This window comes from Procambarus clarkii, chromosome 34, assembly GCF_040958095.1.
Source record: "Procambarus clarkii isolate CNS0578487 chromosome 34, FALCON_Pclarkii_2.0, whole genome shotgun sequence".
In the NCBI taxonomy this organism is placed as follows: Eukaryota; Metazoa; Arthropoda; class Malacostraca; order Decapoda; family Cambaridae; genus Procambarus; species Procambarus clarkii.
In genome coordinates this window covers 12,021,229-12,165,407 of record NC_091183.1, presented here as the reverse complement: position 1 = coordinate 12,165,407, position 144,179 = coordinate 12,021,229, and positions in this window count along the sequence as shown.

Below are 144,179 nucleotides of genomic sequence, written 5' to 3'. Positions count from 1 at the left end.
TGTACACTCCTACATGTACATGTTCTGTACTCTCCTACATGTACCTGTACTGTACACACCTACATGTACATGTACTGTACACTCCTACATGTACATGTACTGTACACTCCTACATGTACCTGTACTGTACACACCTACATGTACCTGTACTGTACACTCCTACATGTACATGTACTGTACACTCCTACATGTACTGTACACTCCTACATGTACATGTACTGTTCACACCTACATGTACCTGTACTGTACACTCCTACATGTACCTGTACTGTTCACTCCTACATGTACATGTACTGTACACACCTACATGTACATGTACTGTACACTCCTACATGTACATGTACTGTACACTCCTACATGTACTGTACACTCCTACATGTACATGTACTGTTCACACCTACATGTACCTGTACTGTACACTCCTACATGTACCTGTACTGTACACTCCTACATGTACCTGTACTGTACACTCCTACATGTACTGTACACTCCTACATGTACCTGTACTGTACACTCCTACATGTACATGTACTGTACACTCCTACATGTACATGTACTGTACACTCCTACATGTACATGTACTGTACGCTCCTACATGTACATGTACTGTACACTCCTACATGTACCTGTACTGTACACTCCTACATGTACTGTACACTCCTACATGTACCTGTACTGTACACTCCTACATGTACCTGTACTGTACACTCCTACATGTACCTGTACTGTACACTCCTACATGTACCTGTACTGTACACTCCTACATGTACTGTACACTCCTACATGTACCTGTACTGTACACTCCTACATGTACATGTGCTGTACACTCCTACATGTACCTGTACTGTACACTCCTACATGTACCTGTACTGTACACTCCTACATGTACCTGTACTGTACACTCCTAAATGTACATGTACTGTACACTCCTACATGTACAAGTACTGTACACTCCTACATGTACTGTACACTCCTACAAGTACTGTACACTCCTACATGTACTGTACACTCCTACATGTACTGTACACTCCTACATGTACCTGTACTGTACACTCCTACATGAACTGTACACTCCTACATGTACATGTACTGTACACTCCTACATGAACATGGTATGTACACACTCCTACATGTACTGTACACTCCTACAGTACTGTACACTCCATACATGTACATGTCTGTACACTCCTACATGTACCTGTACTGTACAACTACCGACATGTACTGTACACTCCCTACATGTAACTGTACTGTACACTCCTACATGTACATGTACTGTACACTCCTACATGTACATGTACTGTACACTCCTACATGTACATGTACTGTACACTCCTACATGTAACTGTACTGTACACTCCTACATGTACATGTACTGTACACTCCTACATGTACTGTACACTCCTACATGTAACTGTACTGTACACTCCTTCATGTACATGTACTGTACACTCCTACATGTACATGTACTGTACACTCCTACATGTACCTGTACTGTACACTCTTACATGTACTGTACACTCCTACATGTACTGTACACTCCTACATGTACATTTACTGAACACTCCTACATGTACATGTACTATACACTCCTTCATGTACCTGTACTGTACACTCCTACATGTACTGTACACTCCTACATGTAACTGTACTGTACACTCCTACATATACATGTACTATACACTCCTACATGTACCTGTACTGTACACTCCTACATGTACATTTACTGTACACTCCTACATGTACTGTACACTCCTACATGTACATGTACTGTACACTCCTACATGTACTGTGCACTCCTACATGTACTGTACACGCCAACATGTACCTGTACTGTACACTCCTACATGTACATGTACTATACACTCCTACATGTACCTGTACTGTACACTCCTACATGTACTGTACACTCCTACATGTACATGTTCTGTACACTCCTACATGTACTGTACACTCCTACATGTACATGTATTGTACACTCCTACATGTGCTGTACACTCCTACATGTACTGTACACTCCTACATGTACCTGTACTGTACACTCCTACATGTACTGTTCACTCCTACATGTACATGTTCTGTACACTCCTACATGAACTGTACCATCCTACATGTACATGTACTGTACACTCTTACATGTACATGTACTGTACACTCCTACATGTACCTGTTCTGTACACTCCTACATGTACATGTACTGTACACTCGTACATGTACCTATACTGTACACTCCTACATGTACTGTACACTCCTACATGTACCTATACTGTACACTCCTACATGTACTGTACACTCCTACATGTACTGTACACTCCTACATGTACATGTACTGAACACTCCTACATGTACATGTACTGTACACTCCTACATGTAACTGTACTGTACACTCCTACACGTACATGTACTGTACACTCCTGCATGTAACTGTACCGTACTCTCCTACATGTACATGTATATATACTCCTACATGTACATGTACTGTACACCTCCTATATGTACCTGTACTGTACACTCCCTACATGTACTGTAGACTCCTACATGTACATGTACTGTACACTCCTACATGTACATGTACTGTACACTCCTACATGTACCTGTACTGTACACTCCTACATGTACTATACACTCCTACATGTACCTGTACTGTACACTCCAACATGTACTGTACACTTCTACATGTACATGTACTGTACACACCTACATGTACATGTACTGTACACTCCTACTTGTACCTGTACTGTACACTCCTACTTGTACGTGTACTGTACACTCCTACATGTACCTGTACTGTACACTCCTACATGTGCATGTACTGTACACTCCTACATGTACCTGTACTGTACACTCCTACATGTACATGTACTGTACACACCTACATGTACATGTTCTTTACACTCCTACATATGCCTGTACTGTACACTCCTACATGTACCTGTACTGTACACTCCTACATGTACCTGAACTGTACACTCCTACATGTACATGTACTGTACACTCCTACATGTACCTGTACTGTACGCTCCTACATGTACCTGTACTGTACACTCCTACATGTACTGTACACTCCTACATGTACTGTACACTCCTACATGTACTGTACACTCCTACATGTACTGTACACTCCTACATGTACTGCACACTCCTACATGTACCTATACTGTACACTCCTACATGTACTGTACACTCCTACATGTACCTATACTGTACACTCCTACATGTACTGCACACTCCTACATGTACCTATACTGTACACTCCTACATGTACTGTACACTCCTACATGTACCTATACTGTACACTCCTACATGTACTGTACACTCCTACATGTACATGTACTGAACACTCCTACATGTACATGTACTGTACACTCCTACATGTAACTGTACTGTACACTCCTACACGTACATGTACTGTACACTCCTGCATGTAACTGTACTGTACTCTCCTACATGTACATGTATATATACTCCTACATGTACATGTACTGTACACTCCTATATGTACCTGTACTGTACACTCCTACATGTACTGTAGACTCCGACATGTACATGTACTGTACACTCCTACATGTACATGTACTGTACACTCCTACATGTACCTGTACTGTACACTCCTACATGTACTATACACTCCTACATGTACCTGTACTGTACACTCCAACATGTACTGTACACTTCTACATGTACATGTACTGTACACTCCTACATGTACATGTACTGTACACTCCTACTTGTACCTGTACTGTACACTCCTACTTGTACGTGTACTGTACACTCCTACATGTACCTGTACTGTACACTCCTACATGTGCATGTACTGTACACTCCTACATGTACCTGTACTGTACACTCCTACATGTACATGTACTGTACACACCTACATGTACATGTTCTTTACACTCCTACATATGCCTGTACTGTACACTCCTACATGTACCTGTACTGTACACTCCTACATGTACCTGAACTGTACACTCCTACATGTACTGTACACTCCAACATGTACCTGTACTGTACGCTCCTACATGTACCTGTACTGTACACTCCTACATGTACTGTACACTCCTACATGTACTGTACACTCCTACATGTACTGTACACTCCTACATGTACTGTACACTCCTACATGTACTGCACACTCCTACATGTACTGTACACTCCCTACATGTACATGTACTGTACACACCTACATGTACCTGTACTGTACACTCCTACATGTACCTGTACTGTACACTCCTACATGTACCCTGTACTGTACACTCCTACATGTACTGTACACTCCTACATGTACATGTATTGTGCACTCCTACATGTACTGTACAATCCTACATGTACTGAACACTCCTACATGTACACTGTACTGTCCACTCCTACATGTACTGTACACTCCTACATGTAACTGTACTGTACACTCCTATATGTACATGTACTGTACACTCCCACATGTACATGTACTGTACACTCCTACATGTACATGTACTGTACACTCCTACATGTAACTGTACTGTACACTCCTACATGTACATGTACTGTACACTCCTGCATTTGCTGTACACTCCTACATGTACTGTACACTCCTACATGTACCTGTACTGTACACTCCTACATGTACATGTACTGTACACACCTACATGTACATGTTCTTTACACTCCTACATATGCCTGTACTGTACACTCCTACATGTACCTGTACTGTACACTCCTACATGTACCTGAACTGTACACTCCTACATGTACATGTACTGTACACTCCTACATGTACCTGTACTGTACGCTCCTACATGTACCTGTACTGTACACTCCAACATGTAATGTACACTCCTACATGTACTGTACACTCCTACATGTACTGTACACTCCTACATGTACTCTACACTCCTACATGTACTGCACACTCCTACATGTACTGTACACTCCTACATGTACATGTACTGTACACACCTACATGTACCTGTACTGTACACTCCTACATGTACCTGTACTGTACACTCCTACATGTACCTGTACTGTACACTCCTACATGTACTGTACACTCCTACATGTACTGTACACTCCTACATGTACATGTATTGTGCACTCCTACATGTACTGTACAATCCTACATGTACTGAACACTCCTACATGTACATGTACTGTACACTCCTACATGTACTGTACACTCCTACATGTACTGTACACTCCTACATGTAACTGTACTGTACACTCCTACATGTACATGTACTGTACACTCCTACATGTACATGTACTGTACACTCCTACATGTACATGTACTGTACACTCCTACATGTAACTGTACTGTACACTCCTACATGTACATGTACTGTACACTCCTGCATTTGCTGTACACTCCTACATGTACTGTACACTCCTACATGTAACTGTACTGTACACTCCTACATGTACATGTACTGTACACTCCTACATGTACTGTACACTCCTAAATGTACATGTACTGTACACTCCTACATGTACCTGTACTGTACAATCCTACATGTACATGAACTGTACACTCCTAAATGTACATGTACTATACACGCCTACATGTACCTGTACTGTTCACTCCTACATGTACTGTACACTCCTACATGTACATGTACTGTACACTCCTACATATATATGTACTATTCACTCCTACATGTACCTGTACTGTACACTCCTACATGTACATGTACTGTTCACTCCTATATGTACTGTACACTCCTACATGTACTGTACACTCCTACATGTACTGCACAATCCTACATGTACATGCACTGTACACTCGTACATGTACTGTACACTCCTACATGTACTGTACACTCCTACATGTACTACACACTCCTACATGTACCTGTACTGTACACTCCTACATGTATATGTACTATACACTCCTACATGTACCTTTACTGTACACTCCTGCATGTACTGTACACTCCTACATGTACTGTACACTCCTACATGTACTGTACACTCCTACATGTATTGTACACTCCTACATGTACCTGTACTGTACACTCCTACATGTACCTGTACTGTACACTCCTACATGTACTGTATACTCCTACATGTACTGTACGCTCCTACATGTACATGTATTGTACACTCCTGCATGTACATGTACTGTACACTCCTACATGTAACTGTACTGTACACTCCTACATGTACATGTACTGTACACTCCTGCATTTGCTGTACACTCCTACATGTACTGTACACTCCTACATGTACCTGTACTGTACACTCCTACATGTACATGTACTGTACACACCTACATGTACATGTTCTTTACACTCCTACATATGCCTGTACTGTACACTCCTACATGTACCTGTACTGTACACTCCTACATGTACCTGAACTGTACACTCCTACATGTACATGTACTGTACACTCCTACATGTACCTGTACTGTACGCTCCTACATGTACCTGTACTGTACACTCCAACATGTACTGTACACTCCTACATGTACTGTACACTCCTACATGTACTGTACACTCCTACATGTACTGTACACTCCTACATGTACTGCACACTCCTACATGTACTGTACACTCCTACATGTACATGTACTGTACACACCTACATGTACCTGTACTGTACACTCCTACATGTACCTGTACTGTACACTCCTACATGTACCTGTACTGTACACTCCTACATGTACTGTACACTCCTACATGTACTGTACACTCCTACATGTACATGTATTGTGCACTCCTACATGTACTGTTACAATCCTACATGTACTGAACACTCCTACATGTACATGTATTGTACACTCCTACATGTACTGTACACTCCTACATGTAACTGTACTGTACACTCCTACATGTACATGTACTGTACACTCCTACATGTACATGTACTGTACACTCCTACATGTACATGTACTGTACACTCCTACATGTAACTGTACTGTACACTCCTACATGTACATGTACTGTACACTCCTGCATTTGCTGTACACTCCTACATGTACTGTACACTCCTACATGTACTGTACACTCCTACATGTACATGTACTGTACACTCCTACATGTACATGTACTGTACAATCCTAAATGTACATGTACTGTACACTCCTACATGTACCTGTACTGTACAATCCTACATGTACATGAACTGTACACTCCTAAATGTACATGTACTATACACGCCTACATGTACCTGTACTGTACACTCCTACATGTACTGTACACTCCTACATATATATGTACTATTCACTCCTACATGTACCTGTACTGTACACTCCTACATGTACATGTACTGTTCACTCCTATATGTACTGTACACTCCTACATGTACTGTACACTCCTACATGTACTGCACAATCATACATGTACATGCACTGTACACTCGTACATGTACTGTACACTCCTACATGTACTGTACACTCCTACATGTACTACACACTCCTACATGTACCTGTACTGTACACTCCTACATGTATATGTACTATTACACTCCTACATGTACCTTTACTGTACACTCCTGCATGTACTGTACACTCCTACATGTACTGTACACTCCTACATGTACTGTACACTCCTACATGTATTGTACACTCCTACATGTACCTGTACTGTACACTCCTACATGTACCTGTACTGTACACTCCTACATGTACTGTATACTCCTACATGTACTGTACGCTCCTACATGTACATGTATTGTACACTCCTGCATGTACATGTACTGTACACTCCTACATGTAACTGTACTGTACACTCCTACATGTACATGTACTGTACACTCCTGCATTTGCTGTACACTCCTACATGTACTGTACACTCCTACATGTACCTGTACTGTACACTCCTACATGTACATGTACTGTACACACCTACATGTACATGTTCTTTACACTCCTACATATGCCTGTACTGTACACTCCTACATGTACCTGTACTGTACACTCCTACATGTACCTGAACTGTACACTCCTACATGTACATGTACTGTACACTCCTACATGTACCTGTACTGTACGCTCCTACATGTACCTGTACTGTACACTCCAACATGTACTGTACACTCCTACATGTACTGTACACTACTACATGTACTGTACACTCCTACATGTACTGTACACTCCTACATGTACTGCACACTCCTACATGTACTGTACACTCCTACATGTACATGTACTGTACACACCTACATGTACCCTGTACTGTACACTCCTACATGTACCTGTACTGTACACTCCTACATGTACCTGTACTGTACACTCCTACATGTACTGTACACTCTCTATATGTACTGTACCACTCCTACATGTAACTGTACTGTACCACTCCTACATGTACATGTACTGTACACTCCTACATGTACTGTACACTCCTAAATGTACATGTACTGTACACTCCCCATGTACCCTGTACTGTACAATCCTACATGTACATGAAACTGTACACTCCTAAATGTACATGTACTATACACGCCTACATGTACCTGTACGTTCACTCCTACATGTACTGTACACTCCTACATGTACCTGAACGTACACTCCTACATGTACATGTACTGTACACTCCTACACTACTATAATGTACTATTCACTCCTACATGTACCTGTACCTGTACACTCCCTACATGTACATGTACTGTTCACTCCCTATATGTACTGTACACCCTACATGTACTGGTACACTCTACATGTACTGCACAATCCTACATGTACATGCACTGTACACTCGTAAATGTACCTGTACACTCCTACATGTACTGTACACTCCCTAATCATGTACTACACACTCCTACATGTACCTGTACTGTACACTCCTACATGTATATGTACTATACACTCCTACATGTACCTTTACTGTACACTCCTGCATGTACTGTACACTCCTACATGACTGTACACTCCTACATGTACTGTACACTCCTTACATGTATTGTACACTCCCTACATGTACCTGTTACTGTACACTCCTAACACTGTACCTGTACTGTACACTCCTACATGTACTGTATACTCCTACATGTACTGTACGCTCCTACATGTACATGTATTGATACACTCCCTGCATGTACATGTACTGTACACTCCTACAGTAACTGTAATGTTACACTCCTACATAGTACATGTACTGTACACTCTGCATTTGCTGTACACTCCTACATGTTTACTGTACACTCCTACATGTACCTGTACTGTACACATCCTACATGTACATGTACTTTACACATCCCTACAATGTACATAGATTCTTTACAGCATCCCGTACCATAATGCCTGTACTGTACACTCCTACATGTACCTGTACTGATACACTCCCTACATGTACCTGACACTGTACACTACCTACATGTACATGTACTGTACACTCCTACATTGTACCTGTACGTACGCTCACTACATGTACCTGTTACTGTTACACTCCAACATGTACTGTACACTCCTAATGTACTGTACACTCCTACATGTACTGTACAACTCCTACAGTTACTTTACACTCCTACATGTACTGCACACTCCTACATGTACTGTACACCTCCTACATGTACATGTACTGTACACACCTACATGTACACTGTACTGTACACTCCCTACATGTACCTGTACTGTACACTCCTAACATGTACCCTGTACTGTACACTCCTACATGTACTGACACTCCTACATGTACTGTACACTCCTACATGTACATTTATGTGCACTCCTACATGTGTACTGTACAAATCCTACATGTATGAACACCTCCTACATGTACATGTATTGTACACTCCTACATGTACTGTACACTTCCTACATGGTAACGTACTGTACCACTCCTACATGTACATGTACTGTACACTCCTACATGGTAATGTACTGTACACTCCTACATGTACATGTACTGTACCACTCCTACATGTAACTGTACTGTACACTCCTACATGTACATGTACTGTACACTCCTGCATTTGCTGTACACTCCTACATGTACTGTACACTCCTACATGTACTGTACACTCCTACATGTACATGTACTGTACACTCCTACATGTACATGTACTGTACAATCCTAAATGTACATGTACTGTACACTCCTACATGTACCTGTACTGTACAATCCTACATGTACATGAACTGTACCACTCCTAAATGTACATGTACTATACACGCCTACATGTACCTGTACTGTACACTCCTACATGTACTGTACACTCCTACCATATATATGTAACTATTCACTCCTACATGTACCTCGTACCTGTACACTCCTGACCACTGTACATGTACTGCTTCACTCCTATATGGACTGTACACTCCTACATGTACTGTCTACACTCCTACACTGTACTGCACAATCATACATGTACATGCACTGTACACTCGTACATGTACTGTACACTCCTACATGTACTGTACACTCCTACATGTACTACACACTCCTACATGTACCTGTACTGTACACTCCTACATGTATATGTACTATACACTCCTACATGTACCTTTACTGTACACTCCTGCATGTACTGTACACTCCTACATGTACTGTACACTCCTACATGTACTGTACACTCCTACATGTATTGTACACTCCTACATGTACCTGTACTGTACACTCCTACATGTACCTGTACTGTACACTCCTACATGTACTGTATACTCCTACATGTACTGTACGCTCCTACATGTACATGTATTGTACACTCCTGCATGTACATGTACTGTACACTCCTACATGTAACTGTACTGTACACTCCTACATGTACATGTACTGTACACTCCTGCATTTGCTGTACACTCCTACATGTACTGTACACTCCTACATGTACCTGTACTGTACACTCCTACATGTACATGTACTGTACACACCTACATGTACATGTTCTTTACACTCCTACATATGCCTGTACTGTACACTCCTACATGTACCTGTACTGTACACTCCTACATGTACCTGAACTGTACACTCCTACATGTACATGTACTGTACACTCCTACATGTACCTGTACTGTACGCTCCTACATGTACCTGTACTGTACACTCCAACATGTACTGTACACTCCTACATGTACTGTACACTACTACATGTACTGTACACTCCTACATGTACTGTACACTCCTACATGTACTGCACACTCCTACATGTACTGTACACTCCTACATGTACATGTACTGTACACACCTACATGTACCTGTACTGTACACTCCTACATGTACCTGTACTGTACACTCCTACATGTACCTGTACTGTACACTCCTACATGTACTGTACACTCCTACATGTACTGTACACTCCTACATGTACATGTATTGTGCACTCCTACATGTACTGTACAATCCTACATGTACTGAACACTCCTACATGTACATGTACTGTACACTCCTACATGTACTGTACACTCCTAACATGTAACTGTACTGTACACTCCTACATGTACATGTACTTGTACACTCCTACATGTACATATAGTACGTGTACACTCCTACTATGGTACATGTACTGTTACACTCCTACATGTAACATGTACTGTACTACACTCCTACATGTAACTGTACTGTACACTCCTACATGTACATGTACTGTACACTCCCTGCATTTGCTGTACACTCCTACATGTACTGTACACTCTACATGTACTGTACACTCCTACATGTACATGTACTGTACACTCCTACATGTACATGTACTGTACACTCCTACATGTACATGTACTGTACACTTCCTACATGTAACTGGTACTGTACACTCCTACATGTACATGTACTGTACACTCCTGCATTTGCTGTACACTCCTACATGTACTGTACACTTCCTACATGTACTGTACACTCCTACATGTACATGTACTGTACACTCCTACATGTACCATGTACTGTACACTCCTAAATGTACATGTACTGTACACTCCTACATGTACCTGTACTGTACAATCCTTCATGTACATGAACTGTACACTCCTAAATGTACATGTACTATACACGCCTACACTGTACCTGTACTGTACACTCCTACATGTACTGTACACTTCCTACATGTACCTGAACTGTACACTCCTACATGTACATGTACTGTACACTCCTACATATTATGTACTATTCACTCCTACAATGTACCTGTACTGGAGTACACTCCTACGATGTACATGTACTGTTTACACTCCTATATGTACTGTACACTCCTACATGTACTGTACACTCCTACATGTAACTGTACTGTTACACTCCTACATGTACCTTAACTGTACACTCCTACATGTACATGTACTGTTACACTCCTACATATATATGTACTATTCACTCCTACATGTATCCTGTACTGTACACCTCCTACATGTACCTGTATCTGAACACTCCTACATGTACTGTACACTCCTACATGTAACTGTACTGTACACTCCTACATGTAACTGTACTGTACACTCCCTACATATACATGTACTATACACTCCTACATGTACCTGTACTGTACACTCCTACATGTACATGTACTGTACACTCCTACATGTACTGTACACTCCTACATGTACCTTTACTGTACACTCCTACATGTACTGTACACTCCTACATGTTGTACACTCCTACATGTACTGTACACTCCTACATGTACTGTACACTCCTACATGTACTGTACACTCCTACATGTACTGTACACTCCTACATGTACTGTACACTCCTACATGTACTGTACACTCCTACATGTACTGTACAATCCTACATGTACGTACTCCTACATTTACATGTACTGTACACTCTTACATGTACATGTACTGTACACTCCTACATATACATGTACTATACACTCCTACATGTACCTGTACTGTACACTCCTACATGTACATGTACTGTACACTCCTACATGTACTGTACACTCCTACATGTACCTTTACTGTACACTCCTACATGTACTGTACACTCCTACATGTACTGTACACTCCTACATGTACTGTACACTCTTACATGTACTGTACCACTCCTACATGTACTGTACACACTCCTACATGTACTGTACACTCCTACATGTACTGTACACTCCTACATGTACTGTACACTCCTACATGTACATTGTACACTCCTACACTGTACTGTACAATCCTACATGTACTGTACACTCCTACCATTTACATGTTACTGATACACTCTTACATGTACATGTACTGTACACTCCTACATGTACCTGTACTGTACACTCCTACATGTACCTGTACTGTACACTCCTACATGTACCTGTACTGTACACTCCTACATGTACCTGTACTGTACACTCCTACATGTACCTGTACTGTACACTCCTACATGTACTGTACACTCCTACATGTAACTGTACTGTACACTCCTACATGTACATGTACTGTACACTCCTACATGTACATGTACTGTACACTCCTACATGTAACTGTACTGTACACTCCTACATGTACATGTACTGTACACTCCTACATGTACTGTACACTCCTACTGTACTGTACACTCCTACATGTAAACTGTACTGTACACTCCTTCATGTACATGTACTGTACACTCCTACATGTACATGTACTGTACACTCCTACATGTACCATGTACCTGTACTAACTCTTACATGTACTGTACACTCCTCATGTTACTGTACACTCCTACATGTACAGTTTACTGAACACTCCTACATGTACATGTACGATACACTCCTACATGTACCTGTACTGTACACCTCTACATGTACATGTACTATACACTCCTACATGTACCTGTACTGTACACTCCTACATGTACTGTACACTCCTACATGTACGTGTTCTGGTACACTCCTAACATGTACTGTACACCTACTACATGTACATGTATTGTACACTCCTACATGTGCTGTACACTCCTACATGTACTGTACAACTCCTTCATGTACCTGTACTGTACACTCCTACATGTACCTGTACTGTACACTCCTACATGTACTGTTCACTCCTACATGTACATGTTCTGTTACACTCCTACATGAACTGTACCATCCTACATGTACATGTACTGTACACTCTTACTGTACATTTACTGTACACTCCTACATTACCTGTCTGTACACTCCTACATGTACATGTACTGTACACTCGTACATGTACCTATACTGTACACTCCCTACATGTCCTGTACACTCCTACATGTACTGTACACTCCTACATGTACTGTACACTCCTACATGTACATGTACTGAACACTCCTACATGTACCATGTACTGTACTACTCCTACATGTAACTGTACTGTACACTCCTACACGTACATGTACTGTACACTCCTGCATGTAACTTGTACTGTACTCTCCCTACATGTACATGTATATATACTCCTACATGTACATGTACTGTACACTCCCTATATGTACCTGTACTGTACACTCCTACATGTACTGTAGACTCCTACATGTACATGTACTGTACACTCCTACATGTACATGTACTGTACACTCCTACATGTACCTGTACTGTACACTCCTACATGTACTATCCACTCCTACATGTACCTGTACTGTACACTCCAACATTACTGTACACTTCTACATGTACATGTACTGTACACTCCTACATGTACATGTACTGTACACTCCTACTTGTACCTGTACTGTACACTCCTACTTGTACGTGTACTGTACACTCCTACATGTACCTGTACTGTACACTCCTACATGTGCATGCTGTACTGTACACTCCTACATGTACCTGTACTGTACACTCCTACATGTACATGTACTGTACCACACCTACATGTACATGTTCTTTACACTCCTACATATGCCTGGTACTGTACACTCCTACATGTACCTGTACTGTTACACTCCTACATGTACCTGAACTGCTACACTCCTACATGTACATGTTACTGTACACTCCTACATGTACCTGTACTGAACGCTCCTACATGTACCTGTACTGTACACTCCTACATGTACTGTACACTCCTACATGTACTGTACACTCCTACATGTACTGTACACTCCTACATGTACTGTACACTCCTACATGTACTGCACACTCCTACATGTACATGTACTGTACACTCGTACATGTACCTATACTGTACACTCCTACATGTACTGTACACTCCTACATGTACTGTACACTCCTACATGTACATGTACTGAACACTCCTACATGTACATGTACTGTACACTCCTGCATGTAACTGTACTGTACTCTCCTACATGTACATGTATATATACTCCTACATGTACATGTACTGTACACTCCTATATGTACCTGTACTGTACACTCCTACATGTACTGTAGACTCCTACATGTACATGTACTGTACACTCCTACATGTACATGTACTGTACACTCCTACATGTACCTGTACTGTACACTCCTACATGTACTATACACTCCTACATGTACCTGTACTGTACACTCCAACATGTACTGTACACTTCTACATGTACATGTACTGTACACTCCTACATGTACATGTACTGTACACTCCTACTTGTACCTGTACTGTACACTCCTACTTGTACGTGTACTGTACACTCCTACATGTACCTGTACTGTACACTCCTACATGTGCATGTACTGTACACTCCTACATGTACCTGTACTGTACACTCCTACATGTACATGTACTGTACACACCTACATGTACATGTTCTTTACACTCCTACATATGCCTGTACTGTACACTCCTACATGTACCTGTACTGTACACTCCTACATGTACCTGAACTGTACACTCCTACATGTACATGTACTGTACACTCCTACATGTACCTGTACTGTACGCTCCTACATGTACCTGTACTGTACACTCCTACATGTACATGTACTGTACACTCCTACATGTACTGTACACTCCTACATGTAACTGTACTGTACACTCCTATATGTACATGTACTGTACACTCCCACATGTACATGTACTGTACACTCCTACTGTACCTGTACTGTACACTCATACATGTAACTGTACTGTACACTCCTACATGTACATGTACTGTACACTCCTGCATTTGCTGTACACTGCTACATGTACTGTACACTCCTACATGTACCTGTACTGCTACACTCCTACATGTACATGTTACTGTACACACCTACATGTACATGTTTCTTTACACTCCTACATATGCCTGTACTGTTACACTCCTACATGTACCTGTACTGTACACTCCTTACATGTACCTGAACTGTACACTCCTACATGTACATGTACTGTACACTCCTACATGTACCTGTACTGTACGCTCCTACATGTACCTGTACTGTACACTCCAACATGTAATGTACACTCCTACATGTACTGTACACTCCTACATGTACTGTACACTCCTACATGTACTGTACACTCCTACATGTACTTGCACACTCCTACATGTACTGTACACTCCTTCATGTACATGTACTGTACACACCTACATGTACCTGTACTGTACACTCCTACATGTACCTGTACTGTACACTCCTACATGTACCTGTACTGTACACTCCTACATGTACTGTACACTCCTACATGTACTGTACACTCCCTACATGTACATGTATTGTGCACTCCTACATGTACTGTTACAATCCTACATGTACTGAACACTCCTACATGTACATGTACTGTACACTCCTACATGTACTGTACACTCCTACATGTAACTGTACTGTACACTCCTACATGTACATGTACTGTACACTCCTGACATGTACATGTACTGTACACTCCTACATGTACATGTACTGTACACTCCTGACATGTAACTGTACTGTACACTCCTACATGTACATGTACTGTACACTCCTGCATTTGCTGTACACTCCTACATGTACTGTACACTCCTACATGTACTGTCCCACTCCTACATGTACATGTACTGTACACTCCTACATGTACATGTTCTGTACTCTCCTACATGTACCTGTACTGTACACACCTACATGTACATGTACTGTACACTCCTACATGGACATGTACTGTACACTCCTACATGTACCTGTACTGTACACACCTACATGTACCTGTACTGTACACTCCTACATGGTACCTGTACTGTACACTCCGGCATGTACTGTACTCACTCCTACATGTACCTGTACTGTACACTCCTACATTTACTGTACACTCCTACATGTACTGTACACTCCTCCATGTACATGTATTGTGCACTCCTACATGTACTGTACAATGCCTACATGTTACCTGAACACTCCTACATTGTATATGTACTGTACACTCCTACATGTACTGTACACTCCTAACATGTAACTGTACTGTACACTCCTATATGTACATGTACTGTTACACTCCCAACATGTACATGTACTGTACAACTCCTACATGTACATGTACTGTACACTCCTACATGTAACTGTACTGTACACTCCTACATGTACATGTACTGTACACTCCTGCATTTGCTGTACACTCCTAATGTACTGTACACTCCTACATGTACCGTACTGTACACTCCTACATGTACATGTACTGTACACACCTACATGTACATGTTCTTTACACTCCTACATAGCCTGTACTGTACACATCCTACATGTACCTGTACTGTACACTCTACATGTACCTGAACTGTACACTCCTACATGTACATGTACTGTCACCTCCTACATGTACCTGTACTGTACGCTCCTACATGTACCTGTACTGTACACTCCAACATGTAATGTACACTCCTACATGTACTGTACACTCCTACATGTACTGTACACTCCTACAGTACTGTACACTCCTACATGTACTGCACACTCCTACATGTACTGTACACTCCTACATGTACAATGTACTGTACACACCTACATGTACCTGTACTGTACACTCCTACATGTACCTGTACTGTGACACTCCTACATGTACCTGTACTGTACACTCCTACATGTACTGTACACTCCTACATGTACTGTACACTCCTACATGACTGTACACTCCTACAATGTCTGATTGTGCCCACTCCTACATGTACTGTACAATCCTACATGTACTGAAAACCTCCCTACATGTACAGGTACTGATTACACTCCTACATGTACTGTACACTCCTACATGTAACTGTACTGTACACTCCTACATGTACTGTACTGTACACTCCTACATGTACATGTACTGTACACTCCTACATGTACATGTACTGTACACTCCTACATGTACATGTACTGTACACTCCTACATGTACATGTACTGTACACTCCTACATGTACATGTGCTGTACACTCCTACATGTACCTGTACTGTACACTCCTACATGTACCTGTACTGTACACTCCTACATGTACCTGTACTCTACACTCCTACATGTACATGTACTGTACACTCCTACATGTACATGTACTGTACACTCCTACATGTACTGTACACTCCTACATGTACTGTACACTCCTACATGTACTGTACACTCCTACATGTACATGTACTGTACACTCCTACATGTACCTGTACTGTACACTCCTACATGTACCTGTACTGTACACTCCTACATGTACATGTACTGTACACTCCTACATGTACATGTACTGTACACTCCTACATGTACATGTACTGTACACTCCTACATGTACTGTACACTCCTACATGTACTGTCCACTCCTACATGTACATGTACTGTACACTCCTACATGTACATGTTCTGTACTCTCCTACATGTACCTGTACTGTACACACCTACATGTACATGTACTGTACACTCCTACATGTACATGTACTGTACACTCCTACATGTACCTGTACTGTACACACCTACATGTACCTGTACTGTACACTCCTACATGTACATGTACTGTACACTCCTACATGTACTGTACACTCCTACATGTACATGTACTGTTCACACCTACATGTACATGTACTGTACACTCCTACATGTACCTGTACTGTTCACTCCTACATGTACATGTACTGTACACACCTACATGTACATGTACTGTACACTCCTACATTTACATGTACTGTACACTCCTACATGTACTGTACACTCCTACATGTACATGTACTGTTCACACCTACATGTACCTGTACTGTACACTCCTACATGTACCTGAACTGTACACTCTACATGTACCTGTACTGTACTGTACAATCCTACATGTACAGTACACTCTACATGTACATGTACTGTACACTCCTACATGTACCTGTACTGTGCACTCCTACATGTACTGTACACTCCTACATGTACATGTACTGTACACTCCTACATGTACATGTACTATACACTACTACATGTACCTGTACTGACACTCCTACATGTACTGTACACTCCTACATGTAACTGTACTGTACACTCCTACATGTAACTGTACTTACACTCCTACATATACATGTATTATACACTCCTACATGTACCTGTACTGTACACTCCTACATGTACATGTACTGTACACTCCTACATGTACTGTACACTCCTACATGTACCTTTACTGTACACTCCTACATGTACTGTACACTCCTACATGTACTGTACACTCCTACATGTACTGTACACTCCTACATGTACTGTACACTCCTACATGTACTGTACACTCCTACATGTACTGTACACTCTTACATGTACTGTACACTCCTACATGTACTGTACACTCCTACATGTACTGTACACTCCTACATGTACTGTACACTCCTACATGTACTGTACACTCCTACATGTACTGTACACTCCTACATGTACTGTACAATCCTACATGTACTGTACACTCCTAAATTTACATGTACTGTACACTCTTACATGTACATGTACTGTACACTCCTACATGTACCTGTACTGTACACTCCTACATGTACCTGTACTGTACACTCCTACATGTACCTGTACTGTACACTCCTACATGTACTGTACACTCCTACATGTAACTGTACTGTACACTCCTACATGTACATGTACTGTACACTCCTACATGTACATGTACTGTACACTCCTACATGTAACTGTACTGTACACTCCTACATGTACATGTACTGTACACTCCTACATGTACTGTACACTCCTACATGTAACTGTACTGTACACTCCTTCATGTACATGTACTGTACACTCCTACATGTACATGTACTGTACACTCCTACATGTACCTGTACTGTACACTCTTACATGTACTGTACACTCCTACATGTACTGTACACTCCTACATGTACATTTACTGAACACTCCTACATGTACATGTACTATACACTCCTTCATGTACCTGTACTGTACACTCCTACATGTACTGTACACTCCTACATGTAACTGTACTGTACACTCCTACATATACATGTACTATACACTCCTACATGTACCTGTACTGTACACTCCTACATGTACATTTACTGTACACTCCTACATGTACTGTACACTCCTACATGTACATGTACTGTACACTCCTACATGTACTGTACACTCCTACATGTACTGTACACGCCTACATGTACCTGTACTGTACACTCCTACATGTACATGTACTATACACTCCTACATGTACCTGTACTGTACACTCCTACATGTACTGTACACTCCTACATGTACATGTTCTGTACACTCCTACTGTACTGTACACTCCTACATGTACTGTACACTCCTACATGTACATGTATTGTACACTCCTACATGTGCTGTACACTCCTACATGTACTGTACACTCCTACATGTACCTGTACTGTACACTCCTACATGTACTGTTCACTCCTACATGTACATGTTCTGTACACTCCTACATGAACTGTACCATCCTACATGTACATGTACTGTTACACTCTTACATGTACATGTACTGTACACTCCTACATGTACCTGTTCTGTACACTCCTACATGTACATGTACTGTACACTCGTACATGTACCTATACTGTACACTCCTATATGTACTGTACACTCCTACATGTACCTATACTGTACACTCCTACATGTACTGTACACTCCTACATGTACTGTACACTCCTACATGTACATGTACTGAACACTCCTACATGTACATGTACTGTACACTCCTACATGTAACTGTACTGTACACTCCTACACGTACATGTACTGTACACTCCTGCATGTAACTGTACCGTACTCTCCTACATGTACATGTATATATACTCCTACATGTACATGTACTGTACACTCCTATATGTACCTGTACTGTACACTCCTACATGTACTGTAGACTCCTACATGTACATGTACTGTACACTCCTACATGTACATGTACTGTACACTCCTACATGTACCTGTACTGTACACTCCTACATGTACTATACACTCCTACATGTACCTGTACTGTACACTCCAACATGTACTGTACACTTCTACATGTACTGTACACTTCTACATGTACATGTACTGTACACACCTACATGTACATGTACTGTACACTCCTACTTGTACCTGTACTGTACACTCCTACTTGTACGTGTACTGTACACTCCTACATGTACCTGTACTGTACACTCCTACATGTGCATGTACTGTACACTCCTACATGTACCTGTACTGTACACTCCTACATGTACATGTACTGTACACACCTACATGTACATGTTCTTTACACTCCTACATATGCCTGTACTGTACACTCCTACATGTACCTGTACTGTACACTCCTACATGTACCTGAACTGTACACTCCTACAGGTACATGTACTGTACACTCCTACATGGTACCTGTACTGTACGCTCCTACATGTACCTGTACTGTACACTCCTACATGTACTGTACACTCCTACATGTACTGTACACTCCTACATGTACTGTACACTCCTACATGTACTGCACACTCCTACATGTACCTATAGGGGTTTTACTGTACACTCCTACATGTACTGTACACTCCCTACATGTACCTATACTGTACACTCCTACATGTACTGTACACTCCTACATGTACATGTACTGAACACTCCTACATGTACATGTACTGTACACTCCTACATGTAACTGTACTGTACACTCCTACACGTACATGTACTGTACACTCCTGCATGTAACTGTACTGTACTCTCCTACATGTACATGTATAGATACTCCTACATGTACATGTACTGTACACTCCTATATGTACCTGTACTGTACACTCCTACATGTACTGTAGACTCCGACATGTACATGTACTGTACACTCCTACATGTACATGTACTGTACACTCCTACATGTACCTGTACTGTACACTCCTACATGTACTATACACTCCTACATGTACCTGTACTGTACACTCCAACATGTACTGTACACTTCTACATGTACAATGTACATGTACTGTACACTCCTACATGTACATGTACTGTACACTCCTACTTGTACCTGTACTGTACACTCCTACTTGTACGTGTACTGTACACTCCTACATGTACCTGTACTGTACACTCCTACATGTGCATGTACTGTACACTCCTACATGTACCTGTACTGTACACTCCTACATGTACATGTACTGTACACACCTACATGTACATGTTCTTTACACTCCTACATATGCCTGTACTGTACACTCCTACATGTACCTGTACTGTACACTCCTACATGTACCTGAACTGTACACTCCTACATGTACTGTACACTCCAACATGTACCTGTACTGTACGCTCCTACATGTACCTGTACTGTACACTCCTACATGTACTGTACACTCCTACATGTACTGTACACTCCTACATGTACTGTACACTCCTACATGTACTGTACACTCCTACATGTACTGCACACTCCTACATGTACTGTACACTCCTACATGTACATGTACTGTACACACCTACATGTACCTGTACTGTACACTCCTACATGTACCTGTACTGTACACTCCTACATGTACCTGTACTGTACACTCCTACATGTACTGTACACTCCTACATGTACATGTATTGTGCACTCCTACATGTACTGTACAATCCTACATGTACTGAACACTCCTACATGTACATGTACTGTCCACTCCTACATGTACTGTACACTCCTACATGTAACTGTACTGTACACTCCTATATGTACATGTACTGTACACTCCCACATGTACATGTACTGTACACTCCTACATGTACATGTACTGTACACTCCTACATGTAACTGTACTGTACACTCCTACATGTACATGTACTGTACACTCCTGCATTTGCTGTACACTCCTACATGTACTGTACACTCCTACATGTACCTGTACTGTACACTCCTACATGTACATGTACTGTACACACCTACATGTACATGTTCTTTACACTCCTACATATGCCTGTACTGTACACTCCTACGTGTACCTGTACTGTACACTCCTACATGTACCTGAACTGTACACTCCTACATGTACATGTACTGTACACTCCTACATGTACCTGTACTGTACGCTCCTACATGTACCTGTACTGTACACTCCAACATGTAATGTACACTCCTACATGTACTGTACACTCCTACATGTACTGTACACTCCTACATGTACTCTACACTCCTACATGTACTGCACACTCCTACATGTACTGTACACTCCTACATGTACATGTACTGTACACACCTACATGTACCTGTACTGTACACTCCTACATGTACCTGTACTGTACACTCCTACATGTACCTGTACTGTACACTCCTACATGTACTGTACACTCCTACATGTACTGTACACTCCTACATGTACATGTATTGTGCACTCCTACATGTACTGTACAATCCTACATGTACTGAACACTCCTACATGTACATGTACTGTACACTCCTACATGTACTGTACACTCCTACATGTACTGTACACTCCTACATGTAACTGTACTGTACACTCCTACATGTACATGTACTGTACACTCCTACATGTACATGTACTGTACACTCCTACATGTACATGTACTGTACACTCCTACATGTAACTGTACTGTACACTCCTACATGTACATGTACTGTACACTCCTGCATTTGCTGTACACTCCTACATGTACTGTACACTCCTACATGTAACTGTACTGTACACTCCTACATGTACATGTACTGTACACTCCTACATGTACTGTACACTCCTAAATGTACATGTACTGTACACTCCTACATGTACCTGTACTGTACAATCCTACATGTACATGAACTGTACACTCCTAAATGTACATGTACTATACACGCCTACATGTACCTGTACTGTACACTCTTACATGTACTGTACACTCCTACATGTACTGTACACTCCTACATGTACATTTACTGAACACTCCTACATGTACATGTACTATACACTCCTTCATGTACCTGTACTGTACACTCCTACATGTACTGTACACTCCTACATGTAACTGTACTGTACACTCCTACATATACATGTACTATACACTCCTACATGTACCTGTACTGTACACTCCTACATGTACATTTACTGTACACTCCTACATGTACTGTACACTCCTACATGTACATGTACTGTACACTCCTACATGTACTGTACACTCCTACATGTACTGTACACGCCTACATGTACCTGTACTGTACACTCCTACATGTACATGTACTATACACTCCTACATGTACCTGTACTGTACACTCCTACATGTACTGTACACTCCTACATGTACATGTTCTGTACACTCCTACATGTACTGTACACTCCTACATGTACTGTACACTCCTACATGTACATGTATTGTACACTCCTACATGTGCTGTACACTCCTACATGTACTGTACACTCCTACATGTACCTGTACTGTACACTCCTACATGTACTGTTCACTCCTACATGTACATGTTCTGTACACTCCTACATGAACTGTACCATCCTACATGTACATGTACTGTACACTCTTACATGTACATGTACTGTACACTCCTACATGTACCTGTTCTGTACACTCCTACATGTACATGTACTGTACACTCGTACATGTACCTATACTGTACACTCCTACATGTACTGTACACTCCTACATGTACCTATACTGTACACTCCTACATGTACTGTACACTCCTACATGTACTGTACACTCCTACATGTACATGTACTGAACACTCCTACATGTACATGTACTGTACACTCCTACATGTAACTGTACTGTACACTCCTACACGTACATGTACTGTACACTCCTGCATGTAACTGTACCGTACTCTCCTACATGTACATGTATATATACTCCTACATGTACATGTACTGTACACTCCTATATGTACCTGTACTGTACACTCCTACATGTACTGTAGACTCCTACATGTACATGTACTGTACACTCCTACATGTACATGTACTGTACACTCCTACATGTACCTGTACTGTACACTCCTACATGTACTATACACTCCTACATGTACCTGTACTGTACACTCCAACATGTACTGTACACTTCTACATGTACTGTACACTTCTACATGTACATGTACTGTACACACCTACATGTACATGTACTGTACACTCCTACTTGTACCTGTACTGTACACTCCTACTTGTACGTGTACTGTACACTCCTACATGTACCTGTACTGTACACTCCTACATGTGCATGTACTGTACACTCCTACATGTACCTGTACTGTACACTCCTACATGTACATGTACTGTACACACCTACATGTACATGTTCTTTACACTCCTACATATGCCTGTACTGTACACTCCTACATGTACCTGTACTGTACACTCCTACATGTACCTGAACTGTACACTCCTACATGTACATGTACTGTACACTCCTACATGTACCTGTACTGTACGCTCCTACATGTACCTGTACTGTACACTCCTACATGTACTGTACACTCCTACATGTACTGTACACTCCTACATGTACTGTACACTCCTACATGTACTGCACACTCCTACATGTACCTATACTGTACACTCCTACATGTACTGTACACTCCTACATGTACCTATACTGTACACTCCTACATGTACTGTACACTCCTACATGTACATGTACTGAACACTCCTACATGTACATGTACTGTACACTCCTACATGTAACTGTACTGTACACTCCTACACGTACATGTACTGTACACTCCTGCATGTAACTGTACTGTACTCTCCTACATGTACATGTATATATACTCCTACATGTACATGTACTGTACACTCCTATATGTACCTGTACTGTACACTCCTACATGTACTGTAGACTCCGACATGTACATGTACTGTACACTCCTACATGTACATGTACTGTACACTCCTACATGTACCTGTACTGTACACTCCTACATGTACTATACACTCCTACATGTACCTGTACTGTACACTCCAACATGTACTGTACACTTCTACATGTACATGTACTGTACACTCCTACATGTACATGTACTGTACACTCCTACTTGTACCTGTACTGTACACTCCTACTTGTACGTGTACTGTACACTCCTACATGTACCTGTACTGTACACTCCTACATGTGCATGTACTGTACACTCCTACATGTACCTGTACTGTACACTCCTACATGTACATGTACTGTACACACCTACATGTACATGTTCTTTACACTCCTACATATGCCTGTACTGTACACTCCTACATGTACCTGTACTGTACACTCCTACATGTACCTGAACTGTACACTCCTACATGTACTGTACACTCCAACATGTACCTGTACTGTACGCTCCTACATGTACCTGTACTGTACACTCCTACATGTACTGTACACTCCTACATGTACTGTACACTCCTACATGTACTGTACACTCCTACATGTACTGTACACTCCTACATGTACTGCACACTCCTACATGTACTGTACACTCCTACATGTACATGTACTGTACACACCTACATGTACCTGTACTGTACACTCCTACATGTACCTGTACTGTACACTCCTACATGTACCTGTACTGTACACTCCTACATGTACTGTACACTCCTACATGTACATGTATTGTGCACTCCTACATGTACTGTACAATCCTACATGTACTGAACACTCCTACATGTACATGTACTGTCCACTCCTACATGTACTGTACACTCCTACATGTAACTGTACTGTACACTCCTATATGTACATGTACTGTACACTCCCACATGTACATGTACTGTACACTCCTACATGTACATGTACTGTACACTCCTACATGTAACTGTACTGTACACTCCTACATGTACATGTACTGTACACTCCTGCATTTGCTGTACACTCCTACATGTACTGTACACTCCTACATGTACCTGTACTGTACACTCCTACATGTACATGTACTGTACACACCTACATGTACATGTTCTTTACACTCCTACATATGCCTGTACTGTACACTCCTACGTGTACCTGTACTGTACACTCCTACATGTACCTGAACTGTACACTCCTACATGTACATGTACTGTACACTCCTACATGTACCTGTACTGTACGCTCCTACATGTACCTGTACTGTACACTCCAACATGTAATGTACACTCCTACATGTACTGTACACTCCTACATGTACTGTACACTCCTACATGTACTCTACACTCCTACATGTACTGCACACTCCTACATGTACTGTACACTCCTACATGTACATGTACTGTACACACCTACATGTACCTGTACTGTACACTCCTACATGTACCTGTACTGTACACTCCTACATGTACCTGTACTGTACACTCCTACATGTACTGTACACTCCTACATGTACTGTACACTCCTACATGTACATGTATTGTGCACTCCTACATGTACTGTACAATCCTACATGTACTGAACACTCCTACATGTACATGTACTGTACACTCCTACATGTACTGTACACTCCTACATGTACTGTACACTCCTACATGTAACTGTACTGTACACTCCTACATGTACATGTACTGTACACTCCTACATGTACATGTACTGTACACTCCTACATGTACATGTACTGTACACTCCTACATGTAACTGTACTGTACACTCCTACATGTACATGTACTGTACACTCCTGCATTTGCTGTACACTCCTACATGTACTGTACACTCCTACATGTAACTGTACTGTACACTCCTACATGTACATGTACTGTACACTCCTACATGTACTGTACACTCCTAAATGTACATGTACTGTACACTCCTACATGTACCTGTACTGTACAATCCTACATGTACATGAACTGTACACTCCTAAATGTACATGTACTATACACGCCTACATGTACCTGTACTGTTCACTCCTACATGTACTGTACACTCCTACATGTACCTGAACTGTACACTCCTACATGTACATGTACTGTACACTCCTACATATATATGTACTATTCACTCCTACATGTACCTGTACTGTACACTCCTACATGTACATGTACTGTTCACTCCTATATGTACTGTACACTCCTACATGTACTGTACACTCCTACATGTACTGCACAATCCTACATGTACATGCACTGTACACTCGTACATGTACTGTACACTCCTACATGTACTGTACACTCCTACATGTACTACACACTCCTACATGTACCTGTACTGTACACTCCTACATGTATATGTACTATACACTCCTACATGTACCTTTACTGTACACTCCTGCATGTACTGTACACTCCTACATGTACTGTACACTCCTACATGTACTGTACACTCCTACATGTATTGTACACTCCTACATGTACCTGTACTGTACACTCCTACATGTACCTGTACTGTACACTCCTACATGTACTGTATACTCCTACATGTACTGTACGCTCCTACATGTACATGTATTGTACACTCCTGCATGTACATGTACTGTACACTCCTACATGTAACTGTACTGTACACTCCTACATGTACATGTACTGTACACTCCTGCATTTGCTGTACACTCCTACATGTACTGTACACTCCTACATGTACCTGTACTGTACACTCCTACATGTACATGTACTGTACACACCTACATGTACATGTTCTTTACACTCCTACATATGCCTGTACTGTACACTCCTACATGTACCTGTACTGTACACTCCTACATGTACCTGAACTGTACACTCCTACATGTACATGTACTGTACACTCCTACATGTACCTGTACTGTACGCTCCTACATGTACCTGTACTGTACACTCCAACATGTACTGTACACTCCTACATGTACTGTACACTCCTACATGTACTGTACACTCCTACATGTACTGTACACTCCTACATGTACTGCACACTCCTACATGTACTGTACACTCCTACATGTACATGTACTGTACACACCTACATGTACCTGTACTGTACACTCCTACATGTACCTGTACTGTACACTCCTACATGTACCTGTACTGTACACTCCTACATGTACTGTACACTCCTACATGTACTGTACACTCCTACATGTACATGTATTGTGCACTCCTACATGTACTGTACAATCCTACATGTACTGAACACTCCTACATGTACATGTATTGTACACTCCTACATGTACTGTACACTCCTACATGTAACTGTACTGTACACTCCTACATGTACATGTACTGTACACTCCTACATGTACATGTACTGTACACTCCTACATGTACATGTACTGTACACTCCTACATGTACTGTACACTCCTACATGTACTGTACACTCCTACATGTACATGTACTGTACACTCCTACATGTACATGTACTGTACAATCCTAAATGTACATGTACTGTACACTCCTACATGTACCTGTACTGTACAATCCTACATGTACATGAACTGTACACTCCTAAATGTACATGTACTATACACGCCTACATGTACCTGTACTGTACACTCCTACATGTACTGTACACTCCTACATGTACCTGAACTGTACACTCCTACATGTACATGTACTGTACACTCCTACATATATATGTACTATTCACTCCTACATGTACCTGTACTGTACACTCCTACATGTACATGTACTGTTCACTCCTATATGTACTGTACACTCCTACATGTACTGTACACTCCTACATGTACTGCACAATCATACATGTACATGCACTGTACACTCGTACATGTACTGTACACTCCTACATGTACTGTACACTCCTACATGTACTACACACTCCTACATGTACCTGTACTGTACACTCCTACATGTATATGTACTATACACTCCTACATGTACCTTTACTGTACACTCCTGCATGTACTGTACACTCCTACATGTACTGTACACTCCTACATGTACTGTACACTCCTACATGTATTGTACACTCCTACATGTACCTGTACTGTACACTCCTACATGTACCTGTACTGTACACTCCTACATGTACTGTATACTCCTACATGTACTGTACGCTCCTACATGTACATGTATTGTACACTCCTGCATGTACATGTACTGTACACTCCTACATGTAACTGTACTGTACACTCCTACATGTACATGTACTGTACACTCCTGCATTTGCTGTACACTCCTACATGTACTGTACACTCCTACATGTACCTGTACTGTACACTCCTACAAGTACATGTACTGTACACACCTACATGTACATGTTCTTTACACTCCTACATATGCCTGTACTGTACACTCCTACATGTACCTGTACTGTACACTCCTACATGTACCTGAACTGTACACTCCTACATGTACATGTACTGTACACTCCTACATGTACCTGTACTGTACGCTCCTACATGTACCTGTACTGTACACTCCAACATGTACTGTACACTCCTACATGTACTGTACACTACTACATGTACTGTACACTCCTACATGTACTGTACACTCCTACATGTACTGCACACTCCTACATGTACTGTACACTCCTACATGTACATGTACTGTACACACCTACATGTACCTGTACTGTACACTCCTACATGTACCTGTACTGTACACTCCTACATGTACCTGTACTGTACACTCCTACATGTACTGTACACTCCTACATGTACTGTACACTCCTACATGTACATGTATTGTGCACTCCTACATGTACTGTACAATCCTACATGTACTGAACACTCCTACATGTACATGTACTGTACACTCCTACATGTACTGTACACTCCTACATGTAACTGTACTGTACACTCCTACCTGTACATGTACTGTACACTCCTACATGTACATGTACTGTACACTCCTACATGTACATGTACTGTACACTCCTACATGTAACTGTACTGTACACTCCTACATGTACATGTACTGTACACTCCTGCATTTGCTGTACACTCCTACATGTACTGTACACTCCTACATGTAACTGTACTGTACACTCCTACATGTACATGTACTGTACACTCCTACATGTACATGTACTGTACACTCCTAAATGTACATGTACTGTACACTCCTACATGTACCTGTACTGTACAATCCTACATGTACATGAACTGTACACTCCTAAATGTACATGTACTATACACGCCTACATGTACCTGTACTGTACACTCCTACATGTACTGTACACTCCTACATGTACCTGAACTGTACACTCCTACATGTACATGTACTGTACACTCCTACATATATATGTACTATTCACTCCTACATGTACCTGTACTGTACACTCCTACATGTACATGTACTGTTCACTCCTATATGTACTGTACACTCCTACATTTACTGTACACTCCTACATGTACTGCACAATCCTACATGTACATGCACTGTACACTCGTACATGTACTGTACACTCCTACATGTACTGTACACTCCTACATGTACTACACACTCCTACATGTACCTGTACTGTACACTCCTACATGTATATGTACTATACACTCCTACATGTACCTTTACTGTACACTCCTGCATGTACTGTACACTCCTACATGTACTGTACACTCCTACATGTACTGTACACTCCTACATGTATTGTACACTCCTACATGTACCTGTACTGTACACTCCTACATGTACCTGTACTGTACACTCCTACATATACTGTATACTCCTACATGTACTGTACGCTCCTACATGTACATGTATTGTACACTCCTGCATGTACTGTACAATCCTACATGTACTGTACACTCCTACATGTACATTTACTGTACACTCTTACATGTACATGTACTGTACACTCCTACATGTACCTGTACTGTACACTCCTACATGTACATATACTGTACACTCCTACATGTACCTGTACTGTACACTCCTACATGTACTGTACACTCCTACATGTACTGTACACTCCTACATGTAAATGTACTGTACACTCCTACATGTACATGTACTGTACACTCCTACATGTACATGTACTGTACACTCCTACATGTAACTGTACTGTACACTCCTACATGTACATGTACTGTACACTCCTACATGTACATGTACTGTACACTCCTACATGTACCTGTACTGTACACTCCTACGTGTACATGTACTGTACACACCTACATGTACCTGCACTGTACACTCCTACATGTACATGTACTGTACACTCCTACATGTACATGTACTATACACTCCTTCATGTACCTGTACTGTACACTTCTACATGTACTGTACACTCCTACGTATACATGTACTATACACTCCTACATGTACCTGTACTGTACACTCCTACATGTACATGTACTGTACACTACTACATGTACTGTACACTCCCTACATGTACTCTACACTCCTATATGTACCTGTACTGTACACTCCTACATGTACTGTACATTCCTACATGTACCTGTACCGTACACTCCTATATGTACCTGTACTGTACACTCCTACATGTACATGTACTATACACTCCTACATGTACTGTACATTCCTACATGTACCTGTACTGTACACTCCTACATGTACCTGTACTGTACACTCCTACATGTACATGTACTGTACACTCCTACATGTACCTGAACTGTACACTCCTACATGTACATGTACTGTACACTCCTACATATACATGTACTATTCACTCCTACATGTACCTGTACTGTACACTCCTACATGTACATGTACTGTACACTCCTACATGTACTCTACACTCCTACATGTACATGTACTGTACACTCCTACATATACATGTACTATTCACTCCTACATGTACCTGTACTGTACACTCCTACATGTACATGTACTGTACACTCCTACATGTACTGTACACTCCTACATGTACTGTACACTCCTACATGTACATGTACTGTACAGTCGTACATGTACTGTACACTCCTACATGTACTATACACTCCTACATGTACCTGTACTGTACACTCCTACATGTACTATACACTCCTACATGTACCTGTACTGTACGCTCCAACATGTACTGTACACTCCTACATGTACTGTACACTCCTACATGTACTGTACACTCCTACATCTACTGTACACTCCTACATGTATGTCGTGACGCTGAACCCCGGTTCATTCCGAACACAGCGATTACACAACACATAACACCTTGCCTCAGCAACCGTTACTACCACCGTGTACTCCTACACTCACCAGACCCTTGAGGCGTACCACTAGGTTTGTACTGGAACACAATGAATGAACATATCGAAGGTATTTAAAGGCCGTCGGATTTTGTCATTTAATTACAAAGAATAGACTCTGACAAATAATACTATATTAATTAACATACCCTATTAGGTCAATACACTTCCAATACCCATAGACCACTTGACCTCCGCGATCACCACACACACTCGTAACTTCCGCCTAAGTCCTTAATACGGAATGATTACTACAACGCTCCACACCCGGTTAGTCTTTCATTCAATACTCACATACTGCAGACTTAACTTGGTCACTAAGATCACAACAGGCTCTCGCATAGCTGTCTGCTACACTTCGCTGCTGCCACAAACGGAGACCTCGGAGGACTTGCTAGTCCAACTTCCACAACCAGACTGCTTCCAGTCAGCCATGGCCTCAAACATTTCACCACTCCTCTCAAGGAAGGTATAATCCGATTAACCTTATCCCTAGAGCGGTAATCTTGTTCCTAGAAGCCTGACGAAGAATAATTCCTCTTTCCAGGAATTATTAATTTGGCTAAACAGCTTCGGTCTTAATCCATTGACCTTTCTTAGATATGTGATCCATAGTCTGTCTACTTACATGTACTTTCAATCATCATTCGTTAAGTGTTGTAGTAATGATCCTCTAGCTAATAATTCCTACTAACTTGTGGATTACAACACCACTCCCCTCCTTAAACACGCATATGTCCCCATATGCATCATTGCAATGGTTCCATTAGTGCAAGGACCTGGAGGATGCACCCACCATATGTGTACAACTAAAAAATCATCCAATAAGTTCATCATACCCACAATGAACTAAATTAAAATTTTCCCCGACATGACTCACAACACTTCTCCAACATATACATTATATTCACATCATAGCACAGGTAAAATAGTCTGTAATAATTTTTCCTATCTCCAACAATGCACATATACCTAAACTGCTGACATATAATTAGATTCAAACATAACCATAAAATTACATGGACCAGAATGCTGGCACTTAAACAGAAATGACACTAGTCATTAATATATACACAACACATATATATCTAAGGTTCTTCATCCTTAGTAATAAGTTAATAATAATTTAACATCTTGCCCTGTACTGTTGACATAAGGCTTACAATGATCACACAATGTTTCACTGGCCTCCTCCACAATTGGCAGCATCACTTCTCTTGTCTTCGTGTCCCATGGTTGCTAGGTCATAGATCCTCCATGACCCAGACAAAACCCAGGCTGTCCAGCCTGGTGAATGTTGTCATGTCCCATCGTTGCTCTGAGGTAACGTGATCCTGGCCTCCAGAGCAACGGAGATTCCTACCCCAGGGTCATGTTCCCTTGGGTCTGTGCTGACGTCTCGTTCCAGGGCACCAATCCCAGAACGCTGTAGATCCCTCACAGCTCTCTGGTCTAGGCCCATCCGCCCAGAGTGTGTCCACCTGTATTCACACCTTCCCGACCGCTGTACCTGCAAAATATTCCCTCGGAGCCCCCTGGCTCGATCCCATTATTACATAACCCCCTCGGCTCCTTACTCTCTCCCCGTATATAGCCTGAGCGCAGCTGCAAAACCATTGCAGCTGGCCCTTATCCCTGCTTTGATGTCAGGGGGCGAATCTCGCCTATAACGTCACGTTGGCTTCACTTCCTCCCCCTTTTTTTCTAGAATAACTGAGTGTAGCCTCATAGCTTCCCTTCTACTCTACCTGAAGCTCTGTGACATGATCCCGGGGGACCTTCTCAAGCCTAACACTCAGTAATGGTGCCGATGAGGTAATATACAGTATATACATACACAAACATTATCACAATCAATACCTCATTAAAATCATTTCACAACTAATGTCACTAAAGCATCATACTGCCACTGGCTCGCCTCTAGCGAGATTCCAGTAACTACTTAATTAATGAGAGATTAGTATATCTACTTGGCTCGTCCACTGCAACCACCAACACCTGAAATTTGAAATTCTACCTTATAATCTTATCCATAAGACTTACCCACTCCGACTTAATTAATGAAAATTTTAATGAAAATAATGAATTTTTATTAGTCTTTTATGAGTCTTGCTAGAGATATCGACTTGACTCGCCTACTGCAGCCACCAACTCCTGCAATTATCCACATTTCATCTTATCCATAAGACTTACCCACTCCGACACACCATTACCTCTGGTCATCCCAACCACTGATGACCTCAATATAACGCCACACATCCCCACAACCACTTCCTGCGTCCTAACGCACCGACCTTGCTACGCCAATACTCACCTTACCGACCACTACCTGGCGCCCCTGCGCCACCATATACTCCACAACACCACACTCCATACCAGGCGTCCAAACGCCACTACACTACACCACCCAATGGCGTCCCCAACGCCCTCAACACAACACACGGCGTCCCCAACGCCCTCAACACAACACACGGCATCCCCAACGCCCTCAACACAACACACGGCGTCCCCAACGCCCTCAACACAACACACGGCGTCCCCAACGCCCTCAACACAACACACGGCGTCCCCAACGCCATCAACACAACACACGGCGTCCCCAACGCCATCAACACAACACACGGCGTCCCCAACGCCCTCAACACAACACACGGCGTCCCCAACGCAACACACGGCGTCTCCAACGCCCTCAACACAACACACGGCGTCCCCAACGCCCTCAACACAACACACGGCGTCTCCAACGCCCTCAACACAACATACGGCGTCCCCCAACACCATTACCACCACAGGCATATGCCTTGCGCCAGAGCGCATCAAAACACCGCGAGACGTCACCACCAATAACACCACCAATAAGTAACCAGACGCCACACACACTCCCTTTTCTCTCGTAATCCATTAATTACCTGACCAACACTCGTCAGGCATAATTTCTTGTGTAGTGGCCACCCGCCACACTCTACCACCTGCGTTAACATACTTCAACGCTAATGTCTACAATACACCCGGTGTTACAACACCCAGTTATGCTACACATGCTACACCTTGGCGCTACAATGCCAACAATGTCATGCACTATACTACATCCATGATATCCACAGTGAAAACATGCACATTTCACTACAGTAAATACTATGCATTACGCTGGCGTCTAATAAGCCACTACACATGCATTACACTACACACCACATGCATTACACTACACACCCCGGCGTACAAACGCCAATACACAACCATGCACTACACCCGGCGCCACACACCCCCACCAACGGGACATGCTCCCCGTGTCCCACGCTAACACTCTCCATAATGCTACCTGCACCCACAAAAAAATCTCCCTGGCCCTCTCCAGGGTACAGCAGACGGCGAACCCCAGACGTCAAATTACGCGTCGCTCGCTATGCCAAGGCGTCCATAATTCACTGCGCCTATTTTGTGTATCTACACCTGACAACGCCGGAACTCGCACAGTACTTTAGGTAATATTTCATTATCCTTAAAATATTCGATTTACACGTTACATGAAATTTAATTAACTTTAAATTACGTAGTTTACACGATTAATTTCACCTTAGCAACGGTTTCTCACTATTTCCGCCTTACCAACGATATAAAACAAGCTCCAAGGTGCGGCTCGCTTGGCCCACCCATCGCTTGGCCCGCACATGGCCGCACATGGCCTACGCTGGCCCACATTCACCCGCGCTAGTTTACCTCGCCACGCTGTATAATCCGCACTGCGAACACTGTATAATCCACACTACGAACACTGTATAATCCGCACTACGAACACTGCACTTGTTTTGGATCCCGATGCTTCAGTGGTCCAGACTTGCCTCTTAGCTGTCTCTCGTTGCGGGAATCTGGAAAGAAAGAAAAAAATAAACCCCACATGTGCCCCACAATGGCCTAGTCCCTTTCATTAACTAACTCCTCTGCCCTGGTCTCACCAGACCCTTCTTTCCTCCGTCTAGTAACCCCCATTCTCACCACAAACCGACGTCTACCATTTCCCGAACATTCCCTCACCAACTAAACCAGTAACACACTTCCTTCATCTCTCAAAGTGTTCCAAACCTGTTTGCGCTGCCACCAAATATGTCGTCTACCAATTCCCTAACATTCCCACACCAACCAAACCAGGAACACTATGAAGGGACACATGGAAAGTATTTAAAGGCCGTCGGATTTTGTCATTTAATTACAAAGAATAGACTCTGACAAATAATACTATATTAATTAACATACCCTATTAGGTCAATACACTTCCAATACCCATAGACCACTTGACCTCCGCGATCACCACACACACTCGTAACTTCCGCCTAAGTCCCTAATACGGAATGATTACTACAACGCTCCACACCCGGTTAGTCTTTCATTCAATACTCACATACTGCAGACTTAACTTGGTCACTAAGATCACAACAGGCTCTCGCATAGCTGTCTGCTACACTTCGCTGCTGCCACAAACGGAGACCTCGGAGGACTTGCTAGTCCAACTTCCACAACCAGACTGCTTCCAGTCAGCCATGGCCTCAAACATTTCACCTCTCCTCTCAAGGAAGGTATAATCCGATTAACCTTATCCCTAGAGCGGTAATCTTGTTCCTAGAAGCCTGACGAAGAATAATTCCTCTTTCCAGGAATTATTAATTTGGCTAAACAGCTTCGGTCTTAATCCATTGACCTTTCTTAGATATGTGATCCATAGTCTGTCTACTTACATGTACTTTCAATCATCATTCGTTAAGTGTTGTAGTAATGATCCTCTAGCTAATAATTCCTACTAACTTGTGGATTACAACATGTACCTGTACTGTACACTCCTACATGTACCTGTACTGTACACTCCTACATGTACATGTTCTTTACACTCCTACATGTACATGTTCTGTACACTCCTACATGTACTGTACACTCCTACATGTACATGTATTGTACACTCCTGCATGTACTGTACAATCCTACATGTACTGTACACTCCTACATGTACCTGTACTGTACACTCCTACATGTACGTGTACTATACACTCCTACATGTACTGTACATTCCTACATGTACCTGTACTGTACACTCCTTCATGTACCTGTACTGTACACTCCTACATGTACATGTACTGTACACTCCTACATGTACCTGAACTGTACACTCCTACATGAACATGTACTGTACACTCATACATATACATGTACTATTCACTCCTACATGTACCTGTACTGTACACTCCTACATGTACATGAACTGTACACTCCTACATGTACTGTACACTCCTACATGTACTGTACACTCCTACATGTACATGTACTGTACACTCGTACATGTACATGTACTGTACACTCGTACATGTACTGTACACTCCTACATGTACTGTACACTCCTACATGTACTGTACACTCCTTCATGTACCTGTACTGTACACTCCTACATGTACATGTACTATACACTCCTACATGTACCTGAACTGTACACTCCTACATGTACTGTACACTCCTACATGTACTGTACACTCCTACATGTACTGTACACTCCTACATGTACCTGTACTGTACACTCCTACATGTACCTGTACTGTACACTCCTACATGTACTACACACCCCTACATGTACATGTTCTTTACACTCCTACATGTACATGTTCTGTACACTCCTACATGTACTGTACACTCCTACATGTACTGTACACTCCTACATGTACATGTATTGTACACTCCTGCAAGTACTGTACAATCCTACATGTACTGTACACTCCTACATGTACATTTACTGTACACTCTTACATGTACATGTACTGTACACTTCTACATGTACCTGTACTGTACACTCCTACATGTACATATACTGTACACTCCTACATGTATCTGTACTGTACACTCCTACATGTACTGTACACTCCTACATGTTCTGTACACTCCTGCATGTACTGTACACTCCTACATGTACATGTACTGTACACTCCTACATGTACATGTACTGTACACTCCTTCATGTAACTGTACACTCCTACATGTACATGTACTGTACACTCCTACATGTACATGTACTGTACACTCCTACATGTACATGTACTGTACACTCCTACATGTACTGTACACTCCTACATGTACTGTACTCTCCTACATGTACTGTACACTCCTACATGTACTGTACACTCCTACATGTACTGTACACTCCTACATGTACTGTACACTCCTACATGTACTGTACACTCCTACATGTACTGTACACTCCTACATGTACTGTACACTCCTACATGTACATGTACTGTACACTCCTACATGTACATGTACTATACACTCCTACATGTACCTGTACTGTACACTCCTACATGTACCTGTACTGTACACTCCTACATGTACATGTACTGTACACTCCTACATGTACATGTACTGTACACACCTACATGTACCTGTACTGTACACTCCAACATGTACATGTACTGTACACTCCTACATGTACATGTACTATACACTCCTTCATGTACCTGTACTGTACACTCCTACATATACATGTACTATACACTCCTACATGTACATGTACTGTACACTCCTACATGTACATGTACTGTACACTCCTACATGTACCTGTACTGTACACTCCTACATGTACATGTACTGTACACTCCTACATGTACTGTACACTCCTACATGTACTGTACACTCCTACATGTACTGTACACTCCTACATGTACATATACTGTACACTCCTACATGTACATGTACTATACACTCCTACATGTACCTGTACTGTACAGTCCTACATGTACCTGTACTGTACACTCCTACATGTACATGTACTGTACACTCCTATATGTACATGTACTGTACACACCTACATGTACCTGCACTGTACACTCCTACATGTACATGTACTGTACACTCCTACATGTACATGTACTATACACTCCTTCATGTACCTGTACTGTACACTTCTACATGTACTGTACACTCCTACATATACATGTACTATACACTCCTACATGTACCTGTACTGTACACTCCTACATGTACATGTACTGTACACTCCTACATGTACTGTACACTCCCTACATGTACTCTACACTCCTATATGTACCTGTACTGTACACTCCTACATGTACTGTACATTCCTACATGTACCTGTACCGTACACTCCTACATGTACCTGTACTGTACACTCCTACATGTACATGTACTATACACTCCTACATGTACTGCACATTCCTACATGTACCTGTACTGTACACTCCTACATGTACCTGTACTGTACACTCCTACATGTACATGTACTGTACACTCCTACATGTACCTGAACTGTACACTCCTACATGTACATGTACTGTACACTCCTACATATACATGTACTATTCACACCTACATGTACCTGTACTGTACACTCCTACATGTACATGTACTGTACACTCCTACATGTACTCTACACTCCTACATGTACATGTACTGTACACTCCTACATATACATGTACTATTCACTCCTACATGTACCTGTACTGTACACTCCTACGTGTACATGTACTGTACACTCCTACATGTACTGTACACTCCTACATGTACATGTACTGTACACTCGTTCATGTACTGTACACTCCTACATGTACTATACACTCCTACATGTACCTGTACTGTACACTCCTACATGTACTATACACTCCTACATGTACCTGTACTGTACGCTCCAACATGTACTGTACACTCCTACATGTTCTGTACACTCCTACATGTACTGTACACTCCTACATGTACTGTACACTCCTACATGTACCTGTACTGTACACTCCTACATGTACCTGTACTGTACACTCCTACATGTACATGTTCTTTACACTCCTACTTGTACATGTTCTGTACACTCCTACATGTACTGTACACTCCTACATGTACATGTATTGTACACTCCTACATGTACATGTATTGTACACTCCTGCATGTACTGTACAATCCTACATGTACTGTACACTCCTACATGTACCTGTACTGTACACTCCAAAATGTACTGTACATTCCTACATGTACCTGTACCGTACACTCCTACATGTACTTGTACTGTACACTCCTACATGTACATGTTCTATACACTCCTACATGTACTGTACATTCTTACATGTACCTGTACTGTACACTCCTTCATGTACCTGTACTGTACACTCCTACATGTACATGTACTGTACACTCCTACATGTACCTGAACTGTACACTCCTACATGTACATGTACTGTACACTCATACATATACATGTACTATTCACTCCTACATGTACCTGTACTGTACACTCCTACATGTACATGAACTGTACACTCCTACATGTACTGTACACTCCTACATGTACTGTACACTCCTACATGTACATGTACTGTACACTCGTTGATGTACTGTACACTCCTACATGTACTGTACACTCCTACATGTACTGTACACTCCTTCATGTACCTGTACTGTACACTCCTACTTGTACATGTACTATACACTCCTACATGTACCTGTACTGTACACTCCTACATGTACATGTACTGTACACTCGTTGATGTACTGTACACTCCTACATGTACTGTACACTCCAACATGTACTGTACACTCCTTCATGTACCTGTACTGTACACTCCTACTTGTACATGTACTATACACTCCTACATGTACCTGTACTGTACACTCCTACATGTACTGTACACTCCTACATGTACTGTACACTCCTACATGTACTGCACAATCCTACATGTACATGCACTGTACACTCGTACATGTACTGTACACTCCTACATGTACTGTACACTCCTACATGTACTACACACTCCTACATGTACCTGTACTGTACACTCCTACATGTATATGTACCATACACTCCTACATGTACCTTTACTGTACACTCCTACATGTACTGTACACTCCTACATGTACTGTACACTCCTACATGTACTGTACACTCCTACATGTATTGTACACTCCTACATGTACCTGTACTGTACACTCCTACATGTACCTGTACTGTACACTCCTACATGTACCTGTACTGTACACTCCTACATGTACTGTATACTCCTACATGTACTGTACGCTCCTACATGTACATGTATTGTACACTCCTGCATGTACTGTACAATCCTACATGTACTGTACACTCCTACATGTACATTTACTGTACACTCTTACATGTACATGTACTGTACACTCCTACATGTACCTGTACTGTACACTCCTACATGTACATATACTGTACACTCCTACATGTACCTGTACTGTACACTCCTACATGTACTGTACACTCCTACATGTACTGTACACTCCTACATGTAAATGTACTGTACACTCCTACATGTACATGTACTGTACACTCCTACATGTACCTGTGCTGTACACTCCTACATGTACATGTACTGTACACACCTACATGTACCTGCACTGTACACTCCTACATGTACATGTACTGTACACTCCTACATGTACATGTACTATACACTCCTTCATGTACCTGTACTGTACACTTCTACATGTACTGTACACTCCTACGTATACATGTACTATACATTCCTACATGTACCTGTACTGTACACTCCTACATGTACATGTACTGTACACTACTACATGTACTGTACACTCCCTACATGTACTCTACACTCCTATATGTACCTGTACTGTACACTCCTACATGTACTGTACATTCCTACATGTACCTGTACCGTACACTCCTACATGTACCTATACTGTACACTCCTACATGTACATGTACTATACACTCCTACATGTACTGTACATTCCTACATGTACCTGTACTGTACACTCCTACATGTACCTGTACTGTACACTCCTACATGTACATGTACTGTACACTCCTACATGTACCTGAACTGTACACTCCTACATGTACATGTACTGTACACTCCTACATATACATGTACTATTCACTCCTACATGTACCTGTACTGTACACTCCTACATATACATGTACTATTCACTCCTACATGTACCTGTACTGTACACTCCTACATGTACTGTACACTCCTAAATGTACTCTACACTCCTACATGTACATGTACTGTACACTCCTACATATACATGTACTATTCACTTCTACATGTACCTGTACTGTACACTCCTACATGTACATGTACTGTACACTCCTACATGTACTGTACACTCCTACATGTACTGTACACTCCTACATGTACCTGTACTGTACACTCCTACATGTACATGTACTATACACTCCTACATGTACTGCACATTCCTACATGTACCTGTACTGTACACTCCTACATGTACCTGTACTGTACACTCCTACATGTACATGTACTGTACACTCCTACATGTACCTGAACTGTACACTCCTACATGTACATGTACTGTACACTCCTACATATACATGTACTATTCACACCTACATGTACCTGTACTGTACACTCCTACATGTACATGTACTGTACACTCCTACATGTACTCTACACTCCTACATGTACATGTACTGTACACTCCTACATATACATGTACTATTCACTCCTACATGTACCTGTACTGTACACTCCTACGTGTACATGTACTGTACACTCCTACATGTACTGTACACTCCTACATGTACATGTACTGTACACTCGTTCATGTACTGTACACTCCTACATGTACTATACACTCCTACATGTACCTGTACTGTACACTCCTACATGTACTATACACTCCTACATGTACCTGTACTGTACGCTCCAACATGTACTGTACACTCCTACATGTTCTGTACACTCCTACATGTACTGTACACTCCTACATGTACTGTACACTCCTACATGTACCTGTACTGTACACTCCTACATGTACCTGTACTGTACACTCCTACATGTACATGTTCTTTACACTCCTACTTGTACATGTTCTGTACACTCCTACATGTACTGTACACTCCTACATGTACATGTATTGTACACTCCTGCATGTACTGTACAATCCTACATGTACTGTACACTCCTACATGTACCTGTACTGTACACTCCAAAATGTACTGTACATTCCTACATGTACCTGTACCGTACACTCCTACATGTACTTGTACTGTACACTCCTACATGTACATGTTCTATACACTCCTACATGTACTGTACATTCTTACATGTACCTGTACTGTACACTCCTTCATGTACCTGTACTGTACACTCCTACATGTACATGTACTGTACACTCCTACATGTACCTGAACTGTACACTCCTACATGTACATGTACTGTACACTCATACATATACATGTACTATTCACTCCTACATGTACCTGTACTGTACACTCCTACATGTACATGAACTGTACACTCCTACATGTACTGTACACTCCTACATGTACTGTACACTCCTACATGTACATGTACTGTACACTCGTTGATGTACTGTACACTCCTACATGTACTGTACACTCCTACATGTACTGTACACTCCTTCATGTACCTGTACTGTACACTCCTACTTGTACATGTACTATACACTCCTACATGTACCTGTACTGTACACTCCTACATGTACATGTACTGTACACTCGTTGATGTACTGTACACTCCTACATGTACTGTACACTCCAACATGTACTGTACACTCCTTCATGTACCTGTACTGTACACTCCTACTTGTACATGTACTATACACTCCTACATGTACCTGTACTGTACACTCCTACATGTACTGTACACTCCTACATGTACTGTACACTCCTACATGTACTGCACAATCCTACATGTACATGCACTGTACACTCGTACATGTACTGTACACTCCTACATGTACTGTACACTCCTACATGTACTACACACTCCTACATGTACCTGTACTGTACACTCCTACATGTATATGTACCATACACTCCTACATGTACCTTTACTGTACACTCCTACATGTACTGTACACTCCTACATGTACTGTACACTCCTACATGTACTGTACACTCCTACATGTATTGTACACTCCTACATGTACCTGTACTGTACACTCCTACATGTACCTGTACTGTACACTCCTACATGTACCTGTACTGTACACTCCTACATGTACTGTATACTCCTACATGTACTGTACGCTCCTACATGTACATGTATTGTACACTCCTGCATGTACTGTACAATCCTACATGTACTGTACACTCCTACATGTACATTTACTGTACACTCTTACATGTACATGTACTGTACACTCCTACATGTACCTGTACTGTACACTCCTACATGTACATATACTGTACACTCCTACATGTACCTGTACTGTACACTCCTACATGTACTGTACACTCCTACATGTACTGTACACTCCTACATGTAAATGTACTGTACACTCCTACATGTACATGTACTGTACACTCCTACATGTACCTGTGCTGTACACTCCTACATGTACATGTACTGTACACACCTACATGTACCTGCACTGTACACTCCTACATGTACATGTACTGTACACTCCTACATGTACATGTACTATACACTCCTTCATGTACCTGTACTGTACACTTCTACATGTACTGTACACTCCTACGTATACATGTACTATACATTCCTACATGTACCTGTACTGTACACTCCTACATGTACATGTACTGTACACTACTACATGTACTGTACACTCCCTACATGTACTCTACACTCCTATATGTACCTGTACTGTACACTCCTACATGTACTGTACATTCCTACATGTACCTGTACCGTACACTCCTACATGTACCTATACTGTACACTCCTACATGTACATGTACTATACACTCCTACATGTACTGTACATTCCTACATGTACCTGTACTGTACACTCCTACATGTACCTGTACTGTACACTCCTACATGTACATGTACTGTACACTCCTACATGTACCTGAACTGTACACTCCTACATGTACATGTACTGTACACTCCTACATATACATGTACTATTCACTCCTACATGTACCTGTACTGTACACTCCTACATATACATGTACTATTCACTCCTACATGTACCTGTACTGTACACTCCTACATGTACTGTACACTCCTAAATGTACTCTACACTCCTACATGTACATGTACTGTACACTCCTACATATACATGTACTATTCACTTCTACATGTACCTGTACTGTACACTCCTACATGTACATGTACTGTACACTCCTACATGTACTGTACACTCCTACATGTACTGTACACTCCTACATGTACATGTACTGTACAGTCGTACATGTACTGTACACTCCTACATGTACTGTACACTCCTACATGTACTGTACACTCCTACATGTACATGTACTGTACAGTCGTACATGTACTGTACACTCCTACATGTACTATACACTCCTACATATACCTGTACTGTACACTCCTACATGTACTATACACTCCTACATGTACCTGTACTGTACGCTCCAACATGTACTGTACACTCCTACATGTACTGTACACTCCTACATGTACTGTACACTCCTACATCTACTGTACACTCCTACATGTACCTGTACTGTACACTCCTACATGTACCTGTACTGTACACTCCTACATGTACATGTTCTTTACACTCCTACATGTACATGTTCTGTACACTCCTACATGTACTGTACACTCCTACATGTACATGTATTGTACACTTCTGCATGTACTGTACAATCCTACATGTACTGTACACTCCTACATGTACCTGTACTGTACACTCCAACATGTACTGTACATTTCTACATGTACCTGTACCGTACACTCCTACATGTACCTGTACTGTACACTCCTACATGTACGTGTACTATACACTCCTACATGTACTGTACATTCCTACATGTACCTGTACTGTACACTCCTTCATGTACCTGTACTGTACACTCCTACATGTACATGTACTGTACACTCCTACATGTTTCTGAACTGTACACTCCTACATGGACATGTACTGTACACTCATACATATACATGTACTATTCACTCCTACATGTACCTGTACTGTACACTCCTACATGTACATGAACTGTACACTCCTACATGTACTGTACACTCCTACATGTACTGTACACTCCTACATGTACTGTACACTCCTACATGTACATGTACTGTACACTCGTACATGTACTGTACACTCCTACATGTACTGTACACTCCAACATGTACTGTACATTCCTACATGTACCTGTACTGTACACTCCTTCATGTACCTGTACTGTACACTCCTACATGTACATGTACTGTACACTCCTACATGTACCTGAACTGTACACTCCTACATGAACATGTACTGTACACTCATACATATACATGTACTATTCACTCCTACATGTACCTGTACTGTACACTCCTACATGTACATGAACTGTACACTCCTACATGTACTGTACACTCCTACATGTACTGTACACTCCTTCATGTACCTGTACTGTACACTCCTACATGTACATGTACTGCACACTCCAACATGTACCTGAACTGTACACTCCTACATGAACATGTACTGTACACTCATACATATACATGTACTATTCACTCCTACATGTACCTGTACTGTACACTCCTACATGTACATGAACTGTACACTCCTACATGTACTGTACACTCCTACATGTACTGTACACTCCTTCATGTACCTGTACTGTACACTCCTACATGTACATGTACTATACACTCCTACATGTACCTGTACTGTACACTCCTACATGTACTGTACACTCCTACATGTACATGTACTGTACAGTCGTACATGTACTGTACACTCCTACATGTACTATACACTCCTACATGTACCTGTACTGTACACTCCTACATGTACTATACACTCCTACATGTACCTGTACTGTACGCTCCAACATGTACTGTACACTCCTACATGTACTGTACACTCCTACATGTACTGTACACTCCTACATCTACTGTACACTCCTACATGTACCTGTACTGTACACTCCTACATGTACCTGTACTGTACACTCCTACATGTACATGTTCTTTACACTCCTACATGTACATGTTCTGTACACTCCTACATGTACTGTACACTCCTACATGTACATGTATTGTACACTTCTGCATGTACTGTACAATCCTACATGTACTGTACACTCCTACATGTACCTGTACTGTACACTCCAACATGTACTGTACATTTCTACATGTACCTGTACCGTACACTCCTACATGTACCTGTACTGTACACTCCTACATGTACGTGTACTATACACTCCTACATGTACTGTACATTCCTACATGTACCTGTACTGTACACTCCTTCATGTACCTGTACTGTACACTCCTACATGTACATGTACTGTACACTCCTACATGTTTCTGAACTGTACACTCCTACATGGACATGTACTGTACACTCATACATGGACATGTACTGTACACTCATACATATACATGTACTATTCACTCCTACATGTACCTGTACTGTACACTCCTACATGTACATGAACTGTACACTCCTACATGTACTGTACACTCCTACATGTACTGTACACTCCTACATGTACTGTACACTCCTACATGTACATGTACTGTACACTCGTACATGTACTGTACACTCCTACATGTACTGTACACTCCTACATGTACTGTACATTCCTACATGTACCTGTACTGTACACTCCTTCATGTACCTGTACTGTACACTCCTACATGTACATGTACTGTACACTCCTACATGTACCTGAACTGTACACTCCTACATGAACATGTACTGTACACTCATACATATACATGTACTATTCACTCCTACATGTACCTGTACTGTACACTCCTACATGTACATGAACTGTACACTCCTACATGTACTGTACACTCCTACATGTACTGTACACTCCTTCATGTACCTGTACTGTACACTCCTACATGTACATGTACTGTACACTCCAACATGTACCTGAACTGTACACTCCTACATGAACATGTACTGTACACTCATACATATACATGTACTATTCACTCCTACATGTACCTGTACTGTACACTCCTACATGTACATGAACTGTACACTCCTACATGTACTTTACACTCCTACATGTACTGTACACTCCTTCATGTACCTGTACTGTACACTCCTACATGTACATGTACTATACACTCCTACATGTACCTGTACTGTACACTCCTACATGTACTGTACACTCCTACATGTACTGTACACTCCTACATGTACTGTACACTCCTACATGTACCTGTACTGTACACTCCTACATGTACTGCACACTCCTACATGTACATGTTCTTTACACTCCTACATGTACATGTTCTGTACACTCCTACATGTACTGTACACTCCTACATGTACTGTACACTCCTACATGTACATGTATTGTACACTCCTGCAAGTACTGTACAATCCTACATGTACTGTACACTCCTACATGTACATTTACTGTACACTCTTACATGTACATGTACTGTACACTCTTACATGTACCTGTACTGTACACTCCTACATGTACATATACTGTACACTCCTACATGTACCTGTACTGTACACTCCTACATGTACTGTACACTCCTACATGTTCTGTACACTCCTGCATGTACTGTACACTCCTACATGTACATGTACTGTACACTCCTACATGTACATGTACTGTACACTCCTTCATGTAACTGTACACTCCTACATGTACATGTACTGTACACTCCTACATGTACATGTACTGTACACTCCTACATGTACCTGTACTGTACACTCCTACATGTACTGTACACTCCTACATGTACTGTACACTCCTACATGTACTGTACACTCCTACATGTACTGTACACTCCTACATGTACTGTACACTCCTACATGTACATGTACTGTACACTCCTACATGTACATGTACTATACACTCCTACATGTACCTGTACTGTACACTCCAACATGTACCTGTACTGCACACTCCTACATGTACATGTACTGTACACTCCTACATGTACATGTACTGTACACACCTACATGTACCTGTACTGTACACTCCAACATGTACATGTACTGTACACTCCTACATGTACATGTACTATACACTCCTTCATGTACCTGTACTGTACACTCCTACATATACATGTACTATACACTCCTACATGTACATGTACTGTACACTCCTACATGTACCTGTACTGTACACTCCTACATGTACCTGTACTGTACACTCCTACATGTACATGTACTGTACACTCCTACATGTACTGTACACTCCTACATGTACTGTACACTCCTACATGTACTCTACACTCCTACATGTACATGTACTGTACACTCCTACATGTACATGTACTGTACACTCCTACATATACATGTACTATTCACTCCTACATGTACCTGTACTGTACACTCCTACGTGTACATGTACTGTACACTCCTACATGTACTGTACACTCCTACATGTACATGTACTGTACACTCGTTCATGTACTGTACACTCCTACATGTACTATACACTCCTACATGTACCTGTACTGTACACTCCTACATGTACTATACACTCCTACATGTACCTGTACTGTACGCTCCAACATGTACTGTACACTCCTACATGTTCTGTACACTCCTACATGTACTGTACACTCCTACATGTACTGTACACTATTACATGTACCTGTACTGTACACTCCTACATGTACCTGTACTGTACACTCCTACATGTACATGTTCTTTACACTCCTACTTGTACATGTTCTGTACACTCCTACATGTACTGTACACTCCTACATGTACATGTATTGTACACTCCTGCATGTACTGTACAATCCTACATGTACTGTACACTCCTACATGTACCTGTACTGTACACTCCAAAATGTACTGTACATTCCTACATGTACCTGTACCGTACACTCCTACATGTACTTGTACTTTACACTCCTACATGTACATGTACTATACACTCCTACATGTACTGTACATTCTTACATGTACCTGTACTGTACACTCCTTCATGTACCTGTACTGTACACTCCTACATGTACATGTACTGTACACTCCTACATGTACCTGAACTGTACACTCCTACATGTACATGTACTGTACACTCATACATATACATGTACTATTCACTCCTACATGTACCTGTACTGTACACTCCTACATGTACATGAACTGTACACTCCTACATGTACTGTACACTCCTACATGTACTGTACACTCCTACATGTACATGTACTGTACACTCGTTGATGTACTGTACACTCCTACATGTACTGTACACTCCTACATGTACTGTACACTCCTTCATGTACCTGTACTGTACACTCCTACTTGTACATGTACTATACACTCCTACATGTACCTGTACTGTACACTCCTACATGTACATGTACTGTACACTCGTTGATGTACTGTACACTCCTACATGTACTGTACACTCCTACATGTACTGTACACTCCTTCATGTACCTGTACTGTACACTCCTACTTGTACATGTACTATACACTCCTACATGTACCTGTACTGTACACTCCTACATGTACTGTACACTCCTACATGTACTGTACACTCCTATATGTACTGTACACTCCTTCATGTACCTGTACTGTACACTCCTACATGTACATGTACTATACACTCCTACATGTACCTGTACTGTACACTCCTACATGTACTGTACACTCCTACATGTACTGTACACTCCTACATGTACTGCACAATCCTACATGTACATGCACTGTACACTCGTACATGTACTGTACACTCCTACATGTACTGTACACTCCTACATGTACTACACACTCCTACATGTACCTGTACTGTACACTCCTACATGTATATGTACCATACACTCCTACATGTACCTTTACTGTACACTCCTACATGTACTGTACACTCCTACATGTACTGTACACTCCTACATGTACTGTACACTCCTACATGTATTGTACACTCCTACATGTACCTGTACTGTACACTCCTACATGTACCTGTACTGTACACTCCTACATGTACTGTATACTCCTACATGTACTGTACGCTCCTACATGTACATGTATTGTACACTCCTGCATGTACTGTACAATCCTACATGTACTGTACACTCCTACATGTACATTTACTGTACACTCTTACATGTACATGTACTGTACACTCCTACATGTACCTGTACTGTACACTCCTACATGTACATATACTGTACACTCCTACATGTACCTGTACTGTACACTCCTACATGTACTGTACACTCCTACATGTACTGTACACTCCTACATGTAAATGTACTGTACACTCCTACATGTACATGTACTGTACACTCCTACATGTACCTGTGCTGTACACTCCTACATGTACATGTACTGTACACACCTACATGTACCTGCACTGTACACTCCTACATGTACATGTACTGTACACTCCTACATGTACATGTACTATACACTCCTTCATGTACCTGTACTGTACACTTCTACATGTACTGTACATTCCTACGTATACATGTACTATACACTCCTACATGTACCTGTACTGTACACTCCTACATGTACATGTACTGTACACTACTACATGTACTGTACACTCCCTACATGTACTCTACACTCCTATATGTACCTGTACTGTACACTCCTACATGTACTGTACATTCCTACATGTACCTGTACCGTACACTCCTACATGTACCTATACTGTACACTCCTACATGTACATGTACTATACACTCCTACATGTACTGTACATTCCTACATGTACCTGTACTGTACACTCCTACATGTACCTGTACTGTACACTCCTACATGTACATGTACTGTACACTCCTACATGTACCTGAACTGTACACTCCTACATGTACATGTACTGTACACTCCTACATATACATGTACTATTCACTCCTACATGTACCTGTACTGTACACTCCTACATGTACATGTACTGTACACTCCTAAATGTACTCTACACTCCTACATGTACATGTACTGTACACTCCTACATATACATGTACTATTCACTCCTACATGTACCTGTACTGTACACTCCTACATGTACATGTACTGTACACTCCTACATGTACTGTACACTCCTACATGTACTGTACACTCCTACATGTACATGTACTGTACAGTCGTACATGTACTGTACACTCCTACATGTACTATACACTCCTACATGTACCTGTACTGTACACTCCTACATGTACTATACACTCCTACATGTACCTGTACTGTACGCTCCAACATGTACTGTACACTCCTACATGTACTGTACACTCCTACATGTACTGTACACTCCTACATCTACTGTACACTCCTACATGTACCTGTACTGTACACTCCTACATGTACCTGTACTGTACACTCCTACATGTACATGTTCTTTACACTCCTACATGTACATGTTCTGTACACTCCTACATGTACTGTACACTCCTACATGTACTGTACACTCCTACATGTAAATGTACTGTACACTCCTACATGTACATGTACTGTACACTCCTACATGTACCTGTGCTGTACACTCCTACATGTACATGTACTGTACACACCTACATGTACCTGCACTGTACACTCCTACATGTACATGTACTGTACACTCCTACATGTACATGTACTATACACTCCTTCATGTACCTGTACTGTACACTTCTACATGTACTGTACACTCCTACGTATACATGTACTATACACTCCTACATGTACCTGTACTGTACACTCCTACATGTACATGTACTGTACACTACTACATGTACTGTACACTCCCTACATGTACTCTACACTCCTATATGTACCTGTACTGTACACTCCTACATGTACTGTACATTCCTACATGTACCTGTACCGTACACTCCTACATGTACCTATACTGTACACTCCTACATGTACATGTACTATACACTCCTACATGTACTGTACATTCCTACATGTACCTGTACTGTACACTCCTACATGTACCTGTACTGTACACTCCTACATGTACATGTACTGTACACTCCTACATGTACCTGAACTGTACACTCCTACATGTACATGTACTGTACACTCCTACATATACATGTACTATTCACTCCTACATGTACCTGTACTGTACACTCCTACATGTACATGTACTGTACACTCCTAAATGTACTCTACACTCCTACATGTACATGTACTGTACACTCCTACATATACATGTACTATTCACTCCTACATGTACCTGTACTGTACACTCCTACATGTACATGTACTGTACACTCCTACATGTACTGTACACTCCTACATGTACTGTACACTCCTACATGTACATGTACTGTACAGTCGTACATGTACTGTACACTCCTACATGTACTATACACTCCTACATGTACCTGTACTGTACACTCCTACATGTACTATACACTCCTACATGTACCTGTACTGTACGCTCCAACATGTACTGTACACTCCTACATGTACTGTACACTCCTACATGTACTGTACACTCCTACATCTACTGTACACTCCTACATGTACCTGTACTGTACACTCCTACATGTACCTGTACTGTACACTCCTACATGTACATGTTCTTTACACTCCTACATGTACATGTTCTGTACACTCCTACATGTACTGTACACTCCTACATGTACATGTATTGTACACTTCTGCATGTACTGTACAATCCTACATGTACTGTACACTCCTACATGTACTGTACACTCCTACATGTACTGTACACTCCTACATGTACTGTACACTCTTACATGTACATGTACTGTACACTCTTACATGTACCTGTACTGTACACTCCTACATGTACATATACTGTACACTCCTACATGTACCTGTACTGTACACTCCTACATGTACTGTACACTCCTACATGTTCTGTACACTCCTGCATGTACTGTACACTCCTACATGTACATGTACTGTACACTCCTACATGTACATGTACTGTACACTCCTTCATGTAACTGTACACTCCTACATGTACATGTACTGTACACTCCTACATGTACATGTACTGTACACTCCTACATGTACCTGTACTGTACACTCCTACATGTACTGTACACTCCTACATGTACTGTACACTCCTACATGTACTGTACACTCCTACATGTACTGTACACTCCTACATGTACTGTACACTCCTACATGTACATGTACTGTACACTCCTACATGTACATGTACTATACACTCCTACATGTACCTGTACTGTACACTCCAACATGTACCTGTACTGTACACTCCTACATGTACATGTACTGTACACTCCTACATGTACATGTACTGTACACACCTACATGTACCTGTACTGTACACTCCAACATGTACATGTACTGTACACTCCTACATGTACATGTACTATACACTCCTTCATGTACCTGTACTGTACACTCCTACATATACATGTACTATACACTCCTACATGTACATGTACTGTACACTCCTACATGTACATGTACTGTACACTCCTACATGTACCTGTACTGTACACTCCTACATGTACATGTACTGTACACTCCTACATGTACTGTACACTCCTACATGTACTGTACACTCCTACATGTACTCTACACTCCTACATGTACATGTACTGTACACTCCTACATATACATGTACTATTCACTCCTACATGTACCTGTACTGTACACTCCTACGTGTACATGTACTGTACACTCCTACATGTACTGTACACTCCTACATGTACATGTACTGTACACTCGTTCATGTACTGTACACTCCTACATGTACTATACACTCCTACATGTACCTGTACTGTACACTCCTACATGTACTATACACTCCTACATGTACCTGTACTGTACGCTCCAACATGTACTGTACACTCCTACATGTTCTGTACACTCCTACATGTACTGTACACTCCTACATGTACTGTACACTCCTACATGTACCTGTACTGTACACTCCTACATGTACCTGTACTGTACACTCCTACATGTACATGTTCTTTACACTCCTACTTGTACATGTTCTGTACACTCCTACATGTACTGTACACTCCTACATGTACATGTATTGTACACTCCTGCATGTACTGTACAATCCTACATGTACTGTACACTCCTACATGTACCTGTACTGTACACTCCAAAATGTACTGTACATTCCTACATGTACCTGTACCGTACACTCCTACATGTACTTGTACTTTACACTCCTACATGTACATGTACTATACACTCCTACATGTACTGTACATTCTTACATGTACCTGTACTGTACACTATTTCATGTACCTGTACTGTACACTCCTACATGTACATGTACTGTACACTCCTACATGTACCTGAACTGTACACTCCTACATGTACATGTACTGTACGCTCATACATATACATGTACTATTCACTCCTACATGTACCTGTACTGTACACTCCTACATGTACATGAACTGTACACTCCTACATGTACTGTACACTCCTACATGTACTGTACACTCCTACATGTACATGTACTGTACACTCGTTGATGTACTGTACACTCCTACATGTACTGTACACTCCTACATGTACTGTACACTCCTTCATGTACCTGTACTGTACACTCCTACTTGTACATGTACTATACACTCCTACATGTACCTGTACTGTACACTCCTACATGTACATGTACTGTACACTCGTTGATGTACTGTACACTCCTACATGTACTGTACACTCCTACATGTACTGTACACTCCTTCATGTACCTGTACTGTACACTCCTACTTGTACATGTACTATACACTCCTACATGTACCTGTACTGTACACTCCTACATGTACTGTACACTCCTACATGTACTGTACACTCCTATATGTACTGTACACTCCTTCATGTACCTGTACTGTACACTCCTACATGTACATGTACTATACACTCCTACATGTACCTGTACTGTACACTCCTACATGTACTGTACACTCCTACATGTACTGTACACTCCTACATGTACTGCACAATCCTACATGTACATGCACTGTACACTCGTACATGTACTGTACACTCCTACATGTACTGTACACTCCTACATGTACTACACACTCCTACATGTACCTGTACTGTACACTCCTACATGTATATGTACCATACACTCCTACATGTACCTTTACTGTACACTCCTACATGTACTGTACACTCCTACATGTACTGTACACTCCTACATGTACTGTACACTCCTACATGTATTGTACACTCCTACATGTACCTGTACTGTACACTCCTACATGTACCTGTACTGTACACTCCTACATGTACTGTATACTCCTACATGTACTGTACGCTCCTACATGTACATGTATTGTACACTCCTGCATGTACTGTACAATCCTACATGTACTGTACACTCCTACATGTACATTTACTGTACACTCTTACATGTACATGTACTGTACACTCCTACATGTACCTGTACTGTACACTCCTACATGTACATATACTGTACACTCCTACATGTACCTGTACTGTACACTCCTACATGTACTGTACACTCCTACATGTACTGTACACTCCTACATATAAATGTACTGTACACTCCTACATGTACATGTACTGTACACTCCTACATGTACCTGTGCTGTACACTCCTACATGTACATGTACTGTACACACCTACATGTACCTGCACTGTACACTCCTACATGTACATGTACTGTACACTCCTACATGTACATGTACTATACACTCCTTCATGTACCTGTACTGTACACTTCTACATGTACTGTACACTCCTACGTATACATGTACTATACACTCCTACATGTACCTGTACTGTACACTCCTACATGTACATGTACTGTACACTACTACATGTACTGTACACTCCCTACATGTACTCTACACTCCTATATGTACCTGTACTGTACACTCCTACATGTACTGTACATTCCTACATGTACCTGTACCGTACACTCCTACATGTACCTATACTGTACACTCCTACATGTACATGTACTATACACTCCTACATGTACTGTACATTCCTACATGTACCTGTACTGTACACTCCTACATGTACCTGTACTGTACACTCCTACATGTACATGTACTGTACACTCCTACATGTACCTGAACTGTACACTCCTACATGTACATGTACTGTACACTCCTACATATACATGTACTATTCACTCCTACATGTACCTGTACTGTACACTCCTACATGTACATGTACTGTACACTCCTAAATGTACTCTACACTCCTACATGTACATGTACTGTACACTCCTACATATACATGTACTATTCACTCCTACATGTACCTGTACTGTACACTCCTACATGTACATGTACTGTACACTCCTACATGTACTGTACACTCCTACATGTACTGTACACTCCTACATGTACATGTACTGTACAGTCGTACATGTACTGTACACTCCTACATGTACTATACACTCCTACATGTACCTGTACTGTACACTCCTACATGTACTATACACTCCTACATGTACCTGTACTGTACGCTCCAACATGTACTGTACACTCCTACATGTACTGTACACTCCTACATGTACTGTACACTCCTACATCTACTGTACACTCCTACATGTACCTGTACTGTACACTCCTACATGTACCTGTACTGTACACTCCTACATGTACATGTTCTTTACACTCCTACATGTACATGTTCTGTACACTCCTACATGTACTGTACACTCCTACATGTACATGTATTGTACACTTCTGCATGTACTGTACAATCCTACATGTACTGTACACTCCTACATGTACCTGTACTGTACACTCCAACATGTACTGTACATTTCTACATGTACCTGTACCGTACACTCCTACATGTACCTGTACTGTACACTCCTACATGTACGTGTACTATACACTCCTACATGTACTGTACATTCCTACATGTACCTGTACTGTACACTCCTTCATGTACCTGTACTGTACACTCCTACATGTACATGTACTGTACACTCCTACATGTTTCTGAACTGTACACTCCTACATGAACATGTACTGTACACTCATACATATACATGTACTATTCACTCCTACATGTACCTGTACTGTACACTCCTACATGTACATGAACTGTACACTCCTACATGTACTGTACACTCCTACATGTACTGTACACTCCTACATGTACATGTACTGTACACTCGTACATGTACTGTACACTCCTACATGTACTGTACACTCCTACATGTACTGTACATTCCTACATGTACCTGTACTGTACACTCCTACATGTACATGAACTGTACACTCCTACATGTACTGTACACTCCTACATGTACTGTACACTCCTTCATGTACCTGTACTGTACACTCCTACATGTACATGTACTGTACACTCCAACATGTACCTGAACTGTACACTCCTACATGAACATGTACTGTACACTCATACATATACATGTACTATTCACTCCTACATGTACCTGTACTGTACACTCCTACATGTACATGAACTGTACACTCCTACATGTACTGTACACTCCTACATGTACTGTTCACTCCTTCATGTACCTGTACTGTACACTCCTACATGTACATGTACTATACACTCCTACATGTACCTGTACTGTACACTCCTACATGTACTGTACACTCCTACATGTACTGTACACTCCTACATGTACTGTACACTCCTACATGTACCTGTACTGTACACTCCTACATGTACCTGTACTGTACACTCCTACATGTACTGCACACTCCTACATGTACATGTTCTTTACACTCCTACATGTACATGTTCTGTACACTCCTACATGTACTGTACACTCCTACATGTACTGTACACTCCTACATGTACATGTATTGTACACTCCTGCAAGTACTGTACAATCCTACATGTACTGTACACTCCTACATGTACATTTACTGTACACTCTTACATGTACATGTACTGTAAACTCTTACATGTACCTGTACTGTACACTCCTACATGTACATATACTGTACACTCCTACATGTACCTGTACTGTACACTCATACATGTACTGTACACTCCTACATGTTCTGTACACTCCTGCATGTACTGTACACTCCTACATGTACATGTACTGTACACTCCTACATGTACATGTACTGTACACTCCTTCATGTAACTGTACACTCCTACATGTACATGTACTGTACACTCCTACATGTACATGTACTGTACACTCCTACATGTACCTGTACTGTACACTCCTACATGTACTGTACACTCCTACATGTACTGTACACTCCTACATGTACTGTACACTCCTACATGTACTGTACACTCCTACATGTACTGTACACTCCTACATGTACTGTACACTCCTACATGTACTGTACACTCCTACATGTACTGTACACTCCTACATGTACTGTACACTCCTACATGTACTGTACACTCCTACATGTACATGTACTGTACACTCCTACATGTACATGTACTATACACTCCTACATGTACCTGTACTGTACACTCCAACATGTACCTGTACTGTACACTCCTACATGTACATGTACTGTACACTCCTACATGTACATGTACTGTACACACCTACATGTACCTGTACTGTACACTCCAACATGTACATGTACTGTACACTCCTACATGTACATGTACTATACACTCCTTCATGTACCTGTACTGTACACTCCTACATATACATGTACTATACACTCCTACATGTACATGTACTGTACACTCCTACATGTACATGTACTGTACACTCCTACATGTACCTGTACTGTACACTCCTACATGTACATGTACTGTACACTCCTACATGTACTGTACACTCCTACATGTACTGTACACTCCTACATGTACTCTACACTCCTACATGTACATGTACTGTACACTCCTACATATACATGTACTATTCACTCCTACATGTACCTGTACTGTACACTCCTACGTGTACATGTACTGTACACTCCTACATGTACTGTACACTCCTACATGTACATGTACTGTACACTCGTTCATGTACTGTACACTCCTACATGTACTATACACTCCTACATGTACCTGTACTGTACACTCCTACATGTACTATACACTCCTACATGTACCTGTACTGTACGCTCCAACATGTACTGTACACTCCTACATGTTCTGTACACTCCTACATGTACTGTACACTCCTACATGTACTGTACACTCCTACATGTACCTGTACTGTACACTCCTACATGTACCTGTACTGTACACTCCTACATGTACATGTTCTTTACACTCCTACTTGTACATGTTCTGTACACTCCTACATGTACTGTACACTCCTACATGTACATGTATTGTACACTCCTGCATGTACTGTACAATCCTACATGTACTGTACACTCCTACATGTACCTGTACTGTACACTCCAAAATGTACTGTACATTCCTACATGTACCTGTACCGTACACTCCTACATGTACTTGTACTTTACACTCCTACATGTACATGTACTATAAACTCCTACATGTACTGTACATTCTTACATGTACCTGTACTGTACACTCCTTCATGTACCTGTACTGTACACTCCTACATGTACATGTACTGTACACTCCTACATGTACCTGAACTGTACACTCCTACATGTACATGTACTGTACACTCATACATATACATGTACTATTCACTCCTACATGTACCTGTACTGTACACTCCTACATGTACATGAACTGTACACTCCTACATGTACTGTACACTCCTACATGTACTGTACACTCCTACATGTACATGTACTGTACACTCGTTGATGTACTGTACACTCCTACATGTACTGTACACTCCTACATGTACTGTACACTCCTTCATGTACCTGTACTGTACACTCCTACTTGTACATGTACTATACACTCCTACATGTACCTGTACTGTACACTCCTACATGTACATGTACTGTACACTCGTTGATGTACTGTACACTCCTACATGTACTGTACACTCCTACATGTACTGTACACTCCTTCATGTACCTGTACTGTACACTCCTACTTGTACATGTACTATACACTCCTACATGTACCTGTACTGTACACTCCTACATGTACTGTACACTCCTACATGTTCTGTGCACTCCTATATGTACTGTACACTCCTTCATGTACCTGTACTGTACACTCCTACATGTACCTGTACTGTACACTCCTACATGTACATGTACTATACACTCCTACATGTACCTGTACTGTACACTCCTACATGTACTGTACACTCCTACATGTACTGTACACTCCTACATGTACTGCACAATCCTACATGTACATGCACTGTACACTCGTACATGTACTGTACACTCCTACATGTACTGTACACTCCTACATGTACTACACACTCCTACATGTACCTGTACTGTACACTCCTACATGTATATGTACCATACACTCCTACATGTACCTTTACTGTACACTCCTACATGTACTGTACACTCCTACATGTACTGTACACTCCTACATGTACTGTACACTCCTACATGTATTGTACACTCCTACATGTACCTGTACTGTACACTCCTACATGTACCTGTACTGTACACTCCTACATGTACTGTATACTCCTACATGTACTGTACGCTCCTACATGTACATGTATTGTACACTCCTGCATGTACTGTACAATCCTACATGTACTGTACACTCCTAAATGTACATTTACTGTACACTCTTACATGTACATGTACTGTACACTCCTACATGTACCTGTACTGTACACTCCTACATGTACATATACTGTACACTCCTACATGTACCTGTACTGTACACTCCTACATGTACTGTACACTCCTACATGTACTGTACACTCCTACATGTAAATGTACTGTACACTCCTACATGTACATGTACTGTACACTCCTACATGTACCTGTGCTGTACACTCCTACATGTACATGTACTGTACACACCTACATGTACCTGCACTGTACACTCCTACATGTACATGTACTGTACACTCCTACATGTACATGTACTATACACTCCTTCATGTACCTGTACTGTACACTTCTACATGTACTGTACACTCCTACGTATACATGTACTATACACTCCTACATGTACCTGTACTGTACACTCCTACATGTACATGTACTGTACACTACTACATGTACTGTACACTCCCTACATGTACTCTACACTCCTATATGTACCTGTACTGTACACTCCTACATGTACTGTACATTCCTACATGTACCTGTACCGTACACTCCTACATGTACCTATACTGTACACTCCTACATGTACATGTACTATAAACTCCTACATGTACTGTACACTCCTACATGTACTGTACATTCCTACATGTACCTGTACTGTACACTCCTTCATGTACCTTCACTGTACACTCCTACATGTACATGTACTGTACACTCCTACATGTACCTGAACTGTACACTCCTACATGAACATGTACTGTACACTCATACATATACATGTACTATTCACTCCTACATGTACCTGTACTGTACACTCCTACATGTACATGAACTGTACACTCCTACATGTACTGTACACTCCTACATGTACTGTACACTCCTTCATGTACCTGTACTGTACACTCCTACATGTACATGTACTGTACACTCCAACATGTACCTGAACTGTACACTCCTACATGAACATGTACTGTACACTCATACATATACATGTACTATTCACTCCTACATGTACCTGTACTGTACACTCCTACATGTACATGAACTGTACACTCCTACATGTACTGTACACTCCTACATGTACTGTACACTCCTTCATGTACCTGTACTGTACACTCCTACATGTACATGTACTATACACTCCTACATGTACCTGTACTGTACACTCCTACATGTACTGTACACTCCTACATGTACTGTACACTCCTACATGTACTGTACACTCCTACATGTACCTGTACTGTACACTCCTACATGTACCTGTACTGTACACTCCTACATGTACTGCACACTCCTACATGTACATGTTCTTTACACTCCTACATGTACATGTTCTGTACACTCCTACATGTACTGTACACTCCTACATGTACTGTACACTCCTACATGTACATGTATTGTACACTCCTGCAAGTACTGTACAATCCTACATGTACTGTACACTCCTACATGTACATTTACTGTACACTCTTACATGTACATGTACTGTACACTCTTACATGTACCTGTACTGTACACTCCTACATGTACATATACTGTACACTCCTACATGTACCTGTACTGTACACTCATACATGTACTGTACACTCCTACATGTTCTGTACACTCCTGCATGTACTGTACACTCCTACATGTACATGTACTGTACACTCCTACATGTACATGTACTGTACACTCCTTCATGTAACTGTACACTCCTACATGTACATGTACTGTACACTCCTACATGTACATGTACTGTACACTCCTATATGTACCTGTACTGTACACTCCTACATGTACTGTACACTCCTACATGTACTGTACACTCCTACATGTACTGTACACTCCTACATGTACTGTACACTCCTACATGTACTGTACACTCCTACATGTACTGTACACTCCTACATGTACATGTACTGTACACTCCTACATGTACATGTACTATACACTCCTACATGTACCTGTACTGTACACTCCAACATGTACCTGTACTGTACACTCCTACATGTACATGTACTGTACACTCCTACATGTACATGTACTGTACACACCTACATGTACCTGTACTGTACACTCCAACATGTACATGTACTGTACACTCCTACATGTACATGTACTATACACTCCTTCATGTACCTGTACTGTACACTCCTACATATACATGTACTATACACTCCTACATGTACATGTACTGTACACTCCTACATGTACATGTACCTGTACTGTACACTCCTACATGTACATGTACTGTACACTCCTACATGTACTGTACACTCCTACATGTACTGTACACTCCTACATGTACTGTACACTCCTACATGTACTGTACACTCCTACATGTACTGTACACTCCTACATGTACTGTACACTCCTACATGTGCATGTACTGTACACTCCTACATGTACATGTACTATACACTCCTACATGTACCTGTACTGTACACTCCTACGTGTACCTGTACTGTACACTCCTACATGTACATGTACTGTACACTCCTACATGTACATGTACTGTACACACCTACATGTACCTGCACTGTACACTCGTACATGTACATGTACTGTACACTCCTACATGTACATGTACTATACACTCCTTCATGTACCTGTACTGTACACTTCTACATGTACTGTACACTCCTACATATACATGTACTATACACTCCTACATGTACCTGTACTGTACACTCCTACATGTACATGTACTGTACACTCCTACATGTACTGTACACTCCCTACATGTACTCTACACTCCTATATGTACCTGTACTGTACACTCCTACATGTACTGTACATTCCTACATGTACCTGTACCGTACACTCCTACATGTACATGTACTATACACTCCTACATGTACTGTACATTCCTACATGTACCTGTACTGTACACTCCTACATGTACCTGTACTGTACACTCCTACATGTACATGTACTGTACACTCCTACATGTACCTGAACTGTACACTCCTACATGTACATGTACTGTACACTCCTACATATACATGTACTATTCACTCCTACATGTACCTGTACTGTACACTCCTACATGTACATGTACTGTACACTCCTACATGTACATGTACTGTACACTCCTACATGTACTCTACACTCCTACATGTACATGTACTGTACACTCCTACATATACATGTACTATTCACTCCTACATGTACCTGTACTGTACACTCCTACGTGTACATGTACTGTACACTCCTACATGTACTGTACACTCCTACATGTACTGTACACTCCTACATGTACTGTACACTCCTACATGTACATGTACTGTACACTCGTTCATGTACTGTACACTCCTACATGTACTATACACTCCTACATGTACCTGTACTGTACACTCCTACATGTACTATACACTCCTACATGTACCTGTACTGTACGCTCCATTATGTACTGTACACTCCTACATGTTCTGTACACTCCTACATGTACTGTACACTCCTACATGTACTGTACACTCCTACATGTACCTGTACTGTACACTCCTACATGTACATGTTCTTTACACTCCTACATGTACATGTTCTGTACACTCCTACATGTACTGTACACTCCTACATGTACATGTATTGTACTCTCCTGCATGTACTGTACAATCCTACATGTACTGTACACTCCTACATGTACCTGTACTGTACACTCCAAAATGTACTGTACATTCCTACATGTACCTGTACCGTACACTCCTACATGTACTTGTACTGTACACTCCTACATGTACATGTACTATACACTCCTACATGTACTGTACATTCCTACATGTACCTGTACTGTACACTCCTTCATGTACCTGTACTGTACACTCCTACATGTACATGTACTGTACACTCCTACATGTACCTGAACTGTACACTCCTACATGTACATGTACTGTACACTCATACATATACATGTACTATTCACTCCTACATGTACCTGTACTGTACACTCCTACATGTACATGAACTGTACACTCCTACATGTACTGTACACTCCTACATGTACTGTACACTCCTACATGTACATGTACTGTACACTCGTTGATGTACTGTACACTCCTACATGTACTGTACACTCCTTCATGTACCTGTACTGTACACTCCTACTTGTACATGTACTATACACTCCTACATGTACCTGTACTGTACACTCCTACATGTACTGTACACTCCTACATGTACTGTACACTCCTATATGTACTGTACACTCCTTCATGTACCTGTACTGTACACTCCTACATGTACATGTACTATACACTCCTACATGTACCTGTACTGTACACTCCTACATGTACTGTACACTCCTACATGTACTGTACACTCCTACATGTACTGTACACTCCTACATGTACTGTACACTCCTATATGTACTGTACACTCCTACATGTACCTGTACTGTACACTCCTACATGTACCTGTACTGTACACTCCTACATGTACTGCACACTCCTACATGTACACGTTCTTTACACTCCTACATGTACATGTTCTGTACACTCCTACATGTACTGTACACTCCTACATGTACTGTACACTCCTACATGTACATGTATTGTACACTCCTGCAAGTACTGTACAATCCTACATGTACTGTACACTCCTACATGTACATTTACTGTACACTCTTACATGTACATGTACTGTACACTCCTACATGTACCTGTACTGTACACTCCTACATGTAAATATACTGTACACTCCTACATGTACCTGTACTGTACACTCCTACATGTACTGTACACTCCTACATGTTCTGTACACTCCTGCATGTACTGTACACTCCTACATGTACATGTACTGTACACTCCTACATGTACATGTACTGTACACTCCTACATGTAACTGTACACTCCTACATGTACATGTACTGTACACTCCTACATGTACATGTACTGTACACTCCTACATGTACCTGTACTGTACACTCCTACATGTACTGTACACTCCTACATGTACTGTACACTCCTACATGTACTGTACACTCCTACATGTACTGTACACTCCTACATGTACTATACACTCCTACATGTACTGTACACTCCTACATGTACTGTACACTCCTACATGTACATGTACTGTACACTCCTACATGTACATGTACTATACACTCCTACATGTACCTGTACTGTACACTCCTACATGTACCTGTACTGTACACTCCTACATGTACATGTACTGTACACTCCTACATGTACATGTACTGTACACATCTACATGTACCTGTACTGTACACTCCAACATGTACATGTACTGTACACTCCTACATGTACATGTACTGTACACTCCTACATGTACATGTACTGTACACATCTACATGTACCTGTACTGTACACTCCAACATGTACATGTACTGTACACTCCTACATGTACATGTACTATACACTCCTTCATGTACCTGTAGTGTACACTCCTACATATACATGTACTATACACTCCTACATGTACCTGTACTGTACACTCCTACATGTACATGTACTTTACACTCCAACATGTACTGTACACTCCTACATGTACTGTACACTCCTACATGTACCTGTACTGTACACTCCTACATGTACCTGTACTGTACACTCCTACATGTACTGTACATTCCTACATGTACCTGTACTGTACACTCCTACATGTACATGTACTATTCACTCCTACATGTACTGTACATTCCTACATGTACCTGTACTGTACACTGCTACATGTACCTGTACTGTACACTCCTACATGTACATGTACTGTACACTCCTACATGTACATGTACTGTACACACCTACATGTACCTGTACTGTACACTCCTACATGTACATGTACTGTACACACCTACATGTACCTGTACTGTACACTCCTACATTTACTGTACACACCTACATGTACCTGTACTGTACACTCCTACATGTACTGTACACTCCTACATGTACCTGTACTGTACACTCCTACATGTACTGTACACTCCTACATGTACTGTACACACCTACATGTACCTGTACACTCCTACATGTACTGTACACACCTACATGTACCTGTACTGTACACTCTTACATGTACTGTACACACCTACATGTACAGTACACACACAATAAAGTTCCTCATTAACTTGCCAGTGTGATGTAAGGAGATGTTGCACAGCAATGTGGTCCTTGTGTGCACCCACCTCTAGGGCGACTCTCCTCCGAGGCTCACTCTTGACCACATCCTGGAAGGTTCCGTTACTTAACATAATTGTTCCGTGAGGTGGGAAGATTACCGTCAAGTGTGAGTCTACTGAGCTCTAGTCCATTATGCCAGAGTGTCTCGTGCTCCAGGTCTGTCCTTCCACACTAGACCTCTCCAGCCACCTGTCACCTGCTTCAGTCTCAATTATAGTTGTTGATCTGGCATGGTTCTGCTGTCTCTACACCCAAATTATTTGTTACTTAGTAAGCACTTTTTGTCGAAGTGTTTTCGTGTGTCTCGGCGCCAGGCCGTCCTCTATGGTGTCTCCAGTGACTCAGAGGAGAACACTGCTGAACTCTGGGTTTCAACAGAATTCTCGCTTTTGTTTTCGTGAAGACCAATACGTCTCCGGCTTCTTCCGGATTACTGTCCAAGACTTATGGTCAATACCAGCTGAAGTAAATGACGTCCAGTACGAAGGTACTTACAAAGTTTTCTCCGAAGAACTTGGTAACATTCGTTTCAAGTAAAGTCTATTTTTTGGATAGAGGAGGATAGGAAGGAATTGGTAAGGAAAGGTAGGTGTGGTACGGAGCTGTCTGGCGCAGTGTCTTGTATCTTACTGGCGAGCAGAGAAACAAGGTGTTCATTCTTCACCCTCGTACTGATTGTTGCTGAGCCCTGACTGGACTCTGCGACCTGCTTAGTGGTGGTGTGTAGTCATCAGATGTGCCTCACCAAGCGTTACTGTGCACTGTACACTACTATACAGTGCACTTTGCACAGTACATTTGTTTCCTAAATCTTGCTCCACATTTCAATACAATATTTATAAACTTGTTTCATATCCTAAATTATAATTAAAAACTGAGTTTCGATTAATGTTATTCAATGAAGATTTAAGGCTCTTGACGTCACACCGGCCACTGTTATACACAGATATAGAGACTAAGGCTCATCTCACGGTTCACAGTTGAAGAAACTTTTGAGGATATGCTCATTTGGCCATTTCAAAACTTGAGATGTAAACTTTTCAGCCTGGCTGAGAGCATCTCCCGTCCCGATGAAGCAAAATTTTCGTTCCTTGGGAGTCGCAGAGTCCCTGGTAGTCTCCGTGATCCCTGAGCAAGGAGGTGGTGATGCATCAGTCTGCAGACGATGAGTCACAATAACGTGGCTGAAGATATGATGACTACACCACACATCAGAAAATAGAGAAACGACGACGTTTCGGTCCGTCCTGGACCATTATCAAGTGGTATGATGATAATGATTCCAAATATCCAGGTGTGAGTCTCAGTGCATCCTCTGCTGATGAGTTGTGTTGGTGTATCCTGAGACATGCTACACCATCATGTGTATCCTGAGACATGCTACACCATCATGTGTATCCTGAGACATGCTACACCATCATGTGTATCCTGGAGACATGCTACACCATCATGTGTATCCTGGAGACATGCTACACCATTGTGTGTATCACTCATTCTTAAGTTGTGTTTCCCAACAATATTTCTGGAAAGTTAGGAGTGGCCAGTGAGAAGTGAGCGCCTGAGAGAACAAAAAGTCGAGTGAGTTTACTGGGTTTAGTGATATCTTTCAGACAAAATGATATAATTCAATTGTGAATTATTTCCTCAAGTGGTTGTTGTCATGAGGCCACCAGGTAGGTGTTACAGTGAGTGCGACGATGGACTCCCAAGATACATCAGCATAAATTTCCCACATTCACAGTTATGCTTGCTAAGGTCAGCATTGTGTAGGTCCCATAGTTCACATCCATACAAGCTTATTGTTAATAACTTCGCTTTCGACCAGGCATAACGATAACCATATTCACTAATGATGACATTTGTTCCAACTTTTAGATAACAATCAGAAAAAATGTCAGGAGGGATATATAATAAAATACGCCTCACACACTTCTAGGAATACTTTATAGGATTCTTTGTCTACATATTTTAGACTGAGATCTCAATAAAACGAGTCCTGTGAGTTAAAAGCAACCACAGCACAGTTCTCAGGATTGAATCTTAGGTTGTATTCTGTACTATATCTTTTCAATATGTATTTATTTATTTATTTCTCCCAATTTCACAGCTAATTTGCATATCTGATAAGAAACATATAAATATCTAAAGATGTCAATTGGTTCTTAAATAAGTTTCAATTTCATGTGGATGGTTCATAGCGCTGTTGTACAACGTTGAATATTTCTCTTTGTATACTTTACATATATTATAGGAACCACAGAAATTATCCATGACATTCGTTACCCATTTACATGAACATTGATTTTTTCTAATTTCACCCAAATAGTCATAAATCTTGTTATTGTGAAAAGTTATCAACAAACTCTGATCTGGAATTATTATCTTTCTCTTTCTTAAGCCCATTTATGGCTCTCTTATATAAAATATATAATTGTCTAACTTTAGGGAGGTTGCCAGTGAGAGGCGCTCAGAGGTGTGGAAAACTGAACAAAAATAATAGTGGCCCGTTCACTTGTAGGGCGCAGATGCTTGAGAAAACTTTAATGCTGTTGGTAAGGATCACGAGTGTGTGTAAATTATTGACAGCAGGAAATTGTTAATTTTCCTATGATAAGAAAATAGTGGTGCATATTACTATTAGAAAAAGTTTACTTCAAAAGTTTGTTTTGGAAATATTTTGCTTTGAAGCCGTTCGTCAGTGTCAAAAATCGTTGTGAGGGTCAGACTGTGGCACTGGCAACATTGGCAACGCCGATCATCTTATGTTACTCCCGTACCCAAGACCATTCCCTCTGCCAATTTGGGTGAGCAGAGAACCATCCTTGTGGCCTCCAACACTGAACAACCCGAATGAAAAACAATTGTATAGTACAGATAGTGTACTTAATAACCAGAAACGCACTACTTGGCCTAGTACGAAAGGCCCGATATGCCTAACAACCAGATAAATTTTCAACATTTTCAAATATTTCTTTTTAAATTTGTTTTTTTCCAATTAATATTATTTCATTATATTAGAAATATATATTTCTTAGGTTAGGTTTGCTCATATGTTCACATTAGTTTTCTCTCATATTATAAAAAACATCGTATATACGATAGTGGAAAAGTTTACATTCCATAAGAATAAAATTTGGAAATATAATTTCAGGAAAACTCGGCTTGATAGGCAAACTGAGCCTTGCATACTTCGACAAGTACCGTGTTCTGACTATTAGGTAGAACAGATATATTCATATACTACCTGTACCTGGCCACGTCTTGATGTGGCTCACCAATGTGTGTTGCTGAGCCACATCAACCCTCCCCCTGTCTCCCCGTCCTCCCCACCATTACCCCCTCCCCCGTCCCCTCCTCCTCCCCACCATTATCCCCTCCCCCGTCCCCTCCTCCTCCCCACCATTACCCCCTCCCCCGTCCCCTCCTCCTCCCCACCATCCCCCTACTTCCGTCCCCTCGTCCCTCCCACCATTCTCTACTCCCTTGTCCGATTTGTTCGCAAATGATCTGATGTTCCCATCACTAAAAAATAAAAATAACAGTTAAAAAACGAAATGAAAAACATTGAAAAAATATATAAATAAACTATACTCACGAAATGAACGGCATGGTAAAAAGCAGTTCAATTCCAATGCAATGTCAAACAATATAATTAAATCAAAATAAAAACAAATCAAAATCTATTGAAATTTAATTCAGCAATGCCATTGGAAACATTTAAATGGAATTGTAACATATTTAGTACAGCGTGTGTTGCTTTTACATGCAACAGATTGTGCTGTTTTTCAAAAAAGCATGTTTTTACCTTTCACAGGTGTGGCATCTATACAGCAGGTATATAAAAACAAGCACGCATTTAAATGACACATTGTGCCAAAATTTCAAAGCAATTGCTGAAGAACTTTCAGAGATTACAGCGACCTTGCTCTGTCTCAAGTCTTCCCCAACATTCCCCCCTCTCCCGTCCACTCATCCTCCAAACTATTCCCCACTCCCTCATCACCTCCTCCCCCCCACCATTCCCGCCCACTCCCTCGTCCCTTGTCCTTCCCCCCATCCCCCAGTCCACCGTTCCCTCGTCCTCCCCACCATTCCCGACTCCACCATCCCTTGTCCTCCTCACCATCTCCCACTCCCCCGTCACCTCGTCCTCCCCACCATTTCCCCCTCCCCTGTTCTCTCTTCCTCCCCATCATCTCCCACTCCCCTGTCTCCTTGTCCTCCCCTCTATTCTCCATTCTCCCTTCCCCTCGTCCCCACCATGCCCATCTCCCCCATCCTCTCATCCTCCCCTGCCATTACTCCCTCCTCTGTCTCACGTCCTCCCCACAATTCCCCACTCCCTCATCCAATGCATTCCCAAATGATCTGAGGTTCCGATCAGAAAATTGGGAACATCCAATGGTCTGATCTTCCCATCTCAATAAGCAGAACAGTTAAAAAAGCGAAATGAAAAAAAAAAGAAAAAAGAAAAAAGAAACTGTATTCGGGAAATGAACTGTATGGTAAACAACACAGCTCAATTTCAATGCAATGTCACACAAATAATTAAATCAAAATGAAAATAAATCGATTCAATTTATCAATGCAATTAAAAACATTGAAATAGAATCGTAACATATTTAGTATAGTGTATATTGCTCTTACGTGCAACAGATGGTGCTGTTTTTTTAAAGCATGTTTTTACCTGTCACAGGTGTGCCATCTATATAGTAGGTATATAAAAACACACATGTATTCGAATGGAACGTTGTGTCAAAATTTCAAAGCAATCGGTGTAGAACTTTCGGAGATTACAGCGTGTGTTGCTCTTAAGTCCATCAGATGGCGCTGTTAAAAAAAAAAACGTTTTTTCCCTGTTACAGGTGAGGCATATATCTCGTAGGTGTATAAAAACACACGCCTATTCGAATTCAACGTTGTGTCAAAATTTCAAAGCAATCGGTAAAGAGGTTTTGAAGATTTCCTCTCGCAAGAAAAACCACACATGAAAAACTGTTTTTTAAAGAGCATGTTTCTTCCCCGTCACAGACGGGACATCTATATAGTATGTATATAAATACCCGCTCGGATGCAAATGGAACTTTCTGTAAAAATTTCAAAGAAATCAGTGAAGAACTTTCGGAGATTAGCGATTTTGAACAAACGAACATTTACATTTTTATTTATATAAATATAATATCTTACCTAATAGCCAAACCGCATTATTTGGCCAAGTATGCAAGGCCCAATTTGCCTAATAGGCAGTGATATTTAGTTACTTTCAACTATTTTTTTCAAATTGGTTTATTTGAATTAATATTTTTTTATGTTTGGAAAGTATACTACTAACTTAGGTTAGGGTTGGTCATATTTCTACGTTAGTTTAAACTCGAGTTAAAAAAATCGTACATAACGTATTGAAAAAGTTTATCATTCCATAGGTAAAAATTAGAAAAATATATAATTTCATTCGTATAGGTCTACTTATCTTCAACTGACCTCTTAATGGTATAAATCTAACACGCTTTGTATTTTCTTATCTCTTCAGAATGAACCATGTAGGTTCGAAACGTTGTGTAATTTTATAATAAGTGTAATACATTCTACAGTTAATTATTTCTTTTTCTTCGCCTCGGACGAAGATGACCTTAGGAGAACTCCTCTTGGAATTAAACCAAGATGCTAGAGCACTGGTCTGAGGGATTGAAGCTCTAAACAAGAAAATATTCAATACAGATTTTGCATTCATATTTTATACATATGTATACATATATATATTATTAAGTATGACCGAAAGAGTAAGATTAATAACCCTAACACGAATTTTCTCGATCTTTCTTATGTTTCTTTTCACTGTTGATGGTAATTGAAAAATCAATTCTCCAAAATTCATTTTTATTTCTAGTCTGACGCGACACTTGAACGCGTTTCGTAATAACTTATTACATTTTCAAAGACTTTTAGTTTACAGACACACAACTATTACCTGCAAACACTAAACAGAGTTCTTTATTTTATATATAAAATATATATATATTTATATATATATTTATAAAACATTTTATACCCGCATTTTGGGTGAGGTGATATGTTACAACAGTTTTGGATGAGGTGAACAAAACTTTCAACACAGGATAGAACACGAAACAATGGGTATTGAAGGTAAGAATGGAAGTAATTGCAGAGGGCCTATTGGCCCATATTTCTTGATGCTTCTATATTGGAGCGGAGTCTTGAAGTGGGTAGAATATAGTTGTGCATTAATTGGCTGATGATTGCTGGTGTTGACTTCTTGATGTGTAGTGCCTTGCAGATGTCAACCCGCCTGCTATCGCTGTATCTATCGATGATTTCTGTGTTGTTTGCTAAGATTTCTCTGGTGATGGTTTGGTTGTGGGAAGAGATTATATGTTCCTTAATGGAGCCCTGTTGCTTATGAATCGTTAATCGCCTGGAAAGAGATGTTGTTGTCTTGTCTATATACTGAGTTTTTTGAGACTTACAGTCCCCAAGAGGGCATTTGAAGGCATAGACGACGTTGGTCTCTTTTAAAGCGTTCTGCTTTGTGTCTGGAGAGTTTCTCATGAGTAGGCTTGCCGTTTTTTTGGTTTTATAGTAAATCGTCAGTTATATCTTCTGATTTTTGTCTGTAGGGATAACGTTTCTATTAACAATATCTTTCAGGACCCTTTCCTCCGTTTTATGAGCTGTGGAAAAGAAGTTCATGTAAAATAGTCTAATAGGAGGTATAGGTGTTGTGTTACTTGTCTCTTCAGAGGTTGCATGGCGTTTCACTTTCCTTCTTATGATGTCTTCAACGAAACCATTGGAGAAGCCGTTGTTGACTAGGACCTGCCTTATCCTACAGAGTTTTTCGTCGACTTGCTTCCATCCTGAGCTGTGGCTGAGAGCACGGTCGATATAAGCGTTAACAACACTCCTCTTGTACCTGTCTGGGCAGTCACTGTTGGCATTTAGGCACATTCCTATGTTTGTTTCCTTAGTGAAGACTGCAGTGTGTAAACCTCTACTCCTTTCCATGACTGTTACATCTAGAAAGGGCAGCTTCCCATCCTTCTCCATCTCGTAAGTGAAACGCAACACATAATTCTGCTCAAATGCCTCCTTCAGCTCCTGCAGATGTCTGACATCAGGTACTTGTGTAAAAATGTCGTCAACATACCTGCAGTATATGGCCGGTTTCAAGTTCATGTCGACTAAGACGTTTTTCTCGATGGTACCCATGTAGAAGTTCGCAAACAGGACATCTAGGGGAGAACCCATGGCGACCCCATCTACTTGCTTATACATGTGCCCATCCGGGCTCAAGAAGGGTGCCTCTTTAGTACAAGCTTGGAGTAGTTTCCATAGAATGTTTTCTGGTATGTCAAGAGGAGTACAGGCCGGATCACGATACACTCTGTGTTGATACACCCTTCTAAGTTAAATATATATATATATATATATATATATATATATATATATATATATATATATATATATATATATATATATAACTGAAAACTCACACCCCAGAAGTGACTCGAACCCATACTCCCAGAAGCAACGCATCTGGTATGTACAAGACGCCTTAATCCACTTGACCATCACGACCGGACTAATGAGGTGATAGCCGAGGCTATTTGAACCACCCCACCGCCGGCACTCGGATAGTTATCGGCGGTGGGGTGGTTCAAATAGCCTCGGCTATCACCTCATTAGTCCGGTCGTGATGGTCAAGTGGATTAAGGCGTCTTGTACATACCAGATGCGTTGCTTCTGGGAGTATGGGTTCGAGTCACTTCTGGGGTGTGAGTTTTCAGTTGCATATGTCCTGGGGACCATTCAGGCTTGTTCGCATTTGTGTTCCTCACGTGTTGCCCCAAAGAATGAGGTGATTTGGTAAAATGCTATGCCCAAGATAACTATCCGAGTGCCGGCGGTGGGGTGGTTCAAATAGCCTCGGCTATCACCTCATTAGTCCGGTCGTGATGGTCAAGTGGATTAAGGCGTCTTGTACATACCAGATGCGTTGCTTCTGGGAGTATGGGTTCGAGTCACTTCTGGGGTGTGAGTTTTCAGTTGCATATGTCCTGGGGACCATTCAGGCTTGTTCGCATATATATATATATATATATATATATATATATATATATATATATATATATATATATATATTGTTTAATTTAAGTTTGTGAGGGTACCACCTTTGGTGCCAATGTGGGGACCCATAGCCTCGGAGAAGAAAATAAAAAGTATTCAGAGGAGACCTTGTGGTCTCTCACTGAACACTAATATTATCTTCTCCTACCACCCCCATTCATTTGTATGTACACATATATATTTGTTTTATTTGAACTTTGTTACAAAAAGGAGTTACATATGGGTTACAAAGATGGTTATCATAGGTTGCCGAGTTCCTCCAGCTCCTCAGATGGCGGGCAGGAACCCTGGATGCAGAGCGCATTTCCCCTCTGTATCACCACGCTGAGGCGCTGGAAAAGAAAGCTGGCAGCTCTAGGGTCCTTTGTTGTTTCAATGAGCCTAGAACCCAGTTCCTTCAAAAAACTGGTAGCACTTTTACCCCAGGCGCCGAGTGTCTCAGAAGCAATGGGGACAAAATTGTAGTGGTGATCCAGTTCTCTATACTTACGGGATTTGGCTGCTTCCCTGTGGGTGGCAGCGCCACCTAGTTGTGCAACACTGAGGTTAATGTAGGTGTTAGCCAGGGTTGATACGCACGTGTAGTCCCATACCAACTGCTTGCCATTCTTCCAGGGGTTCACTGTGATACCATCCGGGCGACCAATAAGAGCATCAGAGTTACGGGGCGTTAGGTAACGGGGCTCTCTTTCAGCTTGGCATCCAGCTGTGGTGAGGCTCCTCTTGATGATGTTGTTAACTTCACTGTGCCTCGAGTGCCATCCCCCTGGGCTTTGGCAGAGTAGGCCATGGTGGCCGTACCTGTCAGCCACCACCTCGCCGCAAATACACCTATATCTGGTGTGGATTGGGGCAGCAAGGCGGAGGGCCACAGCAATTCGGAGAGCGTGTGGCGTGAGACGCGTGCCAGTTGCCGACATTGGGGTTGCTAACAGGAAATCCCCTGCATGTGGGGCTGCTACTGCTGTGAGGCGAGCAATGTCGTGTTGTGTTGTTGCAGCACCCAGGCACTCTGCAGCAACTTGGTTTACAATGGGGCCATCCCAGTTGGATTGCTTGTGGGCTTTTGGGGATGATGGTTGAGGTGATGGGTCTGCACGAGAGGCCCACTCTGTGGCACAGAGTGTAAAATTGGGATCATGTACACCTGCCAGCTGATGTAAGTGGGCAGGTAGAATTTCCTTCACAAGGTCGTCGGATGCTGATAAGGAGGACAGGAAGGCTGGAACAGCGATTTGCGTTGCTGTTCGAACTCCGAGGCCCCCAAGTCTTACGGGAAGAGAGGCTTGTTTCCACTGTAGGTCATCAGGAGAGAGGTTAAGGGCTTTTTCTAGCATTGATTACAGTAACCGGTCATACTCACTTAGTTTTTGGCTACTGTAAGATGGTGAACACCTCAGAAAGTAGGTTAACCTGGGGAGGGACAGACATCTGGTGATGAGGTAGAGTGCATCATGAGCATCAATATCCTCAATCCTCCCATCCATCCTCTTAAGGTCGGCGATTTTCTTATCAAGGACCTCATCGATGGCTTTCAACCCCAGGGGAGCTCCTAGGAGTGTGCTGTCTTCAGGTTTAGTTTCATGGATATTTGGCAGAAGACCCTCAATTCTCTCTACGATGCCCTGATTGGAACATATTATTTCACATTTAGAAGGGTTCAGGGTGAGGCCTAAAACTGCACCTTGCTCCTGGATTTTTCTGATGTCCTCCAGGAGGGAGTCTTGGGAACCTGCTAGGGTACCATCATCCAAGAACCAGATGTTAAGCTCGCTGGACAGGACCTCTGTGACTTGTTTGATGACTAAGCAGAAAAGGAGAGGAGCAAGGGGGTCACCCTGTTGGACGCCTTCTCGCGAGCCATATTATATATATATATATATATATATATATATATATATATATATATATATATATATATATATATATATATATATATATATATATATATATATATATATATATATATATATATATATTTATATATACATATATATATACATATATATATATATATATATATATATATATATATATATATATATATATATATATATATATATATATATATATATATATATATATATATACATATATATATGCAAACTAGCCTGAATGGTCCCCAGGCACATATGCAACTGAAAACTCACACCCAAGAAGTGACTCGAACCCATACTGCCAGGAGCACTCCAGAACTGGTGTACAGGACCCCTTAATCACTCGACAATCACGACCAGACAAAAGATGAGGGTAGCCGAGGCTAGTTTCCCATCATCCCACCGGCACTCTGATGGTAATCATTTTCAGTTGCATATATGCCTGGGGACCATTCAGGCTTGTTCGCATTTGTGTTCCTCACGTGTGCCGCAAAGAATGAGGTGATTTGATAAAATACCATGCCCAAGATTACCATCAGAGTGCCGGCGGGATGATGGAGAACTAACCTCAGCTACCATCACCTTTTGTCCGAATCTGCTAAATATTTCTTACGTTCTTCACGGTCAAGGGCAATTGATAAATTAACTCTCCAAAATTCATTCCTTTACTTCTGGTCTGACGCCTGAACGCATTTCGCAATGCTTATTACATTTTCAAAGACTTAATTTACACATAAAATTCATAATACTTATACTCGTTTTGGGTGAGGCGAAATAGCACAAAAGTTTTGGGTGAGGTGACAAAGCTAAGACAGAACACCAATCAATGGGTATAAATTGGAGATGAAAACATAAGAATGGAAGTAACTGCAGAAGGCCTATTGGTTCATACATCCTCTTGCTGCTTTTATGTTGGTTCTGGGTCTTGAAGTGGGTAGAATATAGTTGTGCATTAATTGGCTGTTGATTGCTGGGGTTGACTTTTTGATGTGAAGTGCCTCGCTGATGTCGAGTCTCCTGTTATCGCCGTATTAATTTCTATGATTTCTTTGTTGCTTGTTAAAGCAAGACAGAAATCCTCGATAAATACAGCGATAGCAGGGGACTCAATATCATCGAGGCACTTCACATTAAAAAGTCAACCCCAGCGATCAACAGACAAATAATGCACAACATACAGACTGGCTAAGCAACTTAAAGGCTTGCTGACTCCTTATGTACGTTGTGCTTTCAGCCTGGAGTCTCCAAAGGAAATTGTAGACTTACTGCAGGGAACACGGGCCACGGGAATAAGAGCCTTGTTGGATGTAGAGTCATTGTTTACCAACGTACGTGTGGGTGAAACAATCGGGATGATAGCGGACAGAGTATCGTGATAAGGCTTGTACTTCTCTTGACATTCTAGAAAGCATACAAAGAAAACTACTCCAAGCCTGCACTAAAGAGACACCCTTCTTGAGCCCAGATGGGCACATGTATAAGCAAGTAGATGGGGTCGCCATGGGTTCTCCCCTAGGTGTCCTGTTTGCGAACTTCTACATGGGCACCATCGAGCAGAAGGTCTTAGTTGACATGGACTTGAAAGCCGCCATATACTGCAGGTATGTTGACGACATTGTTACACAGGTACCTGATGTCAGACATCTTCAACAGCTGAAGGAGGCATTTGAGTGGAATTCTGTGTTGAGTTTCATGTACGAGATGGAGAATGATGGGAAGCTGCCCTTTTTAGATGTAACAGCCCCAGAAAGGAGCGGTGGCTTCCACACTACAGTCTACACTAAGGAAACCAACATAGAAATGTGCCTCAGTGCCAATAGTGACTGCCCAGACAGGTACAAGAGGAGTGCTGTCAACGCCTACGCCGACCGGGCTCTCAGCCACAGATCAGAATGGAAGCCAGTCGATGAAGAACTCTGTAGGATAAGGCAGGTCCTAGTCAACAACGGCTTCTCTAACAGTTTTGTTGTAGACATCATAAGAGGAAAGCTGAAACGCCATGCAACCTCTGAAGAGTCAACTAACACAACACCTGTGCCCCCTATTAGAGTATTTTACTTAAACTTCTTTTCGACGGCTCATAAAACGGAGGAAAGGGTCCTGAAAGATATTGTTGATAGGAACGTTATTCCTACAGACAAAAATTAGAAAATACAATTGACATTTTACTATAAAACCAAAAAAAACGCCAACCTGCTCATGAAGAAATTTCCAGACGTAAAGCATAACGCCGTGAAGGAAACCAACGTCGTCTATGCCTTCAAATGCCCACTTGGGGACTGTAAGCCTCAAAGAACTCGGTAAATAGGCAAGACAACAACGTCTCTTTCCAGACGAATAAAAATGCATACACAACAGGGCTCCATCAAGGTACATATAATCTCCTCTCACAACCAGACCCTCACCAGAGAAATCTTAACATGCACCACAGAAATCATCGATAGGCACAACGATAGCATGCGGCTTGACATCAGCGAGGCCCTACACATCAAAAAGTCAACACCAGCAATCAACAGCCAATTAATCCACAACTATATTCTACCCACTTCAAGACCCCAAACCAACATAGAAGCAGCAAGAGGAGGTATGGGCCAATAGGCCTTCTGCAGTTACTTCCATTCTTATGTTTTCATACCCAATTTATACCCATTGTTTCGTGTTTTGTCTTTTGTTTGTCACCTCACATAAAACTATTGGGCCATATCATCTCACCCAAAACTAGTATAAGTACAACGAATTGTTATGTGTAAAATAAGTCTTTGAAAATGTAATAAGAAGTTGCGAAACGCGTTCAGGCGTCGGACAATAAATAAAAATGAATTTTGGAAAATTGATATTTCAATTACCATCGACAGTGAAGAAAAATAAAAGAAGTATTGAGAAAATTCGTGTTAAAATTATTAATCTTACCTTTTCAGGCATATTCAACAACATATGTTTACAAGAAAGGATGCTACCAATATATATATATATATATATATATATATATATATATATATATATATATATATATATATATATATATATATATATATATATATATATATATATATATATATATATATATATATATATATATATAAAGTTTGTGAGGGAACCACCTCTGGTGCCAGTAGTTTGGGGACCCATATCCTCGGAGAAGAAAATAAGGAGTATTCAGAGAAGTCCTTGTGGATTCTCACTGAACACTAATATTATCTTCTTCTACCACTCCCATTCTTTTGTATATACACATACATATATGTTTTATTTAAACGTTGTTACAAAAAAGGGATTTACATATAGGGTACAAAGATGATCATCATAAGTTGTCGAGTTCCTCCAGCTCCTCAGATGGCGGACAGGAACCGTGGATGCAGTGCGCATTTTCCCTCTGTATCGCCACGCTGAGGCGCTGGAAAAGGAAGCTGGCAGCTCTAGGGTGTCTAGACTAGAAATAAAAATTAATTTTGGAGAATTGATTTTTCAATTACCATCAACAGTGAAAAGAAACATAAGAAATATTGAGAAAATTCGTGTTAGAATTATTATTCTTACTTACTTTTTGGTCATATTTAATAATATATATATATATATATATATATATATATATATATATATATATATATATATATATATATATATATATATATATATATATATATATACATATATATATATATATATATATACATATATATATATATATATATATATATATATATATATATATATATATATATATATATATATGTATATATATATATATATATATATATATATATATATATATATATATATATATATATATATATATATATATATAGTTGTATACTTCATATAGTTGTATACTATATATAAAGTTGTATACTTCACTCTCGTGTATAGGAGAGTTGTGCCTCAAGCATAGACACAGTGTTCTCCCATATTAACAGGGACTTGATGAAAAAACGTAAAAATGACCCCTCACTTGCTCTAGTGCTCTTGGGAGGTGGTGGTCTTTGGAGTGTATAAATACTCCGAAATTACCATCTCTTTTAAGGGTCTGAGCAGGTGGTGGAGTGGGTTAAGGCATATCTGTTATGCCAGTTGCTGGAAGGCTTCTGTGCTGGCTAGGGTTCGAGTCTCCTGGTGGGAAAGTGTTCTAAAGTTGTATATATATATATATATATATATATATATATATATATATATATATATATATATATATATATATATATATATATATATATATATATATATATATATATATATATATATATATATATATATACATATATGCAACATATGTATCTGCGTAATCTATATTAAGCCTTTGCGAGAGCAATAAATAAGTCTAAAAGATCACGCTAAATGCGGCCTAGCAAGAGCACGGTAATTGTACTATATTCTATACAATATATATATTTATATACAATTCTATTATAGACTGGATATACATTGACAAGAAGGCGTCCAGCGTTGTGGGAACCGACCTGTGAGATTTATATTTATTTAATTTATATGAATTTATATTTACGTTAATTTATATACTTCGATAGCAATTTGTATAATGATAAGTGGACTGTATTTCTGCAATAATCTCTTAATCTCACAAATCGATCCTCTACACATTAGGGGGGGTTTATATTACACATATGCAGCCAATCAAATTACAGTAATAGCTACATACATTGATGAGGTTCCTTATCTTATAGTACAGCAGGTTAGTCCACCAGGTATAACTAGAGTGTAGACACCAAATTATCCTCTTTGAGGTAGCTTCTATCACCCAGTAACTGGTGCACATAATCTTGCATCCTCGTCTTGACCTGTCAAAAGTGCGCTAGCTGTGAAGCCAGAATCCTATATATGACAAGCTATATCAAAGAAAACACTATACAGAACATTGAAGACCTGGCTTAATTACCTTTAGTATGAGGCGATTTCGCGATCTAACCGGGTCACCCTATATCCTGACATTAATGGCCATAAATGAATGATAAACGGGTTTCGGATAGACTTAACTTGAATTGTAGACATCGTGTTGGAGATGGTACCTTTGGTTTCCATAACACTACGTCCAAGTAAAATTAACAGGAGCCGTATTTGCTCCCGTGTGAGCCTCTGGTCTCAATATAAACAATGGCTGTTTAACACTCCATTCTATTGACGTTACTGGCCGACATTGTCCAGAATGATAGGAGCCGTACTCGCTCCACACGTCTCGGAGGTGACACACCAATGGCTGCCCTCCTTCCCCACTGACGCCTGGCCTACTTTGTCCAGATTTCAGAAAGTGATAGAAGGGTCACATTTACTCTACTTTAATATTGATAATTAAGTTAATTTATATAAGATGTTTTTATGATGGTAAAGTCCAAAGACTAATGTATTTAAGAATAATTCCCAGCAAAATAGCTGGTGAATTATAATAGTATGTGGTGATGATATCCCGTTTTCTTTAGATGGTAATTCCACTACAAGTTACGTTTTCTATGGGTAACTTGTTTATACAACACAGCTCTTATCTGTCTGTATGATTATTAAATGGTGTCGGATTTTCCGACATAATTCCCCAGGGGGCTGCTCACGGGTCGAAGTCCTCTTTAGAACAGACGAACACCGATACTCCTCCTTCGAATTATTAGATTAATTTGATGTTAGTAGTTAGTAATCACACATTTGTGTGTCTGTTCGTACAGGACGGATGTCCCGTACTAGAGTTGTAGGGGTTAGAAGTCTAATGCGATTTCATTTCCCTGTCAACTCTTGAAAGGCTAATATTCAAGCCTTATTACTTATTATTTAACCCAGAAGACTGAATGTGATCAAGTACTACAGTCAAGTATGATTCAGGGACTGCAGTGAGATCAGTGACATTAGATATAACTTGAAGTTTCTTCAGGTAACTGGTCACTGATATATAAACACTGAGGCCCATGGAATGCATCTTGATTAAATAATAAATGTATCAAATCAGTCATCAGATTTATTGGGGTTTTAATTTAGTTAATTGATTCAGAAGATTGAATAGCTCATCATTAAAGTAAAGTATGGTTCTGAGACTGCAGTGGGTTCAGTGACATTGGTCGCAGTGACTTGTAGCTGTTTTAGGCTACTGTTCACTGATTTGCCACTGAGGCCTCATGAACTCATCTTCAGCTTCAAATGATGATACTAACATCAACCTCTGTTACTATAGTCAGCTGTAATCTCCTTAGTATAATGCTACTGGAGAAATATAATCAGCTGACAAATTTAGATTCTATTGGTATTGTTTATCTGCAGGCATAGGTCTCCTCAGGCTTGATACTGGGCCTGATAGTAATTTACCTCCTGCAGAGTTTAACATGGTTATACCCTGATATTTAGTAGGGCTACCGATGAATCGATGGCAATAGTCTGTCCCAACAAGGAGACCGAAGTCGGTGAGGTGATCAGACTTAATATTATCTGCCAATTTTATTCCTCTATTTCTCAGGAATTTGGCTGTTGCTCTCAGACCTTGAACTTGTAGGTCTACTGGTATTTTGTCCACCACAATGGCTTGTACTCGACAGACGTACCTGCCTAAGCGTACTGATGGTTGTACCACCTGGTAGACTTGAGGTCCTGCATCTGTTACAAACCCTGAGATGTTGAATGACATCTGGGCTACAGGCCTTAATTGTAATTCATCTGCCAACCTTTTAGTGATGTATGTTCTCTGGGATCCTTGGTCAAACAACCCTCGGGTATGGACCTTGGCCCTCTTATTCAGGATGGTAATTTGGGCAGTAGGCAAAGTCGTATTACCTTTAGACTTTGCCGATTGGACACTCTTTGTTTGTTGCACCTTGCAGTACTGTACTGTGGTGGGAATGCTATCTTCCACCTTGGGGTTTGGAGACGTTGTTTTGGTGTCTCTGCACAATGCTGCATGGTGCTGACCTTTGTTACACCTATTACAGGTGTGTAATTGGGTATCACAGTCCTTGATGTTATGTTTCCTGAGGCACCTCGTGCAATGTTGCAAATCTTTGAGTCGCTCAACACGGGCGTCACTATCAGGAAAATTAGAGCAGTGGTACATTGAATGTTTCTCATTGCAGAACAAACATGTTCCATAGCTTCCAGTACCCTTTGGTGTCACGTTCTTGGGTGACACAGTAACTATAGGCTTGGAGGGTCCAACTGCATATACGCCCACACTGCCACTGTTCCACTTTGGTGTTGAATTATATTGTCTAGATTGATTTGGAGTACCTTTGGTACTCTGTGGTTTACTATTATTAGTTTCTGAGGGTTTACTTGGTGGTTTTAATTTGTCATGTGTTCGTAATTGATGAACTACTGACTTTAAACCTTCAGATATTTCATTCATGGATAAGATACTTTTATTGTAATGAGCACTCATTTGTCTCAATATGTCCCTAGGTATTTTCTCCTGGACAATTATTTTCAAGACCCACTCAGCCCCGTTTGTATCTGCTGTCAGGCTGAGGGCATTGATCAATGATTCTACCTCCAGCTTGAAGACTTGGAGTGAATCAGCTGAAGCCTCCGGTGGGGGTAAATGCAACAGCTCATGAACTAAATGTGATGTTCTTACTTCTGGATCAGCATAATTATCTTTGAGGAGTTTTACTGCCAGATCATAGCCGTCATTAGTTAATCTCAGATGGGATACTACTGTTTTAGCCTCACCTGATAATTGGCCTTGCAAATAAGAGAATTTACTACTCTTTGGTAAAGATTGTTTTGAGTCTACAAGGTCAACGAATTTGTTCCAAAATTCGTCCCAATCTTCCTCATCTTTTCCTGAGAAAGTGGGTAAATTAATTGGAGGGAGTCGAGCTTCTGCTTGACTCGTATTAGATGCAACTGTTGTTGTTGTTGCTGTTGCCTTGTTCTGGGCAATTAATTTGACATAAGGCTGTAACGTGGCCTGAGTGTGATCTTCATAATTCGCAAGATCAACCATAATGTCGTCTATTTCTGTTTCTGATAAATTGGTGTTGGCAAGTTCAGCCACATATGTTGCTATTTGACATTTGATTTGCTCAAATTTACCTGCAGCTGCTTGATAATAGCTTTCCAGGTCAGCATAATCAACTGTTGATTGTTGTGACAAATCTTCACATTTCTTGATCTGTCTTGTTAAGTGGCCTTTAAGACCTGCAAGGGTTCTTTTCATTCTCCCTGCATTATCCATACTGGCTCGTTGGTGAAGCCTTGTGGGACTTGTACTTGGGCTGCTCATATTACTGAACAAGCTCTAATGGTAGCCTAGGGTTAATTCTGCACTCACTAGGCAATAATCCTACCTCTACTAGAGGTTAGCACTTAAAATTAATACACATTATATATATACAATCATACACACTAGTGATTTGAGTGATAAACCAGTGTCACTGGAAGTACCTTTAGGTTAGCTCTTCTATATCACCCTAGGATGGAAGAGACACTAATTAATCACTCAAAGGTGTAATGATCATAAGTAATTTATTATATATACAACTCAACTCGAGTTGATAAAAATTACACCCAAAATAGGGTCTGGACCATTCATTAATGGTGTTAGGTTGTTCAATATAGTACAACTGACTATTGTAATAATGGGACTAGGATGAACAATAATAGTTCAACTAGTCAATGGTTAATATCCTACCCTGTTGTGGGTTGGCAATTAGTAAATATTATACTGTGATCACTAGTGCAATATATATTAAATAATTCTCTATTTTGGAGAAATAATATACACAATTATTGATAATAGCCTCTTAATTAGCCTCTATGAAACTTCTAATATTATCTAGAAGTATTAAATGTTATTAGTGACCTCGCGAAATAAAGTCCACAAAATTCGTGGATAATCTCTCGCGAAATGTAACACCACGAAATCCGTGAACAATCTCGCGAAGACACAGTCACTAATTTGGCTGGATTCTATATTAGCGCTGTCATTTCACGAAATAACACGCCACCAAATTTCTGTGGGTGTGCATGAAACCGCTGACTAAGGCTGATCTGGGCTGAGGGAGGCTCCCACGAGGCAACGCCGCTGTCTTGACTGGCTTTGTTTAAATAACACTGCACTAGTATATTTAATGAATCCACTGGTTTGGTTCACTGGTTCATCCGGTACTAAGATGACCAAATGTGGGTTCATGGGACCGAATATTCCGGTTCCGAAGGTCCAAATAATGTGGGAACCGACCTGTGAGATTTATATTTATTTAATTTATATGAATTTATATTTACGTTAATTTATATACTTCGATAGCAATTTGTATAATGATAAGTGGACTGTATTTCTGCAATAATCTCTTAATCTCACAAATCGATCCTCTACACATTAGGGGGGGTTTATATTACACATATGCAGCCAATCAAATTACAGTAATAGCTACATACATTGATGAGGTTCCTTATCTTATAGTACAGCAGGTTAGTCCACCAGGTATAACTAGAGTGTAGACACCAAATTATCCTCTTTGAGGTAGCTTCTATCACCCAGTAACTGGTGCACATAATCTTGCATCCTCGTCTTGACCTGTCAAAAGTGCGCTAGCTGTGAAGCCAGAATCCTATATATGACAAGCTATATCAAAGAAAACACTATACAGAACATTGAAGACCTGGCTTAATTACCTTTAGTATGAGGCGATTTCGCGATCTAACCGGGTCACCCTATATCCTGACATTAATGGCCATAAATGAATGATAAACGGGTTTCGGATAGACTTAACTTGAATTGTAGACATCGTGTTGGAGATGGTACCTTTGGTTTCCATAACACTACGTCCAAGTAAAATTAACAGGAGCCGTATTTGCTCCCGTGTGAGCCTCTGGTCTCAATATAAACAATGGCTGTTTAACACTCCATTCTATTGACGTTACTGGCCGACATTGTCCAGAATGATAGGAGCCGTACTCGCTCCACACGTCTCGGAGGTGACACACCAATGGCTGCCCTCCTTCCCCACTGACGCCTGGCCTACTTTGTCCAGATTTCAGAAAGTGATAGAAGGGTCACATTTACTCTACTTTAATATTGATAATTAAGTTAATTTATATAAGATGTTTTTATGATGGTAAAGTCCAAAGACTAATGTATTTAAGAATAATTCCCAGCAAAATAGCTGGTGAATTATAATAGTATGTGGTGATGATATCCCGTTTTCTTTAGATGGTAATTCCACTACAAGTTACGTTTTCTATGGGTAACTTGTTTATACAACACAGCTCTTATCTGTCTGTATGATTATTAAATGGTGTCGGATTTTCCGACAAGCGTAAGATGACGATGAAAATCCTCCAAATTAGAAACCTGTCATATGAAGAGAGATTGACAAATTCTAGTTTTCAAGAAAGGAAATAGATCACTTGCGTATCCCCTCACCTGGCACCTGCCCTTTTCCACTTCCCCATCCCTTCCTACCTCCTCCCTCCCTCCCTTTCCCATCCCGCTACCTCTATCTTCTTCCTCCTGCAACCCTCCCCTCTCTCTCTCTCTTGCAACCCTCCCCTCTCTCTCTCTCTCTCTCTTGCAACCCTCCCTCTCTCTCTCTCTTGCATCCCTCCCCTCTCTCTTGCAACCCTCCCCTCTCTTTTGCAACCCTCCGTTCTCTCTTGCAACCCTCCCCTCTCTCTTGCAACCCTCCCCTCTCTCTTGCAACCCTCCCTTCTCTCTTGCAACCCTCCCCTCTCTCTTGCAACCCTCCCTTCTCTCTTGCAACTCTCCCCTCTCTCTTGCAACTCTCCCTTCTCTCTCGCAACCCTCCCCTCTCTCTTGCAACTCTCCCTTCTCTCTTGCAACCCTCCCCTCTCTCTTGCAACTCTCCCCTCTCTCTTGCAACCCTCCCCTCTCTCTTGCAACCCTACCCTCTCTCTTGCAACCCTCCCTTCTCTCTTGCAACCCTCCCCTCTCTCTTGCAACTCTCCCCTCTCTCTTGCAACCCTCCCCTCTCTCTTGCAAGCCTCCCCTCTCTCTTGCAACCCTCCCCTCTCTCTTGCAACCCTCCCCTCTCTCCTGCAACCCTTCTCTCTCTCTTTTGCAACCCTATCATCTCTCCCTTCTCCCTTGAATCCCTCCCCTCTCTCCCTTCTTTCCCCTCTCTCCCTTCTCTCCCGCAACCCTCCCCTCTCTCTCCTACAACCCTCCCTTCTCTCCTACAACCCTCCCCTCTCTCCTGCATCCCTTCCCTCTCTCTCCTGCAACCCTCCCCTCTCTCTCCTGCAATCTTCCCCTCTCTCTCCTGCAACCCTCCCCTCTCTCTCCTGCAACCAAACCCTCTCTCTCTCCTGCAACCTTCCCCTCTCTCTCCTGCAACCCTCCCCTCTCTCCTGCAACCCTCCCCTCTCTCTTGCAACCCTCCCCTCTCTCCTGCAACCCTCCCCTCTCTCTCCTGCAACCCTCCCCCTCTCTCGTGCAACCCTCCCCTCTCTCCTGTAACCCTCCCCTCTCTCTTGCAACCCTCCCCTCTCTCCTGCAACCCTCCCCTCTCTCCTGTAACCCTCCCCTCTCTCTTGCAACCCTCCCCTCTCTCCTGCAACCCTCCCCTCTCTCCTGCAACCCTCCTCTCTCTCTTCTGCAACCCTCCCCTCTCTCCTGTAACCCTCCCCTCTCTCTTGCAACCCTCCCCTCTCTCCTGCAACCCTCCCCTCTCTCCTGCAACCCTCCACTCTCTCTCCTGCAACCCTCCCCTCTCTCTCTCTTGCAACCCTCCCCTCTCTCTCTCCTGCATCCTTCCCCTCTCTCTCTTGCAACCCTCCCCTCTCTCTCCTGCAACCCTCCCCTCTCTCTCTCTTGCAACCCTCCCCTCTCTCTCCTGCATCCTTCCCCCCTCTCTCTCTCTTGCAACCCTCCCCTCTCTCTCCTGCATCCTTCCCCTCTCTCTCTCTTGCAACCCTTCCCTCTCTATCTTCAAGCATTTTCTGCTACGTTGACCAGACCACACACTAGAAGGTGAAGGGACGACGACGTTTCGTCGTCATCCCTTCCGCTCCCTTCTATCGACTTGAGAATGGTCCAGGACGGATCGAAACGTCGTCGTCCCTTCACCTTCTAGTGTGTGGTCTGGTCAAACATACTTCAGCCACGTTATTGTGACTCATCGCCTGCATTTTCTGCTACCTCCTGGGCCCCTCTCCGCACTCCACCCCCCCTTTCCTAACACCCCCCCCTCTCCCCACCCCCCATCCTAATTCCCCCCTCTTCCCAACCCCCTTCCTAACACCCCTTCTCCCCACCCCCCCTTCCTAACCCCCCTCTCTTCCCTCGCCCCCTACACTCACAACCCCATCCCCCTCCTCTTCTCTCCCATCTGGCAACTCTGCAACGGATATAATGTCATTATTGCAAGGCGTTCATTTAGTGTTTTAAAAGGAGGATCTCGCATTATCGCACCTAATGTGAATGTATAGAATTATGCGTGAGTTACCTCACTGATGATATTTTATGAACGCTCAATGAGCTAGGGAAGGAGGAGGAGGAGGAGGAGGAGGAGGAGAAAGGAAAAAGTGTGCAGCGTTAAGAACATTGATCACGCAACATCTTGAACTATGCCAGCCTTATCTAACTTACCTGAGCAGTATATCTGAGTGGTAGCCAAGCAGACTAGCATCCGTTACCTCCACAGGACACACACGCACATCACTTCCTCAGCAACTCATTTAGTACAGTGCGACCATGTCCCCCTAGGAAATGACTGCTGACCATCCTTCTGAAATTATTAACGTCAGAAGGACACAGTGAACTCGTAGCAAGAGCAAGGAAAATTGCTGAAGATGAAAGGAATACTGAATGACAGGATAAGCCAACTCCTCACAATGAACCACAGTGGCAAATTGTTGGAAACAGAAAAGCAATTAAACGAAGAAGAACCGAAGAATCGCCTGAAGAAACCAATTTAGAAGCGAGCCAGAACCCAAGAGCCGCACCCAAACCAATGCCAAGGACATTCTTCAAAACCCAAAAAACAGTAGATGGTCCCACTTATGTCAACATGGCCGCACTGGAAAAAGATCATCCAGGCTCAGATCTTAGAGCCTAAACTGACATTAGAGGCAGATGTAACATATCCACAGCTAACCCAGATATAATTACAAACATCAGATCTAGATCTAGTTGAACTAAAACCAGAGGAAAAAATCACGAAGATGATAGTGCAACATTTCCCGGTTGCGGTCCATGCAAACAGGCTCTTAGAATGCCCAAATGTCACGACGGCAGAAAGGTGTAAGAACAAGAATATAGAAACAAGACAGGTCCTTGTAACAATAAAAGGACCTCGCATCAACACCCTGAATGTTGGGATCTATGGACAATACAGTCTAAGGCTATACCGTCCTGAGCCCCATGTGCTGTTACAGATGTCAGCGCTTCGGCCACCATAAAGATGGCTGCAGAGGACCGGAACGATGTGGAGTATGCAGCGAGCTCCACAACACCGACATATGCAAAAATCTGCATAAAGAAGGCAAACCAGCGAAAGCAAAATGTCCAAACTGCAGGGATACACATCACGCCTTGAACAAACGATGTCCAGAAAGGGTGAAAAGAATACAAGCTTTCGGATCAACCCAGCAACCCAAAGCCACAACTTCTAGACCACAATCGACCAGACCCTCGGTAAAAAGCCAGTGGTACACTCCTCGGCAAGTCCGAATAAATGAAGATACAAATCAGCAACAGACTAAAGCACCAATTCCTTTTAGTCTGAGCAAGAATAGGGCCTCTAATAATTGGAGAAAACAAAGCAGTGCTCCACAAGCAACAGCAACCGAATAGATCAGGGCAGCAAAACCAATATACCTGCTATTGCCTCCAAGACCTCCCAAGCACCTGTTCATCCCTACATCATCAAATGCCCCAGTAGCTGGATGTAGCAAAGACGCCAGGACCCAGCCAAAGATCTCCTCACCTATCAAGACAAATGAAAGGCAGCCAAAGGCATATCAAGTGACCACTGTTCCAATGGTTATTGCCGCCCTGACAGAGAGCTTCAGCAAGATGCTTGACAAAACATTCCAAGCACTGGAACAGACCAACCCATAGTCAAGGAAGGAAATGTTAAAGTTCAAAAAACAATCTACTGAACTTATTTCTTCCACACTTCAAGTCCTGCCTGAAAATGTTGACGAAGGTGAAGTCGAAGAAGGTGACGAAAGTTAATTGTTTCAGCACCCAACGGCAGTCTCCACTCCAGCCAAGAAGATACAAGCCGTCGGGGAAATCAGCACTTTAGAAACTACCATGGACTCAGTAGATTTAACTTTAACAGAATAATGGACAATCTCAAGATTATACAATGGAATATTGAAGGATTCAAAAACAAAGCACAAACACTCAGAACAGTGCTTCTCAAGGACAGCATTGATATTGTTTAATTTCAAGAAACATTCACCAGGACTGAAAGATATATCAATATCCCAGGATATCAAGGTTTCCACTGCCCTATGGCACAAGGTGGCACCAGAGGCATTTAAATTTTTGTCAGAAATCATATCAATGCCACGACAATCACAAACCTGCCCAACTGTGGCGAGAACGTCGAAATTATGGGTGTTAATCTCACTATGAGGGACTCAATGCTGTCTATCTTCAATGTATACAGGAGCCATAGGAAACGCGATATGGATCTCTCTGCAATCTTTGAAATAGCAGTCACCACTCCTACTATCATCTCTGGCGACTTCAACGCTCATAGTGAATTACTTCTTGATTCACCAAGAACCGACGCCAACGGAAGACATGCTGAACACCTTTTGGATGAAGTGCCAGAAGTCCGTCTTCTTAACTCGACGGACCCCCCCCCCCCATATTGGTGGGAGAAGCTGGACCTCACGTTTGTCTCCACAAGTATTTATGAGTTGTGTCACTGGTCAGTTGATCATGTTCTGACTAGTGACCACTTTGCTACAAAAACAGTTATTAATATAGCACTACCTCCCAGACCTCCAGCTCCCGAGCCCGGATGGGACTTTATCAAAGCAGACTGGACGAAGTTTCAGGAAGCTCTCGAAACTTGGCACCAAAACTACACTCCTCATGACAACACCGAAGATATGGAAAAAAATTTAGTTAATGCAATACATAGAGTAGCGAATCACGCCATCCCTAAGAGGAAAACAATTACCCAACAACACAAGGACCATTGGTATTACTGTGATAGGATCAAAGAGCTACATAACAGACTAAATCGTGCACGAAAGAATTTCATAAGAGATAGAACCGAAGCTAATCTAGGACTTCTTAGAGCTGTCCGAGATCATGTGCATGAAGAAACAGCAAAAATCAGAGAAGAAAAATGGCTCAAGTGGTGTGCCAAGCTAAATCAACATACGTCCTTGGGAGACATCTGGAGGCAGATCAACAAGGCCAAAGGAAAATCGCCTCCTGCTCCGCCACATCATGTTCATCCAGAGCAAGAAGCAGAAAGGTTAGCAAATCTACTTGCCACTCAACTTCCTCAAGCAACTCTGACTCACCAACAAAGACTTCAAACAACAAGATGGAAAAAATAGATGATGCTTTAGCTTTACCTGACGAACTAAAACAACCTTTCAATCTGAAACAACTCAGAAGTGATTCAAAGAAACCTAAAAATACAGCTCCAGGTGGGGACAAAATCACTTACAAAATCCTGGCCAAGCTAGGAGAAAAGGGTGAAGAAGCCTTCTTGAATCTCATCAACAGAGTATGGGTGACAAAAACTCGACCACTCTCTTGGAGCAGTGCAATTATAGTTCCCATTCCAAAACCCAATGACCCAGAAAATCCAAGACCCATCTCATTAACAAGCTGTCTGGCCAAAACTGCTGAAAGAATGGCTCCTAATCGAATTGAATGGAAAGCCAACCTACTGCACAAAAATATATTTGCTTACAGAAAAGGTGTTGGAACCACAGAATGCCTTACCTCTCTCCTGGATCAAATCAATGACCAAAAAGGAATCCTTATTTTTCTAGACCAAGAAAAAACCTTCTAGTTAGCCGATGCTCCAGCTACAATGTGCTGCCTGCTACATGGACATTTCGTTCTGAGTAGCTAAATGTAAAACAACAACATCATCCCGGTCCTTGTCATTATTGTGGCTGACGGTGTCCTCTTAGCATTTATCCAAAGAGGATATATATACATAAAGATCACATTTAATTCATTAATTAACAGTCACAGGCGGCTATAAACACTAGAGCAAGCAGACTAACAGCCACCATAGAGGGAACAAGCACACTAACAACCACCATAGAGGGAACAAGCACAATAACAGCCACCATAGAGGGAACAAGCACACTAACAACCACCATAGAGGGAACAAGCACAATAACAACCACCATAGAGGGAACAAGCACAATAACAGCCACCATAGAGGGAACAAGCACAATAACAGCCACCATAGAGGGAACAAGCACACTAACAACCACCATAGAGGGAACAAGCACAATAACAGCCACCATAGAGGGAACAAGCACAATAACAGCAACCATAGAGGGAACAAGCACAATAACAGCCACCATAGAGGGAACAAGCACAATAACAGCCACCATAGAGGGAACAAGCACAATAACAGCCACCATAGAGGGAACAAGCACAATAACAGCCACCATAGAGGGAACAAGCACAATAACAGCCACCATAGAGGGAACAAGCACAATAACAGCCACCATAGAGGGAGTGTTACTGTTCACATAGTTCTGATGAAGATCTCGCCTGCAGGAATTCTCTTCCTTCTAGACAAAAGAATCACAAAATATAAGTATCTCAGAATAATAATATATTTACCTCATGATCGCTCAAAGCATGTTCTCTGCTACAGAGTGACAGGACATACCTTACACGGCGATCATAGGATCTCTTCATTACACTAGAAAGTGAAGGACAGTCCTGCCAGGTGGACGCTGAGCACTCATTGATACTCACACGCTGAGGGCTCAGTACTCACCTGGCAGCTCACACGGTGAGGGCTGAGTACTCACCTGCCAGCCCACACGCTGAGGGCTGAGTACTCACTTGCCAGCTCACACGCTGAGGGCTGAGTACTCACTTGCCAGCTCACACGGTGAGGACTGAGTACTCCCCTGCCAGCTCTCACGCTGAGGGCTGAGTACTCCCCTGCCAGCTCACACGCTGAGGGCTGAGTAATCCCCTGCCAGTTCTCACGCTGAGGGCTGAGTACTCACCTGCTGTCTAGCTGTAATTTACTAACTATACTTCAGACAGTCTAGTGATAACAGTTAAACTGAACAAATTTAAATGGATATAAACTCTGCAGATGAAAGTTACAATAACGTAGCTGAACAATGTTGACCAAATCACACACACTACAAATTGAAGAGACGACGACGTTTCGGTCCGTCCTGGACCATTATCAAGTCGATAGTGATGAGACTAGGGAGGCGAGGGGCACTAAGTAGGCAAGAGAGAGGTCAGGAGATGGAAATCTTAGAGGAAAATAAGAGCAAGACAAAAGGTACGGAAAGTAAGGTGTAATAATAAAAATAAGAAAGCGATCGTAAAAAAAGGAGAAAGAAAAATAAAGATAAAAGGAAGGGCAGGCGTATGTTAGGTCACGTTTATTAGAAAGTATAGAAAATTTGAGTATATACTGTGAAAGGAAAGAGTCAACAGCAACAAAGCCAGGATTCCAATTCATGTTGGGTAGGTTGTGTATCAGAGCCGAGGCAGGAAAGATTATTTTAGATGTAGATCAATCAAGAGAATGATTAGAGTCCTTAACATGACAGAAGAGAGCATTGTTTGTGTCTGCTGACTTAACACTTCTTTTGTGTTGAGACGACGAGGAAATGCCTTCGTCTCTTCAATTTCTAGTGTGTGGTTTGGTCAACACGATAAACTCTGGCTTATGCAGGGAAACACATTTATTATCTATATCAACTCTGAGCCTAAGATAAACAACAAGCTGGAAAATATTAACATTAATAATATATTGAATTTAAACTAATCCATGTTAATTTGGTTGGCAACTAAACAAAACATAAATCTTCATACAAACCACTCTAACAACTAAATAAACAATAATAATTCCCGCACATAATTTAACAATAGAAGAATAGTGGTAGGGATGGGGAGTGCTGAGTGGGAATGTTGGGGAGGGGAGTGGGGAAGACCCCACCGGATACCAGTAGTAACTGTACCTAGGAGAGGGAACGTCGGTCTGTTTGTTTATTTATCCAAAGTTGGAGGTTAGATGCTTCAGGTTGTCGGAAATTCCGACATCAAATTACTAACCCCTGACATACCTAGTTAAAAAGGTTATGTTAGGTATTTACTAATAATACCAATTTTATCATAGAAAACGGACCTAGTAGCTTCCAGGAAAAACGGGAATTTGCCACGTCAACAAAATGCTGTTGTACCTAAATTTCTCTTAATAAGAATATAATACCTCCAGTCTGAGAGTTGACATACGAGAAAAGTATTAATTAAAACATTCTCATCCCTAAATTAAAATTGACTCAAAGAAAACTGGACGCCGCCAGGACGGAGTCGGGTGGGAACCCGTCTCTTGGGTGACGCCAAGGCAGTTGACACATGGCAGTCGAGCCGCACAGACGTGCTAGTTCTCATCAAACGCGACGCCATACTTGTGCATACAACACAGCAGAGGACATGCTTCAGTGAGTTCTACAGATCTTCCTGTGAAGTATCAGCTGAGAGACAAGAGTGTTTTCTGTTAGTTCTACAAATCTTCACTAGATATAAGGAAGTGCAACTTTTTCGTTTGACAGATAAATAATCACTAGTGCTATAGGTCAAACGGTTAGAACTAAGGCGACTCAGCCAAAATGGGTGAGCATCATTATATTGATAACCGTCTCCTTCTGATCATGTGACCCAGGTTTTATTGCTTGTATTACGATGTAACTATTTCATAGGTGAACTCAAGGAGGGGAGATGGCTACAAGGAACCATTTCCTACCCATATTTGTCCGGATGCCATATTATCTGAGGCTACTCGGTGTGGCTCACGTGTTCAGGACGGTTGTATGACTGGATAATCTACTGGTCAGCATTCACAGCTAAGCTGTGTCTTGTATTTCAATAACATATATTAGTAGTAGACTAACCTTAAATGTCCTAGTAACCTATTGTTATTCAATTGATATTGTTATATATGTTACGTATATATAACTCCCCCCCTCCCAAATATGTTGAGTGGATAACACCCAGCAGAAGAAATAATTTTAAAAGTCCATTTCGTAAATACCTTCCATCTTGTTGATTGTAATAAATTCAAGTAAATTTAGAAATAATTTAATAAATTACATAAATTCCTGTGGGAAAATCCCCCACACGGTGTAGCCTCACCCAAATTGGCAAAGGAAATGGGTCTGGGGTACGGGATGAACATAGGCTGGACATGGGCGCCAGAATTCTAAAGGGAGCAGGTTGCCAGGGGTTAAACTCAGACCCCTACGAGGATTTTTCGTTGCTGTCACATGTTGGGACGTGTAAAGGATTGAGAGAGATTGTAAGCGTCAGTACCAAGATGCACGGGAAAACATGCTACAACATGTAAAGTAGTAAGCGTAGTGAGATGCGCAGTGAACATTCTTGGACTTGTAATGGAAGGAAGGAGTTGGGTATATTTACATATGAGTCATGTTAAAATATGATAGGATACACAGTAATAGTTGTTTAGTCTTATATAAAATGGAAAGAACTAGAGAATATGTAAGACTAAGTACTGATTTGAACTTACAGAGAATATGCTATGAACGGGGAAAAAATGCAAATTAACAGCTACATTTAAATTTGAGACTTGGATTAGATGGGGGAAGATAAGGAGGAAGGCGGGAGGGGTGAAAAGATAATTATGCAGGTGGGGTTAGGTGATTACTCAGATTAAGAGTTAGGCTGGAGAGGGACTTGATCGGAAATATTTGTTTGATGATCTAAGGCAGAGGAAATGGAGCTCGGCTAATGTCCTTATATATTTTACTACGTTAGAAATATGGTGATCTTATATCTCAGGTGATTTGGTCTGATAATAAAGAACTTGTACAAATGAGCTAAGCAGGGAACGAGAGTTGAAACTCGGTAACTGCACTGGCTTATTTTTACTATGTCTGAAATAACTATGTTAAAAATTTCAGGAAAATTTATTGGTTATTTACGAAGATACGAGAGAGAACTAAGGTGGGAGACGAGAGCTGGAGCTCGTTAACTGTTTTGATTTGATTTACTACGTTTGAAGTATCTCTGTCTGCTTCAAATTTCAGGAAAATTGGTCTGTTACTAAAGAACTTGTACAAGAGCTGGAGCTCGGTAACTGACTTGATCTTATTTACTGTGTCTGAAATACAGGGGGTTTAAATTTTAGGAAAATTGATGGGTTATTAATGAAGATAAGAGAGCTAAGGCGGAGGACAAGAGCTAGAGGTCAGTAACACTATTTTCTCTTTATTTACTTAGAAGTACGACGGATTTAAATTTCAGGAAAATTGATGGGTTATTAACGAAGATAGGTGAAAAAACTAAGGCTGAGGAGAAGAGCTGGAGTTCGATAACTAAATTGTCATATTGTACTACGTTTGAAAAATGAATGCTTAAAATTTCAGGGGTATTGGACTGTTAGTATTGATTATACGACAGCGGACTAAGGTGAGGGACAGGAGTTGGAGCTCGTTAACTGAATTATTGTATTTTACTTCGTCTGAAATACTGCAGTTATAAATTATAGGGAAATTGGTCTGTTACTAAAGAAGTTGTATTAGTAAACTAAGGCAGGGAACAGGAGCTAGCAAACGATAAGTGCTTGGATCTATTTTCCTACGTACGAAATATAATGGTCCTAAATTTCAGGGGGTTTGGACTGATAGTAATGAATTTACAAAAGAGAACCAAGGCAGGGACAGGAGCTGGAGCCTGCTTACTGACATCATATATTTCTCTACGTCTGAAATATGGCTGTTGAAAATTTCAGGGAAATTAATAGGTTAATATTGAGACGACACTTATAAATGCAGACTCTAACAAATTTCGGTCATGAACTGGACTCTGTCTAATTTTCAGGCTCAAACAGAACTCTGTCTAATTTTCGGTCATTACTGGACTGAATATTTTCGGGTGCAAAGTGGACTCTGACTAATTTTCGGTGTTTACGGGACTCTGACAAACTTCTGTCTACAACTGGACTCTGAATAATTTTCAGTGTTCATGGGACTGATTATTTTCAGTCATTACTGGACTCTGAATATTTTTGGGCACAAAGTGATCTCTGACGAATTTTCGGTCTTAAATGCTTATAAAACAAAAACTTACTGTTAAGATGTCTGTTTTTTGTAACAAAACTTTTATGACAATATTCTCTGAATGTTTTTTTTTCACAAATATTGGTCCTACTCATAAATAAACTTCTATGATTACACAAACTCTGAAATATTTTCATAAAACAGATCTCTGAAACATTTGAATTTTCCCTATAAGAACTCTTAACAAACTTCTAAGATCTCTGAAATTATATTTCTCATAAGAAATCTTAAACAAACTTTTATGAATATATTCTCCGAAAATGGTCTTTTGAAAAATGTGTGATCTTGAAAACAAACAAAAATTGTCCATAGAGTTTACCTGGAACACCAGACGCACCACAGATCATAATGAGACAGACATTGCAGCCAAATTAGCGTGTAACAAGTTTGAAGTTGAATTAGATCTAGGTATCCCTATCTCTGCTGTCAAAACTGTATTGGTCCAAACATTCAGATCTGATAGAAAAGAACTTACTGACTCCCAACGACCTGAAAGTACTAGTATAAACAGCTATGATTTGTTCAGATTTGAAACCTACATCTATGGGCAGCACAAAACGTCCACTAGACTGTGCGACACAGTGGTTGCAAGGATCAGGTTGGGTTACTGTTACCTGTGGCAGGTGGCTGCAGGTGACGGATCTCCCAATCCTGAGCACTCCAGTTGCAAACTCTGTGAGCAGGAACTACGGCACGATCTCCCGCATTACATCACTGAATGCCCAGTTATTAGACTTTTCAGACCAGTTGGCATGAGGTACCTGGAGCTTTGCAATTACTTTATTCACTCTCGTATTCTTGAAGATATCCTCACAGTGTACCCAAAATTTGCCAGTGCAGGCTACTAAACACATGGCCCTGTATGACTAATCATCCTGCGAGATGGGGACTTGTATTACCACTGCTGCTTTATTCAATCTTGTGTTGATGATATCCTCAAAATGCATCCGGAGTCTGCCAGTGCAGACTGCTTATCACATGCCTCTGTATGACTAACCATCCTGTGTGATGGGGATTTTTTAGCATCACCTAGTTAGCTTTTTTTGACACACTGTACTCCACTTCATATAGTATAGGGTAGCTGCACTAATGCAGATGTACCTCATATCTTAATAAAAATAAACACAGAGGATTTTTTAAATTAACTGGAAAACCAACTACCCACAGAGGATATTTTTCCCCCCCAAAAAAATCCTCTGGGGATAGTCAACCCTACTACTCGCAGTGTACTACCACAAGGTACTACTGCAGTGTACTACTGCAGTGTATTACCGCAGTGTACTACCACAGTGTTTCTACCTCAGTGTGTACGGTCACAGTGTGTTGCAGGATGTGAAGAATGGGAAATAAACTTTAAAACTTAAATACGGGACACAATCGTTGAAAGCTGCCAGGAAGCCAATTATCGGAGGAAGAATGGGGGGGAGGGTATAGGATAATGTAGTGAATATCCAAAGATTCACAAAGGTGAATCATAATGATTCACTTAAATATTTCTCATTAGTACAGTGAATTTTATCGCAAGAGCAGGCTTGTCCTATTAGATAATTATTCAACGGCAAATAGTGATGCTTTTCCGTATTTATTTTCCCAATGAATGGTAGACTCCACCATAAATATCGACACACGCTTGACATATTACCCATAAATTTGGCGGCAAATAATAAATTTGTAGATTCCTATCTCGAATTCAAAATTAAAGCTGTGAATGGACAGCTGCTGAATTTATCCTCGATAGCTTTGGCACAATATTCAATTATTGGGATGGTGAGAGAGAGAGAGAGAGAGAGAGAGAGAGAGAGAGACAGACGACAGAGAGTGAGAGAGAGAGAAGAAAGAAAGAGGGGGGCGTTTAGACAAGCAACCCTCGTATATTCACTCGTACTTGATCTTATGTATAATACTATCTTAACTATTGTCAAAGATTACATGTTATATACTATCCGTTAGGATAAATCATATATACTTTGTACAAAACTATACCTATTAATGACTAATGGTTTGATCAGGGCCGCATTCGGCTCGCCTTCCAACCTATAATATATGAATTTTTATCTTTAGTTATTATATTAAACTGATATAACAAATATACATCACAAAAGAAAATATGAATACAAAAATTTCACAAAACTAATGACTTTAATAATTACCCTTTTTATAGGAAAGAACTGTACGATTAAGTTAGTTCCCTGTTCCGTCATGTTAACAACTGAACACCAGGAATATAAAGGGAATATATAACACTGATCCGTCTTTATCAATAACTGTCCTTCAACACAGTCAAGTTAATTAATTAATTAAGGTCTTTCCGAGAATAATAACTTTAATCCCTCACTGTACAACCACCACGGCTGTCAAAGGAAGACATTTTTTAACTTAAACCGTAAAGTGAAGTATTAAATATGTTAATTGCTCAAAATAAGAAATAATTTTATTTTTGTATTTGTTAAATTTATTTATTTATATATACAAGAGTTCTTACATTCTTGTACAGCCACTAGCAAGCATGGCGTTTCGGGCAGGTCTTTAATTCTAATGTTCCCCGGAATACGACGATACGATCGTATTATAACCAGGTGCCCATTTTACTGTTGGGTAAACAGAGGCTACAGTTAAGGATTGGCGCCCAATAAATTCTCCCCAGCCAGGATACGAACTCAGGCCAAAGTGCTTGCGAAACAAAAGCTGAGCGGCTTACCACAACGCCACGGGAACTATGTAAGATCGGAAGAACTATATTTGATCAGAATGCAATGGTTATCATATCAAAATGAGGATGAAGGACTATTTGTAAAGGCCCTAATTCAACTTGGCTCTCACATTCCCACAGTACAGCTCTAAAGCTTGGTGCATCAGCTCCGGGTGTATGGTGACCAAGCTGGTGCTTAGTTGGGTTATATTAACCTGCTGGATAAGATATAGACAGATAGTAAGTAGCCGGCATAATGAAAGATGAGTTTGGGTGGTGTGTTGTGATGGTGTAGACAGGGTAGAGTACTCCTAGGAGGGTCTCAGGTGGTAGAGTACTGCTAGGAGAGTCTCAGGTGGTAGAGTACTGCTAGGAGAGTCTCAGGTGGTAGAGTACTGCTAGGAGAGTCTCAGGTGGTAGTGTACTGCTAGGAGAGTCTCAGGTGGTAGTGTACTCCTAGGACTGTCTCAGGTGGTATAGTACTCCTAGGAGGGTCTCAGGTGGTAGAGTACTGCTAGGAGAGTCTCAGGTGGTAGAGTACTGCTAGGAGAGTCTCAGGTGGTAGAGTACTGCTAGGAGAGTCTCAGGTGGTAGTGTACTCCTAGGACTGTCTCAGGTGGTAGAGTACTCCTAGGAGGGTCTCAGATGGTAGTGTACTGCTAGGAGGGTCTCAGGTGGTAGAGTACTCCTAGGACTGTCTCAGGTGGTAGAGTACTCCTAGGAGAGTCTCAGGTGGTAGTGTACTCCTAGGACTGTCGCAGGTGGTAGAGTACTCCTAGGAGAGTCTCAGGTGGTAGAGTACTACTAGGAGGGTCTCAGGTGGTAGAGTACTGCTAGGAGAGTCTCAGGAGGTAGAGTACTCCTAGGAGGGTCTCAGGTGGCAGAGTACTCCTTGGAGGGTCTCAGGTGGTAGAATACTCCTAGGAGGGTCTCAGGTGGTAGAGTACTGCTAGGAGAGTCTCAGGTGGTAGAGTACTGCTAGGAGAGTCTCAGGTGGTAGAGTACTGCTAGGAGAGTCTCAGGTGGTAGTGTACTCCTAGGACTGTCTCAGGTGGTAGAGTACTCCTAGGAGGGTCTCAGATGGTAGTGTACTGCTAGGACTGTCGCAGGTGGTAGAGTACTCCTAGGAGAGTCTCAGGTGGTAGAGTACTACTAGGAGGGTCTCAGGTGGTAGAGTACTGCTAGGAGAGTCTCAGGAGGTAGAGTACTCCTAGGAGGGTCTCAGGTGGTAGAGTACTCCTAGGAGGGTCTCAGGTGGTAGAGTACTCCTAGGAGGGTCTCAGGTGGTAGAGTACTCCTAGGAGAGTCTCAGGTGTTAGAGCACTGCTAGGACTGTCTCATGGGGTAGAGTACTGCTAGGAGAGTCTCAGGTTCTCAGGTGGTAGAGTACTGCTAGGAGGGTCTCAGGTCAACCTGTCCTCTTAAAAAGAACGTCAACATTTGCCGTTTGACTCTACGGCTGTTTTTGGACGTTATTTTGTGTAAAACTACGTCTATTAACGCTTCCATGGACTATCTCTTGTTATACAATGAAATACCACACTCTTATTATTCTATAGCTCACTGACTATGCTCTGATATTTGTTCTTCATGTAAAATATATTTTTGCCTTAATTAGGCCATAATCCAGAAAATTCCAGCCTATCGATCTTAATATTTAGGAAAACATCTAATAAATTTGGAAATGAATTTTTCGTTCGCCAACAGTTGCCTGTTACTATTTAACCCTCTATGCTTTAATGTCGCTGGTCATTGTGACTTTCCCAGGATTTATATAGGTTTTGTATTAGCATTTAGGCTGACTACAGTAATTTAACTAATGGGAAACCTCTATAGTTGTCGTAAATTTATAATAATCATTTATCAAATAATAAATTAGCAAACATATGCAACATTTTATGTTACGACTTTTCGGGTAGGCCGTTCTGTTTGTTTACAACCCCAATGGTTCAAAATACACAATACTTTTAATATATAAGTGACTAAGTATGCTCTAATATATGGTCCTCAATGAAAATTATCGTTTTTTTTGTTAATTTGTCCATAATGAATAAGATTCCTTACTGTTGATCTTTTTATTAAGAAAAACATCTAAACAAATTGGTATTGTGTTTTCGTTCAGATAAAGTTTCCAGATACTATTTCCTAGTTATCAATTAATGTAGGTGGTTATTTTATTCGGGCTACCAGGGGCTTTCTCCCATTATACAATATAAATGTACTCACTAACTATTCTCTGGTATCTGTTCTTCAAGTAAAATTACCTATTTTTTTTGCTTAATTAGTCCATAATTCATAAAATTCCTTCAGGTCGATCTTTATATTTAGGAAAACATCTAATCAATTTGGAATTTAATTTTTCGTTCACCTACAGTTACCAGCTACTATTTCATTGTTATATTTTATGTCGATGGTCATTACGATTTTCCAAGAATTTAAACAGCTAAACAGCAAGTAGCATCTTGTTAGAGTACAGGAATTTACCTATGGAGAACCTCGATAGCTGCCGAAAATTATTAATGATAATATATGGAATTTAAAATAATGAATTATTTCAGGCGGTTCTGCGGGTAGGCGGTTCTGCGGGTTTACAACCGAATTGTTTAAAAATCACACTATTTTAAATGTATGAGTCACTAGTATGCTCTGATATATGTTCTGCAATGAAAATAAAGATTGTTTTGTTGTTAATTACTCCATAAATGTGTAATGTGTTAATTCAATCTAAAATCTTTTTGCAACGTTTATATGCGATATACGTAGCTGGCAACTACCTAATATTTAAAAATAATAGTTACAACATTCTATTAATATATAATGTTCAAATAAATATCACACAAAGTCTGTATATCTGTTTTTAGATGTCTTTTAAATTTTCTTATAAAATAGTATTAATGATTTTTGTGAATCTTGAGTAAAAATTATGTTAATTATTATTATTAGTCTAATTGTTATTATTTTAAGTAAAAGAATTGCAAGTATTCGAATAACCACGGGGTCTCTGTTTGTGTATGAATGCACGGATTTGTTTTTGTTATGAGACGGAAGCCTTAGAAAGCATTGTGCAGGCCACCTGTGCGTCTCATCCGATCCCACGATCGTCGTCACCCCTAAATCAACACAACAACAGGCCACCTGTGTTACCCAGGTATTTAGTATTTACGATTATAATAAGTAATATTTCTTTTATAATAATATTGCAGCAGGTGGTGTAGTGGTAGGACACTCGCCTGGCGTTCCGCGAGCGCTATGTCATGGGTTCGTATCCTGGCCGGGGAGGATTTACTGGGCGCAAATCCTTAACTGTAGCCTCTGTTTAACGCAACAATAAAATGTGTACTTGCATGAAAAATCGATTCTTCGCGGCGGGGATCGTATTCCAGGGACCTGCCCGAAACGCTACGCGTACTAGTGGCTGTACAAGAATGTAACAACTCTTGTATATATCTCTGGTTAGGGGCTAGGCATTTACACTCTTAGGTCAGCAAACTAGCTAAAAGGTTAGACCATTAGACTTCACTGGTCAATCTGGGCCCTGCATGGCCCAGCTTATCCTAACCTAGCCCAGCTTAAACCATCTTAGCATAGTTCATTCTAGCTGTGCATAGTGCTTGCACAGCCTTGCTTATCCTAGTTTACCTCTTCCTAGCCTACCCCAGTATACCCTTACCTAGCCTAACCTTGCCTTGCTTTTAAACATGACCAGTCCTTCCTATCCTAGCCAAGCCTTGACCAGCTTACCCAAGCCAATCCCTTCCTAGATTTAGCATAGTCTAGCGTTCTTATTAATATATAGAGGGTACCACCTCTGGTTGAGTTTGTAGGAACCCTCCACTTATAGGGTTGAGGGGTCCATATATATATATATATATATATATATATATATATATATATATATATATATATATATATATATATGTGTGTGTATATATATATATATACATATATATATATATATATATATATATATATATATACATATATATACATATATATATATATATATATATATATATATATATATATATATATATATATACATATATATATATATATATATATATATATATATATATATATATATATATATATAATATAAATAATGTGTGTGTTAATCACAAAAATTAACACTTGATGAAAAATGTGATATATATATATATATATATATATATATATATATATATATATATATATATATATATATATATATATATATATATATATAGATGTAACAGTCATGGAAAGGAGCGGAGTTTTCCACACTGCAGTCTACACTAAGGAAACAAACATAGGAATGTGCCTGAATGCCAACAGTGACTGCCCGGACAGGTACAAGAGGAGTGTTGTTAACGCTTATGTCGACCGTGCCCTCAGCCACAGCTCAGAATGCAAGCAAGTCGACGAAGAACTCTGTAGGGTAAGGCAGGTCCTAGTCAACAACGGCTTCTCCAATGGTTTCGTGGAAGACATCATAAGAAGGAAAGTGAAATGCCATGCAACCTCTGAAGAGACAACTAACACAACACCTATACCCCCTATTAGACTATTTTACAGGAACTTCTTTTCCACAGCCCATAAAACGGAGGAAAGGGTCCTGAAAGATATTGTCAGTAGAAACGTTATCCATACAGACAAAAAACAGAAGATACAACTGACAATTTACTATAAAACAAAAAAAACGGCCAGCCTACTCATGAGAAACTCTCCAGAAACAAAGCAGAACGTTTTAAAAGAGACCAACGTCGTCTATGCCTTCAAATGCATCTTGGGGATTGTAAGCCTCAAAAAACTCAGTATATAGGCAAGACAACAACATCTCTTTCCAGGCGTTTAACGATGCATAAGCAACAGGGCTCCATTAAGGAACATATAGCCTCTTCCCACAACCAAACCATCACTAGAGAAATCTTAGCAAACAACACAGAAATCATCGATAGATACAGCGATAGCAGGCGGCTCGACGTCTGCGAGGCACTACACATCAAGAAGTCAACACCAGCAATGAACAGCCAATTAATGCACAACTATATTCTACCCACTTCAAGACTCCGCTCCAATATAGAAGCATCAAGAAATATGGACCAATAGGCTTTCTACAATAACTTCCATTCAATACTCATTGTTTCGTGTTCTGTATTGTGTTTGAATTTAATGCCCATTCAATACGCATTGTTGAAAGTTTGTTTTCACCTCATCCACCTCACCCAAATGTAGATATAAAATCGAAGATGTGTAAGCTCTATTCAGTTTCAATTGTGTGTTTGTAAACTAAAGTCTTTGAAAATGTAATAAGTTTTACGAAACGCGCTCAAGTGTCGCGTCAGACTAGAAATAAAAATGAATTTTGGACAATTGATCTTGGAATTACCATCAACAGTGAAAAGAAACGTAAGAAAGATCGAGAAAATTCGTGTGAGATTTATTAATCTTACTTTTTCGGTCATATTTAATAATATATATATATATATATATATATATATATATATATATATATATATATATATATATATATATATATATATATATATATATATATATATATATGTGTGTGTATATCACGAAAATAAACACGTGATTAAGAATGTGACAATGTCAGACCACGGAGGAAAAATGAAACAGGAAATTTCCTTAAGTACTTTCGTATATTAAATACATCTTCAGAAGGTCCATCTTGGACCTTCTGAAGATGTATTTAATATACGAAAGTACTTAAGGAAATTTCCTGTTTCATTTTTCCTCCGTGGTCTGACATTGTCATATATATATATATATATATATATATATATATATATATATATATATATATATATATATATATATATATATATATATATATATATTAGTATATTTTGTTAGCAGTCTTTCCTGTAGACATATATTATTAAATATGACCGAAAAAGTAAGATTAATAATTCTAACACGAATTTTCTCGATCTTTCGTACGTTTCTTTTCACTGTTGGTGGTAATTCAAAAATCAATTCTCCAAAATTCATTTTTATTTCTAGTCTGACACGACACTTGAGCGCGTTTCGTAAAACTTATTACATTTTCAAAGACTTTAGCTTACACATACACAACTGAATAGAACTTACACATCTTCGATTTGTTTATATCTACATTTGAGTGAGGTGGATGGGGTGAAGTGGTATTAATAGGGTATTAAATTCCTAAACACAAGACAGAACACGAAACAATGGGTATTGAATGGAAGTGATTTGTAGAAAGCCTATTGGTCCATATTTCTTGATGCTTCTCTATTGGAGCGGAGTCTTGAGGTGGGTAGAATATAGTTGTGCATTAATTGGCTGTTGATTGCTGGTGTTGACTTCTTGATGTGCAGAGCCTCGCAGACATCAAGCCGCCTGCTATCGCTGTATCTATCGATGATTTCTGTGTTGTTTACTAGGATTTCTCTGGCGATGGTTTGGTTGTGGGAAGAGATTATATGTTCCTTAATGGAGCCCTGTTGCTTATGCATCGTTAAACGCCTAGAAAGAGATGTTGTTGTCTTGCCTATATACTGTTTTTTTTGAGCTTACAGTCCCCAAGAGGGCATTTGAAGGCATAGACGACGTTGGTCTCTTTTAAAGCGTTCTGCTTTGTGTCTGGAGAGTTTCTCATGAGTAGGTTGGCCGTTTTTCTGGTTTTATAGTAAATCGTCAGTTGTATCCTCTGATTTTTGACTGTAGGGATAACGTTTCTATTAACAATATCTTTCAGGACCCTTTCCTCCGTTTTATGAGCTGTTGAAAAAAAGTTCCTGTAAAATAGTCTAATAGGGGGTATAGGTGTTATGTTGGTTATCTCTTTAGAGGTTGCATGGCGTTTCACTTTCCTTCTAATGATGTCCACAGGTAACCTGTGGACGAGACAATCGGGATGATAGCCGACAGAGTGTATCGTGATCCGGCCTGCACTCCTCTTGACATACCAGAAAACATTCTGAGGAAACTACTCCAAGCTTGTACTAAAGAGGCACCCTTCTTGAGACCGGATGGGCACATGTATAAGCAAGTAGGTGGGGTCGCCATGGGTTCCCCCCTAGGTGTCCTGTTTGCAAACTTCTACATGGGTACCATCGAGCAAAAAGTCTTAGTCGAAATGAACTTGAAACCGGCCATATACTGCAGGTATGTTGACGACATTTTTACACAGGTACCTGATGTCAGACATCTGCAGGTGCTGAAGGAGGCATTTGAGCAGAGTTCCGTGCTGCGTTTCACTTGCGAGATGGAAAAGATGGGAAGCTGCCCTTTCTAGATGTAACAGTCATGGAAAAGAGCGGAGGTTTCCACACTGCAGTCTACACTAAGGAAACGAACATAGGAATGTGCCTAAATGCCAACAGCGACTGCCCAGACAGGTACAAGAGGAGTGTTGTTAATGCTTATGTCGACCGTGCTCTCAGCCACAGCTCAGAATGAAAGCAAGTCGACGAAGAACTCTGTAGGGTAAGGCAGGTCCTAGTCAACAACGGCTTCTCCAATGGTTTCGTCGAAGACATCATAAGAAGGAAAGTGAAACGCCATGCAACCTCTGAAGAGACAACTAACACAACACTTATACCCCCTATTAGACTATTTTACAGGAACTTCTTTTCAACAGCTCATACAACGGAGGAAAGGGTCCTGAAAGATATTGTTAATAGAAACGTTATCCCTACAGACAAAAATCAGAGGATACATCTGACGATTTACTATAAAACCAGAAAAACGGCCAGCCTACTCATGAGAAACTCTCCAGACACAAAGCAGAACGTTTTAAAAGAGACCAACGTCGTCTATGCCTTCAAATGCCCTCTTGGGGACTGTAAGCTCCAAAAAAAACAGTATATAGGCAAGACAACAACATCTCTTTCTAGGCGTTTAACGATGCATAAGCAACAGGGCTCCATTAAGGAACATATAATCTCTTCCCACAACCAAACCATCGCCAGAGAAATCCTAGTAAACAACACAGAAATCATCGATAGATACAGCGATAGCAGGCGGCTTGACGTCTGCTAGGCTCTACACATCAAGAAGTCAACACCAGCAATCAACAGCCAATTAATGCACAACTATATTCTACCCACCTCAAGACTCCGCTCCAATATAGAAGCATTAAGAAATATGGACCAATAGGCTTTCTACAAATCACTTCCATTTAATACCCATTGTTTCGTGTTCTGTCTTGTGTTTAGGAATTTAATACCCTATTAATACCACCTCACCCCATCCACCTCACTCAAATGTAGATATAAACAAATCGAAAATGTGTAAGTTCTATTCAGTTGTGTATGTGTAAGCTAAAGTCTTTGAAAATGTAATAAGTTTTATGAAACGCGCTCAAGTGTCGTGTCAGACTAGAAATAAAAATGAATTTTGGAGAATTGATTTTTGAATTACCACCAACAGTGAAAAGAAACGTACGAAAGATCGAGAAAATTCGTGTTAGAATTATTAATCTTACTTTTTCGGTCATATTTAATAATATATATATATATATATATATATATATATATATATATATATATATATATATATATATATATATATAATATATATATATATATATATATATATATATATATATATATATATATATATATATATATATATATATATATATAGTGATGATAATCTCTTTCAAGAGAGATTGAGCTTGCTCTTCCCTATATCATTACGTCGTAACATACAAGATACTATATAGAAGATACGTCCACCAGTATCGCCAAACGTTTTGCCCAGGAAGCAAATCGTACCCTGCACACCCCGACACCTGCTACAGCCGCCGTAACCAGCAAACTGCTTATCCTCTACCTGCCTGTTGCTGATTGGCTGGTGACTCGTCGCACCTGCACTCCACCACCACCGAGAGTCGACGTCTGGGCAGCAGCACGCCAGACTCGTCAGAATATCTCAGTGCTTCATGCAGTTGACATCTCTCGCTAGTAGACTAAGCCTTGGCTTTCGTGTACTAAGGGAGGTGGCAGCTTGAAGCCAGTATTCCAGCACCCATTATTTAATTTATCTTGCTATCACTATTTTTGCATTCTGGTCTTAGAGTAACTTTTCATTGCCAGTTATTATTCATGTTATTTTGTTTGTTGACTTGTCCTGCATTTTATGAGATTGCCTTTATTCATGTCTTGTTTTCTAGAGTAATTAAAATTTCATTGTTTATGTACTTGTGTTTTGTGTGTCTTCCCATTACCTTACCACAGACGAAAGGACAAACTTTTCTCTTTTTTTTTGTGATGTGATGAGGCCCTGCCCCCAACTTTTGAAACAGCCGAACACCAACGCTTTACCGTCACAATATATATATATGGAACCCTCACCCTATAAGTGGACGGTTCCTACAAACTCAACCAGAGGTGGTACCCTCTATATGTTAATAAAAAGGCTAGGCTATGCTAAATCTAGGAAGGGATTGGCTTGGGTAAGCTGGTCAAGGCTTGGCTAGGGTAGGAAGGACTGGTCATGTTTAAAAGCAAGGCAAGGTTAGGCTAGGTAAGGGTATACTGGGATAGGCTTGGCTACGGTAGGCTAGGAAGAGGTAAACTAGGATAAGCAAGGCTGTGCAAGCACTATGCACAGCTAGAATGAACTATGCTAAGATGGTTTAAGCTGGGCTAGGTTAGGATAAGCTGGGCCATGCAGGGCCCCGATTGACCAGTGGAATCTAATGGTCTAACCTTCTAGCTAGTTTGCTGACCTAAGAGTGTAAATGCCTAGCCCCTAACCTGAGATATATACAAGAGTTGTTACATTCTTGTACAGCCACTAGTACGTGTAGCGTTTCACGCAGGTCCCTGGAATACGATCCCCGCCGCGAAGAATCGTTTTTTCATCCAAGTACACATTTTACTGTTGCGTTAAACAGAGGCTACAGTTAAGGATTTGCGCCCAGTAAATCCTCCCCGGCCAGAATACGAACCCATGACAGGGGACTTGTCAAGTCGTCTACTGCAATTTCGGATACCGGGCTAGAAACAACTTCGTTCACTGAGAAGTTTGTACATTCCGTTCCGTTTGTACAAACCATTCCGTTCGTATATGCGCTGGTTTATGTTCGCTGTTGTTCTCGTCTGAATAAATACATGGCACTTGTTCATATAATTAGCGCTTCCATTATTATAATTATTTATCCATTATTAGAATAACAAGGTGCAAACCATTCCCCGTTACAGTTGAAATCTATTTATTTATATACAAGAAGGTACATTGGGTTGCGAGAGTACATAACATATATTAAGAGGTACATTGTAGCAAGATTTGAGATTAAAGGATTTAAGACTAACACGTTTAGAAACAAGGAGCCCTCGAAGGAGGCTATTATTTGTTATGTACTCCATACTCAACCAGTAAGTATTGGAGCAAAACATAGATTACATGGTCATAAAGTCTTAATCAGACCAATTCAATTCAATTTCTTTCTTTATTATGCACCCCATACCCATCCCGTGGGCGGTGGTGTAAAGGATTACAGAGGCACATAATCGGTTCAGGAACTGAACCCTCTAGTTCGTTTAGCTAAGCAAATAACAATTTGTGACGCTAGTTACAAAATTATTAATGTTATATATACATGTACACACTACACACTCTCATACATACATGTACATATATATATATATATATATATATATATATATATATATATATATATATATATATATATATATATATATATATATATATATATATATATATGTATATATATATACGTATACATATATACATACACATACATTTCTAATCACCTACACAAATACACACATCAATAATCTTTTGTGCCACAAGTGATCAACAAGAGGCTCACAACAGTCACTATGCAAGGCACTTTACATCTATGGTGAGTCACACAGTCACTAGTCTTGCTGTACACCCACCCAACTGGACGGCAGCTTTACAGTCATGTGCTCAACACATTTAGTCAAATCTACTTCAGCAGATGTTACAAACTCCCAGAGGTACTTGTAGCCGAGCCTAAGCCTACAACCCGTTCTCGCAAATTTAATAAGTCAATATTGACTTATTATATATATGTGCATAGGTGACATACTTAACATAATAGTTTCCCTTGAAAAGCTTCATAGAAAACACCGACCTTACCTAACCTACTTAGTATGGTTTATGCAAGTATAGGCTTATAAGCTGGACACGAGTTCTCTCACATTGACAGTGGCTTGACGAAAATTGCAGACTGACCCCTCACTCATCTGGTGCCTTCGGGAGGTAGAGATGTTTGAGATATATATATCTCGAACTATCTACTTCTTTTGTAAGGTCTGATGGCGTAGTGGGTTAAAGCATACTAGTTATGCCAGCTACTGGAAGGTAGTTGTGCTTTCTGGGTTCGAGTCCCACTGGTGGGTGTTGTCCAAAGATTGTTTATCTTCACTTGTGGTTTATGCAAGTATAGGCTTATAAGCTGGACACGAGTTCTCTCACATTGACAGTGGCTTGACGAAAATTGCAGACTGACCCCTCACTCATCTGGTGCCTTCGGGAGGTAGAGATGTTTGAGATATATATATCTCGAACTATCTACTTCTTTTGTAAGGTCTGATGGCGTAGTGGGTTAAAGCATACTAGTTATGCCAGCTACTGGAAGGTAGTTGTGCTTTCTGGGTTCGAGTCCCACTGGTGGGTGTTGTCCAAAGATTGTTTATCTTCACTTGTGGTTTATGCAAGTATAGGCTTATAAGCTGGACACGAGTTCTCTCACATTGACAGTGGCTTGACGAAAATTGCAGACTGACCCCTCACTCATCTGGTGCCTTCGGGAGGTAGAGATGTTTGAGATATATATATCTCGAACTATCTACTTCTTTTGTAAGGTCTGATGGCGTAGTGGGTTAAAGCATACTAGTTATGCCAGCTACTGGAAGGTAGTTGTGCTTTCTGGGTTCGAGTCCCACTGGTGGGTGTTGTCCAAAGATTGTTTATCTTCACTTGTGGTTTATGCAAGTATAAGCTTATAAGCTGGACACGAGTTCTCTCACATTGACAGTGGCTTGACGAAAATTGCAGACTGACCCCTCACTCATCTGGTGCCTTCGGGAGGTAGAGATGTTTGAGATATATATATCTCGAACTATCTACTTCTTTTGTAAGGTCTGATGGCGTAGTGGGTTAAAGCATACTAGTTATGCCAGCTACTGGAAGGTAGTTGTGCTTTCTGGGTTCGAGTCCCACTGGTGGGTGTTGTCCAAAGATTGTTTATCTTCACTTGTGGTTTATGCAAGTATAGGCTTATAAGCTGGACACGAGTTCTCTCACATTGACAGTGGCTTGACGAAAATTGCAGACTGACCCCTCACTCATCTGGTGCCTTCGGGAGGTAGAGATGTTTGAGATATATATATCTCGAACTATCTACTTCTTTTGTAAGGTCTGATGGCGTAGTGGGTTAAAGCATACTAGTTATGCCAGCTACTGGAAGGTAGTTGTGCTTTCTGGGTTCGAGTCCCACTGGTGGGTGTTGTCCAAAGATTGTTTATCTTCACTTGTGGTTTATGCAAGTATAGGCTTATAAGCTGGACACGAGTTCTCTCACATTGACAGTGGCTTGACGAAAATTGCAGACTGACCCCTCACTCATCTGGTGCCTTCGGGAGGTAGAGATGTTTGAGATATATATATCTCGAACTATCTACTTCTTTTGTAAGGTCTGATGGCGTAGTGGGTTAAAGCATACTAGTTATGCCAGCTACTGGAAGGTAGTTGTGCTTTCTGGGTTCGAGTCCCACTGGTGGGTGTTGTCCAAAGATTGTTTATCTTCACTTGTGGTTTATGCAAGTATAGGCTTATAAGCTGGACACGAGTTCTCTCACATTGACAGTGGCTTGACGAAAATTGCAGACTGACCCCTCACTCATCTGGTGCCTTCGGGAGGTAGAGATGTTTGAGATATATATATCTCAAACTATCTACTTCTTTTGTAAGGTCTGATGGCATAGTGGGTTAAAGCATACTAGTTATGCCAGCTACTGGAAGGTAGTTGTGCTTTCTGGGTTCGAGTCCCACTGGTGGGTGTTGTCCAAAGATTGTTTATCTTCACTTGTGGTTTATGCAAGTATAGGCTTATAAGCTGGACACGAGTTCTCTCACATTGACAGTGGCTTGACGAAAATTGCAGACTGACCCCTCACTCATCTGGTGCCTTCGGGAGGTAGAGATGTTTGAGATATATATATCTCGAACTATCTACTTCTTTTGTAAGGTCTGATGGCGTAGTGGGTTAAAGCATACTAGTTATGCCAGCTACTGGAAGGTAGTTGTGCTTTCTGGGTTCGAGTCCCACTGGTGGGTGTTGTCCAAAGATTGTTTATCTTCACTTGTGGTTTATGCAAGTATAGGCTTATAAGCTGGACACGAGTTCTCTCACATTGACAGTGGCTTGACGAAAATTGCAGACTGACCCCTCACTCATCTGGTGCCTTCGGGAGGTAGAGATGTTTGAGATATATATATCTCGAACTATCTACTTCTTTTGTAAGGTCTGATGGCGTAGTGGGTTAAAGCATACTAGTTATGCCAGCTACTGGAAGGTAGTTGTGCTTTCTGGGTTCGAGTCCCACTGGTGGGTGTTGTCCAAAGATTGTTTATCTTCACTTGTGGTTTATGCAAGTATAGGCTTATAAGCTGGACACGAGTTCTCTCACATTGACAGTGGCTTGACGAAAATTGCAGACTGACCCCTCACTCATCTGGTGCCTTCGGGAGGTAGAGATGTTTGAGATATATATATCTCGAACTATCTACTTCTTTTGTAAGGTCTGATGGCGTAGTGGGTTAAAGCATACTAGTTATGCCAGCTACTGGAAGGTAGTTGTGCTTTCTGGGTTCGAGTCCCACTGGTGGGTGTTGTCCAAAGATTGTTTATCTTCACTTGTGGTTTATGCAAGTATAGGCTTATATATATATATATATATATATATATATATATATATATATATGTATATATATATACGTATACATATATACATACACATACATTTCTAATCACCTACACAAATACACACATCAATAATCTTTTGTGCCACAAGTGATCAACAAGAGGCTCACAACAGTCACTATGCAAGGCACTTTACATCTATGGTGAGTCACACAGTCACTAGTCTTGCTGTACACCCACCCAACTGGACGGCAGCTTTACAGTCATGTGCTCAACACATTTAGTCAAATCTACTTCAGCAGATGTTACAAACTCCCAGAGGTACTTGTAGCCGAGCCTAAGCCTACAACCCGTTCTCGCAAATTTAATAAGTCAATATTGACTTATTATATATATGTGCATAGGTGACATACTTAACATAATAGTTTCCCTTGAAAAGCTTCATAGAAAACACCGACCTTACCTAACCTACTTAGTATGTTAAGATAAGCATCTTATTGCTTCACAATTACAATTATTACCTAACCTATACCTATAATAGGTTAAGTAACAATTGTAATTACGAAGCTATAAGATGCTTATTTTAACATACTAAGTAGGTTAGGTAAGGTCGGTGTTTTCTATGAAGCTTTTCAAGTGAAACTATTATGTTTAGTATGTCACCTATGCACGCAACTAATAAGTCAATATTGACTTATTAAATTTGCGAGAACGGGTTGAAGCCTAGCAGTGGTAACATCTAGAAGTCTGCTAACATTATAACATTATTATTGTTAATTAACAGCCAGTAAACAGACTGCTGTTTTCTAATTCTAGTTCAGGAACTTCCTGGGATAATACGTGAACATTCCTTGAGGAACTGTGAGGTGCTTATCTGTTTTTCCTCGTAACGGTCCCAAAGCTTCCACAAATGTTCCTGTTTCTCTTTATTGCCCCTGCGGCGACTGGACTTCAGCTTTTGATCAGAAACCAGTTGGTATTGCAAGGTTACCAGGGACGCCTCACGGTACAATAAGGGGATTAAAATATATAAAGCCAAGTTGTTCCTCACTGCCCTTTGATTCAGACGCTGGTGCCATCCTTCTACGTAATTGTTGGTCCTCACCAGTCGTCTAAATGCACGCCAGTTCCCCAATTCCCACACATTGTTGCACAGCCACATATTTTTTATGTAATGATTTAATTGTGTCGTTAAGGGTGAACTGCTAGCCGACTTTTCTAATTCAGCAAACGCCTTACAATTATGTAGTACATACGTACCACATAAGTACGTGTGTGTTATACACGTACACACACACACACACACCTTGTCAAGCACAAGACGAAGCTTGAAAAAGTTTAGTGGTATGCCAATAGGCTAGTCCCAGGACTAAGAGGCATGAGTTACGAGGACAGGCTGCGAGAAATGCACCTCATGACACTGGAAGACAGAAGAGTAAGGGGAGATATGATCACTACCTACAAAATTCTCAGAGCAATTGACAGGGTACATAAAGATAAACTGTTTAACACGGGTGGTAGGCGAACAAGGGGACACAGGTGGAAACTTAGTACCCACATGAGCCACAGGGATGTTAGAAAGAACTTTTTCAGTGTCAGAGTAGTTAATAGATGGAATGTATTAGGCAGTGATGTGGTGGAGGCTGACTCCATACACAGTTTCAAATGCAGATATGATAGAGCCCAGTAGGCTCTGGAATCTGTACATCAGTTGATTGACAGTTGAGAGGTGGGACCAAAGAGCCAGAGTTCAACCCCCGCAACCACAACTAGGTGAGTATACACACACACACACACACAAACATACACACACTAATGCCTCTATTCACCTTGCAGTAAATAGGAACCTGGAAGTCAGAAAGCTGCTAAAGGCTGCATGCTGGGGATGTGTGTGTGTGTTAGATAAAAATATATGTTGTTTAGATATGATGGAGGAAAAGAGGCCGAGAGTCGGTACATTAGACAACCGACGCTTAGAAAGGCCTGGTCTAAGAGCTAACAGCTAAATCTTGGAAATAATAAATTAAAATATTTAATACACACGCATACATGTTTCACGTGAATTTGGCTGTAGGCACACTGAGGGCTGATGGCCTCGTCGACGCCATCACAGATGGCCTCGATGGGGCAGGAAGTCGGCGGTTGATCAAAGGCCTCCCACATCCTCCACATACCTGAGGATTTTTCCGGCCTAATTTTAAACGGAAGTAATGTCTTGGCATTTACGGCTTCAGCGGGTGGGTGGGTTTAATACACTATGAGTGAAAACAATCGCCTGTTCTCTATTTTATATTGCCGCTTGTAGAGCTAGAAGCTGTTGCCTCTTGTGTGCGTTGCACAAGGGGATTAATATCTTTCAATATTTCCAGTATTTTTAAAGGTATCGCTTAAATACCGAAGATACTGTTATTGGACACCGCTTAATTGACAATGTCTCAACAACGCAGACTGAAGATGTGCGTGGCTCCTGCTATTGCAATGATGCTCATTTGCTTTTCAATGATGCGCCTAAGTTTCCCCCTCTCTAACTTACCGTTCTAAATACCCCTTTTCCATCTCTCGCGAACATTCCCCTCATACATCTCCCCCCTTTCCTCCCTTCCCCCTGTCCATCTTTGTCCCTTTGTCCCCCTGTCCTTCTCTCTGTCCCTTGTACCTCTTTGTCCCCCTGCCCACTCTTTCTGTCCGCTGTCCTTCATCTGTCCCCCTCCCTTTCCTCCAGTCCCCCTATCCATCTCTGTCCCATTGTCCCTGACTCTGTTCCCCTGTCTCTATCTCTGCCCCCTTTTTCTGTCCTCCTGTCCCCCTCTCTGACCTCCCTGTCACTCTGTCCCTGTCCTTCTCTGTCTGTCCCTGTCCCTCTCTCTGTCCCCCTGCCCACTCTTTCTGTCCCCTGTCTCTCCTCTGTCCCCTCCCTCTTGGTCTCGTGCCCCCCTCTCCTCCCTCTGTTCCCCGGTCCCCCTCTCTGACCCTGTCTCTCTTCCTGCCCCTCTGTCTCTGTCCCTGTCCCCCTCTCCGTCCCTGTCTCACTCTCTGTCCCACTGCCCCCCCCCCTCTGTTCCCCCGTCCCTCCTCTCGCCCTGTCCGTCTGCTCCTGTCCCTGTCCCTCTGTCTCTGCCTCTCCTAGTTTCTGACATTCTCTGTGTCAGCCTATCTCTCTGTCTCTTTCCTCGCACTATCTCTGCCATTCTCTCACTGACTTTTCATATCTTTATCTATCCGTCTCTGTGTCTAACATTCTCTCCCTGACTCTGTCTATATCTATTTCTCTGTCTCGGTCTTCATATCTCTCTCTCTCTCTCTCTCTCTCTCTCTCTCTCTCTCTCTCTCTCTCTCTCTCTCTCTCTCTCTCTCTCTCTCTCTCTCTCTCTCTCTCTCTCTCTCTCTCTCCTCTCTCTCTCTCTCTCTCTCTCCTTCTCTCCCCCTCTCTCTCTCTCCTTCTCTCCCCTTACATACATACATTTATTTAACACATGTGGTACACGCACAAGGGGACACAGGTGGAAGCTGAGTACCCAAATGAGCCACAAAGAGATTATAGAAAGAACTTTTCAGTGTCAGAGTAGTTAATAAATGGAATGCATTAGGCAGTAATGTGGTGGAGGCTAACTCCATACACAGTTTCAAATGTAGATATGACAGAACCCAGTAGGCTCAGGAATCTGTATATTAGTTGATTGACGGTTGAGAGGCGGGACCAAAGAGCCAAAGTTCAACCCCCGCAACCACAACTAGGTTAGTACATACATACATAAGATATAAAACAGTGGAGGATTCCCAGGTAGAACAATCAACCACAATGCCCATTACCCCTTTAGCCTGTTGTCCGTAACTTCACAACTATACCAGAGTCATTAACACGTGTAATGGCTGATCCCCCATCACGATAGCATGGGGACCAATTGCCTGACCCGCAGTCCGTCTCGCTTCTCAAATAATTTTCGGGTTAACATGAAAACATCTCTCGAGTTTATCTCTCTAATGTTGTTTTCCCATCTTTCATTTTATCAGCTTAGTTCCTTTATTATGCCCCAATTACTCATCCATTGAGAGGTAGTTAAACTGAACCCAAATTTAATAAAGTTCCTTTTGCTAAACAAGCTACAGTCTTGATAAGTCAGATATATTGTTTGTTAACACATTTTTCAACAATGAACAGTCAGTTTTATCAAGCTAACATATCCTAACACAACGAGTGAGAGTATTAAATTGTCTAATTATTTTATTAGACCAGTATATATTATTAGATTATACTGGTATAATTATATATATATATATATATATATATATATATATATATATATATATATATATATATATATATATATATATATATATATTAGTGCCTGTTCATTACAACTATTTAACACTGAGAAGGGATCAGGATAAGGATTTGGGATGGGATGGGGAGGAATGGTGCCAAACCACTTGGACGGCGGTCGGGGATTGAACGCCTAGGACTGTTATTGTGCATTTAAATTACTAACTTACCTGAGAGTCTATATCCCTACATGTCAATGTTTGTGTATACTGGTAATGTGAGGAACATACAGAAGATAAGGGTAGCTGAACACCACAAAATGCTGAAGGACAACTTTATTAAAGTTGCATAATGAAATGTGTAAGTACTTCATTCATTGTGATGTGCTGCCCGAAATCTTAGCGAAGTATCCAAAATTACTGTAGGTAATGCATGCACATGACTGTAAAGCTGCCGCCCAGTTGGGTGGGTGTGCAGCAAGACTAGTAACTGTGTGACTCACTATAGATGTAAAGTGCCTTGTATAGTGATTGTTGTGAGCCTCTTGTTGATCACTTGTGACACAAAGATTAATGATGTGTGTATTTGTGTGGGTGATTAAATATGTATGTGTATGTATATATATATATATATATATATATATATATATATATATATATATATATATATATATATATATATATATTAGTATATTTTGGTAGCAGTCTTTCCTGTAGACATATATTATTAAATATGACCGAAAAAGTAAGATTAATAATTCTAACACGAATTTTCTCAATCTTTCGTACAATACGCTTCACTGTTGGAGGTAAATCAAAAATCACTTCTCCAAAATTCATTTTTATTTCTAGTCTGACGCGACACGGGCGCGTTTCGTAAAACTTATTACATTTTCAAAGACTTCACAAATACACAACTGATTAGAACTTGCGTTTCCCTCATTTTATATCTACATTTGAGTGAGGTGGGAAGGGTGATGTGGCATTACATTTGAGTGAGGTGGGAAGGATGATGTGGCATTAACACAAGACAGAACACTAGAGGATATTAATAGGGTATTAAAAGTATCAACACAAGACAGAACAGAAACAATGGGTATTGAATAGAAGTGTTTGTAGAAAGCCTATTGGTCCATATTTCTTGATGCTTCTATATTGGAGCGGAGTCTTGAGGTGGGTAGAATATAGTTGTGCAATAATTGGCTGTTGATTGCTGGTGTTGACTTCTTGATGTGTAGTGCCTCGCAAACGTCAAGCCGCCTGCTATCGCTGTATCTATCGATGATTTCTGTGTTGTTTACTAGGATTTCTCTGGCGATGGTTTGGTTATGGGAAGAGATTATATGTTCCTTAATGGAGCCCTGTTGTTTATGCATCGTTAAACGCCTAGAAAGAGATGTTGTTGTCTTGCCTATATACTGGGTTTTTTGGAGCTTACAGTCCCCAAGTGGGCATTTGAAGGCATAGACGACGTTAGTCTCTTTTAAAGCGTTCTGTTTCGTGTCTGGAGAGTTTCTCATGAGTAGGCTGGCCGTTTTTCTGGTTTTATAGTAAATCGTCAGTTGTATCCTCTGATTTTTGTCTGTAGGGATAACGTTTCTATTAACAATATCTTTCAGGACCCTTTCCTCTGTTTTATGAGCTGTGGAAAAGAAGTTCCTGTAAAATAGTCTAATAGGGGGTATAGGTGTTGTGTTAGTTGTCTCTTCGGAGGTTGCATGGCTTTTCACTTTCCTTCTTATGATGTCTTCGATGAAACCATTGGAGAAGCCGTTATTGACTAGGACCTGCCTTACCCTACAGAGTTCTTCGTCGACTTGCTTCCATTCTGAGCTGTGGCTGAGAGCACGGTCGACGTATGCGTTAACAACACTCCTCTTGTACCTGTCAGGGCAGTCGCTGTTGGCATTTAGGCACATTTCTATGTTTGTTTCCTTTGTGTAGACTGCAGTGTGGAAACTTCCGCCCTTTTCCATGACTGTTACATCTAGAAAAGGCAGCTTCCCATCCTTTTCCGTCTCGTAAGTGAAACGCAGCACGGAACTCTGCTCAAATGCCTCCTTCAGCTCCTGCAGATGTCTGACATCAGGTACCTGTGTAAAAATGTCGTCAACATACCTGCAGTATATGGCCGGTTTCAAGTTCATGTCGACTAAGACTTTTTGCTCGATGGTACCCATGTAGAAGTTTGCAAACAGGACACCTAGGGGAGAACCCATGGCGACCCCATCTACTTGCTTATACATGTGCCCATCCGGGCTCAAGAAGGGTGCCTCTTTAGTACAAGCTTGGAGTAGTTTCCTCAGAATACTTTCTGGCATGTCAAGAGGAGTACAGGCTGGATCACGATACACTCTGTCGGCTATCATTCCGATTGTCTCGTCCACAGGTACGTTGGTAAACAGCGATTCCACGTCCAACGAGGCTCTTATCCCTGTGGCCCGTGCGCCCCGCAGTAAGTCCACAAATTCCTTTGGAGACTTCAGGCTAAAGGCGCAAGGAACATAAGGAGTCAGCAGGCCGTTGAGTCGCTTCGCCAATCTGTACGTGGGTGTGGGTATCTGGCTAATGATTGGCCGAAGTGGGTTTCCAGGCTTGTGCGTCTTGACATTTCCATACGCATATCCAGGTTTATATTCCCCAATGATCTTTGGCAGGTGGAGTCCGGATTTCTTGGCGTTCACAGTTTCGATCAGTTTGTTGACCTTTGCTTTTAATTCGGCTGTAGTGTCCTTCGTTACCCTTTGGAACTTAGTTTGGTCAGAGAGTATGATGTTCATTTTCGCCAGATATTCGTCTTTTTTAAGAATGACATATATTGGCGACTTGTCACCTCTCCTGACAACTATCTCCTTGTTCTCACGAAGGCTTTTAGCTGCCGCTCTAAGCTCGGGGGACAGTATGGTGCTTCTGTAGTTGCCTCGCATAATTGAGAAAATTCGTGTTAGAATTATTAATCTTACTTTTTCGGTCATATTTAATAATATATATATATATATATATATATATACATATATATATATATATATATATATATATATATATATATATATATATATATATATATATATATATAACATATATATATATATATATATATATATACATATATATATATATATATATATATATATAAATATATATATATATATATATATATATATATATATATATATATATATATATATATATATATATATATATATATGTGTGTGTGTATATCACGAAAATAAACACGTGATTAAAAAGTGACAATGTCAGACCACGGAGGAAAAATGAAACAGGAATTTCCTTAAGTACTTTCGTATATTAATACATCTTCAGAAGGAGTCCTTCTGAAGATGTATTAATATACGAAAGTACTTAAGGAAATTCCTGTTTCATTTTTCCTCCGTGGTCTGACATTGTCATATATATATATATATATATATATATATATATATATATATATATATATATATATATATATATATATATATTAGTATATTTTGGTAGCAGTCTTTCCTGTAGACATATATTATTAAATATGACCGAAAAAGTAAGATTAATAATTCTAACACGAATTTTCTCAATCTTTCGTACATTTCTTTTCACTGTTGGAGGTAAATCAAAAATCAATTCTCCAAAATTCATTTTTAATTCTAGTCTGACGCGACACGTGCGCGTTTCGTAAAACTTATTACATTTTCAAAGACTTTAGTTTACAAATACACAACTGAATAGAACTTACGCATCTCCGATTTTATATCTACATTTTAGTGAGGTGGATGGGGTGAGGTGGCATTAATAGGGTATTAATTTCATCAACACAAGACAGAACAAGAGGTGGCATTAATAGGGTATTAATTTCATCAACACAAGACAGAACAAGAGGTGGCATTAATAGGGTATTAATTTCATCAACACAAGACAGAACACGAAACAATGGGTATTGAATAGAAGTGTATGTAGAAAGCCTATTGGTCCATATTTCTTGATGCTTCTATATTGGAGCGGAGTCTTGAGGTGGGTAGAATATAGTTGTGCATTAATTGGCTATTGATTGCTGGTGTTGACTTCTTGATGTGTAGTGCCTCGCAAACGTCAAGCCGCCTGCTATCGCTGTATCTATCGATGATTTCTGTGTTGTTTACTAGGATTTCTACTAGGTTTACTAGGATTACTAGAAATCTACTAGGATTACTAGAAATCCTAGTAAACAACACAGAAATCATCGATAGATACAGCGATAGCAGGCGGCTTGACGTTTGCGAGGCACTACACATCAAGAAGTCAACACCAGCAATCAATAGCCAATTAATGCACAACTATATTCTACCCACCTCAAGACTCCACTCCAATATAGAAGCATCAAGAAATATGGACCAATAGGCTTTCTACATACACTTCTATTCAATACCCATTGTTTCGTGTTCTGTCTTGTGTTGATGAAATTAATACCCTATTAATGCCACCTCTTGTTCTGTCTTGTGTTGATGAAATTAATACCCTATTAATGCCACCTCTTGTTCTGTCTTGTGTTGATGAAATTAATACCCTATTAATGCCACCTCACCCCATCCACCTCACTAAAATGTAGATATAAAATCGGAGATGCGTAAGTTCTATTCAGTTGTGTATTTGTAAACTAAAGTCTTTGAAAATGTAATAAGTTTTACGAAACGCGCACGTGTCGCGTCAGACTAGAATTAAAAATGAATTTTGGAGAATTGATTTTTGATTTACCTCCAACAGTGAAAAGAAATGTACGAAAGATTGAGAAAATTCGTGTTAGAATTATTAATCTTACTTTTTCGGTCATATTTAATAATATATGTCTACAGGAAAGACTGCTACCAAAATATACTAATATATATATATATATATATATATATATATATATATATATATATATATATATATATATATATATATATATATATATATATATATATATATATGACAATGTCAGACCACGGAGGAAAAATGAAACAGGAATTTCCTTAAGTACTTTCGTATATTAATACATCTTCAGAAGGACTCCTTCTGAAGATGTATTAATATACGAAAGTACTTAAGGAAATTCCTGTTTCATTTTTCCTCCGTGGTCTGACATTGTCACTTTTTAATCACGTGTTTATTTTCGTGATATACACACACACACATATATATATATATATATATATATATATATATATATATATATATATATATATATATATATATATATATATATATATATATTTATATATATATATATATATATATATATATATATATATATATATATATGTATATATATATATATATATATATATATATGTTATATATATATATATATATATATATATATATATATATATATATATATATATATATATATATATATATATGTATATATATATATATATATATATATATTATTAAATATGACCGAAAAAGTAAGATTAATAATTCTAACACGAATTTTCTCAATTATGCGAGGCAACTACAGAAGCACCATACTGTCCCCCGAGCTTAGAGCGGCAGCTAAAAGCCTTCGTGAGAACAAGGAGATAGTTGTCAGGAGAGGTGACAAGTCGCCAATATATGTCATTCTTAAAAAAGACGAATATCTGGCGAAAATGAACATCATACTCTCTGACCAAACTAAGTTCCAAAGGGTAACGAAGGACACTACAGCCGAATTAAAAGCAAAGGTCAACAAACTGATCGAAACTGTGAACGCCAAGAAATCCGGACTCCACCTGCCAAAGATCATTGGGGAATATAAACCTGGATATGCGTATGGAAATGTCAAGACGCACAAGCCTGGAAACCCACTTCGGCCAATCATTAGCCAGATACCCACACCCACGTACAGATTGGCGAAGCGACTCAACGGCCTGCTGACTCCTTATGTTCCTTGCGCCTTTAGCCTGAAGTCTCCAAAGGAATTTGTGGACTTACTGCGGGGCGCACGGGCCACAGGGATAAGAGCCTCGTTGGACGTGGAATCGCTGTTTACCAACGTACCTGTGGACGAGACAATCGGAATGATAGCCGACAGAGTGTATCGTGATCCAGCCTGTACTCCTCTTGACATGCCAGAAAGTATTCTGAGGAAACTACTCCAAGCTTGTACTAAAGAGGCACCCTTCTTGAGCCCGGATGGGCACATGTATAAGCAAGTAGATGGGGTCGCCATGGGTTCTCCCCTAGGTGTCCTGTTTGCAAACTTCTACATGGGTACCATCGAGCAAAAAGTCTTAGTCGACATGAACTTGAAACCGGCCATATACTGCAGGTATGTTGACGACATTTTTACACAGGTACCTGATGTCAGACATCTGCAGGAGCTGAAGGAGGCATTTGAGCAGAGTTCCGTGCTGCGTTTCACTTACGAGACGGAAAAGGATGGGAAGCTGCCTTTTCTAGATGTAACAGTCATGGAAAAGGGCGGAAGTTTCCACACTGCAGTCTACACAAAGGAAACAAACATAGAAATGTGCCTAAATGCCAACAGCGACTGCCCTGACAGGTACAAGAGGAGTGTTGTTAACGCATACGTCGACCGTGCTCTCAGCCACAGCTCAGAATGGAAGCAAGTCGACGAAGAACTCTGTAGGGTAAGGCAGGTCCTAGTCAATAACGGCTTCTCCAATGGTTTCATCGAAGACATCATAAGAAGGAAAGTGAAAAGCCATGCAACCTCCGAAGAGACAACTAACACAACACCTATACCCCCTATTAGACTATTTTACAGGAACTTCTTTTCCACAGCTCATAAAACAGAGGAAAGGGTCCTGAAAGATATTGTTAATAGAAACGTTATCCCTACAGACAAAAATCAGAGGATACAACTGACGATTTACTATAAAACCAGAAAAACGGCCAGCCTACTCATGAGAAACTCTCCAGACACGAAACAGAACGCTTTAAAAGAGACTAACGTCGTCTATGCCTTCAAATGCCCACTTGGGGACTGTAAGCTCCAAAAAACCCAGTATATAGGCAAGACAACAACATCTCTTTCTAGGCGTTTAACGATGCATAAACAACAGGGCTCCATTAAGGAACATATAATCTCTTCCCATAACCAAACCATCGCCAGAGAAATCCTAGTAAACAACACAGAAATCATCGATAGATACAGCGATAGCAGGCGGCTTGACGTTTGCGAGGCACTACACATCAAGAAGTCAACACCAGCAATCAACAGCCAATTATTGCACAACTATATTCTACCCACCTCAAGACTCCGCTCCAATATAGAAGCATCAAGAAATATGGACCAATAGGCTTTCTACAAACACTTCTATTCAATACCCATTGTTTCTGTTCTGTCTTGTGTTGATACTTTTAATACCCTATTAATATCCTCTAGTGTTCTGTCTTGTGTTAATGCCACATCATCCTTCCCACCTCACTCAAATGTAATGCCACATCACCCTTCCCACCTCACTCAAATGTAGATATAAAATGAGGGAAACGCAAGTTCTAATCAGTTGTGTATTTGTGAAGTCTTTGAAAATGTAATAAGTTTTACGAAACGCGCCCGTGTCGCGTCAGACTAGAAATAAAAATGAATTTTGGAGAAGTGATTTTTGATTTACCTCCAACAGTGAAGCGTATTGTACGAAAGATTGAGAAAATTCGTGTTAGAATTATTAATCTTACTTTTTCGGTCATATTTAATAATATATGTCTACAGGAAAGACTGCTACCAAAATATACTAATATATATATATATATATATATATATATATATATATATATATATATATATATATATATATATATATATATATATATATATATATATACATACACATACATATTTAATCACCCACACAAATACACACATCATTAATCTTTGTGTCACAAGTGATCAACAAGAGGCTCACAACAATCACTATACAAGGCACTTTACATCTATAGTGAGTCACACAGTTACTAGTCTTGCTGCACACCCACCCAACTGGGCGGCAGCTTTACAGTCATGTGCATGCATTACCTACAGTAATTTTGGATACTTCGCTAAGATTTCGGGCAGCACATCACAATGAATGAAGTACTTACACATTTCATTATGCAACTTTAATAAAGTTGTCCTTCAGCATTTTGTGGTGTTCAGCTACCCTTATCTTCTGTATGTTCCTCACATTACCAGTATACACAAACATTGACATGTAGGGATATAGACTCTCAGGTAAGTTAGTAATTTAAATGCACAATAACAGTCCTAGGCGTTCAATCCCCGACCGCCGTCCAAGTGGTTTGGCACCATTCCTCCCCATCCCATCCCAAATCCTTATCCTGATCCCTTCTCAGTGTTAAATAGTTGTAATGAACAGGCACTAATATATATATATATATATATATATATATATATATATATATATATATATATATATATATATATATATATATATATATATATAATTATACCAGTATAATCTAATAATATATACTGGTCTAATAAAATAATTAGACAATTTAATACTCTCACTCGTTGTGTTAGGATATGTTAGCTTGATAAAACTGACTGTTCATTGTTGAAAAATGTGTTAACAAACAATATATCTGACTTATCAAGACTGTAGCTTGTTTAGCAAAAGGAACTTTATTAAATTTGGGTTCAGTTTAACTACCTCTCAATGGATGAGTAATTGGGGCATAATAAAGGAACTAAGCTGATAAAATGAAAGATGGGAAAACAACATTAGAGAGATAAACTCGAGAGATGTTTTCATGTTAACCCGAAAATTATTTGAGAAGCGAGACGGACTGCGGGTCAGGCAATTGGTCCCCATGCTATCGTGATGGGGGATCAGCCATTACACGTGTTAATGACTCTGGTATAGTTGTGAAGTTACGGACAACAGGCTAAAGGGGTAATGGGCATTGTGGTTGATTGTTCTACCTGGGAATCCTCCACTGTTTTATATCTTATGTATGTATGTACTAACCTAGTTGTGGTTGCGGGGGTTGTACTTTGGCTCTTTGGTCCCGCCTCTCAACCGTCAATCAACTAATATACAGATTCCTGAGCCTACTGGGTTCTGTCATATCTACATTTGAAACTGTGTATGGAGTTAGCCTCCACCACATTACTGCCTAATGCATTCCATTTATTAACTACTCTGACACTGAAAAGTTCTTTCTATAATCTCTTTGTGGCTCATTTGGGTACTCAGCTTCCACCTGTGTCCCCTTGTGCGTGTACCACATGTGTTAAATAAATGTATGTATGTAAGGGGAGAGAAGGAGAGAGAGAGAGGGGGAGAGAAGGAGAGAGAGAGAGAGAGAGAGAGGAGAGAGAGAGAGAGAGAGAGAGAGAGAGAGAGAGAGAGAGAGAGAGAGAGAGAGAGAGAGAGAGAGAGAGAGAGAGAGAGAGAGAGAGAGATATGAAGACCGAGACAGAGAAATAGATATAGACAGAGTCAGGGAGAGAATGTTAGACACAGAGACGGATAGATAAAGATATGAAAAGTCAGTGAGAGAATGGCAGAGATAGTGCGAGGAAAGAGACAGAGAGATAGGCTGACACAGAGAATGTCAGAAACTAGGAGAGGCAGAGACAGAGGGACAGGGACAGGAGCAGACGGACAGGGCGAGAGGAGGGACGGGGGAACAGAGGGGGGGGGGGCAGTGGGACAGAGAGTGAGACAGGGACGGAGAGGGGGACAGGGACAGAGACAGAGGGGCAGGAAGAGAGACAGGGTCAGAGAGGGGGACCGGGGAACAGAGGGAGGAGAGGGGGGCACGAGACCAAGAGAGAGGGGACAGAGGAGAGACAGGGGACAGAAAGAGTGGGCAGGGGGACAGAGAGAGGGACAGGGACAGACAGAGAAGGACAGGGACAGAGTGACAGGGAGGTCAGAGAGGGGGACAGGAGGACAGAAAAAGGGGGCAGAGATAGAGACAGGGGAACAGAGTCAGGGACAATGGGACAGAGATGGATAGGGGGACTGGAGGAAAGGGAGGGGGACAGATGAAGGACAGCGGACAGAAAGAGTGGGCAGGGGGACAAAGAGGTACAAGGGACAGAGAGAAGGACAGGGGGACAAAGGGACAAAGATGGACAGGGGGAAGGGAGGAAAGGGGGGAGATGTATGAGGGGAATGTTCGCGAGAGATGGAAAAGGGGTATTTAGAACGGTAAGTTAGAGAGGGGGAAACTTAGGCGCATCATTGAAAAGCAAATGAGCATCATTGCAATAGCAGGAGCCACGCACATCTTCAGTCTGCGTTGTTGAGACATTGTCAATTAAGCGGTGTCCAATAACAGTATCTTCGGTATTTAAGCGATACCTTTAAAAATACTGGAAATATTGAAAGATATTAATCCCCTTGTGCAACGCACACAAGAGGCAACAGCTTCTAGCTCTACAAGCGGCAATATAAAATAGAGAACAGGCGATTGTTTTCACTCATAGTGTATTAAACCCACCCACCCGCTGAAGCCGTAAATGCCAAGACATTACTTCCGTTTAAAATTAGGCCGGAAAAATCCTCAGGTATGTGGAGGATGTGGGAGGCCTTTGATCAACCGCCGACTTCCTGCCCCATCGAGGCCATCTGTGATGGCGTCGACGAGGCCATCAGCCCTCAGTGTGCCTACAGCCAAATTCACGTGAAACATGTATGCGTGTGTATTAAATATTTTAATTTATTATTTCCAAGATTTAGCTGTTAGCTCTTAGACCAGGCCTTTCTAAGCGTCGGTTGTCTAATGTACCGACTCTCGGCCTCTTTTCCTCCATCATATCTAAACAACATATATTTTTATCTAACACACACACACATCCCCAGCATGCAGCCTTTAGCAGCTTTCTGACTTCCAGGTTCCTATTTACTGCAAGGTGAATAGAGGCATTAGTGTGTGTATGTTTGTGTGTGTGTGTGTGTGTATACTCACCTAGTTGTGGTTGCGGGGGTTGAACTCTGGCTCTTTGGTCCCACCTCTCAACTGTCAATCAACTGATGTACAGATTCCAGAGCCTACTGGGCTCTATCATATCTGCATTTGAAACTGTGTATGGAGTCAGCCTCCACCACATCACTGCCTAATACATTCCATCTATTAACTACTCTGACACTGAAAAAGTTCTTTCTAACATCCCTGTGGCTCATGTGGGTACTAAGTTTCCACCTGTGTCCCCTTGTTCGCCTACCACCCGTGTTAAACAGTTTATCTTTATGTACCCTGTCAATTGCTCTGAGAATTTTGTAGGTAGTGATCATATCTCCCCTTACTCTTCTGTCTTCCAGTGTCATGAGGTGCATTTCTCGCAGCCTGTCCTCGTAACTCATGCCTCTTAGTCCTGGGACTAGCCTATTGGCATACCACTAAACTTTTTCAAGCTTCGTCTTGTGCTTGACAAGGTGTGTGTGTGTGTGTGTACGTGTATAACACACACGTACTTATGTGGTACGTATGTACTACATAATTGTAAGGCGTTTGCTGAATTAGAAAAGTCGGCTAGCAGTTCACCCTTAACGACACAATTAAATCATTACATAAAAAATATGTGGCTGTGCAACAATGTGTGGGAATTGGGGAACTGGCGTGCATTTAGACGACTGGTGAGGACCAACAATTACGTAGAAGGATGGCACCAGCGTCTGAATCAAAGGGCAGTGAGGAACAACTTGGCTTTATATATTTTAATCCCCTTATTGTACCGTGAGGCGTCCCTGGTAACCTTGCAATACCAACTGGTTTCTGATCAAAAGCTGAAGTCCAGTCGCCGCAGGGGCAATAAAGAGAAACAGGAACATTTGTGGAAGCTTTGGGACCGTTACGAGGAAAAACAGATAAGCACCTCACAGTTCCTCAAGGAATGTTCACGTATTATCCCAGGAAGTTCCTGAACTAGAATTAGAAAACAGCAGTCTGTTTACTGGCTGTTAATTAACAATAATAATGTTATAATGTTAGCAGACTTCTAGATGTTACCACTGCTAGGCTTCAACCCGTTCTCGCAAATTTAATAAGTCAATATTGACTTATTAGTTGCGTGCATAGGTGACATACTAAACATAATAGTTTCACTTGAAAAGCTTCATAGAAAACACCGACCTTACCTAACCTACTTAGTATGTTAAAATAAGCATCTTATAGCTTCGTAATTACAATTGTTACTTAACCTATTATAGGTATAGGTTAGGTAATAATTGTAATTGCGAAGCAATAAGATGCTTATCTTAACATACTAAGTAGGTTAGGTAAGGTCGGTGTTTTCTATGAAGCTTTTCAAGGGAAACTATTATGTTAAGTATGTCACCTATGCACATATATATAATAAGTCAATATTGACTTATTAAATTTGCGAGAACGGGTTGTAGGCTTAGGCTCGGCTACAAGTACCTCTGGGAGTTTGTAACATCTGCTGAAGTAGATTTGACTAAATGTGTTGAGCACATGACTGTAAAGCTGCCGTCCAGTTGGGTGGGTGTACAGCAAGACTAGTGACTGTGTGACTCACCATAGATGTAAAGTGCCTTGCATAGTGACTGTTGTGAGCCTCTTGTTGATCACTTGTGGCACAAAAGATTATTGATGTGTGTATTTGTGTAGGTGATTAGAAATGTATGTGTATGTATATATGTATACGTATATATATATACATATATATATATATATATATATATATATATATATATATATATATATATATATATATATATATATATATATATATATATATATATATATATGTACATGTATGTATGAGAGTGTGTAGTGTGTACATGTATATATAACATTAATAATTTTGTAACTAGCGTCACAAATTGTTATTTGCTTAGCTAAACGAACTAGAGGGTTCAGTTCCTGAACCGATTATGTGCCTCTGTAATCCTTTACACCACCGCCCACGGGATGGGTATGGGGTGCATAATAAAGAAAGAAATTGAATTGAATTGGTCTGATTAAGACTTTATGACCATGTAATCTATGTTTTGCTCCAATACTTACTGGTTGAGTATGGAGTACATAACAAATAATAGCCTCCTTCGAGGGCTCCTTGTTTCTAAACGTGTTAGTCTTAAATCCTTTAATCTCAAATCTTGCTACAATGTACCTCTTAATATATGTTATGTACTCTCGCAACCCAATGTACCTTCTTGTATATAAATAAATAGATTTCAACTGTAACGGGGAATGGTTTGCACCTTGTTATTCTAATAATGGATAAATAATTATAATAATGGAAGCGCTAATTATATGAACAAGTGCCATGTATTTATTCAGACGAGAACAACAGCGAACATAAACCAGCGCATATACGAACGGAATGGTTTGTACAAACGGAACGGAATGTACAAACTTCTCAGTGAACGAAGTTGTTTCTAGCCCGGTATCCGAAATTGCAGTAGACGACTTGACAAGTCCCCTGTCATGGGTTCGTATTCTGGCCGGGGAGGATTTACTGGGCGCAAATCCTTAACTGTAGCCTCTGTTTAACGCAACAGTAAAATGTGTACTTGGATGAAAAAACGATTCTTCGCGGCGGGGATCGTATTCCAGGGACCTGCGTGAAACGCTACACGTACTAGTGGCTGTACAAGAATGTAACAACTCTTGTATATATCTCAGGTTAGGGGCTAGGCATTTACACTCTTAGGTCAGCAAACTAGCTAGAAGGTTAGACCATTAGATTCCACTGGTCAATCGGGGCCCTGCATGGCCCAGCTTATCCTAACCTAGCCCAGCTTAAACCATCTTAGCATAGTTCATTCTAGCTGTGCATAGTGCTTGCACAGCCTTGCTTATCCTAGTTTACCTCTTCCTAGCCTACCGTAGCCAAGCCTATCCCAGTATACCCTTACCTAGCCTAACCTTGCCTTGCTTTTAAACATGACCAGTCCTTCCTACCCTAGCCAAGCCTTGACCAGCTTACCCAAGCCAATCCCTTCCTAGATTTAGCATAGCCTAGCCTTTTTATTAACATATAGAGGGTACCACCTCTGGTTGAGTTTGTAGGAACCGTCCACTTATAGGGTGAGGGTTCCATATATATATATTGTGACGGTAAAGCGTTGGTGTTCGGCTGTTTCAAAAGTTGGGGGCAGGGCCTCATCACATCACAAAAAAAAAGAGAAAAGTTTGTCCTTTCGTCTGTGGTAAGGTAATGGGAAGACACACAAAACACAAGTACATAAACAATGAAATTTTAATTACTCTAGAAAACAAGACATGAATAAAGGCAATCTCATAAAATGCAGGACAAGTCAACAAACAAAATAACATGAATAATAACTGGCAATGAAAAGTTACTCTAAGACCAGAATGCAAAAATAGTGATAGCAAGATAAATTAAATAATGGGTGCTGGAATACTGGCTTCAAGCTGCCACCTCCCTTAGTACACGAAAGCCAAGGCTTAGTCTACTAGCGAGAGATGTCAACTGCATGAAGCACTGAGATATTCTGACGAGTCTGGCGTGCTGCTGCCCAGACGTCGACTCTCGGTGGTGGTGGAGTGCAGGTGCGACGAGTCACCAGCCAATCAGCAACAGGCAGGTAGAGGATAAGCAGTTTGCTGGTTACGGCGGCTGTAGCAGGTGTCGGGGTGTGCAGGGTACGATTTGCTTCCTGGGCAAAACGTTTGGCGATACTGGTGGACGTATCTTCTATATAGTATCTTGTATGTTACGACGTAATGATATAGGGAAGAGCAAGCTCAATCTCTCTTGAAAGAGATTATCATCACTATATATATATATATATATATATATATATATATATATATATATATATATATATTATATATATATATATATATATATATATATATATATATATATATATATATATATATATATATATATATATATATATATATATATATATTATTAAATATGACCGAAAAAGTAAGATTAATAATTCTAACACGAATTTTCTCGATCTTTCGTACGTTTCTTTTCACTGTTGGTGGTAATTCAAAAATCAATTCTCCAAAATTCATTTTTATTTCTAGTCTGACACGACACTTGAGCGCGTTTCATAAAACTTATTACATTTTCAAAGACTTTAGCTTACACATACACAACTGAATAGAACTTACACATTTTCGATTTGTTTATATCTACATTTGAGTGAGGTGGATGGGGTGAGGTGGTATTAATAGGGTATTAAATTCCTAAACACAAGACAGAACACGAAACAATGGGTATTAAATGGAAGTGATTTGTAGAAAGCCTATTGGTCCATATTTCTTAATGCTTCTATATTGGAGCGGAGTCTTGAGGTGGGTAGAATATAGTTGTGCATTAATTGGCTGTTGATTGCTGGTGTTGACTTCTTGATGTGTAGAGCCTAGCAGACGTCAAGCCGCCTGCTATCGCTGTATCTATCGATGATTTCTGTGTTGTTTACTAGGATTTCTCTGGCGATGGTTTGGTTGTGGGAAGAGATTATATGTTCCTTAATGGAGCCCTGTTGCTTATGCATCGTTAAACGCCTAGAAAGAGATGTTGTTGTCTTGCCTATATACTGTTTTTTTTGGAGCTTACAGTCCCCAAGAGGGCATTTGAAGGCATAGACGACGTTGGTCTCTTTTAAAGCGTTCTGCTTTGTGTCTGGAGAGTTTCTCATGAGTAGGTTGGCCGTTTTTCTGGTTTTATAGTAAATCGTCAGTTGTATCCTCTGATTTTTGTCTGTAGGGATAACGTTTCTATTAACAATATCTTTCAGGACCCTTTCCTCCGTTTTATGAGCTGTTGACATAAGCGTTAACAACACTCCTCTTGTACCTGTCCGGGCAGTCACTGTTGGCATTCAGGCACATTCCTATGTTTGTTTCCTTAGTGTAGACTGCAGTGTGGAAAACTCCGCTCCTTTCCATGACTGTTACATCTATATATATATATATATATATATATATATATATATATATATATATATATATATATATATATATATATATATATATATATATCACATTTTTCATCAAGTGTTAATTTTTGTGATTAACACACACATTATTTATATTATATATATATATATATATATATATATATATATATATATATATATGTATATATATATATATATATATATATATATATATATATATATGTATATATATGTATATATATATATATATATATATATATATATATATATATATATATGTATATATATATATACACATATATATATATATATATATATATATATATATATATATATATATATATATATATATATATATATATATATATATATATATATGGACCCCTCAACCCTATAAGTGGAGGGTTCCTACAAACTCAACCAGAGGTGGTACCCTCTATATATTAATAAGAACGCTAGACTATGCTAAATCTAGGAAGGGATTGGCTTGGGTAAGCTGGTCAAGGCTTGGCTAGGATAGGAAGGACTGGTCATGTTTAAAAGCAAGGCAAGGTTAGGCTAGGTAAGGGTATACTGGGGTAGGCTAGGAAGAGGTAAACTAGGATAAGCAAGGCTGTGCAAGCACTATGCACAGCTAGAATGAACTATGCTAAGATGGTTTAAGCTGGGCTAGGTTAGGATAAGCTGGGCCATGCAGGGCCCAGATTGACCAGTGAAGTCTAATGGTCTAACCTTTTAGCTAGTTTGCTGACCTAAGAGTGTAAATGCCTAGCCCCTAACCAGAGATATATACAAGAGTTGTTACATTCTTGTACAGCCACTAGTACGCGTAGCGTTTCGGGCAGGTCCCTGGAATACGATCCCCGCCGCGAAGAATCGTTTTTTCATGCAAGTACACATTTTACTGTTGCGTTAAACAGAGGCTACAGTTAAGGATTTGCGCCCAGTAAATCCTCCCCGGCCAGGATACGAACCCATGACATAGCGCTCGCGGAACGCCAGGCGAGTGTCCTACCACTACACCACCTGCTGCAATATTATTATAAAAGAAATATTACTTATTATAATCGTAAATACTAAATACCTGGGTAACACAGGTGGCCTGTTGTTGTGTTGATTTAGGGGTGACGACGATCGTGGGATCGGATGAGACGCACAGGTGGCCTGCACAATGCTTTCTAAGGCTTCCGTCTCATAACAAAAACAAATCCGTGCATTCATACACAAACAGAGACCCCGTGGTTATTCGAATACTTGCAATTCTTTTACTTAAAATAATAACAATTAGACTAATAATAATAATTAACATAATTTTTACTCAAGATTCACAAAAATCATTAATACTATTTTATAAGAAAATTTAAAAGACATCTAAAAACAGATATACAGACTTTGTGTGATATTTATTTGAACATTATATATTAATAGAATGTTGTAACTATTATTTTTAAATATTAGGTAGTTGCCAGCTACGTATATCGCATATAAACGTTGCAAAAAGATTTTAGATTGAATTAACACATTACACATTTATGGAGTAATTAACAACAAAACAATCTTTATTTTCATTGCAGAACATATATCAGAGCATACTAGTGACTCATACATTTAAAATAGTTTGATTTTTAAACAATTCGGTTGTAAACCCGCAGAACCGCCTACCCGCAGAACCGCCTGAAATAATTCATTATTTTAAATTCCATATATTATCATTAATAATTTTCGGCAGCTATCGAGGTTCTCCATAGGTAAATTCCTGTACTCTAACAAGATGCTACTTGCTGTTTAGCTGTTTAAATTCTTGGAAAATCGTAATGACCATCGACATAAAATATAACAATGAAATAGTAGCTGGTAACTGTAGGTGAACGAAAAATTAAATTCCAAATTGATTAGATGTTTTCCTAAATATAAAGATCGACCTGAAGGAATTTTATGAATTATGGACTAATTAAGCAAAAAAAATAGGTAATTTTACTTGAAGAACAGATACCAGAGAATAGTTAGTGAGTACATTTATATTGTATAATGGGAGAAAGCCCCTGGTAGCCCGAATAAAATAACCACCTACATTAATTGATAACTAGGAAATAGTATCTGGAAACTTTATCTGAACGAAAACACAATACCAATTTGTTTAGATGTTTTTCTTAATAAAAAGATCAACAGTAAGGAATCTTATTCATTATGGACAAATTAACAAAAAAAACGATAATTTTCATTGAGGACCATATATTAGAGCATACTTAGTCACTTATATATTAAAAGTATTGTGTATTTTGAACCATTGGGGTTGTAAACAAACAGAACGGCCTACCCGAAAAGTCGTAACATAAAATGTTGCATATGTTTGCTAATTTATTATTTGATAAATGATTATTATAAATTTACGACAACTATAGAGGTTTCCCATTAGTTAAATTACTGTAGTCAGCCTAAATGCTAATACAAAACCTATATAAATCCTGGGAAAGTCACAATGACCAGCGACATTAAAGCATAGAGGGTTAAATAGTAACAGGCAACTGTTGGCGAACGAAAAATTCATTTCCAAATTTATTAGATGTTTTCCTAAATATTAAGATCGATAGGCTGGAATTTTCTGGATTATGGCCTAATTAAGGCAAAAATATATTTTACATGAAGAACAAATATCAGAGCATAGTCAGTGAGCTATAGAATAATAAGAGTGTGGTATTTCATTGTATAACAAGAGATAGTCCATGGAAGCGTTAATAGACGTAGTTTTACACAAAATAACGTCCAAAAACAGCCGTAGAGTCAAACGGCAAATGTTGACGTTCTTTTTAAGAGGACAGGTTGACCTGAGACCCTCCTAGCAGTACTCTACCACCTGAGAACCTGAGACTCTCCTAGCAGTACTCTACCCCATGAGACAGTCCTAGCAGTGCTCTAACACCTGAGACTCTCCTAGGAGTACTCTACCACCTGAGACCCTCCTAGGAGTACTCTACCACCTGAGACCCTCCTAGGAGTACTCTACCACCTGAGACCCTCCTAGGAGTACTCTACCTCCTGAGACTCTCCTAGCAGTACTCTACCACCTGAGACCCTCCTAGTAGTACTCTACCACCTGAGACTCTCCTAGGAGTACTCTACCACCTGCGACAGTCCTAGCAGTACACTACCATCTGAGACCCTCCTAGGAGTACTCTACCACCTGAGACAGTCCTAGGAGTACACTACCACCTGAGACTCTCCTAGCAGTACTCTACCACCTGAGACTCTCCTAGCAGTACTCTACCACCTGAGACTCTCCTAGCAGTACTCTACCACCTGAGACCCTCCTAGGAGTATTCTACCACCTGAGACCCTCCTAGGAGTACTCTGCCACCTGAGACCCTCCTAGGAGTACTCTACCTCCTGAGACTCTCCTAGCAGTACTCTACCACCTGAGACCCTCCTAGTAGTACTCTACCACCTGAGACTCTCCTAGGAGTACTCTACCACCTGCGACAGTCCTAGGAGTACACTACCACCTGAGACTCTCCTAGGAGTACTCTACCACCTGAGACAGTCCTAGGAGTACTCTACCACCTGAGACCCTCCTAGCAGTACACTACCATCTGAGACCCTCCTAGGAGTACTCTACCACCTGAGACTCTCCTAGCAGTACTCTACCACCTGAGACTCTCCTAGCAGTACTCTACCACCTGAGACCCTCCTAGGAGTACTCTACCACCTGAGACAGTCCTAGGAGTACACTACCACCTGAGACTCTCCTAGCAGTACACTACCACCTGAGACTCTCCTAGCAGTACTCTACCACCTGAGACTCTCCTAGCAGTACTCTACCACCTGAGACTCTCCTAGCAGTACTCTACCACCTGAGACCCTCCTAGGAGTACTCTACCCTGTCTACACCATCACAACACACCACCCAAACTCATCTTTCATTATGCCGGCTACTTACTATCTGTCTATATCTTATCCAGCAGGTTAATATAACCCAACTAAGCACCAGCTTGGTCACCATACACCCGGAGCTGATGCACCAAGCTTTAGAGCTGTACTGTGGGAATGTGAGAGCCAAGTTGAATTAGGGCCTTTACAAATAGTCCTTCATCCTCATTTTGATATGATAACCATTGCATTCTGATCAAATATAGTTCTTCCGATCTTACATAGTTCCCGTGGCGTTGTGGTAAGCCGCTCAGCTTTTGTTTCGCAAGCACTTTGGCCTGAGTTCGTATCCTGGCTGGGGAGAATTTATTGGGCGCCAATCCTTAACTGTAGCCTCTGTTTACCCAACAGTAAAATGGGCACCTGGTTATAATACGATCGTATCGTCGTATTCCGGGGAACATTAGAATTAAAGACCTGCCCGAAACGCCATGCTTGCTAGTGGCTGTACAAGAATGTAAGAACTCTTGTATATATAAATAAATAAATTTAACAAATACAAAAATAAAATTATTTCTTATTTTGAGCAATTAACATATTTAATACTTCACTTTACGGTTTAAGTTAAAAAATGTCTTCCTTTGACAGCCGTGGTGGTTGTACAGTGAGGGATTAAAGTTATTATTCTCGGAAAGACCTTAATTAATTAATTAACTTGACTGTGTTGAAGGACAGTTATTGATAAAGACGGATCAGTGTTATATATTCCCTTTATATTCCTGGTGTTCAGTTGTTAACATGACGGAACAGGGAACTAACTTAATCGTACAGTTCTTTCCTATAAAAAGGGTAATTATTAAAGTCATTAGTTTTGTGAAATTTTTGTATTCATATTTTCTTTTGTGATGTATATTTGTTATATCAGTTTAATATAATAACTAAAGATAAAAATTCATATATTATAGGTTGGAAGGCGAGCCGAATGCGGCCCTGATCAAACCATTAGTCATTAATAGGTATAGTTTTGTACAAAGTATATATGATTTATCCTAACGGATAGTATATAACATGTAATCTTTGACAATAGTTAAGATAGTATTATACATAAGATCAAGTACGAGTGAATATACGAGGGTTGCTTGTCTAAACGCCCCCCTCTTTCTTTCTTCTCTCTCTCTCACTCTCTGTCGTCTGTCTCTCTCTCTCTCTCTCTCTCTCTCTCTCTCTCTCTCACCATCCCAATAATTGAATATTGTGCCAAAGCTATCGAGGATAAATTCAGCAGCTGTCCATTCACAGCTTTAATTTTGAATTCGAGATAGGAATCTACAAATTTATTATTTGCCGCCAAATTTATGGGTAATATGTCAAGCGTGTGTCGATATTTATGGTGGAGTCTACCATTCATTGGGAAAATAAATACGGAAAAGCATCACTATTTGCCGTTGAATAATTATCTAATAGGACAAGCCTGCTCTTGCGATAAAATTCACTGTACTAATGAGAAATATTTAAGTGAATCATTATGATTCACCTTTGTGAATCTTTGGATATTCACTACATTATCCTATACCCTCCCCCCCATTCTTCCTCCGATAATTGGCTTCCTGGCAGCTTTCAACGATTGTGTCCCGTATTTAAGTTTTAAAGTTTATTTCCCATTCTTCACATCCTGCAACACACTGTGACCGTACACACTGAGGTAGAAACACTGTGGTAGTACACTGCGGTAATACACTGCAGTAGTACACTGCAGTAGTACCTTGTGGTAGTACACTGCGAGTAGTAGGGTTGACTATCCCCAGAGGATTTTTTTGGGGGGGAAAAATATCCTCTGTGGGTAGTTGGTTTTCCAGTTAATTTAAAAAATCCTCTGTGTTTATTTTTATTAAGATATGAGGTACATCTGCATTAGTGCAGCTACCCTATACTATATGAAGTGGAGTACAGTGTGTCAAAAAAAGCTAACTAGGTGATGCTAAAAAATCCCCATCACACAGGATGGTTAGTCATACAGAGGCATGTGATAAGCAGTCTGCACTGGCAGACTCCGGATGCATTTTGAGGATATCATCAACACAAGATTGAATAAAGCAGCAGTGGTAATACAAGTCCCCATCTCGCAGGATGATTAGTCATACAGGGCCATGTGTTTAGTAGCCTGCACTGGCAAATTTTGGGTACACTGTGAGGATATCTTCAAGAATACGAGAGTGAATAAAGTAATTGCAAAGCTCCAGGTACCTCATGCCAACTGGTCTGAAAAGTCTAATAACTGGGCATTCAGTGATGTAATGCGGGAGATCGTGCCGTAGTTCCTGCTCACAGAGTTTGCAACTGGAGTGCTCAGGATTGGGAGATCCGTCACCTGCAGCCACCTGCCACAGGTAACAGTAACCCAACCTGATCCTTGCAACCACTGTGTCGCACAGTCTAGTGGACGTTTTGTGCTGCCCATAGATGTAGGTTTCAAATCTGAACAAATCATAGCTGTTTATACTAGTACTTTCAGGTCGTTGGGAGTCAGTAAGTTCTTTTCTATCAGATCTGAATGTTTGGACCAATACAGTTTTGACAGCAGAGATAGGGATACCTAGATCTAATTCAACTTCAAACTTGTTACACGCTAATTTGGCTGCAATGTCTGTCTCATTATGATCTGTGGTGCGTCTGGTGTTCCAGGTAAACTCTATGGACAATTTTTGTTTGTTTTCAAGATCACACATTTTTCAAAAGACCATTTTCGGAGAATATATTCATAAAAGTTTGTTTAAGATTTCTTATGAGAAATATAATTTCAGAGATCTTAGAAGTTTGTTAAGAGTTCTTATAGGGAAAATTCAAATGTTTCAGAGATCTGTTTTATGAAAATATTTCAGAGTTTGTGTAATCATAGAAGTTTATTTATGAGTAGGACCAATATTTGTGAAAAAAAAACATTCAGAGAATATTGTCATAAAAGTTTTGTTACAAAAAACAGACATCTTAACAGTAAGTTTTTGTTTTATAAGCATTTAAGACCGAAAATTCGTCAGAGATCACTTTGTGCCCAAAAATATTCAGAGTCCAGTAATGACTGAAAATAATCAGTCCCATGAACACTGAAAATTATTCAGAGTCCAGTTGTAGACAGAAGTTTGTCAGAGTCCCGTAAACACCGAAAATTAGTCAGAGTCCACTTTGCACCCGAAAATATTCAGTCCAGTAATGACCGAAAATTAGACAGAGTTCTGTTTGAGCCTGAAAATTAGACAGAGTCCAGTTCATGACCGAAATTTGTTAGAGTCTGCATTTATAAGTGTCGTCTCAATATTAACCTATTAATTTCCCTGAAATTTTCAACAGCCATATTTCAGACGTAGAGAAATATATGATGTCAGTAAGCAGGCTCCAGCTCCTGTCCCTGCCTTGGTTCTCTTTTGTAAATTCATTACTATCAGTCCAAACCCCCTGAAATTTAGGACCATTATATTTCGTACGTAGGAAAATAGATCCAAGCACTTATCGTTTGCTAGCTCCTGTTCCCTGCCTTAGTTTACTAATACAACTTCTTTAGTAACAGACCAATTTCCCTATAATTTATAACTGCAGTATTTCAGACGAAGTAAAATACAATAATTCAGTTAACGAGCTCCAACTCCTGTCCCTCACCTTAGTCCGCTGTCGTATAATCAATACTAACAGTCCAATACCCCTGAAATTTTAAGCATTCATTTTTCAAACGTAGTACAATATGACAATTTAGTTATCGAACTCCAGCTCTTCTCCTC